Source organism: Triturus cristatus, chromosome 10 (assembly GCF_964204655.1).
Source record: "Triturus cristatus chromosome 10, aTriCri1.1, whole genome shotgun sequence".
NCBI classification, from domain to species: domain Eukaryota; kingdom Metazoa; phylum Chordata; class Amphibia; order Caudata; family Salamandridae; genus Triturus; species Triturus cristatus.
This window is the reverse complement of record NC_140593.1, coordinates 585,260,941-585,405,119: the sequence shown is the minus strand read 5'-3', so window position 1 is coordinate 585,405,119 and position 144,179 is coordinate 585,260,941.

Sequence of the window (144,179 nt, the reverse complement as noted above, 5' to 3'; positions counted from 1 at the left end):
GTGGGCCATTTCAAGTGCGGCCACTGTAAGGCATGTAGGCCTACTATGGAGACCAAGCAGCTGAACTATAAACCGTGCACAGTGGAATTAAAAACATACACCAATTGTAACACTACTGACGTGATTTATACCAACATATGCCCATGCAAACAGATGTACATAGGGCAGACCACGCCAGAAAGTAAAGGCATGCATCCTAGAACATTGCAGTAGGATTAGGTGTGGTACTGTGGGTGCACCACTTGTGGAACATTTTCAGGCATTAGGCCAACAACCTGAAAACATCAAATGGGTTGTATTTGGGAAAGTTACATTTGGCGTCAGGGGTGGTGACATTAATTCAGTCCTTAATATTTGTGAATGTAAATGGATGCTTTTGATGGACACTGTTCGTGATGGTTTAAATGAATTGGACTCTACCAATGCACAGTTATCTTGTTTAAACAATGAATGAACACTCTTGCCATTTAATATGTATATGGTATAACGGTATCTGCATTCTTAACTTTATACATCTTGGTACATATGTGTACACACGTTTATCAGGACTCGGTATTGCATCAACTACAAAGCTGTCACAATTGCTTTTCAAGATTCTCTAATGTTTCACCCAACGCAGTTCGCCTTTTTTGTATAATACCTGTGGGACCACACCTATGTCAAGGATTGACTAGATTATGATGTTTTACGTTAACTTCATTGTAAAATGAATCATCCAGTAGTTTTATGTAAACATGGTCTTTCTTGTCCTCCATATGATGACGTCATTTTTTTGCTCACAATTTGTAATATCTTTGAGATATATTGTGTCCCCCCCCCCCCCCCCCCCCCCACACACACACTTGATGGGTCCCGCACTACTCCTCATGTGTGTGATTGGCAACTGTGTGGGAGCATGTCGCCTACTTGGTTTCGAGCTCGCAGGCTTGGCGAGATTTCACGAAACAGCATTTCTGAATGTGGAATTTTGACCCGGACGGGTCGATTGTAATAATAAAAATTATTTTTTATGCGACATACATTTTCCCCGTTTTATCCATTTTGCAATAGCATTAATCATGACACCATGGACCGAGGCCTTTTATTTATTTAACTTCCCTGGATCCACGTAATCGATAGCCCCCTTCTGTGTTCCAAACTGGCTCGGTTCAGTTTTAGTATCATGTTATTCCTTAGCTACATTCTGACTGTGTTCAGCGATCCCCTTTTTTGAAGTAATGGAATCGCCCTCCTTGTTTAATTTTAACCGACCCAGACGCGGGCTCGGTATTTTCTGTCCATTATATCACGGGCCACTTCCGAGCGTGCCTGCATCCAGCGGCTGACCAACGTGCGGCGCGTGAATGTTTGTGGACGCGTTTAAGCGGCAGCGCTTCCCGGGCCCGCCTGTCAGTTCCCAGTTTCCTTTGTACTGAACAGATGGGTGAGTTTAAGCGCTTAGTCTTCTGTCAGAGACAATCTTTCTTTCAGATACAATCAGATTTTGATAATGCTCACAACGGTAATCAATATGTCCCTCTTTCGCTTGAGTTGATGTATTTACCGCTTCGATACACAGCGGTATGTTGCGGCCTTGTATTTGTAATTGACCTCTTGATGGGCTTTCACCGCTATGTTTATTTGTTGAATATCTACACAAGCCTAAGCTTGGCTCTCTTGTTTCAGGCAGTCACAAGGTCGCAGGACACAGTGGATTTCTAGTAAATCCACGTCTGCACAAAGTGAGTGTTTGGCCGCCAGAGTGTACCCTTGTTATTTATGGATCCCTCCATTTGGAAGACCATTAAGACTCCCCTTTACTTGTTTAGGAGGATTCTGCTAACGCATTGCCAGTGATGACACTCATGGTCTCCCACCAGGCCACAGGCTATGTTGGATTTTACTTAATCTGCTTTTTCAACATGTTTTATTACCTTGGATCTCACTGAGGATCCTGCAAGATTTATCCTTATACACGAATTTACCATGAAGTCAGTGGCACTATTTCTCTCGGCCAATGAGTGATGACCTCTTTCCCCTTATTGCGCCAGCGTTGACACATGCTTCATTTTGCTTTCAGCACATTGTGAGTCCTCCCTACTCGCCTCCCAGATGCAGGAGCCTACCGGCCCACCTATTTTATAACTACCGCCTGATTCATGTAGCTGGACCTAATTGAAAAACATTCATTGTTATGTTTTCATAACAATAACACTTGTACTCTCCATCTCCTGATTAATAAGAATCATTAAATTATTCCTAGGTGTCTCTATATTGTCCTGATGAAGACTCTAGGCTAAGGAACAATTAACCTACACATGACAAGGGGGTCGAAACATCGACGGTCTTTCTTGTGTTGTCAAGCACAGACAACCGAAATTAACTATCTGTGTCATGAGGATGCTATGTTTTCTTGAATGAATTTGCCTTCATATGGCTGGATAGATTTTATCAGTCTATGATGTATATATTGCACATCGCCTTTCCTTTTCTTCAAGCCTCACTAACGCACATTTCTTCTTGAGCACTCTTTCTTTTTTCTGAAGCACCGATTTTAGAAATGTACAGATAATTGTGCTGTCCTCTGAACATACAAGCATATTATGAATACATTGCATTTCATTGATTTATTATGGTGATGTTTTGACTTTTCTTGTTAAACTAATCTCCACAGTGACCACTATTTTTGCACTGCCCCTCCAGGAGGAAGCAGACGATCTGGAAGAAAGAGAGGAGGAAGAAAATTCATGAGATTTTGGTGGAAAAATCAACCTATAACTTGACCTGTGAATAAAAACAAGCCAATATTAAGAAACACGTACAGCCTCCTCACTTATTTTTCAGCCCATACCTCCCACATGGAGTTTTCTATTCTGTGGTGGTGAGGAGGGAGCCGAGATCCTCTGCCTCGAGCTCCCTACGGCGGCAGTCAGGACTAACCTCCTGACAGAGGTGCTGTTCAATGAAGCCCTCACGGACATCCTTCTGGGCACTTGGCCAAGACCAGCGCAGGGGCTCCTGTGGTTAGGACGATTGCCCACTGCCCCGAGTGAACCAGCATTCCTGACAAAACACCCCTCCCATGAGAGCTTGGTAATCCAAGCCTCTTCTTCAAAAGGCGCATTCCCTACTGCTCCCCCAGATAGGGAAGCCAAGAAGCTGTATCATCTTGAGAAGGTGATGTTCTCTTCCTCCAGCTTGGCATTGCGGTTGATGAATACAGCATGCCTCTTGGGCCGATACTCCCATACTATCTGGGATACGGTTGCGCAGGTGCTGCCTCAGTGCCCGGAGGAGGCCCAGGCCGGTCTCTCTCAAGCAGTTGCAAATGGGAGAGACGCAGCCAAATTCATTATATGAGGTGGACTGGATACCACCAACTCTCTGGACAGAATGATTGCTACGTCGGTAGCTGTTAGACGCTATGCCTCATTGAAGATTTCTGGCTTCTCAGGGGATGTCTAGTCTTCCTTGATGGACATGCCCTCTGATGGCACTCACCTTTTTGGCGACAAGGCATACTCAACGCTTGAGTGCTTCAAGGATTTTCCAGCTACAGCCAGATCCTTGGGCCTCGCAGCTACCATACATCCACTTCAGTCTGCCTTTCGTCCCTTTCGTGGCTACGGAAGGGGTACCCAGCCACGTCCTTTCCAGCCCAGCCACAGAGTCACGCAAACTGTCCAGCCTCTGCATGGCCGCGGACGTGGGACCCAGTGTCCTCGCAGGTCAGGGAGCCAACAGGCGGGCCAGTCCACCCTTTTCCCCCGCCGCAGCTTCCAAACCTTCCTAGTCCAACGTTTCAGGCCCATCAACGGCCAGTTGGAGGCAGGATCCGCTATCACCTCCTTCACTGGCAATCCATCACTTCGGGCAGGTGGGTATTGCAAATAGTCCGAAGGTGGTATTCCCTCCCCTTCAAGACTACCCCTCCCTCCATGCCACCTTCTTACGAACGCATGACGGGGGATCATTTGGCACTTCTCCGCCAGGAAGTATCGTCTCTCTTGGCCAAGGGAGCTATAGAGAGGGTACGTGTACCAGAAGTAGGTTGTGGCTGTTATTCCTGCTACTTTCTGGTACCCAAGAAGGACAAAGTCCTGCGTCCTATCTTAGACCTCTGGGCGCTCAACCTCTTCCTCGGAAGGAAAAGTTAAAAATGCTCACCCTAGCCCATGTTCTGTCTGCACTCGACCCAGGGGACTGGCTGCTGGCGTTGAACTTTCAGGACGCTTATTTTCATATGCCCATCCTGCCAGCCCACAGACGTTACTTTAGGTTCACGGTGGTCCACGAGCACTTTCAGTTCACTGTGCTCCCCTTTGGCCTTACCAGTGCCTCTGTGGTGTTCAGAAAGGTGATGGCGGTGGTTGCAGCTCATCTGCGCAGATCAGGGGATCCAGTCTTTCCCTATCTCGACGACTGGCTGTTTAAGGTGGGCTCGCCCCAGGCTGTCGTCTCCCACCTCCAGACTAGGGCGGACCTCCTGCATTCGCTGAGGTCTTCGGGGCGGTTTCAGGCCTATTCTCCCGAGCAGTGAGTCCGGGATATTTAGCTGTGATCCCGATGGTTCAGCCTCTATCCAGGATTTCGAGGAGACTGACTCTGAGGCATGGCCTTCTGCATCCTGCTGGTGGATCATGCCAGATGGAATATGCGGGCTCTGCAGTGGGACCTGAAGTTCCTGTGGGTGCAGCATCAGAGGAATCTCTCTGACTACATCCAGATCTCGGAGGAGACTGTGTGCCAACTGCACTGGTGGCTAACAAACCAAGATTGGGTCAGAGGCAGATCCCTCTCCCATCCCCAACCAGAACCCTCTCCCTTCCCCAACCAGATCTAACAGTGGTGATGGATGCATCACGTCTGGGATGGGGCGGCTACCTGGGAGAGGCAGAGATCAGAGGCGTCTGGTCTCCAGCAGAGTCCGGCCTCCATATCAACCTTTTGGAGGTCCGGGCGATCTGACTGGCACTAAAAGCATTCCTTCCCTTTCTCAGGGGGAAAACGATGCTAGTGTTCACTGACCACACCACAGCCATGTGGTACTGCAACAAACAGGGTGGGGTGCGGTTGTGGACCCTTTGTCAAGAAGCTCTCCACCTCTGGACATGGCTGGAACATCAGGACATTACCCTGGTGGTTAAACACCTGGGAGGCTCACTGAATGCCAGGGTGGAAAAACTCAGCTGCCGGCGCCTAGTCTATCACGAATGGTGTCTCCATCCGGAGGTGGCGCAAGGTCTCTTTCAGCGGTGGGGAGAGCCTTGGTTAGATCTGTTTGCCTCCAAAGAGAACACACAATGTCCACGGTTTCACTCGTTGGAGTTTCCAAGCCAGCGCTTGCTCGACGATGCTTTTCGTTGCGAGTGGAGCTTCGGCCTTCTGTACGCCTTTCCGCCTGTACCACTTCTGCCCAGAGTGCTCAAGAAAATCAAGCGAGACTGGGCTCAAGTCATTCTTGTAGCTCCAGACTGGGCACGAAGAGATTGGTACCCCGACCTTCTGAGCATGGCCATTGATCCTCCGATCAGACTGCCCCGTCGGGAGGATCTTCTGTCACAGCAGCAGGGGATGGTTCTTCACCCAAACCTGTCCAGTCGCTACCTCCTTGCATGGAGATTGAGCAGCGGCAGTTGACAGCTTTCGACCTTCCGCTCAAAGTTTGTGATGTTATCTTGACAGTCCGGTGTCCCTCCACTAAAACGGTATATGCTTGTAGATGAAACAAATTTGGGGCATTGTGAACAGCGAAGCCTGTTGCTCCCCTTTCTGCTCCTCTTTCAGAGGTTCTTTTGTATATGCTTTCTTTGGCCCAGCAGGGATCTGCCTTGGGCACTCTTAAAGGATATCTTGCAGCCATCTCTGCTTTTTTCGGCTACCAGATCAACCTTCTTTATTCAAGTCTCCCATTGTTCACAGATTCTTTAAGGGCCTTACTCATCTGTTGCCTCCATCTCCTTTTGTAATGTCCCAACAGGACTTGAATCTGGTTCTTACCCCTCTTATGTGTGCTTGCTTCAAGCCACTTCATTACTGTCCCCTCAGGTTGCTGACTCTCAAAACTGCCTTTCTTGTTGCCATCACCTATGCTTGCAGGGTGAGCGAGTTGCAGGCTTTATCTTCTAAGCCCCCTTTTCTATCTGTCTATCTGGATAAAGTGGTACTTCGGACCAAGCCTTCATGCTTTCCTAAGGTCGTCGCACCTTTTCATGTGGGACAATCTATCACACTGCGCACCTTTTATCCACGCCCGCATCACTCCGAGGAGGAGGAGAGACTCCACGGTCTGGATCCAAAACATGAATTGTTTTTTAATTTTGATCGCACAAAAGACTTCCAGGTGGATGATCAACTCTTCATTGGCTATGTGGGTGCCAAGGGAGGTTGGACTGTTCAGAAACAGACCATCTCCCAATGGGTTGTCCTTTACTTTAAGATATGCTATGCTTTGGCAAAGAACAACCTGCCTGTGGGGCTTCGTGATCATTCCACCAGCGCAACGGCGGCAACCACAGCATTTGCACGTGGAGTTCCAGTCCTCGACATCTGCAAACTAATGTCTAGGGATAGGGACTCCCCTAAAGGGCCCTAATTTTGACTAGTTTGGTCAGTGTATTTCATGGCTCTGCACTTCTGGAGTGGATATCATGTTCAGAACGGAGGTCAGCGCGCATGGACAGCTTCTTTGTAGGTCTCACAACGTCATCCCGGAGCCCACGACTCCGGACACGGAGCTGACCGATGCCACCTAATACCACGCAGGGATACTGCTGAATAAATAATCTCCCGATCCAGACTGATGCTTGGGGGAAATTCAAAAGGTAAGGAATCTACAACTAGAATATGTCTCTACCAGATATTAGTTAGAGATAGTGGTATTAATCATAGGTGTACTAGGCGCTCGAAGGGAAATTCACTTTTGTAAATTCTCAAACACTTAATCTGACGGTGCTGTAAGGTATAGAGAAACCACTCACTCTACATAGAAGAGCAAAAGCTCTACGTAACAGTTCAACAAATCCCCAGCACTCGTATTAATCAAAATTGTGTGTTGTGTTGAGGGAAGTAGAGCTGGAACCTAATGAGGCACCGCCAGTTTGGGTCTGTCGTTTTGTCTGTGGTATTAGGTGGTCATACTTCTTTGCGAATGTAAAGACCCGGCCTTCAGAGTAGTCACGCTCATCCCTTCTTAGTTTGCGGGCCTTTCGCATCTTTATGTCTGAGACGTGTTGTTCTATAATCTCGTTTAGGATGGCATAATTTTTAAAAGTGCCCTCCGGTATGTTCAGATCTTTAATCTCTGATTCTAAGGTGTCTATGTCCTTTTGGAGCTGCACAACCTTTCTTTCGCAGTTTTCTATCAGAATACCCATGAGTCTGTTCGAATTGTTATTCAGTTCTTTTTCCCACTCACTCAGTAAGTCTGCTTCCAGGTCCTCGTACGTAGGGAGGATCTGCGATCTTAAACCCCTCGGTATTCGTTTGAGTTTGATGTACTGTTTCAAGGTGGCAGCATCCCACCACCGTGATAGTTCGCTTTTCTTTAGTTTTTCTAGTCTAGTGAATTTCTCCCTTAGACCTTCATTTCTCGCACTTGATCCCCCTTGTAAAATTGTGTTAAGGGGCGTATTCCTTGCAATGTTACTAAAGAGATCTTCAGCTTCTTTATCTCTTGCAGTCATTGTGTCCCTGATGCTGCCACCTATTAATAGCGATTAGTTAGAGATAGTGGTATTAATCATAGGTGTACTAGGCGCTCGAAGGGAAATTCACTTTTGTAAATTCTCAAACACTTAATCTGACGGTGCTGTAAGGTATAGAGAAACCACTCACTCTACATAGAAGAGCAAAAGCTCTACGTAACAGTTCAACAAATCCCCAGCACTCGTATTAATCAAAATTTCAAAACAGTTAAGACGTGTACGTCAAAAACAACAGTGGCAATAAAGGTCTTGTGCGAGGTTTAGTTTTCCTTGTTCTTTATTTTCAAGGCGACATCCTAGTCACAGCCAACACGTGTTTCGTCGTGTAGGGACATTTAACCCACGACTTCCTCAAGGCTGTGTGAATTGAAAGACAATACATACCATAAGGTATTATCCACTTCTAAAAGACAGATTCTATAGAGTGGCATTGTGCATCACCTCTTAAGTTGTTACACAGAGGATTCCCATGCAGTGAACCAGTTATACATCATTACAAGCACAGGAATCTATTATCAAATTCGAAGTGAATAGACGCAAAGTTAGATACATACAGTTAAACATATGGAAAGCAGTGTACTAAAGTAAAGAGATCTGAAAATTATTTAAAATAGGGTATCCAATAGATCTGGCGACCAAAAGAAGATGGAGAGAAACGGAAGGGCGTGCAGGAAACGTCGTGATCAGGTCTCGGCTAAAATAAAATCGTTTACTATGGTGCTGATCGTGTCTCACGTGAAAGTGACTATGTAAAATTGCAATTGATGTGTTGACATAAAACGTGATGCGGTCCCGGCTTGTGAGAAAAAATCAATTGCTCGGGTGCTAATTGCGATTTCCGTGAAAGTGACGGGGTGTTAATTAACACCGCATGCTCTTAATAGTGAGTCCACTTCTGACGGGGACATAAGTCAAGAATAGTTACCTATTTTCTATTCAAATGGTACCTCTAGTGTAGGGAAACATAATCAGAGCGCAAGTACATTAGTATTCTAGTATACGAGCTATACAATATTATCATAAGTATGTGTTCATAATTAGAACCTACTTATTATGTGGTTAAAATTCCAGACCACATAGGGGTCAAATCCACGACTGGAATATTCAAATTTCCTTCGTTCCTTAGTCAGTAAAGCGTTAGTATTGCGCTGAGCTGTAAGAAGTAAATTGTAAATTCGCCGATCAGTACTGCTTGGCTAAGGGTGTATAATCAAATATATCTTTACACCTAATATTTGTTAATTCTTTTTTATATACCAAAGATAATCCAGTGAGCTTGACTATCTATTCTCAACTGTTGGCTAAAGTCACCCGATCTCAAAAGGATTCAGCGTATTCTATACGTTATATACTCTGTATTCTGAACTTGTACGGCTTCTTGATCTCTGTCAAGTTTTTACCTGATTCAGTATTTGCCAAATTAGACTCAAAGTCTCCAATCCCTGACATTATCTGTAAATGAAGTCTCTCAAAATGAAACGAGGTCTCTGTTCTCCAAACTATATCTGCCAACACAGCCTTTCAAATTGGTGTAAACTCACCCAAATATTCAGTCGGTATTATGTTGTATATTTCAATTCCCGTCTACAGGTATCCGGCGAGCCGAGTGCAGCTGTCCGTGGCTCTCGATTTCTCCGAGATAGCAAGTGAACCCTGGTACATATACTTCCGGGTCAAGTAGAACGTCGCGCGTCATAATAGTCAAAATAGAAACAAGACTTTGCCGAGTTTAACGGGCCAAATGTCTGTATCCGCGTTAGTGCTTAAAACCGGAATGTATGCGATCCTCACGTGTTAGAATTCTTTCGATTAGACTCATAATCATTTAGCCTGAACAATCCCATTATTCTGCAATTTAAGAGAGAGCTATAATATCACGCCCCGTTTTCTATTACCAACGCAGGTTCCAATTAAAATCAAGCCAAATGCAATATCTCCGAATCAAGTGTGCGTGCAAGTGTATCATGGCCAATTTATATACAGTGTATAAAGGACAGCATGCTTTTTGTCCTTTATAAATATCCGTAGTGCATAGAACCGGCGCTGTGTATGAAATTCTCGGGTCAGTTTTACATATAAGTGAAATTTACTAATTCGAGCCATTACAGTATCTATTGTGTCTCCCTCATTCTCTCCATTAGTTAAGGTCTTACAACAAGGTGAAATGTTTCGAAATTGAAACCAGTTGTAATTCGAACGGTTGTACATTCCTTAAGACATAGACATTTTGAAACAAATTGAAAGCGATTGTTACGTTTGCTTCATCTAATATTGAACCAAATCGTGATCATTACATCCATCAATATACAATATACATTGTTACTGTCATAATTTCGCCCATCAGGTACACAATGGAATGATTCGATACTATACTGGGGGAGGTATATAGACGACTGTCTTATGATTGGACAGGATCCCAGACCAAACTTACTGATTTTATCAAACACCTCAACTCAAACGATCATAATATTCACTTTACAACTGAACAAAGCAAGGACAAGATCTCGTTTCTAGACATAGAGTTCTATGTAGAAAACAAATGTTTACAGAGTAGACTGTACAGAAAACAAACAGCCTGCAACTCCCTACTACACGCATCAAGCTCACATCCACCACATCAAATCAGGTCCATCCCCTATGGTGAACTGATAAGAGTGAGACGTAATTGCAGCACAGATACTGATTTTGAACAACACAAAAAAAGAACCATAACTAGATTCAGGAGTAGAGGCTATGACCATGAGACACTAAGAAGAGCAGAGAAGAGGATTGAGACAGTCAAAAGAATAGATACTTTGAAGGATCGATCCACACAAGAAAAAGATGAGGACAAGATACGTTTGATCACAAGTTTTAACAATTGGTCAGGGATCCTCAAGAAAAGCCTTAACAAACACTGGCATCTACTGAGGGCAGATAAAACCTTAGATGAAGTAATTGCTAACAGACCGGATATCACCTACAGACGAGGCTTTACACTAAGAAATATCCTGAGCCCCAGTTACCCAACACCTAAACAAGTTGACAACTGGCTGTCACAACACTCAATTGGTTTCTACAGCTGCGGCCGTTGCATGGCGTGCAAATGGGCGCTTCCAAGGTTGACTGAATTTCAGGGACCGGGTGGGAAGATATTCAAAATCAGACACAATATCACATGTCTGACCAAATTTGTGATCTATGGCATTGAATGTAAATGTGGGAAGAGATATATTGGGAGCACTATCAGACCTTTAAGAAACAGAATTGGGGAACACATACGAGCAGTAAAGAGTGGTGACATGAGATATCCCATAGCGGCACACACATCCATCTGCTCAGAACAAACATTGAATAAGAGTTTTGAATTTTATGGCATTGACCATATACCCAAACACCCGAGGGGTGGGAACCGAGAACTAACATTGAGACGTAAGGAAGCATTTTGGATTTTAAAATTGAGGAGCATAGAATATGGCTTGAATATTGACCATGAGCTTCATTACTTTCTGGGCAGGTGATATGCATATTCTCTCAAGAAAATTTTCCCCATGTTTCATATTTAGACACGTAGTTTCAGCATTTAGGACGAAATTATGACAGTAACAATGTATATTGTATATTGATGGATGTAATGATCACGATTTGGTTCAATATTAGATGAAGCAAACGTAACAATCGCTTTCAATTTGTTTCAAAATGTCTATGTCTTAAGGAATGTACAACCGTTCGAATTACAACTGGTTTCAATTTCGAAACATTTCACCTTGTTGTAAGACCTTAACTAATGGAGAGAATGAGGGAGACACAATAGATACTGTAATGGCTCGAATTAGTAAATTTCACTTATATGTAAAACTGACCCGAGAATTTCATACACAGCGCCGGTTCTATGCACTACGGATATTTATAAAGGACAAAAAGCATGCTGTCCTTTATACACTGTATATAAATTGGCCATGATACACTTGCACGCACACTTGATTCGGAGATATTGCATTTGGCTTGATTTTAATTGGAACCTGCGTTGGTAATAGAAAACGGGGCGTGATATTATAGCTCTCTCTTAAATTGCAGAATAATGGGATTGTTCAGGCTAAATGATTATGAGTCTAATCGAAAGAATTCTAACACGTGAGGATCGCATACATTCCGGTTTTAAGCACTAACGCGGATACAGACATTTGGCCCGTTAAACTCGGCAAAGTCTTGTTTCTATTTTGACTATTATGACGCGCGACGTTCTACTTGACCCGGAAGTATATGTACCAGGGTTCACTTGCTATCTCGGAGAAATCGAGAGCCACGGACAGCTGCACTCGGCTCGCCGGATACCTGTAGACGGGAATTGAAATATACAACATAATACCGACTGAATATTTGGGTGAGTTTACACCAATTTGAAAGGCTGTGTTGGCAGATATAGTTTGGAGAACAGAGACCTCGTTTCATTTTGAGAGACTTCATTTACAGATAATGTCAGGGATTGGAGACTTTGAGTCTAATTTGGCAAATACTGAATCAGGTAAAAACTTGACAGAGATCAAGAAGCCGTACAAGTTCAGAATACAGAGTATATAACGTATAGAATACGCTGAATCCTTTTGAGATCGGGTGACTTTAGCCAACAGTTGAGAATAGATAGTCAAGCTCACTGGATTATCTTTGGTATATAAAAAAGAATTAACAAATATTAGGTGTAAAGATATATTTGATTATACACCCTTAGCCAAGCAGTACTGATCGGCGAATTTACAATTTACTTCTTACAGCTCAGCGCAATACTAACGCTTTACTGACTAAGGAACGAAGGAAATTTGAATATTCCAGTCGTGGATTTGACCCCTATGTGGTCTGGAATTTTAACCACATAATAAGTAGGTTCTAATTATGAACACATACTTATGATAATATTGTATAGCTCGTATACTAGAATACTAATGTACTTGCGCTCTGATTATGTTTCCCTACACTAGAGGTACCATTTGAATAGAAAATAGGTAACTATTCTTGACTTATGTCCCCGTCAGAAGTGGACTCACTATTAAGAGCATGCGGTGTTAATTAACACCCCGTCACTTTCACGGAAATCGCAATTAGCACCCGAGCAATTGATTTTTTCTCACAAGCCGGGACCGCATCACGTTTTATGTCAACACATCAATTGCAATTTTACATAGTCACTTTCACGTGAGACACGATCAGCACCATAGTAAACGATTTTATTTTAGCCGAGACCTGATCACGACGTTTCCTGCACGCCCTTCCGTTTCTCTCCATCTTCTTTTGGTCGCCAGATCTATTGGATACCCTATTTTAAATAATTTTCAGATCTCTTTACTTTAGTACACTGCTTTCCATATGTTTAACTGTATGTATCTAACTTTGCGTCTATTCACTTCGAATTTGATAATAGATTCCTGTGCTTGTAATGATGTATAACTGGTTCACTGCATGGGAATCCTCTGTGTAACAACTTAAGAGGTGATGCACAATGCCACTCTATAGAATCTGTCTTTTAGAAGTGGATAATACCTTATGGTATGTATTGTCTTTCAATTCACACAGCCTTGAGGAAGTCGTGGGTTAAATGTCCCTACACGACGAAACACGTGTTGGCTGTGACTAGGATGTCGCCTTGAAAATAAAGAACAAGGAAAACTAAACCTCGCACAAGACCTTTATTGCCACTGTTGTTTTTGACGTACACGTCTTAACTGTTTTGAAATTTTGATTAATACGAGTGCTGGGGATTTGTTGAACTGTTACGTAGAGCTTTTGCTCTTCTATGTAGAGTGAGTGGTTTCTCTATACCTTACAGCACCGTCAGATTAAGTGTTTGAGAATTTACAAAAGTGAATTTCCCTTCGAGCGCCTAGTACACCTATGATTAATACCACTATCTCTAACTAATCGCTATTAATAGGTGGCAGCATCAGGGACACAATGACTGCAAGAGATAAAGAAGCTGAAGATCTCTTTAGTAACATTGCAAGGAATACGCCCCTTAACACAATTTTACAAGGGGGATCAAGTGCGAGAAATGAAGGTCTAAGGGAGAAATTCACTAGACTAGAAAAACTAAAGAAAAGCGAACTATCACGGTGGTGGGATGCTGCCACCTTGAAACAGTACATCAAACTCAAACGAATACCGAGGGGTTTAAGATCGCAGATCCTCCCTACGTACGAGGACCTGGAAGCAGACTTACTGAGTGAGTGGGAAAAAGAACTGAATAACAATTCGAACAGACTCATGGGTATTCTGATAGAAAACTGCGAAAGAAAGGTTGTGCAGCTCCAAAAGGACATAGACACCTTAGAATCAGAGATTAAAGATCTGAACATACCGGAGGGCACTTTTAAAAATTATGCCATCCTAAACGAGATTATAGAACAACACGTCTCAGACATAAAGATGCGAAAGGCCCGCAAACTAAGAAGGGATGAGCGTGACTACTCTGAAGGCCGGGTCTTTACATTCGCAAAGAAGTATGACCACCTAATACCACAGACAAAACGACAGACCCAAACTGGCGGTGCCTCATTAGGTTCCAGCTCTACTTCCCTCAACACAACACACACTAGTGGCAGTGAGGTAGAAGATGAGAGCACCAACCCCAATATAGGGAACAGTTTTTTATTGGAAGTAACCAGGATCAAGAGAGGCAACAAAGAGTACAAGCGACCCCAACTAGGAGAAAAACAAGGAGGGGTCAGAGAGGAAGTAAGGGTAGAGGACACACCAGGTGTCAGGACCAGGTCATGGAACCAGAGGAAATAGACAGCATAAATATAATCAACATGACTGATCTTCAACTTACTGGGGATGCCGTATCTGTACTCACTAAGGGAATGAATTTCTGTCCTAAAAATGTTGGGAGTATATGTGATGTTAAAATTGATTTGTTCAAGTTTGTTAGACGCATAAAATTGAAAAAACACTTTGGCTCTACTAATGTTGTAAATAAAAGCATGAACAAAAACTTGGGTATGTCAACAATGAATGAAAATTCAATACAAGATATTCTGGACACAAGGTTATTGCTATCCATTACTGAAAATGAAGATGAAGCAATTACCACAGATTCTGTCATGAAACATTTAGAGATCACCACTGATTACAGTATTTCCAGTAATCTAAAAGAAAAGTCTAAATGGACACCAACGCTGACTACTGGTAATAATGTAGATATTTTTCATAGATTGGTCCTGGCTGATTTGGACAGACATGAGGATAGAAACACAGTATTTAACTCCAAAACAGACAATTTAACTACCAAAGAACGGGCTGCTCTTAAGGAACTTAGTGATAATAACGACATCATTATACGTGAAGCCGACAAGGGTGGGAACATGGTAATCATGCGAAGTATAGACTACAACAACGAGATATACTCACAATTAGCAGACATAGAATGTTACGAGTCCATACAGACCAACCCCATTTGGACCCTTACAGAATACATTAACTCACATTTAAAACGCTGGCATGGACAGGGCTTACTTGATGAGAATGAATTGACATTTTTAAAGGTTGACAGGGCGAGATTCCCATGCCTGTACACACTACCAAAGATTCACAAGAATGCAGCATTTCCCCCAGGAAGACCTATTATATCGGGAATTGGGGGTCCAACAGAACGTATGTCTGAGTACGTAGACACTTTTCTCAAACCCATGGTGGTGAACCTCCCATCTTATATAAGAGACACCAAGCATATCCTTAGCACGTTAGCTGACTTCAACTGGGAAGAGGGCATGACATTAGTGACCCTTGATGTTACAGCTTTATACACTAGCATCAAGAGAGAGGGAGGAATGATGGCAGTCAGAAGAATGCTGAATAACAGGGCAGCAAATACCTGGGAACACACCGAAATGTTAATGGAGATGGTGGCAATACTTCTGGATAATAATGTTTTTTTATTTCAGGACAGATGGTACAGACAAAAGCAGGGTGTGGCTATGGGTTCCAGATTCTCTCCCTCGTATGCTAATCTCTTCATGGGGTGGTTAGAGGCGACGAGGATCTGGGGCCCATCAGGTACACAATGGAATGATTCGATACTATACTGGGGGAGGTATATAGACGACTGTCTTATGATTTGGACAGGATCCCAGACCAAACTTACTGATTTTATCAAACACCTCAACTCAAACGATCATAATATTCACTTTACAACTGAACAAAGCAAGGACAAGATCTCGTTTCTAGACATAGAGTTCTATGTAGAAAACAAATGTTTACAGAGTAGACTGTACAGAAAACAAACAGCCTGCAACTCCCTACTACACGCATCAAGCTCACATCCACCACATCAAATCAGGTCCATCCCCTATGGTGAACTGATAAGAGTGAGACGTAATTGCAGCACAGATACTGATTTTGAACAACACAAAAAAAGAACCATAACTAGATTCAGGAGTAGAGGCTATGACCATGAGACACTAAGAAGAGCAGAGAAGAGGATTGAGACAGTCAAAAGAATAGATACTTTGAAGGATCGATCCACACAAGAAAAAGATGAGGACAAGATACGTTTGATCACAAGTTTTAACAATTGGTCAGGGATCCTCAAGAAAAGCCTTAACAAACACTGGCATCTACTGAGGGCAGATAAAACCTTAGATGAAGTAATTGCTAACAGACCGGATATCACCTACAGACGAGGCTTTACACTAAGAAATATCCTGAGCCCCAGTTACCCAACACCTAAACAAGTTGACAACTGGCTGTCACAACACTCAATTGGTTTCTACAGCTGCGGCCGTTGCATGGCGTGCAAATGGGCGCTTCCAAGGTTGACTGAATTTCAGGGACCGGGTGGGAAGATATTCAAAATCAGACACAATATCACATGTCTGACCAAATTTGTGATCTATGGCATTGAATGTAAATGTGGGAAGAGATATATTGGGAGCACTATCAGACCTTTAAGAAACAGAATTGGGGAACACATACGAGCAGTAAAGAGTGGTGACATGAGATATCCCATAGCGGCACACACATCCATCTGCTCAGAACAAACATTGAATAAGAGTTTTGAATTTTATGGCATTGACCATATACCCAAACACCCGAGGGGTGGGAACCGAGAACTAACATTGAGACGTAAGGAAGCATTTTGGATTTTAAAATTGAGGAGCATAGAATATGGCTTGAATATTGACCATGAGCTTCATTACTTTCTGGGCAGGTGATATGCATATTCTCTCAAGAAAATTTTCCCCATGTTTCATATTTAGACACGTAGTTTCAGCATTTAGGACGAAATTATGACAGTAACAATGTATATTGTATATTGATGGATGTAATGATCACGATTTGGTTCAATATTAGATGAAGCAAACGTAACAATCGCTTTCAATTTGTTTCAAAATGTCTATGTCTTAAGGAATGTACAACCGTTCGAATTACAACTGGTTTCAATTTCGAAACATTTCACCTTGTTGTAAGACCTTAACTAATGGAGAGAATGAGGGAGACACAATAGATACTGTAATGGCTCGAATTAGTAAATTTCACTTATATGTAAAACTGACCCGAGAATTTCATACACAGCGCCGGTTCTATGCACTACGGATATTTATAAAGGACAAAAAGCATGCTGTCCTTTATACACTGTATATAAATTGGCCATGATACACTTGCACGCACACTTGATTCGGAGATATTGCATTTGGCTTGATTTTAATTGGAACCTGCGTTGGTAATAGAAAACGGGGCGTGATATTATAGCTCTCTCTTAAATTGCAGAATAATGGGATTGTTCAGGCTAAATGATTATGAGTCTAATCGAAAGAATTCTAACACGTGAGGATCGCATACATTCCGGTTTTAAGCACTAACGCGGATACAGACATTTGGCCCGTTAAACTCGGCAAAGTCTTGTTTCTATTTTGACTATTATGACGCGCGACGTTCTACTTGACCCGGAAGTATATGTACCAGGGTTCACTTGCTATCTCGGAGAAATCGAGAGCCACGGACAGCTGCACTCGGCTCGCCGGATACCTGTAGACGGGAATTGAAATATACAACATAATACCGACTGAATATTTGGGTGAGTTTACACCAATTTGAAAGGCTGTGTTGGCAGATATAGTTTGGAGAACAGAGACCTCGTTTCATTTTGAGAGACTTCATTTACAGATAATGTCAGGGATTGGAGACTTTGAGTCTAATTTGGCAAATACTGAATCAGGTAAAAACTTGACAGAGATCAAGAAGCCGTACAAGTTCAGAATACAGAGTATATAACGTATAGAATACGCTGAATCCTTTTGAGATCGGGTGACTTTAGCCAACAGTTGAGAATAGATAGTCAAGCTCACTGGATTATCTTTGGTATATAAAAAAGAATTAACAAATATTAGGTGTAAAGATATATTTGATTATACACCCTTAGCCAAGCAGTACTGATCGGCGAATTTACAATTTACTTCTTACAGCTCAGCGCAATACTAACGCTTTACTGACTAAGGAACGAAGGAAATTTGAATATTCCAGTCGTGGATTTGACCCCTATGTGGTCTGGAATTTTAACCACATAATAAGTAGGTTCTAATTATGAACACATACTTATGATAATATTGTATAGCTCGTATACTAGAATACTAATGTACTTGCGCTCTGATTATGTTTCCCTACACTAGAGGTACCATTTGAATAGAAAATAGGTAACTATTCTTGACTTATGTCCCCGTCAGAAGTGGACTCACTATTAAGAGCATGCGGTGTTAATTAACACCCCGTCACTTTCACGGAAATCGCAATTAGCACCCGAGCAATTGATTTTTTCTCACAAGCCGGGACCGCATCACGTTTTATGTCAACACATCAATTGCAATTTTACATAGTCACTTTCACGTGAGACACGATCAGCACCATAGTAAACGATTTTATTTTAGCCGAGACCTGATCACGACGTTTCCTGCACGCCCTTCCGTTTCTCTCCATCTTCTTTTGGTCGCCAGATCTATTGGATACCCTATTTTAAATAATTTTCAGATCTCTTTACTTTAGTACACTGCTTTCCATATGTTTAACTGTATGTATCTAACTTTGCGTCTATTCACTTCGAATTTGATAATAGATTCCTGTGCTTGTAATGATGTATAACTGGTTCACTGCATGGGAATCCTCTGTGTAACAACTTAAGAGGTGATGCACAATGCCACTCTATAGAATCTGTCTTTTAGAAGTGGATAATACCTTATGGTATGTATTGTCTTTCAATTCACACAGCCTTGAGGAAGTCGTGGGTTAAATGTCCCTACACGACGAAACACGTGTTGGCTGTGACTAGGATGTCGCCTTGAAAATAAAGAACAAGGAAAACTAAACCTCGCACAAGACCTTTATTGCCACTGTTGTTTTTGACGTACACGTCTTAACTGTTTTGAAATTTTGATTAATACGAGTGCTGGGGATTTGTTGAACTGATATGTCTCTACCAGATACATTGTTACCGAAGGTAAGTAATTTATTTATTAAGACAAGGTGTTTGATACCAAACACCATTAGTTTCAGTGAAGCAATTATGTAGCTGGGTAACTCGTAATGACCCTTCCACAGTACATATGTTTAAGATGGTTTCCTGAACACTTGCAATTTTGTGGCAATGAAACCAGACATCACAGGGCCATATCTGCTCATCCAGATATGTCCTTATAATGCACCCTGCCTTAGGGCTCTAAGGCCTGCTGTAGGGGTGACTTACATAAAGTATATGCAGTGTGCATGGGCAAGGTACCCAGGGAATGTGCCATGTCTTCAAAATGCAAAAAGAACAATTGATGGACGGAATGCTGAACAATGTCAAACATTCACCTCAAGTACAGACATCTGGGCCTAAATCCATTATTTTATTGCCCACCATGTCATTCCAGTTTACACCCAGCCATATGCAAATCAGTCTTGACCCTGCTCCTTGGGAACAGTCCAGCCCGAACTGCCAGGCCAGGTCTTCCCTTGACCGGAAACGAGCATCCTTGGACCGGTTTCAGGGTATCACCCCTCATTCAGCCAGGATAGCTTAAATCCAGTGGCATGGTGAGTATGTGACCCATGTCTGGGCATACCCATCCCACTCGGGGTGACAAATTCAAAAAGAACAATTGATGGGTGGAATGCTGAACAATGTCAAATATTCACCACCAGTTTAGAGATCTGGGCCTAAATCCTTCATTTTGTTTTTCACCATGACATTTCATTTAAAACCCAGCCATATGTAAATCAATATTGACCCTGCTTCCCGAACTGCCAGGCCAGGTCCTCTCTGGACCAGAAACAAGTCCACCAAGTTGCACAATTTCATGCGGCCTGCAATGGCAGTCTGCATGCAATTTGTGTGTGGGTCCCTTGGGGTACCATAATACATGCTGCAGCCCTTAGTGTCCCTCTTTAGTACCCATGTCCTTGGCACCAGTGGTAACACTTACCAGGGACTTACAGAGGTGATTAAGGTGTTGTTGATTGTGCCACAATGAGATATTTACCTTGTTTTACAGGAAAGAGCACTGGCACTGGAGCCTGGTTAGCAGGGATCCAGTGCACTTTCAGTCGAAAAGTATCCATACTAGGGCAAAAAGTGGAGGTGACCATGTCAAAAGGAGGCACTTTACTACACTGACCTGCTACCCTTTTGCCTGGGTGAGGAGGACTGGACCTGCATCTGCTGAACCTAGGCTACCAAACTGACCCCAAAGGCTAGTTGTCTGGCCTCCTGACTACAGCCTCAGGGACAGAAGGCTACAGTAACCCTGAACACAGCACCTGCACTCTACCCTGCCAAGTGGTATCACCCCAGCCCTGGATACTTGGAAGTGGGCCTATGGTGCTCTGCCAGCCTCTGTGACTCTGTCTAAACCGACACATCTTCTCTGTGGCTCAACCCCGAGCACAAGCGATGCATCGCCGCTGCTGCATGGATCATCCCCATCGCAAAGACCCATATCGCAGGCTTTAGCCTCAGTGGACATGCCGCTAAATCATACATACCTGGCGAAGCCCTCACACCACTCTACGACGGATAGAAACTCTGCATTGCAGCTCCTCTGAACCGACGCATAGTCCTCAACACTGGACTTTGCATCGCAAGTCCTCGTTGATGGGATCCTTGACGACGATGCAGGACCATGCACCACGGCCCGCCACATCTCGCATCGCTTCGGTTGTGCAAAGTATCTTCAGCACAGACCCTCGCAAAGCTCTGCAAACCAGCATTTAAGGTGCTTTGTTCAGCAGTCTTAACTGGGTCCTTGTAGCCGACCTGCACTCTGTCGCGGTCGACCTGAACTTGTGACTTTGTCCTGGTCCGATGCTACCAGATATCCGCAGTTGGTGCTTTGTGCTTTTAGGTGCTATTTTTACAGAAATTTTTGAACCTGCATATCTCCGGTTCTACTGATTGGAGTTTTGACATTTTGGTCTTGTTTTATTTAATATTTTTTTTTTCTAAACTGGTGTGGGATCCTTCTGTGGTGTGTTTTCACTGTGTTACTGTTTGAAGTGATGCCCACATACTATACACATTGCCTCTAAGTTAAGCCTGACTGCTCTGTGCCAAGCTATCAGAGGGTTGAGCACAGTTTAATTTAGGGTTGGTTTGTGCTTCACACTGACTTGGATTGTGGTTGCTGCTTGACCAGGGCTTACATCCCATTCAACCAACAACCCAATTTCGTACAAAGTACTACTACGAGACCTAATCATCATTGTGAGAGTCTGGCTTAGTATATGATGCACACTTATTTAAGTGAGCACCTTGCACTAATCAAGGCAACCCTTTTTAGTGTATGATTTATTCAGCATTTTGTCCATCATTTGTGTGCGTAGCACTTTTCGCTCTATGTGGGATGGGTATGCTCAGACGTGGGTCCCTTGCTCAATGTGCCATAGGATTCAAGCTAGCCTGGCTGATGAAGGGTAATGCCCAGATACCGGTCCCAGGATGCTTGTTTCCGGTCCAGGGAGGACCTGGCTTGGCAGTTCGGTCTGGACTGTTCCCATGAGGCATAGGGTCAAGACTGATTTGCATATGGCTGGGTCTAAACTGGGGTGGCATGGTGAGCCAAAGAACGATGGATTTAACCCAGATCTCTTGACTGGGGGTGAATGTATGATTTATTCAGCATTCCGTCCATCATTTGTTTGCGTAGTACTTTATATTATTGACACAACTTTAAAGAGCTGCTTTCCTTTCATTTATGATTTCCTCTTTGGGTTCAATGCAAATAAATCTTGGTGAGTGTATTATATTGTTTATTGAGGCACAAAGAATGTGTAACTATTACTGTTGCTTCACCTCTGAGTTATAGAGAGTTACAGGACCATTTCTCATCCTTCATTTTTTTTGTCCCTTACTCTCTCCCTGCATTAGGGTACCTTATGCACAGCTAAACCTCAGGCTGGGTCTGCATTGTTTGTGAGTCATTCCTTGTGGGGAAATACTTAAGGATCTTATTTCTCCTACTATTTCGGTGGTCTTCCCAAATTTCTGCTTCCTTCTCGCTCCCCTGGAGGAATCGTTAGTTCTGGTTTATTCTTAAAGAGTCCACACGAACATTCCCTTTTGGGAGACAGGAGGGCCCTCTTTGCTCCTGTAGATTCATAGAGAAACACTTCGGTGGAACTGCATGACACTGAAGGGACAGAGTCTATGCCACTCAGGAGTGACCATGAGGTACGGAAGACAAATGCCCACCGATGTCGATAGATGCAGGATGGTTGACAGTGCCCTTGAATTTGAAGCTGTGTGGACCAGGCGACACTGTGGAAGACCAGGAGCCATTCACGAGCTGTCCCAGTTCGGATGTCAAGAGCCTGGGGGTCAGTGTCCAACAGGGGCACCAACAAGCCTTGGCAATTGCAACAGGCGTAGAAATCAAAGAAGGTGCAGTGTCAGGACCAGCAAGGTCCAAGTGACTCACCACAACTTGGTAAGTCAGAGCAAGCCCCGAGCAAACAGAGGAGCCCACTGGAATCAAAATAAGACCCTACCTGAAGATCTCTGGAGACGAGAGTTGCCCAGCCTTAGCAATGGCCAGCCGACGCAGTGCACAGGAGCTTGGTTCCAGCGGTGCCGTCTGAAGACAGTGTTGGCCTCGAGGGAGTTGTAGAACCACCACCTGTGTTACTGGGTCTGTCGGAGTCCGTAGGAGCCCAGGATCAGCAACCCGGTCAACTATGTTGCGGTGCCTGCAGATGCAGGGTAGTGACTCCTTCACTCCAAGGGAGATGCCTTCGGGTGTCTTGAATGTCCACAGGCCCTGTGAGGAACCTGTATGGAGAACAGACACTGACGGTGCAGCAAATTTGCAGGACGATGAGACCTGGAGCAGTCGGAGTCTTCCCGGTTGCAGTCTCGGTTCTCAAAGTGAAGTTCGATGCGGTAAGTCCTACGCGGTCAGAGTGTTCAGACGGTTGAAGATGATGCGGAGTTGGATCTGAATCAAATCCCACGACGAATCTAGGGACCCACCCTCGGGTAAGCCCTTAAGTATCCTTAGGAAAGGGTTGGGATGATTCAGGGGTCCCTCCCAGAGAAGGGGATGGACATTTGGGAGGATACTCCCATGTCCTCTGCCCAGTTTCGCACCAGAGCGGGAGCCAATGGCTCCCTGAACTGGTTTGAGCTGAAGTATGCAAGGAGGACACCAAATGTGCCCTTCCAGCAGTCTCAGTGGCGTGGAAAGCGCCCCCACCCTACCCCAATATACTAAACCCAGTCTGGGAGGTGGTCTCAGATCCCTGTGACAGGATACCTATTGTTCTGCCTTCCCCTGCTCGAGCTTGGCTCAGCAGCAGGAGAGCAGAATCGTGTCTCAGGCTGGCAGCAGCCCTAGCTTGCTGTCCCATTCTGGGAGACTGATACCGGGAGCACTGATGGCCTCCAGAAGGAGTTTTACAGTGCATGGTATCATACATCCCACACGTCTACGGTGTGGTAGTATGATTCCAACATGTTTGATACCAAACATAACAGGGTTCGTTACAGCCAGTTTAGAGCTGGTCATCGCGTAATGACGCATGGCCCCTCTATATGTCTCAATAGCTGATGCACTTACAACCTGGGAGAATAGACTCCGAAGGTTATATGGGTGCCCTGCTCATCAGGGGCACCCTCCCACCTAGGACCCAGCACCTTGCCTTCAGGATTGAAAGGTCTGCTTCAGGGGTGACTTATAGATTTTAAGTGTAGTGACTTCACATATAGAGAAACCTATATCTGTTGTAAGTGGTGCTAGCACCATCTTACACAGGCTGCAATGGCAGGCCTGGGGTCACAATTTGAGTGGTCTCCCGTGGGTGGCATAATACAAGCTCCAGCCCATGGGAGACCCCTGGTGTACCTATTCCCTGGGTGCCTTAGTGCCATCTATTAGGGACTTACAAGGTTACAACAGTAGTCCATCTGGGGTGTACCTGAGTACTTACCATGTCCAATTTAGGGAGGAAGCACAGAGACTGGGGTCCTGGTTAGCTGGACCCCAGACAGACTAGTCAGAAAAACATAATGATACCAGCAAAAAGTGGGGGTGACCATGAAAGCAGATCCTACTTTGTTAGAATCATCAAGTTTTGGGGGGATTTTAAGCTCTTTCCGGTCACAAAGCACTTTAGCTTGTCCCTCAATGCCAGTGATCCTTCTTTTCATCATCTCTTCCTCCATCCCATCTTCATTTTTTCAGACAATCAGAAACCCTAACAGTCTTCTTTCTACTCCACACAGTTCAGTTCCGTCACTAAGTAAATGGCTATATTTATTTACCTTTCTCACCATGTGTGGTCTAGAGAGCTTGGATTAACATGTGTTCACCTTGCATCTCCTAAACACAAGTACCCAATCTCCAATTTTGTAATCCCAACATCAACACCACAAACTGAAACATTGTTCTCTCTCTCAACACCCTTTATCTAATAGACTTCAAGCCACAGGTTCCTTACCTTAGTATATTCTCCAGACGTCAAACTGGATCCAGACTTTTTTGAGCAATCCCCTTAACATGCTGATAGGCGACGTTGTTTGGCTCAATGTGGCATTGACGGCATCGCCAATGGCGGAAGTGACTTGCACAGTGCCTATATAGGTGCCATCCCAGCACACTGACCTCAGTTCCTTCTTTTCCGCGCCATCACTGCGGATTCGGATGAGCTCTCCTCATTCATTTTTTTAATGGGTTTTTTAACATTTTGTCGGTCGACTAGTGTGCATTTTTTCTTCTCTTTTTTAAGAGATGTCCCTGAAGAAATCTACTGAATTCAAGACTTTTGGTGCCCGTCACATTCCGATATCTGTGACGGACCGTCCACTTGGTGTGTCTGTGGTGCCTCGAGTGGGACCACGACTCTGTGGCTTGTGCAGAGTGCAGGACCATGAACCCCAAGGCCATCTGTGAGCGGGCCATAAAGCTTTTGGCTGCCTCTCATGTGACTTCATGCCACTCAAGGTCTCGTTTGTGAGGGAGGTCTCCGAACAGCTCCCAGAGTCATTTGCGTCAATCTTCATCACAATCCCAGATTTCTTATTGTTCGACTTACCTGAAGAAATCGAAGTGCTCTTCGATTTTTCCTTGCCGCTTCCCTTCTTTGAATGATGCAAGGGAACAACGCCAGAGATCCAGGCCTCAATCCCAGGTTGATCTTGTGGAGCTAGCCTCAACACCGGGTACACTCGGCACTTTGCTGAGTGTCCCAGAGCCAGAGCAACCCCCGGCCAACTATGAGCCTCATGTTTGTACGGTCGAACCTCTCTAGAGCGCCTTCGGTGTTTGACTGGAGCTTCACCTGCAGGTCCACCCTCTGCACCCGTCAGGACCTCAGGATCTGTTTGTAGATCTGGAGCGGCCCTGGCTGGGACTTTGTAACCTCCTCCAGGTATGGTTCCAGTGGTGTCGATCCCATTGAGATTCACAACTCTGATATGGAGCTGGACAGGTGTCGCCTGATGCCGGCTCTGGTGCCGACCAGGCCCACTTGGCATAAGAGATGGACTCTTATTTTCCGGGACGACCGTCTGGGGTCACAAATGGAGGGGATCTAAGGATCCTTTAGCTACTCTGACCGCCTAGCAGAGTCCATGGCTGATGACACTTGTTATGAGGACATGACCGACACCAGTGGTCTGGACACCTCAGCAGACACTGGCCTCCTCTCTCTGCCCACATTGGCATCGGAGAAAGGGGCTTCTTCTGCTATGGTGGTCCAGAGGGCAGCTGAGGGCCTGGACTGCAGTTGCCCATGATTGAGGTAAAGACCAATGTCTTCACAGACATACTTCAGCCTGGGTTATCCTCATCAGAACCCTTACTCCCCTTCAATGAAGCCCTCACAGATGTCCTACTGGAGGCCTGCAATCATGTGCACAGGACCATTTTCGACCACCATCATTCCACTCCCGGGGATTCATCCTACTTCTCTCAGCACCCCAGCCCTGACAGCCTGGTGGTCCAGGCCTCAACCTCCAGGGTAAATCCCAGAACGTTCCCTACAGCACCATCAAATAGAAAATCCAAGAGGCTGGATTCCTTTGGCAACAGAATTTTCTCTTTTGACAGCCTGGCATTGTGGTCCATGAACACCACATGCTTATTTGGCCGTTATTCCCACACTGTGTGGGAAACGGTTGCACAAGTGCTGCCCATGGTCCTGAAGGAGGCCCATGCGATACTCTCCCAAGCTGTTGCTAATGGGAGAGATGTGGCAATCGGATGCAGATTGGATACAACTGACTCACTAGGCAGAGCCTTTGCTTCCACAGTGTTGCTTCGATGTCACATCTGGCTGAGGACAACGGCCTTTAGCGGGCTATCTAGGCATCCTTCATGGGCATTCCCTTCGATGGGATTTGCCTTTTAAGTGACACTGAATTTGGCTCTTGATTGATTTATAAAAGGCTTGGGGCTATGACTGGACAAAACGCTATCCATAGAAACCCAGGCCACCAAGCTCGCAGCATGTTGTTTTGGAATCCTCCGAATGTCACGTAAAATAATTACCTTGCTCCGTCTGACATCAAGGAAGCTGGTAGTTCAGGAACTGATCCCCTCTTGCCGGGGCTACAACTCGCTCTACCCGGGTGTGTCCAAAGCAGTCATCAGCAAATTAGCAAAGGTGCATGCTGCTGCCTTCTGCGTGACTTTTAATGATACCCAGACACACCTCATTCAGATAAGGTCTGGCAGAGCCCCAGTGGCTCCCTGTAGCCCAAAGAATCAAGTTCAAAGCCTTGTGCATCGCTCACAGAGCCCTTCAAATGCAAGGACCTCCCTTCTCCTGTCAGTACATAGCCCCCTACATCCCCAAGGGTCCTTAGATCCTCCAACGCACAACCAGTCTCAGTTCCTCCTATTAGAAGAACAAAACGTGAAGGACAGTCCTTCAGCTTCAATGCAGACAGGCTCTGGAACTCTCTTCCCCAGACCTTGCAGACTGTAGACGATGGACTGTCCTTTTGAAAACTGCTTAAAACGTGACTATTTGAGAATGAGCTATTGGCCTATTGTGTGTTGTTCATTTAGTGCTGGGATGCCTGCAGGCCTCCACACTCTATACAAATACGACTAGTATAGAATAGTGGCCGTGGATGTGGCTCCCTTAAGCCTTGTGGGAGCCAGAGGTCGACCCAATTAATCCCTCCCCCGGCAACCACAATTCTAAAGCCTCTTTAGTTTGTCCTCCTACCACCATGGGTACCTGGATCTGGCACCACCTGCCCCAATTGGGGCAAATAACCTCCGACAAGTGGGTGCTTTAGATCGTCCAGTGGGGCTATGCCCTGCCATTCCAACAGGCCCTGTTACCCTTGACACCACCCACTGATAGTCTGACTGAGGACCACCTCTCTCTTAAACTAGGTGCAGGCATCCGAAGTAGGTCATGGTTGCTATTCCTGCTACTTGCTGGTGTCAAAAAAGTATGGAGGCCTCTGTCCTATCCTATATCTATGCCCTCTCAAATACTTCCTGAAAAAGTAAAAATTCAAGATGCTCACTATAGCTTAGGTACTGTCTGCCCTCGGCCATGGAAACTGAATTGTAACACTGGGCTTGCAGGATGTCTACTTCCACATCCTGCCTGTCCACAGGTGTTATTTGTGGTTCAAGGTAGGCCAAAAGCATTACAATTCCGCCGTGCTCCCCTTTGGCTTTGCCACCGTCTCTCGAGTATACACAAAAGTGATGGCAGTGGTTGCAGCTCACCTGTGGACATCAGGGGTCTCAGTCTATCCCTGCCTCAATGGCTGGCTGTTGAAGGTGGACTCGCTCCAGGCATTTGTCTCCCATCTCAAGACTATTGCGTATTTTCTGCATTCCCTGGGATTCACTACGAATGTGCTGAAGTCATGCCTGACTCCCTCTTAGATGCTCCCTTTCATCAGAGCTATTGTGGGTACACTGATACTTTGGGTTTCTCCTCCGGAACAGCGAGTCTAGGATATTTGGGTTACGATGTTTCAGCCACTATCCTAGATTGTGGTGAAACAGACTCTGAGGTTGCTGGGTCTCAAGGCATCCTGCTGGTAAAACATGCCTGTTGGCATATGCAGGTCCAACAGTGGAATTTGAAGTTTCAGTGTGCTCAGCATCAGTGGAATATCTCTAACCTGGTCCAGATATGGAAGGGAACTGCAAAAGATCTGCAGTGGTGGCTCACTGACCGTGATTGGGTCAATGGCAGACCTGTCTGTCCTCACCATCCACGGCTCACTGTATTAACAGATGCGTCACTTCTGGGTTGGAGCCGGCCATCTGGGAGAGGTGGGGCTCAAGACCACCGCCATGTGATATTGAAACTAGCAGGGCAGAGTGGGGTTGTGGACTCTGTGTTAATAGGCCTTGTGTCTCTGGAAATGTCTGGAACTTTAGGACATATTCCTGGTGGTCCAGCATCAGTCAAGCTCACTAAATGCCAGTGCAGACAAACTTAGCTGTCAATGCCTTGTGGATCACGGATGGCGTCTTCATCTGGAGGTAGTACAAGGTCTTGTCAAAGATTGTGGAGAACCTTGGTTAGATCTTTTCGCTGCCGCCAAGAAAGCACAATGTCAACACTTGTACGTGCTGAAATTTCCAAGGCAGCTATTGCTCGAATACGCATTACATCTTGAGTGGAGCTCAAGACTCGTATATACCATTCTGCCAGTAACACTTGTGTCCAGAATTCTCAAAGAGATCAAGAATGACTGGGCCCAAGTCATCCCAGTTGTGTGGTCAGACCACCACCTGATTCCATTTGGGACCACAAAGCTCCCTCAGTCTGCAGTACCGTCTCTAAAACGCAGTTTGCGTAAATGGACCCGGATCACCCCCACCTCTTTTACTAGGGTCTTAAATTCCAATAGTCTGTCTCTAGAAGTTTATCCATCATCGACCAACATACAGATCAAGGGCTGGATCAATCTTGCCTTAGATACCCTAGCACCTCTCAAGTCAGTTACCAGCAAGCGGTCCAAACCTTCTGCACCCTGGTTCTGAGAGGCACTCCAAGAAATAAAGAGATTCTGTAAAAGATTAGAGTGCACGTGGCGCAAAGAGTACAATGAACATCATAAACCTACGTACCTTGCAGCCTTAAAGATGTACCACAAACACCTCAGACATGCCCCGTGCAAATTACTATGCCCTACAAATTGAACAGTTGATAAACTCAACTAGGGAACTTTTCCAAGTAATCAAGTCTCTATTCTCCTTGGAACGCACTGCAGTTACAATTCCTCCTTCTACTGACCGTTGTGATCAGATTGCACAATTCTTTCTCAAATAAGTGAATAACATCTATATCTCTTTTCCGGAGAGTGCTAGGACTTTCCAAACTTCTTTTTCTTCCTGCATGTTACCATATGCCCCAGGTAGGCTTCATAATCTGAAACCTATCTCAGAGACTGATACGTGCAGTCTGATGCTATAAATTAAATCTGGATCCCCTTTAGACCCCGCATCCTAGTCGATTCTGGAACAGGGCAGAGCTGCCATACCACCAGCGCTAATGGAGCTACTTAACTTCGTTTCGCTCCGGCCTTGTCCCGAAAGAGTGGAAACATGCCATGGTTATCCCTCTACTCAAAAAGCCTAACCTGGACCCACTATTGCCTGAAAACTTAAGACCTATCTCATTACTACCTTATTTTGCTAAAATTGTGGAGAAATTTGTCAATCAGCAACTAATGCAGTTTGTAGAGGTAAATGATCTTCACGAGACACAGTCTGGCTTTAGACCCACCTTTAGCACTGAATATGCGCTACTTCTTGCTTCGGACTCAATTCGTAAAGTCGCTGATGAAGGTCAAATGGTGGCCTTAGTCATGCTTGACCTGAGTGCCGCATTTGATAGTCTCCCACGGCTTGCTACTTGACAGGCCACATCAGGAAGGGATAGGCGGTACGGCATTGGGCTGGTTGGCGAGCTGTCTGGAGGATCTCTCCTTCCAGATTACTCTTCAACCCTATGTTTGGTCCACTCATCATTTGAAACCAGGGGGGGCCACAGGGCTCAGCTCTGAGCCCGACCCTTTTCAACCTGTATATGCGACTGCTGGCAGACCTGTTGGACAAGCATTGGGTGAAGACGGTGTCATATGCTGATGACACGCAGCTGATCCTCACCTTGGCCCAGGACAACGGCCAAGCAACAGATTATTTTAAGCTCTGCCTTGAGGACATGGCTAACTGAAAGAAACACAGTTGCCTTAGACTAAATGCCAGTAAAATGGATATTTTAGTGGTTGGAAAACAATCTTCTATTTGGTCCTTGAGTTGGTAGCCTAGTATATTAGGGTCTCCACTCTCTCCAAGTTATAAAGTCAAAAATCTTGGAGTCTGGTTCGACTCCACACTATCCTTCTCCGGCCAAATCTCCACCCTCACAGGTACCTGTTTCGGGATTCTAAAAAGGCTTAAAAACATTCTACGGCTCATCCCAAACAGTGACAAAAAGACTGGTCCAGGCATTGGTGACATCCAGATTAGATTACTGTAATGTTCTCTATCTGGGGGCACAGAAAAGGAGCATTTATATGCTCCAACAGGAGCAAAAAGCGGCAGCTCGGATGCTGCTCATTATCCCTAGATTCGCATTCACAGGCCGCACTATGGAAACTCTCCACTAGCTCCCTATTGGGGAGAGGATCTCCTTTAAAGTCTTGTGCTATGTTCATAGAATACTACAGGTCAAGGGCCTGAAATACCTTCACCCAATTATACATTCTTATCACCCCAGGCATTGTCTGAGATCGGAACTGGACTGGCTAGCATTCCAAAATAAAATAGAAAATGCTTTGGTGGCATCTCCTTTAGGCACTTGGCGGCCACGCAGTGGAATTCTCTACCTCTGCACCTCAGACTGGAGACATCAGAATCAGCCTTTAGGAAACATCTTAAAACTTGGCTGTTTAGGAAAAATCTCACTCCCTAGCTATACTTCGCCCTGCCTTTTCTTAAAATGATCTCAGCTATGAAGGAATTCAGCGTGGGGACCCTCCATAAAGGAGTAACCAGGTGCTATACAAGCTGCTAAAATAAAATAATAATAAATAGTGGCCCCAATTGGGCAAAGAGCTTCTGGTATCCCGAACCCCTCAGCATGAGCATCTGTCTTCCTATCAATCTGCCCCTTCAGGATGATCTCCTGTTGCAGCAACAGGACAGGGTCTTGCACCCAAACCTGCATACTCTCCACTTACATGCGTGGACAGTTGAGGGTGTTTCATCTCCCTCCCGAAGTGTGTAATGTCATCTTGGCAGTCAGGCGTCCCTTTACAAAAACAATTTACGCCTGCTAATAGTGCAATGGCTTGCTGTGCTACTAAATCCGTTGATCCTCTTTCTGCACCCTTGTCTGAATCGCTTTTGTTTGCCTATCTTTTTCCCATTGAGGCCTTATTTTGGGTACCTTTTCCCCATTTCAGGCTTCCTGTGGTTGCCGGACCAACCTTCCCTGTTCAAGTCCCCAATTGTGATTAGTTTCCTAAAAGATTTACAACATGTTTCCTCCTACACCCTTTGTTATGTCTCAATAGGATCTCAATTTATTTCTCACATGCTAACCATTTGAGACTATGCACAGCTGCCCTCTCAGACTGCTGACTATCAAGACAGACTTCCTTGTGGCAGTAACATCTTTCCTGAGGGTTAGTGAGTTGCAACCCCTTTCGGTTCGTCCCCGTTCATTACCTTTTTCTCAGACAAATTGGTCCTTGTGACCCGTGCCTCTTTTACCAAAGGTAGTCATACCTTTTCACATCGGAAAAACCATCACATTGCCTCCTTTTGTCGTCCCCCCTCATCCTACCAAGGAAGAGGAGAGACTCTTCAGTCTGGAGCCTCTAAAGGGTGCTATCACTTTACATTGCTCGGACCAAGGAGTTCTGGGTGGACAATCAATTCTTTGTTGGTTTTGCAGATGTGAACAAAGGCAAGGCAGTCCACAAATGAACCATCTCTAGATGGATCATCCTCTGTATTAAAATCTGCTATGCAATGGCCAAAAGAAGCAACCCCCCCTGAAGGGTTGCGTGCTCATTAAACAAGAGTTAAGGCTGCTACCACTGCTTTAGCGAGAGGGATTCCAGGTCTGGAGACCTGCCAAGCAGCCCCATGGGCATAGCTACATACAATTTTTAAGCATTACTGCTCAGAAAGTCAGGTCCCGCGAGATGGGTAATTTGCCCGTTCGGTCCTCCAGGACTTTTTAGTATAACAGTCCATAGACCCACCTCCAGGAAGAGATTGCTTTGATATCTATTCTAAGGTAAGGAATCTGCGACTAGAAGTCCCTATCAGATGAACAAGTTACTTACCTCTGGTAAAGTCTTATCTGGTAAAGACTCTATCTGGCCACAGATTCCTTACTGACCATCCCGACCTCTCTGTTCTGTGAACGGTGTATCTAACATTCAAGAGATCCTTCCATACCTCATACTGGCACACTAGTCATTTCTCCTCAGTTTGGCTCTGTGCTTCTGATGCAGAAAAACAGTCAAGAAGTGAGGTCAGTGCGCTGGGGTGGTACCTGTATAGGCACCACGCATGTCACTATTAGTTCGGACGATGCCACCTACCTGTACACTTAAAAATACATACTTGCTCAAAGCAGCATTAAAGCAAATAGATGAGTCCCAATCTGAAAGGAGTAAACTGATCAAAGGTCTTGCATATTAAGTGCCTGCCTGTTCAAACAATTAATAACCCCTTTGTCACTGGATCCTGTCTGCTGCTGAGGCGAGGAGCCTGATTTTCCCCCATGCGACAATCACCGTGCATCTGCAGCACTGCAATTGTAACTTGAGGGCTAGAGCCCTATCTGCAGCACAAGGACACCCTAGCATTGCCACACACCCGACCACAGTCGTCCTCCCTGAAGATATTTTCCAACCCAAGGAGAGTGAGGGAGTTGGGATTGATTCCAGTGTAAAGCACTCTTGCATTTTTCAAACACAATCTACTCAAATAACATCTGGAAAAACGAATAGCCCTTACCTACTACAGCACGAGCAACAGCAAAAAGAAAACTTACATGATTTTCCACTCAAAAAATCATGCAGAATGGAGAAACATCTTCCTTCTCCGCCTACAAGTTAGAAAAACAAACAAAATTCCATATGGAACTAAACTTGCCCCTTCCCAAAGATTTAGAGGGGAAGCCTTTGTATCTATCTTCAGGACAGGGAACATACTAATTCAAGCAGCAGACCATCACCTCACCATCTTTGACAGACACTTCTAGCTTCTAACTTTCTGGCTCTGTTCCCCAACCACCTCCCTCCCTTTTACCCTGGACCATTATCCTAGAAAATTGTCACCTCCAGGACTCTACTGCCACACTATGCACCACCGTTGCCCCAATCGACACACGCCTAAGCCAAGAAAACACCAGTCTGACCTCCACTGCGCCCACTCTAGCTAACGGCCACACCAAAACACAGCCCCTTGATGCACATTTGGGGCACGAGCACTAGCCCCAATTCAAGACTGTTCACCTCCGAGCCCCCCCCCACCCCCCCCCCCCCTTGCGAATACAACCTTGACTCCCAAGGCTGGAACCACCCAGTCCAGATAACCTCTCTACATTCCCAACCTCGATGACACCATCCCCCCAACCCCTCCATATAGCACTTGCCTTCTATAAACACTGGACTCACTATGCCGCAAGTTTAATATCAGGTGGTTAAGAACATGTTTAGGAAATTTGGTTAGGTTTCCTTCCTGAATAACTGTGTACCGTCCACCTGAATCTGCCATTACCCTCACACGCTCTCCATCTATTTTAATGGTGCAAAATGGATTATCATTACTGATATTTCCTACTTGAACTATTTGCAAAATGACTTCTTGACCTTCCTCATCACATTTTCCTACAATATTTACGGAGGTTTTCATTGTTTCCCAACACCGCCCATCCTGCCAGACATACATTTGTAAATGTCCCTTTAATTTTCACTTCCTGCATAATTGGCCAGTGGCAGGACAAGTCTCGTCCATCGCCATATGACATCTTAAACCACACTTGTAGCAAATGTAAACGCTCTTATTTTTTTGTGAGTTTTTTATAGCGTGGACTCGACCCGAAGGTATCCGCGCTCTTTACATGACCACCAGTTGCGTTACAGACGGACACATTCATTTTGTTAGGCACGGGGAGATTAAGTGATTTACCTAGAATTACAGGTTGTTGAGCGTCCCTGCCGAGGCACAAACCCGGTTCCCCAGCTTCGAGGTTGACTGTTCCAGCCGTTAGGCCTTCAACCTTTGAAGCAGCAGATGAACCACCGTTCTCGTCCACCTTCAGTTTTTGAACATCTCTTTGAACTAATTCCACCTTTTCCTTCAACGACAATTCCTCAGATCTTTATTGGTGTTCTCAGCTCTTTTCACAATACCTGTTGCCTTCTGTAAAGTCAAATCCTCAGTATTCTATACCTTCCCCTGCACGCTCTTGTTGTTGACTTTCAATTCTAGTTGATATCTCAACATTTCATCTAGAAAATTCTTGTAATTGGATATGGCTGCAAGTGATCTCAATCCTGCAACATAGCTCTCCATGGACTCACCAGGCATTTGACTCCTCTTAAGGAACTTAAACCTCTACACAACCTCACCCCCCCCTTCAAAGTCAATTGTTTTAACACAGGGTCATATTCATCCACGCCCTCATCGTTTTCATCATCCTCTTGGAGAGATGGAAGATTTCTCAACACATTTCTTCCTTCAACGCCAAGACAATGCTGGAGCAATGCTAATTATCTTGATGCAGTAAAAATATCTCCTCCTACTGGTTGAACATATACTTTACTGGTTGAACATATACTGCAGAACCTTCTTTTCAGTCCTCCCAGGGCACAGTTGGTTCACCTGTTGCATGTAAGAAAACAGTCTGTGCTAATAATTCTTTCTTGTCGGGGTGAAAATAATTTTTACCGTTCTACTTCTTATGATAACCAGTTAAAATCAAAAGCTCGTTTCGCTAGAAGTTTCTTTTTAAAGCGGTTTAATCAATGTAAAAACTGAGGTAGAGGCTAGCACACTCTAATGTGGTGCTGTGTGAGTTAATGAGTTGAAGGAGATAATGGCAGAGAAACGTCTGACTCCTACAAACTTCCCAAACCATTAAATCGTTGCGTAGGCCGTAGGGTACACGATGTACGCAGGGCATGCTGGGAGCGGCACATTCACTCGCTCTGAGAGCAGAAATCTTTCTCGCACATACGCATGTGCACCTGCGGCTTTGATTTTTTGAATTTCACTAACCCACTAGTTAAGATTAGGGTGAATCTCTCCTCCCATTGGCTTGTAGTTTAGTTTTGATCATCCATAAATTCCACACGGACGGCAGGCAGCACAATCTACTTGCTGGGGACAGCTGACACAGGACACTTTGTGTGCAGCATTTCGTGCTGTTAGGATGCAAGCTCTTACAGGATCTCTCGGACTAGGCCAGGGCGTAGTTTGCAGTGCCAAACGCGGAGTTCCCCAAGTGGTGGAGTGCAGCACGAACTGCCGTTCACTCTGATCTTCCTGCCTCTCGACTAGAAATTTTACCAGAACGGCAGCTCACGCTCGCCAACTTACCATTGGCGAGCTTGAGTGGGGAAAAAACTCTGTTGTACTACGTGGTGCAGAGTTTTCTGCACTCCGCAAGGTCCACGGAGCGCAGAGTGCAGAAAACTCCGCAAACTGAGCAGAGTTCACCGCCCAGGCCTACTCTCCTCCCGGTAACGGTGAATATTGTGTCTACTCAGCTCATCACCAGTGAAATGATGCCAGTAATGCAGCTGTATTTAGAAGAAGGTGAAATCATTAGTCCGTTATATCTAATCGGGAGGGAGTCTTTCTGCAACTGCCAGCCAGTCTCTCTTTTATTCCATTCTATAATGGAAACACACCAATCTCTTTAGTTTGCAGGCTGTAACAGAATGCAACCTGTGAGTAGATGTTGTTTACCTCTGGACATATGCATGCAATGTACAAAAATCAAATGCTATACAGAATGCATATAAATCGCAAGTGCTGTGTTATGTTGCATACACGTTTAGCATTGTTTTCCCCTCCCTATTATATTTATTTTCCCTTCCCCTCTCCCTTGGTTGCGCCTTACCTCGCTCCTGGAACTTTCATGATCAAACATTCTATGTTTTGACAGTTGGGGCATTATCTGTGGGGACGCATTGATGAGAGGATGTATTAATAAAGTGTTTCTCCTCATGCATTCGTAAAGACTTGGATATTTTCCTACCTTCACTGTTACATCTTAATTTGGCGACAAGGATGGGGATGTGCGATCCATAACTGCCCTACTTGTAAATTTGGCAGCTGAATTTCCATCGCATTGTGTGGTACCTACGCTTCAATAGTTGTGCGGACACCTCTTCACGAGTCTCTGCGGGAGCCTGGGATTGTTCCTGATGGCTGCTGGGCAGGACACTTTCAGCACAAGGCGCATCTTAAATGAAGGGAACCTGGGTGTCAGTCTCCGTATGGAACAAAGGAGAGTTCCTGGCAGTGAAAGCCTTGTTTTGGTGCTAGCCACCATTTTTAATTTTCACTGAGCCACATTAATTTATACATTCCAGGAGGGATAGTGGCCTTTTATTCACAATTTGGTGGCTTTGTCATGCATGTTTAGCTATGAGGTAACTGTCAAACTTCGTTCCTATTAAAAGAACTGCTGTAAATACAAAATCTTCCCCATCATCACCATCATGAACTTTGAGAAAAGGGATATTATATTTACTCACAGTTATTCCAAGGAAAAAATAGTATATAGATATATAACATAATACAGTGATATTAAATGGAGCAAATATGCAGTTAGACCCTCCATTGACGTTTTTACAGTCCAAATGGGAGCTGCATAAATCATGGAAGAGGTGGAAGGAGGAATTCTACACCTCGTATGACAATGGATGGTAATAGGATGCCAGCATACAGAAGAAAACGTATTCTGCTACATTCTTTAGGTTCAGAAGGATAAGAACATTTTAGGTCTTTACCCAAGATTGAAGCTCCTGAGGGTGAGGATGAATTGGATGTGTTTGATGAAGCCATGCTGAGACTAGATACCTGTTTTAAGCCCACTGTTAGTACAACCCTTATAAGTTATCATTTTTATACAAGAAGGCAAAGGGGAGGAGAGACATTTGATGCATTTCTTACTGCATTGAGATGTTTGGCAAATGGTTATAACTTTGGAACCGCCACCAATGAAATGGTGGGTGATCAACTTATGGTCAACGCTAATATTAAGTGTATCCAGAAAAGGTTGTGGGTAATGCGAAATCCCACCATTGGATGAAGTGTTTGCCTCAGCAAAATATATTGAGCAATCTAAGAGTTGGGTGAAATAGGTGAATGAACCTCACTCAGGAAAAAAAGATGGTGAAGTGTGTTTGGTCAGTGGCAAACATGAGGCATATAAAGGTGGGAATGGTGGGCATAAGGACAATAAAAGAATCTGCTTTAGGTGTGGAGATCCAACTCATTTAGCGTCTTCAAGGAATTGTCCAGCTGTTAATAAGGAGTGTAATAATTGCAGAAAAAATGTCATTTTGCCAAAATGTATAGGGAGGCTAAAAAGTAATGCTGTTGCCGCAGAAGGTTCACCTAACCATGAGGGTGGTATGGAAAGTAATACATTAATGAGGAATAACCTGGTGCTAATGGTACAAGTGGATGAAAGTAATGGGGCAGAGGAACTGGTCAGTTCACCAATGTGCAATGTACTTTTTCACAACAGAGAGTCATCTGTAATGGCTGATTTCGGTTCTCTTTTCACCCTTATTTCTAAGTTTCATTTTGAAGCACAACTAGGAAGCGAAGTAAAACAGTTATTACTGCCCTGAGATTTGTGCTGGTACATTTGATGGGCATCAAATTAATTTTGTAGGCCATTTCATTGGCAAAGCGGAATTCAAAGAAAGAACAGCTTGCTTAAAAATGTATGTGGCAGACAAGGGGGGTGGCTAGGTTGAAAAGATCAAAAGATATTGAACTTCAAATGTGATCCTAGTTCCAAGGATCCACTTTTGGTCGTAAATGAAATGGACACTAAGAAACAGATTATATTGTCTATTACTGAAGTTTTCAGTCAGAAATTGGGAAAACTCCAAGGACTTGAACATGATATAAAACTTAAGCATGGTGCTGACCCAATCAGACAAAAGAATAGAGCAGTGTTGTTTAGTGTGAGAAAGGAATTGCAGGAACTCCTGGATCAGATAATAAAGGATGATGCCATTGAGTAGACAGAATCATCAGAGTGGATATCTCCTGTGTTTCTAGCAAAGAAGAGCAATGGTAACCTCAGACCCTGCATTGATCTAGGAGTCTTCTGTAGCAACATCATCATGGATAGACATCCTCTGCCTAAGATAAACAACCTCTTTTCAATGTTTGGTGGTGCCACCATCTTTTCCACACTCAGTCTTTGAAATGCTTAGCACCAGATAAAGTTGTGTGGAGTGTCAAGACCTTTCACAGCTTTTGACACACCATGTGGTGTATTTCAATTCAAGAGGATGCCATTTGGGCTGGCGCGAATGGGTGATGGCCTATGCATCTAAGACATTAAATGAGACTGAACATACATATTCTGTTATCGAACAGGAACTTTTAGCTTGTGTGTGGTCAACAAATCACTTCAGGCACTTTTTGTGGAGTAATAGATATACCATCTAAAGTGATCTTAGACCCCTAATATCAATGTTGTCACCAGAATGGGGAAGGAAATCCACAGCTCGCATAGGGAGTCTTTGCTCGAAACTTAGAAATACAATTTTGATATAAGCTTTGCCCCTGGTCACAAAATTCAAGTGCAGATTGTCTATCGAGATTGCCATATCAAAGGTAAGAGGATGATGAGTGTAACAATGAACATCTTGACGTGGTGGCAAGTGTAAGTGATGTGTGTTTGGTGGGTGAAGAAGTGAAAGACAAAACCCTGTTAGGCCGGGCATCATGGACAGAGTTTCCCCTAACCTTTTTGCCTTCAGACCTCCTGTTTTTGCTGACTTTGTTTTTGCTGGCCTTGTGACTCTACAAACTTTACCACTGCTAACCAGTGCTAAAGTATTTGTGCTCTTTCCCTAAAAGATGGTCACATTGGCTTATACCCAATTGGCATATTTCATTTACTTATAAGTCCCTAGTAAATTGCACTACTTGTGCCCAGGGCCTGTAGATTAAATGCTACTAGTGGGCCTGCAGCACTGACTGTGTCACCCACCTAAGTAGCCCTTTAAACGTGTCCCAGGCATGCCATTGCAGAGCCTGTGTGTTCAGTTTTAACTGCCATGTCGACCTGGCAAAATAAACCTTTTGCCAGGACCAAACCTTCCTTTTTAATACATATTAGTCACCCCTAGGGTAGGTCCTGAACAACCCAGAGGGCAGGGTGCAATGTATTTAAAAAGCAGGACATGTGTTTTTAAGTTTTACATGCCCTGGTAGTCAAAAACTCTTATATTTGTTTTCCACTACTGCAAGGCCTATATCACCCAATAGGGTAACATTGTGATTACCGTATTACATTTTATAAGTGTAATTTACAAATAGGAAGCTATGACTAGCTCAAGTTCGGTGTCTCTGGAATCCTAATTTAAAATCCTTCTCCTGACTTCAGAGGCACGACTGTGCATAAAAGAAGGACCTTAAAAACACCCACTTCAGTACACTTCTGGACCTGTGGATACTCTGTCAGAAAAAAGGACTGCTGTGCTGCTGAAGGACTGCCACTCTTCTGGACTGCTACTCTGCTGGATTCCTGCTTTGCTGCCCTCTTGCCTGGCTGAGAAGGGCTGGACCTGCATCTCTTGAACCCAGAATCCAGAGTGACTCCTAGGGCTAGTGGGCTGACCTCCTGATCGGAAGCCTGCACCTGGACTCTGCCATTGTAAGTCTACTCTGCCTAGTGGTGCCACCCCAGTCCTGGACCTTTGGAAGTGGACCTTAGGTGCTTGCCAGCAGAATTGTCGCATCTTCTCTGCTGAGCGGCGCATACCCGAGCAGAACAGTCGATCTCCTCGGCTGAGTGGTGCATCCTCAGGCAGAATTGACGCATCGCCACTGCTGTATGGAATGGACCCAATACAAAAACCTTTGTCCCAGTCTTCGGGACCAATGCATAACCAACGCGTGGCTCATCTCCTGCCCAGGTGTATACATCCATCGTCGATGGCAGCATCGACGACAGACTCTGCATCGCAGTCTCGCAGCTGTTTGGAATCAACACATTGCCAGCTGCACACCACATCCCCAATGCCAGGACTTCACATCGTAAGCCACGTCGACGGGATCCTTGATGACGATGCAACAGAACCTTGCACCGCAGCCTCGCCGCATCCCGGAAACTGCGCATCGCTTTGGCTGCGTGGCTTATCTTCGACATGGATCCATGCAACACTCCACCAATAGGATTTAAGGTACTTTGTTCAGCAGGTGTAACTGGGTCACTGTAGCTGGCCCACCCTCCATCACGGTCTGCCTGAACTTGTGACTTTGTCCCAGTCCAGTGCGACCAGATATCCCTTGTTGGCGCTGAGTGCTTTTTGGCGCTGTTTTTACATAAAACTTTAATATGTCTGGTTCCACTTATTGGAGTTTTGTCGTTTGGTTTTGTTTTATTTAGTAAATTAAGCTCTATTTTTCTAACCTGGTGTGGAATTTTTTTATGTGGTGTTTTCACAGTTTTACTATTTGAAGTGTTGCACAAATACTTTACACATTGTGTCTAACTTAAGCATGATTGTTCTGTGCCAAGCTACCAGGGGTAAACACAGGCTAATTTGGAGTTTGCTTGTGCCTTACCCTGACTAGGATTGTTGTTGCTGCTTGACCAGGGCTCACACCCCAATCAGCCAACAACCTGATTTCTAACAAACCCTATGGACCACTGAATACGGTAAAGATAATGAGCTGAACCTGGTCTAAAAAATATTTAGTTGCAGAGTAGCCCAAAAGTAAAAGTTTTGTTTGTTCTCTTCATTCATTTGCACAAGTACCACCCAAATTGTCATAAATGTGTTCCTCCAGTGGGGTTCCACAGTGACTTACTAAAATTGTGCCACATTAGGCATATGGGAGATGTCTCCATTGAAGAATCTAATACAAAGGTGGTCCTGGTGGCCTGGGATGGATGCTGAGGCAGACTGCATGGTCCGACACTGTGACTTGTGTATGGCTGCTGACAAGAATTGTAAAACCCATGTGCCCCGTGCATATCACACAATGGCCAGGGTTTGCTTGCCAAAAGGTGGGTTTGAATATAGTTAGTCCCTTTATAATCTGGCTTGTAATTTGCTGTTTGCAATTGTATTGATAGATTACCACTTAAAATGGCTCAAGGTACAGTTGGTTGAGAATGTGACAACAAGCGTGATACTTCAGGGAAGGTTTTCTTGAAATGTTGGTTTACAGTTTTCATCAATTGAAATGGCAACATTCTTATTTACATATAACACAGAACAAATCATGAAAGCATTGTATGATCCAAGAGCTGAGGAAAGAGCAGCTCGACAACCCGCTGATATGGAAGCTGGTACAGCGAAAAAATGAAATGGGGTTGGTCATGAAAAGCAAGCACAAATACAAAGTAGATGCATGCAAGTCCACACCTCCAAAGAAGAAAAAGCGGTGTTTCCAATGTGGGTTTTCATTTCACCATGAAGGCAAATGTCCAGCCATAGAACAAACGTGCAAAGGTTGTAAGAAAGAAAACCACTTCATAACGGTTTTCAAAGTGAAAAAGAAACTATGTCACAGCGAAAAGAGTAAATGGACGCCAGAAGGTTCCAGAAACATTCTCGCCATGCCCATAAAGCCAAAAAGCAACATCAGTTATGACAAGTAGAAACCAAAGTCGATCGTCATCAAGTTCATCCTACAAAGGATCGTTCCTGTCATTGTTGAGTGCCAGTGAAGAAGATGGATGTGCGATGATGGCATCTATCAAGGAATGACAGGCACAGGTAGGTTTGGCTGTTTGCAAAGAAGAACAACAGACAAACGCAAACCAGAAAATGAAACATAAGAAGTTATTTGGATATTGCCCCCAGAGTACAATCAAGGTCAACATTTGCCCCATTGCCTTTATCATTGACAGTGGTGTGTCGATTAACATCATGCCGGTCGAAAAGTTCAACAGCCCATCAAACACGAAAGTATACACATGGGCTGCCTCTAAATCCTTGCAGAGTCAAGGATCACTAGTAGCGATAATGAGAAATAAGACTACAAGCGGCAATCCATGTTCTTCAAGGAGACTCGTCCAGTGCATGCCTACTCAGTTTGCCATAGCTGCTGACATGGCACTGATAACTCTCAATTACAACCTCCACACTCAATCTGAAGTTGTGTGTCAGTTTCCGTCATTCTTTCATGACCATGGCAGCCTCAAGACAATGAAAGTGTGACTTCACATCTATGAGGACCTTTGGCCCTGTTGCTCAGTGGCACCACAAAGTTGCTTTCCACTTGCAAGAAGCTGTTGGGAAAGAATTAGAAATGCTGTTGAAGCTTGACATCATTGAGCACTACACCGTTCTTACATCATGGGTTTCGCCCATAGTGGTGGTCAGGGCCAGCTTTAGCACTGGTGGCGCCCTGTGCGACAATGTTTGTTGGCACCCCCCAATGACCACCACTGCCACAGATTCCCTCGCTACCACCATTTAACATTGCCCCTCAAGTCTCCATAACCAGTCTCTCAGATTCATTTAGTTTTATAGCGCCACTCATACCAGTGTGAGGCATCAGAGCACTTTACATCATACACACATTTAACAGAGACAATCACACGTGTAAATCAGTGTATAGGAAATGTTACATAAGACCGAAAATTACAAGTTGTAGGAGTCCATCCATACTGGTAGGCAGTATAGTTTAAGAGCCCTTGGTCTGGAAAAGCACAAATTCAGAATTTAAAACATAACACTAATTTTTAGGGCTTCACTTTAATAATAATTATTATTTCCACCCAAATGAACCCTTTTTTGCAAGGTTAGGTTAAGGAAAGACCGGGCAAAAACCATGTGGGCCTAATATACACCTTGCAGTTTACATGCAGCTCTTTGATGACAGTTAATACCTCATTTATCTTTATTAGGATTTTAACGTATAAACTACAGGTAATACAAAGATCTCTCTGACAAAAGCAGTAACCCATTGACCTATTAACATTATATGCACTTTGTGATCTGCATGGCACACGTTCTTAGCAGCAGCCATATTAACCCTCTGAGCTACATTACGAGAAGTCAGACTTTCACTAGACAAAACTCTGTCTCTCTCCAGGAAAAACATTAATCACTGGAGTTATCTTGACATTTTTATGGATGTCTTAAAATTGCTGGAAGCAAGGAACGCACGGCAGCAGGTGGATTTTTAGCCATAATATATTTTCAAACAGGGCGCCCCCACCCCAAGTCAACGCCCGGTGCGGTGGCACCGATTGCACCGCCCTAGATGGCCCTGGTGGTGGTGCCAAAAAAGGACAGTGGAGGTGCAGTGCCCATCTATGCTGATATGCGCCAGGCCAACAGAGCAATCGAGAGAGAAAGACATCATGGTCCGCACATAGTGGATATAATCATGCAACTGTACGGTGCCAAAGTCTTCTCCTGCCTTAACCTGAACAAGGGATTTCTCTGATGCTCCGGTGGCTTTGCTCTCCAACCAATATTTACAAGGTGGCGTTAAGCCACTTAACATGGCTTAATGCCAACTTGTAAATATTCCCCTTACCGCAGAAGTCTGCTGCGGCAAAAGGGCTGGCAATGGGTGTTGCTGTGGGTGTTCCCCCGCAACAACCATTGCTTTTTGACGCTGCATCATATTTACAAGGTATGGGGCAGCGCCAAAAATGAGACCAGGAAATTCCTGGTCTTAAACAGGCGGTACGAGGAGAAAGGTTTTATTTCTCCTCCTATTGTGCTCTTTCCACTAGTCAGACCCTCCAGGATTTCGCGATTTGCAAAAAAATTGCGAAATCGGTAATTTTGTAAAAATGCCCGGGGCATAAAAAAAAGAGGGGCTCGCCGCGTGCCCTGTGTGCGATGGGCCCCTACGGGCATTTTAAAAAAAACTTGTTTGTTGTGCCTGCCGCGTGCCTAGTGTGCGGCGGGCCCCGGGGGCATTGCGTTTTTGGGGACCGCCGCACACTGGGCATTCAGCGGGCCAGTCCTGGCATTTTTTTTTTATTGTTTGTTGGGCCCGCCACGTGCCCCAGTGTGCGGTGGGCCTTGGGGGCATTGCTTTTGGGACCCGCCGCACACTGGGCTCGCGGCGGGCCCCTCCAGGCATATTTTTAAGAAAAACTGTTTGTTGGGCCTGCCGCGTGCCCAGTGTGCGGCGGGCCCGGGGGCATTGCATTTTTGGGGCCCGCCGCACACTGAGCACGCGGCGGGCCCCTCCTGGTATTTTTTCAAAAACTTGTTTGTTGGGCCTGCCACGTGCCCAGTGTGCGGCGGGCTCCGGGAGCATTGCGTTTTTGGGGACTGCCGCACACTGGGCACGCGACGGGCCCCTGGTGGCATTTTTTTTTTAATTGTATGTTGGCCCGCCTCGTGCCCCAGAGTGCGGTGGGCCTTAGGGGCATTGCTTTTGGGGCCCGCGGCACATGGGCCACGCGTCGGGCCCCTCCAGTCATATATTTTTTTTAACGCGGCAAATTTTTTTTTTTCAAATGGAAAGAGCTAGTCGAGCCTGCTCTAACTCTTTTTTTTTCTTCTTTTGTAGAGCCTCGTAGGGAAGAATCTGCTGGTTCAAGATCCCTTGGCCCGTCTGGCAACTAATATATGCTTGCTGCTGCACAACACAGGTACGTTTTGGGCCTGCCACGCGCCCAGTGTGCGGCAGGCCCTGTGGGCATTATTTTTGGACCCGCTAGGCACGCGGGCCTAGGGGGCATATGGGGGGGCTGTGGTTTTTAAACAGGCGTAGTGGGGTAAGTGGCAGTGTTGTGGGACAGGTGCCATGGAAAGGGCTAGCTGAGCCTGCTCTAACTCTTTTTTCTTCTTTTGTAGAGTCTCGGAGGAAAACATCTGCTGGTTCAAGAGCCATTGGGCCATCTGGCAACTAATATATGTTCGCTACTACACAGCACGGGTACGTTTTAGTTACTGTACACTTCCGGGGAGATGAATACCACATATGCTAAAGCGCAGAACCTTGAGGTTGCCACCCATATTTGTGAAGTCCTACTTGCGATGGGTGGGAGCGCTGTGCATGGTTTGGTGATGGGATTCTGTGTGATCATGTGGGTTTCATAATTGTTATTTTGTTGTTTGTTTTTCTTGGTGGTGGTTTGGGGCTGTCTTGGGATTTTCCCTACACACCTGTTAAGCACTGTTGCACCCCCCCGAGTGTGAACGCCTGGCTTATGTGCTCCTACAAAATACACTTGTATAAATTTGTTTTGAACGGTTAGGTTTCACTTTCTTTGCAGGAGGCTCATCCGTCCCCTTTCTCTACAAATGTTTTTTTTTTTTTGCAGGCACTTTGGGGCAGGGTTTTTTTTGGGGGACGAAACACTTTTACCTTATGTTTTTTATGTTTACCTCGCACCCCCACTGCCCTCCAAGGACGACTCAAAGTTGCCTAGCGGGACCACACAAGTGTGCCATTCAACTTCGAAGGACCTCTGCCTACCTGTATGTATTAACGCGCCGTGCATGCAACTTTGCTTCAAAAAGGTTTCACGTTCTCCTTTCTTTGCTACTGACCTTGCTGTTTCAACACTGTTTGCTCAACGCCGTTTGGGGAGTGCCGTTTCCCATTGCGGATCTGTCCCATCAAGTTTTCAATTTTTTTGCTATTTGCAGGTGCTTCAGAGTTGCATGCATTTTTAATCATTGCTTCCATACGTTTTCTTAACTTTCCATTCAACAATTGCAATGCCCTTTTCCCCTTTGGAACACATCTAGTATCACCAAATATATTTGTAGGTGAGTTACGTGACTGCGCCACACGCCATAAAGAGTACTCAGACTTGCCTAAAGGAACCAACAAGACAAGTGTGCCATTCCATTTCGAAGAACCTCTGTCTACCTGTATGTATTAACGCTCCGTGTATGCAATTTTGCTTCAAAAGGTTTCATGCTCTCCTTTCTTTGCTACTGACCTGCTGTGTTAACACTGTTTGCTCAACGCCATTTGGGGAGTGCCGTTTCCCATTGCGGATCTGTCCCAACAAGTTTTCAATTTTTTTGCCATTTTCAGGTGCTTCAGAGTAGCATGCATTTTTAATCATTGCTTCCCTACGTTTTCTTAACTTTCCATTCAACAATTGCAATGCCCTTTTCCCCTTTGGAACACATCTAGTAACACCAAATATATTTGTAGGTGAGTTACGTGACTGCGCCACAAGCCAGAGATCTTTTGGATTCCAAGGGAGCAACAAGCCACCCACAACAAAAGCATGATGGAGAAGTTTCTGCAGCCTGTGAAGGCTGTGAAGCACCGATCACACCTACCTACCCATATAACCGCAGCAGATCGGGCCAGAGAGTACAGCACCGTGATGCATGCTGATGGTGGCATGCTGTTTTGCAGTGTGTGCAATGTGGCGGTGGACCACATCCGGAAACACACAGTGGATATGCATGTGCAGTCCCAAAAACACTTGAAGCGCTGTGCAGATGATGCAGACCCTCACTCTTCGCCAAAACATGCCCGTCAGATGACTGTGAACTCACTTTTCATAAAGAGTACAGCTGCTGGTGCCTCAAACCAGGAAATTATAAGTGAGAGGGTCAATGTCTGCACAGCGCTGAACATTCCGCTAAGCAAAACCGACCACCCTGTGTTGCGCAAGTTTCTCCACGAGCGAGTATGAAATGGTGGAGCAATACCTGGAAGTCATCAGATTCAAGAACGTTATCTCCCACACATATATATATTGGAGCCAAGAACGAGCTGAAAGAACACTTGCAAGATCAAAAAATCAGTGTTATATTTGATTAAACACCTGATGTCGAAGGGCGGTGTGTGATGAGCGTGTTAATTGTAGTAGCCGCTGCGGAGGATGGCTGTCAGATCCACACCCACCTAGCAGACACAGTGTTCCTCTCACAGTGCAACCATGGGACTGTAGCGCAAGCAGTTGTGAAGGTGCTCACAGAGTACAGCATAGCCTCTCGGAACGTTATTTTCTTTAGCACTGACAATGCGGCATACATGCTCAAGGTATACAACACTGTGTTGAGAAATCTGTATACAAACTCCATACATATCACCTGCTTGGCACACATAGTGAACCTTATTGGAGAGTCGTTTAGGAAACCTTTTGTGGAGCTAAATGCTTTCCTTCTGTACTTCTTGCGCATCTTTTACATAGCCGGTAGCAGAAAGAGAAGGTACCTGCACCATTTTGCTGAGAACCATGGGATGAAACCATGGATCGATCTCTCAATAAGTAACCGGATGGTCTAAAAATATGTGTGATTATCAAAATCGGGACAACTACTATTGTAAAGACAAGAACCCTCACTCACCCAAAGGTGACATGCTTCATCATTGGGTTCCCTCTTACACACTGCAACCGCAAGGTACACAGTGTGGGCTACAACTCTCCCACAGGAGAGGAGCGAGAGGTGTTCTAATCATCCAATGGTCGTGAGAGTGAGGGGCAGAGTACAAATTCAAAACTGAAAGGGTGAATTAAAACTATCTCTAAAGAGGACAAAAACTTTGATCGGTGTCCTCAAAGGATAGACATAAAAACAGTGTGAAGATAGAGGTATAGATATTCCCTATTTAGATGAGGTCAAAAAAATTAAAAACCCTCACTCACCCAAAGGTGACATGCTTCATCATTGGGTTCCCTCTTACACACTGCGACCGCAAGGTACACAGTGTGGGCTACAACTCTCCCACATGAGAGGAGCGAGAGGTGTTCTAATCATCCAATGGTCGTGAGAGTGAGGGGCAGAGTGCAAATTCAAAACTGAAAGGGTGAATTAAAACTATCTCTAAAGAGGACAAAAACTTTAATCGGTGTCCTCAAAGGATAGACATAACAAGCATTGGCATAGCCAATAGGTCTCGCTTTTGGGACCTTATAAGTGTTTAGTTATGCAGCACAATATCCTTGGTGCAACAACATCAACTGTTGCATGGCTAAACACTTATAAGGTCCCAAAGGCGAGACCTATTGGCTATGCCAATGCTTGTTATTATTAACTTTCTTGATAGGTTTCCTAAAGGTTTGGATTCAGATATGTTCAGCTCCCCATCCTTATCTTAGGAAGATGTATCCTGCTCGAGAAGAATAATCAGGATCGGGAGAAGTGTACATTTCTAAGGGGCTGAACTGCATCTTTCTCCTTTGGCTTTTCAGCTTTAGTTCTTTGGTCAGGTGAGATTTAGGGTACATAGATCCCGCTCTCCTTGCCTTTCGTGATTCCTTTGTTGTCCTTAGAAGCAGGATCAGGCAAATCTGGAAGGTGAAGGGCCTCTTTAAATATCAGTTTTTTGCAACCAATTTCCTATGGGAACTAGCCTATTTGTCACAAATTACTATATACCCCTAGTTTAAGCGCTGCATCGTGTACACCTAGGCTCCTACAATAAGGATGTGCATGTATAGTACCCTGCCCCTCCAGTGTCTCTGCAGTCCTTAAAGCAACTGGTGCACGCACACCCTTCCACCATCCCACTCTATTCTCGATAGCCTGCAAGAGTTGTGTGCCAGCCTAATATCAACACCTGTTACTCCATAGGCATACCTGTCTTTTGAATATTACCAAAAACAATTAAGATTGACTGCACCCCTTCTCGCTGCAATTGCATAGTTTTCTTTCCGTCAGGCAGGCCCTGACCCCTTACACCTCGGAACTGGCAAAGATGTGCCCACCTTAGGACTTGGTCCTAGCTGTATGGTCACATTGAGGAAAGTCCATAGTGCCCCCTTCCTAAGCATGGGCTGTTACTCAGGGACGAGATTGAGTCAGTCGGTCTCCTGCGTCAAAGAGAAGCTTTCGAGATGAATGAAGCATGCCATAGCTGGAGTATTTATGCACAAGCCAGCCTGGTGGTTTGGATATTTTATTGCAGCAGTAGGGGATTGTGTGTCTTGGACGCGCCTCCATCCCCTTCATCTCATCCGTAAACACTAGGAGATGCAGGTACCCTTTGAGAGTTGTCCATTTAAGAGCATTTCTGCAGGGTGGACTATCATCGTTTTCTGAATGTGGAAGCAACGCCACAGTATCTCTGCTTTCTGAAAATGTAAGGCTGGAGACCTATCTGACAACTGGCCTTCCAAAAGCAGTGTAAGGCTGATGGGGTTCATTTTTTAAGTCAAACCATAGAAATTAAAAAAGGAAGGAGCAAACCTTGTGAACTAGCTCGTGACTTTTCTTGAACAGATTATTATGATTAAGTGTCACTTCATTTTATAAAACCAACGTCTCGCTGTTGAATGAAATGAAAGTAAATGCAATGTAGCATTGAAGGAACCGAGAAAAGAAATCAATATAGACATGGTGGTGTTTTACATCTAGTGAGAGAGCCTAGTGGATTAATGCAGGGGGTAAGTTTGTATTTAATTACATATGCTGTCTGTATTGATTGTATTTGTATACTAATTCAAAATTGACCATTTTCAACTTTTCATACACGTTTGAAATTTACAAATAACTTTAAAAGAACGTACGGTCTAAGCGAAGTTAGTAGATAAAAGCTGAATAAAACAAGGCAAGTCACGCACTATGTAAAATTTAGGAGCATTCGTAAAAGGAAGTCGTATAAGTTTGAAAAATAGGAAAAAAATGCCCAAAAATAGTTCTGAATATCTATTTTCTTATAAATCTCGTAGACTATATTCCATATGAAAGCCCTCATGCTGTGCATCTCCGTAGGCTTTGTCAGTTGATTTTACCTAAGAACGGGACTACATGCAAAGAGGAGCTGCTTTACTAAAGTTCTTACAGGGGAGCGCCCGCTGTCTTTGCCGCACCGGTTGGGAGGAAGAGCTGGCATTGTGTTATTATCTATTGAAAGGTTACGGTTCAAGTCAAGCGTAACTCTAGCCTCCGCAGGCATCCCTTCGAAGTGTTCGCCGACCCCAGACAAAGCCTTCCCTGTGTAAGGCTCTTAGGGAAGTAGACAGAATGGGCGATTTCCGTTCTGCCTTAAACCAATGCCGCCCCTTTTTCACTCAAGTGGGAAAGCTCGCGGGAAGGAAACCGTGAGACCCCCCACCCCCCAAAAAGAAACAGAGCCGAGTGAGGGGGTCGGTACACATAAGGACCGCACTCCGCACTGAAGAGCATGGACGGGAGCTCATCCGTGGAAGGCGAAGCAGGGACCTGCAGCCCCTCGGTGTCCCTGAGTTCAGATCGCATGACCGTTGTGAGAGTTTGTGCTGAGTTGTTGTTAAGGAGTATATTTTTGCTCAGGGAGTTGGGTGGCTCTAACAGGAGTTGCAGTAGATGCATCTGTGACTCTGTGAAAAAGCATTGTGTCACGAACACTGTTTTTTCACTCCACGGTACGTTGCATTCCGAGGCAGCGACTGAAACACAACAAGCAAAGGACACTAAAAGCCAGGCGTTGATGTTATTGTCTAAAACGTTAGACTGACTGAAGGTGGCACCCATATTTTATTGCAGCAGTTAACGTAGGGGAGGACGTGCTTGCCTTGAAGTAAAAACAAGCATTGGCATAGCCAATAGGTCTCGCTTTTGGGACCTTATAAGTATTTAGTTATGCAGCACAATATCCTTGGTGCAACAGCATCCACTGTTGCATGGCTAAACACTTATATAAAGTCCCAAAAGCGAGACCTATTGGCTAAGCACTAAAATGGCAATATATACCATCAGTAGTTACAGCACTTGTATGCCAGTGTTTCCATCAGCTAATACTAATGACTTAAGAAGACATGAACAACTATAGAATACTTGGTTGCCCCCAAAGGCTTCGTAGTTGGACTTCCAAACAGGCAATTTATTGCTATCACACTTTTACATGATTTTGCTGGAGTGTTCACAGTGTTGAATAATGTATGTTTTATTTAACGGTAGTGCCTGTCGATAAACCAAATCACTCTATTATCCAAGGCAGCCTTCGCCAGCGAGGAAAGGATTTGCTGAAGTCAAAATCATATGTGAACCTAATTGTAAATAGGCGTCAAATCCCATGCACTGATCAAGTAGTTGGAGCAAGGTTGAACAATTATGGAGCAGCAATGTGACCACTCCGATAAGTTCAACTCATAATGGGATCATCTGACGCACCAACAGGCATGAAAGGCATATTGTGGAGCTGTAGATGCCGAACTGGGGCATACGTCACAACTTAAATATGCTCTGGTACATATGAATTTCACAATATTCTTTTCAGAAACATAACTGGACAATCTGATCATCGCTAGGTTCACTGCATTACTCAGATAAGAGATTTTACCTATTTTAAAAAAATTAATCACAGCAGTATCTGGGCAGCGTGTACATGAAATACTAAGACAAATAATGTTTGAGGTGACTTTAAAGGTAATGTTCAGTGTACGTGGCAATGGATTACAGATACTCATTGGATTCATAGACAAATAGGGCATTGACACCTTAGTATATGTACATGACGTGCATATGTGCTCTTGCTAAGCATTAATGGTTTCTGATAGGCTATTTCCTCACATCTCTGGCAATTGGAGGCCTTATGTGTAAGGTTTTCCAGGTGCTAGATGTTTGACGTTGTGCCTTCCTTTATTATGCCTTCACTCCCACAAGGGACACGAGACAGAAGCTTGGCTTTTGTTGCAAAGTAAACGCATTAAAGATTTCGGCGTGAAGCAGTGTCTGTTAACCACATATCTCCTCTGCCAGATTGCAGAAACCCACAGGATTAGGCTTCCATAACACTAAGGCCGTTTTGCACCAAATAACAACGACGTGAAAGTGATCACAATCGCGATCAAGCGTGCGGCAAGCGAGGCACTTAGAGCATGAGGAATGCCATATGGCGCCTCTGCTCAAGCGCGCGCCCGCGCACATGCACTGCATGTAGCCGGCGGTAGCATTTTTTGAAGCCCTTACCTAAAGTCTCGCCTGACCCAGCGCAAGCGCTGGGTCAGGCGAGACCTAAAACACAAAGGGAGAGTATAAAGGGAGTGGTTCGTGCGCGGCCGTCGCGCGGCCGCAAAAGTTAAAGTGATCACAATCGTGATCAAGCGTGCGGCGAGCGATTAGCTTAATGAGCATGAGGAATGCCATATGGCGCCACTGCTCAAGAGCGCGTGCCCGCCTACATGCACTGGAAGCTGTAGCCGGCGGTAGCATTTTTTTAAGCCCTTACTTAAAGTCTCGCTCACTCACCCAAAGGTGACATGCTTCATCATTGGGTTCCCTCTTACACACTGCAACCGCAAGGTACACAGTGTGGGCTACAACTCTCCCACAGGAGAGGAGCGTGAGGAGTTCTAATCATCCAATGGTCGTGAGAGTGAGGGGCAGAGTGCAAATTCAAAACTGAAAGGGTGAATTAAAACTATCTCTAAAGAGGACAAAAACTTGAATTGGTGTCCTCAAAGGATAGATATAAAAACAGTGTGAAGATAGGGGTATAGATATCCCCTATTTAGATGAGGTCAACATGTTTCTGCCTTAATGACCGGAAGGTTCGTGGCATTCTTCAGGACCAGATCGCATCACTCCGCTATTTTCTGTGAAACATTATGAATGTATAAATTAACATACATAATTGGTGGCAAAGACCATACAACCAAATGCAGTCTGGTCCGTATTCTGTAAAGATAAAGTTAATTCTGTCAGTCAGATATCTTATAGTCCCAAAAAAAACTCAACCAAAACACCCGTGCACATACCACCTTGTTGCACACGTGACAAAGTTCTTATAATGATTTGTATAACTCTCACCAGTTCTTGACACCTCGTCTGCCTCCACCTTCAAACAGTCCGTTACACGTTGATCTCGAGAATCTAGAAGTGTGGTATACACACAAATCATGAACCAACATTTGTATATTACACATAAACAAATCTCATCTCAATATAAGGTTCTCCTTATACTCCTCTTGTCTCATGGTCTAATACTTCGTCAAAAAAGTGCTCATAACGAAAAGAACGGGGTTTGGGAGGGGCTCACAATGTGAAAAGCCATCTGTAGTTAAAATTAAATCAATAGCATGTGTTTACATCACTAGTGGCTCACATCACATGACATACAAATGTGGGCCCAAGTATACCGCATAAACTACAGTAATTACACTCACATCACGCACGTTACCTTATAATATACAGTGCGTCTCCCAGTGAGATGATAAACTATTTGTGATTTCATGAGTACCAAAAGGTAACCATTTAGCAAGCTACAAAGCCATATTGGCACATCATCTAACTATCTTGAAAAATAGCCTTGTGTGTTGCCACATACTCGCGATCATCTAAATACACACATATGCCAAAGATACAAGGACCGAAATTGTCAGGCGCGGATCTAGGGCGCCTACCGGATGTACAGTCAGAGGAGGACTACATCCCCCAGAATCCCCGGCTGTATGGAGGCGTGGCCAAGATGGGTAAATACGCGCGTTGCAAGCCAATCGAGGCGCGTAATACTGGAAGGTGGTTGGTGCTGGAGAAGTCGCCCAGCAGAGAAGGAGGAAGACGCGAGTGTTCGCGTCTGTTACCGTATTAGGAGCGTGTGCCGGGTTGTGGCGGAGTGCCGCCGCGAGGTACGCGGATCCGGGAAGCCAGTTCCGGCTTCACGAAACCCCACGCAGGACGCTGACGTAAGCGTCGCCGCGTTTTGAGACCTCAGGACTGAACGAGGTACGGAGCGGTTCGGTCCCATCGGAAGTCGAGGGAGATGCGGTGGGACTATCCGAAGGAAACAGGTATCTCTGGACCTCGGGAGGGGTCGGCTCAGTTCAGGACAGTTTCTCGTTACCAGAGAGGAGGAGGAAGGGAATCCGGAATACGAGACAATTGGCTAACTCTTTCCTTTCGTTCTGGCAAGGGAACAGCAAGCGCTAACTCTCTACATGATATCAATGCAGGATTAGTGACTTTGGGATTAGGGCACTTGTACATTAATTCGGAAGCGCTCAGTAGCGCAACAGGGGAAGCCAACAGGGGAACGGAGGGGAAGAAGGTCTGTCAGATCTTGCGAGTGTTGGAGGGGGCTGGTCCTCTCGAGTCTGAGGTGAAGGCTACGTATATATGGGTGCCATGGTATGCATGAAGTGACACATTTGGTAGCTACACTTCGTGAGACCTAACTGAGAGTAGTATACCTTGTGGTTGTATCCTATGTTCTTTTCTGTTCTTTCTTTGCAGGGCTCCCAATCCCCGCGGTCCCCGTTATAGTCCTTTTCCCTCGCCTGATTGCCCTGGCACTCTGTGTTTCTATAACCAGAGCCGGGTAAGTCGGGAGGTGGAACCCTTGTGCTTCATTCGGATCTACAGGAGCCACAGCGGAACGTGACAGAATTACGCGCCCAAGATATTACTCCTGTGAATTCGAATAAAGCACAAGCATGGCGTCGTTAGACGACGTGTTACAGGCTCTCCTGGTTGTGCAACAGGAATTGGCCGCCTCAAAGGCGGAAACGGCCGCCCTAAGAGACAGGGTGGACCGACAGGGTAGAAATCCGTTTGACGCCTCACCGTCGTCATCTCCTATACATGTGAACGTGTCTCCTCCCATTCCCCTGGCTAGCCCAGAGAGGTTCTCTGGGGATCCCCTCAAGATCCAAACATTTCTGACGCAAATAGCCTTGCATTTTTCGTGTAAGCCCGCTTCCTTTCCCTCTAACCATTCCAGGGTGGCTTTTGCCATCTCGTATATGACTGGGGACGCTGCCAACTGGGCTGTGCCCCCTGCTGTCGGATTGGAACGCCTTTAGAAGCGAGTTTGAGCGGGTGTTTGATCGAAGGGCCACCACTTTCTCGGCTGACCGGGAATTGTTGGGACTCCGACAGGGGAAACAGGATTTGGTCACGTACCTGACCCAATTCAACCGTCTGGTTGCTGAAACGGCCTGGCCCGAGGAAAAAAGAATGTCCCTCTATTACCAGGGCTTGAGCGATGACATGAAGGACGTGCTGGCCCAGATAGATCCGCAGCCCTCCACGTACACAGATTTGATGAATCTCACGTTGAGACTAGATCATAGATTGTCTGAACGAAGGGGAGAGAGAGTGTATGCCCCTGTAGAGAAATCCGAGAGGGGGAACAGGAATGCCGGAACCCCTTCTGAAGTCCAGGCGGAGCCCATGGAGGTGGGGGCAATCCGGGCCCCGTTATCTAGGGCGGAAAGGGAAAACCGCAGACTAGCCGGTTGATGCATGTACTGCGGCAAGAAGGGCCACTATGTTCGGGACTGCCCCTCAAAACCCAAGAAGAGTGGGTATGCTGGCCTGAAGAAAGTGGCGGTGACCACAATGCAGGCCCCCCTCCCAGACGCCCTGGCGTCGGAACAGAGCGTTCGGGTATCTGAACCCCGTGCGTTGCAGTTGCCCTCTTTGGCGGTCATCGAATCAGTCGCTTCAGAATCACACGTCACGCTAATCATGCGGTTGACGGTGGGAACACAAGACCATGAGGTCGGAGTCATGGTTGACTCCGGGGCCACCGGAAATTTCGTGGATAGCGGGTTGGTGAAGCGGCTGGGGTTAAGGCGCATCCCGAGAACTAGTCCGGAAACGGTATGGGCTGTCGATGGGAAACCTCTGGTATCGGGGCCCATCACTGAGGTCACGGAAGCACTGACCCTGACCAAACCAGGTCCTCTATGGGATCACGTGGAAGAGGTCGCCCTAAATATCATCGAGGCACCTCAGTATGAGGTGATCCTAGGGATGCCTTGGTTAACCACCCATAATCCCTCGATAGATTGGAAGAGAAAAACTGTGGAATTCGAGACCGAGTATTGTAAAGGGGAATGCGCTGACGCGCACCGAACACACCTTCTCGCCCTCACCCAGGGGTATCACGTTCTCAAAGCCGCTGAGAAAGAGACGGTACTTCCCGCTGTATATGACCAGTACAGGGAAGTGTTTAGCGAGAGTAAGGCGGAAGTTTTGCCACCCCACCGCAGTTATGACTGCCAAATAGAATTAATCCCTGGGGCTATCATGCCCTCTTGCAGAGTGTATGCCTTATCTGAGCCGGAGACAGAGCATCTGCGACAGTACTTGGAGCACTATGTGGACATAGGGTTCATTAGACCTTCCCGTTCTCCGGCAGCGTCGCCTCTTTTCTTTATCAAAAAAGCCAATGGCGAATTGAGGACGTGCATCGATTATCGCGTTTTGAACAAAAACACGGTACGTAACCGCTACCCTCTTCCACTCATCCCTGTCTTGCTGGACCAGGTGAAGGAGGCGTCCATTTACACCCGGTTGGACTTACGGGGGGCCTATCACCTGGTCCGGATTCGGGAGGGAGATGAGTGGAAGACGGCGTTCAAGACGCGATATGGACTTTTTGAGTATAGAGTAATGCCGTTCGGGCTGTGTAACGCCCCGGCGGCATTCCAATACTTTCTCGATGACGTTCTCAAAGAGTACATCGATAGAACAGCGGTGGTATACATCGATGATATATTGATATATTCCAAGGATCGTAGAACCCACAGCACACATGTTTCGCAGATACTACACAAGTTGAGAGAGAACAAATTGTTTTGCAAGTTGAGCAAATGCGAATTTCATGTCACAAAGGTGGAGTTCCTGGGGGTGGTCCTGAGTCCTTTAGGGTTGGGTATGGCCGAGAGGAAGGTGTCCGCGGTACAGGAGTGGCCTATCCCCAAGACAGTGAGAGACGTACAGTGTTTCCTGGGCTTTTCAAACTATTACAGGAGATTCATCTCTCACTTCTCACAGCTCGTCTCTTCGCTTACCCGATTGCTAAGGAAAGGACACCAGTTCTCATGGACCCAAGAGGCTATGCAGGCGTTCTGTGAGCTAAAACAAGCGTTCACTACCGCCCCGATTCTGCAGCACCCCAGACCCGACTCACCGTTCATAGTAGAGGCGGACGCTTCTGACATAGCAGTGGGGGCGGTACTCTCGCAACGGGAGGCACTGTCAGGACAACTGCATCCCATAGCCTTTCTGTCTAGGAAATTAACCCCGGCTGAATCGCACTACACGATCGCTGAAAAGGAGCTGCTAGCCGTGAGAAAGGCGTTTCAGGAATGGAGGCACTACCTGTGGGGGGCTACGCATCCAGTGACGGTGTATACGGACCACCGGAATTTACAATACCTAAAGACAGCCCGACATCTCACACAACGGCAGATGCGGTGGATGCTGTTCTTCTCAGGTTTTGACTTTGTCATCACTTTCCGACCTGGTTCGGAGAACATAAAAGCAGATTCGCTTTCTCGACAATCAGGAGGACATACGGCTCGTCGGGAGGTCCTAGAGGCCATCATACCCCCAGAAAAGGTGATATGTGGGATCAGGGCAGACACGTTTTTGAACACTGTAAGGACACACCGCACTCTGACGCAATGGCTACAATGGGAGGAACAGGGAGCGGAGAGGCGAATTAAAGGAGGGTTGCCTTTCTTTCGGGATCGGCTGTTTGTCCCGTCAGTGGCGCTGCAGCGTCAGGCTTTCGAATGGTGTCATGAGTCGCTGATAGCAGGTCACCCCGGGTGTACAAAGACTCTTTGTCTCCTACAACGTCACTTCTGGTGGGAACGCATGAATGGGGACGTCCGACGATGGATACAACGGTGCGACGTGTGCGCCCAAGCCAAGGGTGACCGCTCGAAAGCCAAAGGCAAGTTGGTCCCGATGCCGACTCCCGCAGGACCCTGGCAGAACATCAGCCTCGATTTCGTGGTGGGCCTACCGATGGACCAGGGTTGCAATGCGATCATGGTGGTGGTGGACAGCCTCACCAAAATGGGACACTTCGTGCCGTGCAAAAATCTACCCTCTGCCAGTCAGACCGCTCAGCTGTTGCTATCTCAAGTGGTGCGTCTGCATGGATTCCCTAGGGTGATCGTTTCGGACAGAGGCCCGCAGTTCATCGCGCGCTTCTGGAGGTCGTGGTGTAAGGCCCTGCAGGTGGAGGTGGCCACGTCCACCAGCTTCCACCCACAGACGGATGGCCAAACCGAGCGCCTTAATCAAACGCTCAAGACGTATCTACCATGCTACTCCAAGGAAGCAAGCGCCTCGTGGGTATCGCTCCTCTGGTTGGCTGAAATTTCCTACAACAATGCATGGCATAGTTCCATCAAGGAATCTCCCTTTCGGGCTACCTACGGATATCACGCCAAGGTTCTTCCGTTGTCTTTCCCCGCGGAAGTGCGGGACCAGCCCGCTCTGGATACCCAGTTGCAGGTTCTGGGGAACTTGCACGCGCACCTCAAGACGAATCTGGAGAGAGCAAAGGGCCGCTATAAGGCATGGGCTGACCGCCATCGGCAGGACGGACCGTCCTATCACCCGGGAGACAGGGTGTGGTTATCCACGAAATACCTCCGCTTCAAGTTGCGCAGCATTTTTCATCCTCGCTTCATCGGTCCATATCCAGTGGTTCGTCGCGTGGGATCTGTGGCGTATCGGTTGGCATTACCGGCCTCTTTGCGCATCCATCCGGTGTTCCACTGCAGCTTGCTGAAGCCGGCGGTGGGGGCTCGGAGGGTGGCAGCCCCGCCGATCTATCGTGACGGCCAGGTGGAGTACGAGGTGAGGAAGGTGTTGGATTCCCGAATCCGGAGGGGGCGGCTGTGGTATCTTCTGGCTTGGAAGGGTTACTCAGCGGAGGAGGATTCCTGGGTCCCGGCCGCTGATGTCCACGCGCCGGAGGCGGTGCGTTCGTTCCACGCCCGATTCCCGGACAAGCCTGGTCTTAGGAGGCGCACAGGAAGGGGGGCATACTGTCAGGCGCGGATCTAGGGCGCCTACCGGATGTACAGTCAGAGGAGAACTACATCCCCCAGAATCCCCGGCTGTATGGAGGCGTGGCCAAGATGGGTAAATACGCGCGTTGCAAGCCAATCGAGGCGCGTAATACTGGAAGGTGGTTGGTGCTGGAGAAGTCGCCCAGCAGAGAAGGAGGAAGACGCGAGTGTTCGCGTCTGTTACCGTATTAGGAGCGTGTGCCGGGTTGTGGCGGAGTGCCGCCGCGAGGTACGCGGATCCGGGAAGCCAGTTCCGGCTTCACGAAACCCCGCGCGGGACGCTGACGTAAGCGTCGCCGCGTTTTGAGACCTCAGGACTGAACGAGGTACGGAGCGGTTCGGTCCCATCGGAAGTCGAGGGAGACGCGGTGGGACTATCCGAAGGAAACAGGTATCTCTGGACCTCGGGAGGGGTCGGCTCAGTTCAGGACAGTTTCTCGTTACCAGAGAGGAGGAGGAAGGGAATCCGGAATACGAGACAATTGGCTAACTCTTTCCTTTCGTTCTGGCAAGGGAACAGCAAGCGCTAACTCTCTACATGATATCAATGCAGGATTAGTGACTTTGGGATTAGGGCACTTGTACATTAATTCGGAAGCGCTCAGTAGCGCAACAGGGGAAGCCAACAGGGGAACGGAGGGGAAGAAGGTCTGTCAGATCTTGCGAGTGTTGGAGGGGGCTGGTCCTCTCGAGTCTGAGGTGAAGGCTACGTATATATGGGTGCCATGGTATGCATGAAGTGACACATTTGGTAGCTACACTTAGTGAGACCTAACTGAGAGTAGTATACCTTGTGGTTGTATCCTATGTTCTTTTCTGTTCTTTCTTTGCAGGGCTCCCAATCCCCGCGGTCCCCGTTATAGTCCTTTTCCCTCGCCTGATTGCCCTGGCACTCTGTGTTTCTATAACCAGAGCCGGGTACGTCGGGAGGTGGAACCCTTGTGCTTCATTCGGATCTACAGGAGCCACAGCGGAACGTAACAGAAATATATTACATCCTGTCACTGCCAATTCTATTAATAATCTCTTAAAAACGACAAAGCAAAACCTCCTAACGCCACTTACTGACTTTCCCAGGTCCTATGACAGCCGTGTATCGGCCGAAGGAGAACGGGATACTCTTGGTGCCCATAATTTAAACGCTATGCACGCCGTGCGTACTGACCCGGAAATACAACATGATTTCCGGTTTAACGCCCGACGTAAGATCAATAACCGGGGCACCAGAGGCTGGCGCAGGATACAGACGAGTGGACCTCGAATTCTGAAGATTGGAGTGATTCCAACGATTCAGATACCGACTATACATCTCAGAATTTTAGTAGAAGAGGACGCGGTATAACACATCCCTTCCCACAGCAGTCAACATGGTGGCCACCGCAATCTTGGTCATATCCACCACATCCTTTCAATCCTTGCCCTCACTTTGGAGGTCCGAATTATACACCTTTTTTTGGGCAGGTGAGAGGAAGACGAGGACGCAGGAGAGGCAACCAAGGCTGGACGACGAGCAATCAACAACAAGTGCACTGGGATCCGACATTAGAGCAGAGGATAACCAGAAGCATGACAGCATCAAAAAGCGACCTGATGACCTTATTGTGAATCTGAGTTCTAGAACCCTTACTACATTGGAACAAGGTGTCCTTATGAAGGGTTTGGGATTCATCCCCACCAAAATAGGGGATGACTTTATAATTCATAAAGAACTGGCGGAATTTTTCCGCAAGGTATGTCTACATTTCTTTTTCTCCAAAGTGCCAAAAGAAGATGTGATTCCAACTCAGAACACGGGCCTGCATTGAAGAAGTGGGGACTGATGCCAGTATTACGATTAAACTGGCAGATAAACGTGTTGTTACGGTTATATTGGATACAGACACATACGGTAATGAATGCTTGAGACAATTGAGTGATGCACGTTTTTACACTCGCATCTGGCAGTATCCGACGATAAGGTTGCAACAACAGAATAAATCTCTTGTTGAGGAAACAAAAGAATCTGATTGGATCATGAGGAGTGAGTTGGAATTTCTGATACAGAAACACCCGAAGGTGTAGGCATTTTATATCCTTCCTAAAATTCACAAGGATCTGAGACCCCCACCTGGTAGACCCATTGTGTCAGGGATAGGTTCTATTTTAGAACCTCTCTCTAAATTTGTGGACCATTTTCTCAGAACCATAGTGGCAGAAATGCTTTCATATCTGCAAGACACAAAGCTTGTACTTGCACTTTTGGAAACTGTGCCTTTTGACCCTTTGGTGAACATCATGGTGACATTTGACGTTGAGTCATTATACACCAATATTCCGCAAAATGATACATTAGACACTATAGAACAATTGCTTGAACAATACCCTCGAGATGATTTAACACCTAATGCCTTTGTCATCCGCTGTGCCAAGTTGGCTCTTAAAGAGAATTTCTTCAGTTATGAAGGAAATTTGTACTGGAAAACTACAGGAACTTCAATGGGCAGTACTTGTGCCCCCAGCATGGCTAATTTGTAGATGCGTGGGTTTGAAACCAATTTCATATACTTGAGTACCAACCCTTTTGAGCCTCAACTAAAACTTTGGAGGCGCTATATAGATGACATTTTGGTTATCTGGGAGGGTGATCAAGCATAATTAGATGTTTTCTCTATCTGGTTGAACTCTTGTGATGTGAACCTTAAGTTCACTCGTGAGGCGAGTACTACATCAGTTTCGTATTTAGATCCATGACTGTATCCTAAGAACGGGAACATCTATACAGAATTATATCAAAAACACATGTCACAAAACTCATTGCTCAGCTACCATAGTTGGGTGTCGAACTCACTGCCAAGGGCACCTCACCCATTAAATTCCACTCCATCTACCATCCTCCTGGAGAGCGTACCCTTTTCCCCGAAGAACTAACAGACCTAATATCATGGTTCTCCATGACTGACACTAAAGACGTGTTCCTGGGTGACCTCAATATCCACTGGAACGATCCAGAAGACTCCACTGTCTAGAACCTATCCAACCTACTTGAAATATATAACCTCAAACAACTCTGCAATAAACCAACTCACATCAAAGGTGCGACACTAGATGCGATCATTACCAACAATGAACTGTTCTCTCTGAGAGCGATTTCTCCCATTGACTGGTCCGTCCCCCACCTCATTCTGTTCAAGATTGATGCACTTGTCATCCACCAACCTATTCGTGATGACATACCTAAACACTGGACCAGAAATATCAAAGAAGTCCCTTTATCCGAACTTGAATCCAGGATTCATGCCCATCTTCAACTCCAACCCTCATCATGGATGGCCGATTACCTCACTACACACTTTAACTCAAAAATGACAGAGGTTTTAGACCACGGGTACTCATAGTACGGCCCGCGGGCCGGCGGCGGCCCGGCAAGCCTTCCTGGCGGCCCGCGGACCTTACAGACATCATACCTGTGTGTTTTTTACATCGCTGGTTGCAGCAGCGTGGAGGTTCTGGGGCCTGGGCGATTTCTTTTAAAGACCATTAACTTGTAAATGAGGCTTTGTTGAATTTCACCTCTTCTTAGCGCCCCTGATGCAGGGGCGCTAAGAAGAGGTAAAATACAATAAAGCCTCATTAACAAGTGAATGGTTTTTAAAACACCTGTTAAGTACTTGGGTGCGGCGGCGGCTGTGTGTGTTCTCGGAAGCTGTCTCAGCGCGGGTGAGGTGTCAAAGGGTGAGGAGGACAGCAGGGTGAGGTGACGGAGGGCAGCAGGGAGTGAGAGCAGCAGGTGAGGTGACAGGGGGAGGAAGACAGAGTGCGCAGAGGGAGGAAGACAGAGGGAGAGGGAGAGGGGGAAGACAGAGGGAGACAGATAGGGAGACAGACAGGGAGACAGAGGGAGAGAGAGGGAGACAGAGGGGAGGGAGGGAGAGCGAAAGGGAGACAAACAGTGACTCAGAGAGAGAGAGAGGGAGGGAGACGGAGAGAGAGAGGGAGACAGAGGGAGGGAGACAGAGAGAGGGAGAGAGAGAGAGAGGGAGGGTGACAGGGAGAGGGAGGGAGAGAGAGAGGGAGGGTGACAGGGAGAGAGAGAGAGGGAGGGAGACGGAGAGAGAGAGGGAGAGGGAGAGGGAGAGAGAGAGAGGGAGAGAGGGAGGGTGACAGGGAGAGGGAGGGAGAGAGAGAGGGAGGGTGACAGGGAGAGAGAGAGAGGGAGACGGAGAGAGAGAGAGAGAGGGAGAGAGAGGGAGAGAGGGAGAGAGGGAGGGTGACAGGGAGAGGGAGGGTGACAGGGAGAGAGAGAGAGGGAGACGGAGAGAGAGAGAGGGAGACGGAGAGAGAGAGGGAGACGGAGAGAGAGAGGGAGAGAGGGAGAGAGGGAGAGAGAGGGATAGAGGGAGAGAGGGAGGGAGGGAGGGTGACAGGGAGGGAGACAGAGAGAGGGAGGGAGACAGAGAGAGAGAGGGAGACGGAGAGAGAGAGAGGGAGACGGAGAGGGAGGCGGAGACAGAGAGAGGGAGGGAGACGGAGAGAGAGGGAGGGAGACGGAGAGAGAGGGAGGGAGACGGAGAGAGAGAGAGGGAGGGAGACAGAGAGAGAGAGAGACGGAGAGAGAGAGAGATGGAGAGAGAGGGAGGGTGACAGAGAGAGGGAGGGTGACAGGGAGAGAGAGAGAGAGAGGGAGAGAGAGAGAGGGAGACACAGTGAGGGAGACAGAGGGAGAGAGAGAGAGGGAGGGAGACGGAGCGAGAGATAGATAGATAGATAGATAGATAGATAGATAGCAGATAGATAGATAGATAGATAGATAGATAGATAGATAGATAGATAGATAGATAGATAAAGATGTGTGAATGCCGGGTCTGGTGGCTCAGTGGACGAAGGCGTCCGCTGCAGGGGCCTGTGTTCAACCTCATGGTCATAGGTTTTTTTTTGCTCTAGCCCCGCCTCCTCCCCCACTGCCCCCGCCCCCACCGGTGCGGCCCTCAGCCACAAACCACACTGTAAATTTGGCCCCCGAGAGAAAGTTTGTGAGTACCCATGTTTTAGACCAAGTAGCTCCACTCAAACTCAAACAATTGAGGCGAACCAAATCTAAACCCTGGTTTAACGTGGATCTGAATTAGGAAAGGCGTCAACTCAGACAAACGGAAAGGTCATGGAGACTAAACCCCTCGACCTTACACCTAGTGCAACTTAGATCTGCTCGGCAGGCATACAAAAAACACATTTTCAGTGAAAAGGCGTCTTTCTTCCGCAGCCAACTAGATCTGGCAAAAAACAGACCGAGAGATCTCTTCAACATTGTCAGAAGCCAAACAAACTGCACTCCCTCTCAATAAATCAAAGCCACCAATAAGCGATGTGAAGAAATTGCAACCTTCTTCACTAATAAAGTCTAAAAAATGGATCAATCCTTCATCCAAACCGCTAACCCTCCCTCCCTCCCTCTTAACCTGCCCCCCTTTAACCTCCCTTGACCATTCAGAAAGAGTTCTTAACAAGGACAATCAGGCCTGCCTCCAGCTAAAAAACAATGCGCATTGGTCCGACTTTGTGCTAATGTCAGAAAATGAGGTCTTCAAGTATAATTTCTAACCTAAAACCTTCCTCCCACACTATGGACCCCATCCCATCCACAATTATAAAAGAACTCAACCACACCATTCCCCTTTCTGGACAAAAATCATCAACGCCTCTCTCACCTCAGGCTGTGTCCCAGACTCCCTTCAACTTGGACAAATCACACCTATTCTCAAAAAACCAGGGGCCGACCCTAATGATCTTAACAACCTCAGACCTATCTCCAACCTCCCATTCCTTGCAAAAACATTGGAGAAATGCGTTCTCCACCAACTCAACAAACACATTGATGAGTTCAACTTCCTCGACACCTTTCAATCAGGATTCAGGAAAGGCTGTAGCACGGAAACAGCTATGCTCAACGTCTCTGACGATATTCATAAGGCTTTAGATGAAGGTGATGCCTGCCTACTCATCTTTATTGACCTATCTACGGCATTCGACACAGTAAATCATCTAGCGCTTCTGGAGACCTTGTCTAAGCGCTCTGGCATCAATGGCACAGTACTAAAATGATTCACCTCCTTCCTTCAACACCGCTCGCAACAAATTAAAATCAACTCCTGTCCCTCGAAGCCAACAAAAGTCACACTTGGGGTCCCACAAGGCTCGATCCTCTCCCCGTCCCTCTTCAATCTTTTCATGGAGCCCCTCACAATCATCTTGAAAAAAGCTGGAGTGAATTACCACCTTTACGCTGATGACACCCAAATCTATTTCAAAATCAAGTCTCCCAGCGACATCCGACACCTCAATGCCACTCTAACCGAGATCCAAACTTGGTTCAACGCTGACCACTTAAAGCTCAACCCAGATAAAATGGAACTAATCCTATTCTCTCCAAAAAGCAACCATCGTCCAATCCAAGAGTGGCTCAAGAATCTGGTCGCCCTAAACTGCCCCATCGTCCTATCCGACTCAGTTAAGTCTCTAGGCATCACCCTTGAGAAGAACTTATCTATGGAGGCCCGCAACAAAAACTCTGCAAAAAGTGCTCTGTTCTCTCTAAAACACCTCAAGAAATTGAAATCTTTTCTGCCCCATGATGACCTCAAGACAGTAGTCCAAACCCTAGTTATCTCTAAAATCGACTACGGGAACGCCATCCTAACAGGGACTCCAAAATCTCACCTAGCCCCTCTTAGAGCGGTGTTGAACATGGCCGCTCGACTCGTATCTGGAGTAAAAAGATTTGAACACATCACTCCAGCTCTCAACTCCCTCAACTGGCTTCCCATGGAAGGGAGGTGTATTTACAAGCTGGCCTGCATCACACACAAAACCCTTCACTCTCCGGCCCCCAACTACCTGAACAACAAACTGGTAAGAGCAGGTCAATCCAGAACACTGAGAAGCTCCAACTCACTCCTTCTTATTCCTCCGAGACTGAGAAAAAAAAAACACACAATACCGATCGTTCTCTGGCAACGCTCCCAGGATGTGGAACGCTCTCCCTAGAGTCCTCAGATGCAACCTCTCCTTCTCCTGTTTTAAAAGGGACCTGAAACTCCATCTCCTTAACAAATACTTTCCTGACCAACGTCAACTAACCTAGACTTCAATATCCGAGTTTACTCCTCTCTCTTGACATTCAAGGATAGTTGGTGACCGGACTGTATTAACCACCTTATCTTTCATGCTGTATTTTTTTTATCCCTGGTTTGCTTCCTTACTGCCTGCCTACTATGTAATGCAATCTCCGTCTGTTTTTTTTACAGTGTGTATGTAAAGCGCTCTGATATCTACGGGTCAAGCTAGCGCTATATAAAACTTTTAAGATAGTTATCATTCGCGAGCTCTATTGACTAATCTCCCGATAGGTCAATTTCTCAGACTTCGTAGGAATTGTAGCGAGCTAGACAAATACAAACAGCATGCTAAAAATTTGAGTGAAGACCTCCTGGCTAGGAATTATCCAACTCAGCTTGTACGTGGAGCAGCAAAGAGAGCGCGTAACAACCACAGAGAAGCTCTCCTTGAATCTTATGCCAAACCTGAAAACAAAAGAATGGTCCGTGTGACTACTTTTTGTAATTTTACTGATAACATTAAAAAGGGCATTAACAAATCTTGGTATATTTTGAACACGGGGGACTTGACCTTGGAGAAGCCACTCTTCTCTTTGAAATGGAGTAGTAATCTCAGAGATTTACTGGTACACAGGAGACCAAGAGCAATACAATCACGAGTGAGACAGAGCGTGCTGTGGGGAGTACCACCAGTAATTGGTCATTTTCCATGTGGTTCATGCTCGGTCTGTCCATTCACTAAACATGTGACCCAATTGGATATGGATTTAAAAACATCCTGGCAACTGAACACACACACCAACTGTAACACGAGTGGAGTGATCTATATGATCACGTGCCCTTGTTCATTGAAATACATAGGGATGACCACTCGTAAACTGAAACATGGGACGGTGGAGCATTGGAGTGCGTTCAGATGCAAAAAATCAAATACACGTATGACCAGACATTTTATTGAGAAGGCCCACACTGAAGATGATCTGACTTGGGTGACCTAGATATGATGTCAATATGGGGCCCCTGAAAAGAGTGCTTTTTGGCCGAGAACAGAGGTGGGTGTTCCGCACTAGAAGCCACTTGATAGGTCTCAATGAGGATTTTCCGTGGTGTGCACTTTAAATTAGGATGTGCACTATATCGGTTGTCCTCAAGTGCACCTGTAGTTGTCTGTCCTCTCGAGATGGATATATCCACTCCTTCTAGGGTACACGGTGTGGTGGTTGTGATGAGACATATTCCAATATCGTTCTCCCACCTCCCCCCTGTTAATCTCTCTGATCTCTTTGTTTGCTCGGATCTTTCTGGTTTTGGAAGAAGACTGATTTCATGATTTTATGACTTGATGACAGTTTACGCTATCAATCACATCATACATTGGATTACAGACGTTACATTCGACTACATGCCACATGAGGTTGAAACTATTATGTCACTAAGCTGAGTGGTTAGTGTCTTGTAAATTTTGAAAAATTGGCTGATGTGAGTTTCCAGTCAACAGCATCGAGCTTTATTTACTCCTAATCATTGGGTGACATAAAGAATTTTTTATGTGTATTATTTATGAAACTAATATTCTCCATTCTGGCACAGGTCTTCTCTAACTTTTATTAGTTTCATAAATGAGTAATGTCCTTACGCTAATAATTATTCATGATAACTATGTATTGTCCGCCAAACACATGATAAAGTATGAGTGACTAAGAACTACAAAATTACGTTGGGCGTTAAACCGGAAGTCATGTTGTATTTCCGGGTCAGTACGCGCGGCGTGCATAGCGTTTAAATGATGAACGCCAAGAGTATCCCGTTCTCCTTCGGCCAATACACAGCTGTCATAGGCCCCGGGAAAGTCAGTAAGTGGCGTTAGGAGGTTTTGCTTTGTCGTTTTTTAAGAGATTGTTAATAGAAATTGTCAGTGACAGGGCGTAATATATTGCAGTTCTTGTTTCTTTGACATATGTGTGTATTGAGATGATCGCGAGTATGTGGCAACACACAAGGCTGTTTTTCAAGATAGTGAGATTATGTGCCAATATGGTTTTGTAGCTTGCTAAATGGTTACCTTTTGGTACTCATGAAATCACAAATAGTTTATCATCTCTCTGGGAGACGCACTGTATATTAGGTAACGTGCGTGATGTGAGTGTAATTACCGTAGTTTTATGCGGTATACTTGGGCCCACATTTGTATGCCATGTGATGTGAGCCAATAGTGATGTAAACACATGCTATTGATTTAATTTTAACTACAGACGACTTTTCACATTTTGAGCCCCTCCCAAACCCCGTTCTTTTTGGATGAAGCATTAGACCATGAGACAAGAGGAGTATATGGAGAACCTTATATTGAGATGAGATTTGTTTATGTATAATATACAACTGTTCGTTCATGATTTGTGTTCATACCACACTTCTAGATTCTCGAGAACCACATATACAAATCATTATAAGAACTTTGTCACATGTGCAACAAGGCGGTATGTGCACGGGTGTTTTGGTTGAGTTTTTTTTGGGACTATAAGATATCTGACTGACAGAATTAACTCTATCTTTAAAGAATATGGACCAGACTGCAGCTGGCTGTATGGTCTTTGCCACCAATTATGTATGGTAATTTTTCCATTTATAATTTTTCACAGAAAATAGCTGAGTGACGCGATCTGGTCCTGAAGAATGCCACGAACCTCTGGTCATCAAGGCATAAACATGTTGACCTCATCTAAATAGGGAATATCTATACCCCTATCTTCACACTGTTTTTATGTCTATCCTTTGAGGACACCGATTAAAGTTTTTGTCCTCTTTAGAGATAGTTTTAATTCACCCTTTCAGTTTTGAATTTGCACTCTGCCTCTCACTCTCACGACCATTGAATGATTAGAACTCCTCTTGCTCCTCTCCTGTGGGAGAGTTGTAGCCCACACTGTGTACCTTGTGGTTGCAGTGTGTAAGAGGGAACCCAATGATGAAGCATGTCACCTTTGGGTGAGTGAGGGTTCTTGTTTTTACAATAATAATTGTCCCGATTTTGATACTCACACATATTTTTAGACCATCCGGTTACTTGTTGTGAGATAGATAGTATGGAGTGATACCGTGGTTGGTAATTCTCTCCAATTTTATGACCCTTTGAGTGAGATTATATGAAACCACGGATGGCACCTGACCCTTGCAGAACCCGGTGGAATTCTTGGTTTGCTGCTGTTCAGTACCACTGCAAGCACTTTGAGGCCTATGCTCGGTTTGTTGAGTCTGAGATGCAACTCAGCAAGTCTCCCCCAGATTCCATTGAAAATCTGCAAAGGATTTTGACAGCGACCAAAGAAACTGCATTAAAGTTCAATTGGACATTGTGGCAGAAAAATGCCAAAACATTTTACATCTGATGGCTTTATTCCAGAGTGAGACACCAGTGACAATGAAGGTGTATGATTATTTGGAGGACCTCCACTTGAATCTAACAAACAATTCAGTCCTCACTCTGGAGTCACTACAACCATTTCCACAGACCACTGCAGGGGCTAAATTATCTCTGACACAGAAAAAAAAGATGACAGCCCAGCTTAATGAAGCTTTTGAAAATTCTCTGGAAAAGGTGAGCAAATACATTGGGGAGGCCCAACCAGGCATTTGATTCTTGAGTGCGCCTTTTCAATCCTGCACGTGTCTGCATCCTGCCTAAGGACACGAGTGCATATTCAGCCATCCCTGGTTTGAGGAAAGTTCCCGATCAGGAGCTTTGCCTCTATTTTGACATGTAGGCCCAGAAGCAGTACAGGCATCTGTTTCTGGGGTGATTGACACCAGTAGCGGCCCGTGGAGGGAGTGCCGCAGGCAGTGGGGTGGGGCAGGGATGGGCAGGGTAGGAGGTAGTAAACTCCGGCTCACTGCCGACCGGAGTAATGTAAGCAAATAAATAAATAAAACGAATTTCATTGCACGCATGCTGAAACACAAATGCGTTACAGCGCGCGCAATGAAATTCATTTTATTTATTTATTTGTTTGTATTACTCCGGTTGGCCGTGAGCCGGAGTTTACTACCCGCCACCTTGACCCTCCCCCGCCACACCCCACCGCCCCGTGGCACTCCCTCCACGGGCCGCTACTGATTGACACTGACCTCTTTTGGTGTGAGATGGCTGACCGCATTCTAGTCCTTTCACAGCTTTCAGCTGTGTACAAGGACTGTGTGACCAGTTCTGCAGATGCTGAAAGGAGCAACAGCATCTACAAAATTATTGTGTCAGCCAGACGACGGTCCCTCAAAGAGCAATCCATCCGGGCATTATTGTTTTTGCATTATAATCAGCAGCACAATATAGGGCTAGATTTGGACTGCTCAGAAGAACTGCAAATACATGGCCAAGATTATCACGACAAGCATACAGGTTACGTGGGCATTTATTCAATAACATGTTTATGTCCTGTATGTAGCCTTGAAGCAAAACAAATTGTTTAAATTGTAAATAACCCAAATATACATAGCTTCATGTTGTAAAATAACTCCAAAAACTAAGATATCTGTGTTTGTTGTGTTTGTTGTAGGGAAAATTGCAAAATATAGTGCCGCAAAATGCCGCTAAATTTCCAGATTTGTGCCACTAAATTTCCAGATTTGTGCCACTAAATTTACTAGTTCATGCCACAATATCCTGGGGGGTCTGATACTAGTGCTACATTCTGCAGCACACATAGAAACAGCAAATCACCTGTAAAGATTGTTTATGTGCAGGGAGGAGTACCTTCCTGCACATAAACAATGCCCCATGCAACACAGGCACCCTTGCAACTTGGTGTAAGGGAGCCTGCGCTGGCGCTAGGCAGCTTTTTTAGCACCAGCGCTAGGAAAATGGAGGGGTGCGCCGTATTTTTGTAAATACGGCGCATCCCTGCGTTTAAAAAATGTCAGAGCATGGCGGTAGCAATTTTGGAGTAACCTAGCACTCCAACATTTTTTTTTGTGTCAAATTTCTGCTTATTGGCATTTAGATGTTAAACCAATTCCAAACAATCTGGGCTAGTAGCCATCTCAACATTCCAAAAGCTATTCATATCTAATTCTGCCACAGTGTCTTACCATTTTTGAATGGTCGAGTAGTGCAGCTCATCAGTAGCCCTTAATGCCGTGGCATTTACCAAGAAAAAATACAAATAACTAAAGGCCTCAACTCCCAACCCCTCCCCTCCTCCCCACTCCCAGTGATGGAGAAGCAGATCCATCCACCCCGTGCTACTACTTAAATCTGACTGGTGGAGTGCATTGTTTCCGTGCGATGTCTCATTAGTTGCAGTCCGTTATTCGTTAAAAGCCATCTGCGTGAACCCTATTGTCGACTCTAAAATTGGAACAGGTGTAGCCCTCTCAGTGTAGGTGGACAGACGGCTAACGAGAGCCCCTTTGTAAGATATGCCACCAGTGGACCTCACTTATATTCAAAGTTCTTATATTCGTCTCTAAAGATGTCCGACATACAGTCCATCGTGAGTATTTTCCATAAGCGAGAATGCCATTGCGCCAGTATGGGTGCATCTTTTTTCTTCCAGTTAGCCAGTTAGCCGCTATCGCCTTTTTAGCTGCTCCCAATTATGCCCACATAATTGCCTTGTCCGCCTTAGTGTGGTGTTCTAGTGTGGTATCTCTAAGGCCCAGGAGGATCATCTCTATGGAGTGCGGGACAGGGTATCCTAGCATATCTTTCATTTGGGTCAGAATTTCTTCCCAGAATGGTTTGATTGTTGGGCAGTCCCACCAAATGTGGCGAAAATACCAGAAGATCCCGCACCCTCTCCAGCATGGATCTGAGGTGAGAGGGAAGATCTTCTTAAGTTTGGCAGGTACTAGGCAGCAGTTGAATAACATTTTGTAATGTGCCTCCCGCAAGTCAAGTGAGTGGTTAAATTTAGTGATGTCTGACCATAGGTGTTTCCATTCCATTTCAGTAGTCTCTCATCCCAAAGTCTGTTCCCATGTAGATTTGTATTGAGGCTGTGGTGCGGTCGTAGTGTAAACCAGTAGCTAGTATAACAAGGTTTGGCATAGCAAATAGGTCTCGCTTTGGGACCTTATCAGTATTTAGTTATGCAGCACAATATCCTTGGTGCAACAACATCAACCGTTGCATGGCTAAACACTTATAAGGTCCCAAAGGAAGACCTATTGGCTATGCCAATGCTTGTTTTTATTGGCCGATTTAAAAAGCTGGACGCCACTTAAATTCTTAGATTGCTAAATTTAAAAAAGGAAGATATTTTAAGTGTGCAACGCTTTTCATGTAGTGAAGCGTCTGTCAGAAAATGGCAGCTTGTTTGGGCATACTAGAAAATGTCACTTGCTGGCTCCTCGGAATTAAAAAAAAATGATATCATTGTATTTGAAGGACCACAATGGGTAGACTTGCAGCGGAGGAGCGGTTGAAGTGGAATCAAGGGGGGTGGGGGGGGTTTGAGTGAGGGTTTAGCAGCACATGAGCGAGAGTAAGGTAGCATATGCTCCAGGGGCTCCTCACTGTGTGAGGAAATGCTATACTGTGTGTATAGCTTGCATTCCTGTCAAGTGCTGTCACAGTTGTTGTGTGAAGGAGGTTCATCGCTGCTGCCTTTGCTGTATCGCTTATGCCTATAGGCAGGTCCAATGGAATTATGCAATTGTGATGCAGTGACGATTTTTGCCTAATTATAGATTTGTCTCATTTGCCACATAGTCCATCATCTGCTGCATAATCTGCAGATTTTACCCCCCAAAAATGTAGTTTTTAGCTCAAACGGTTCAAAAGTTACTAAAAACGCAGTGACCGGTGTAGCCGTGCAGTGGAAAGCCCTGTGCAAAGTTGTACTGGTCACCTTTCTGTTGCTTATTGCTATATTTGTGTGTTAAACTGGTACTAAAGAGGTGCAACTAATGCCCTGACAGTGTTAACAAGTTTAAAATTGACAATCAATGAAGTAATACTATCGCAAAATGTGCGCATAATTTGGCTTTTCTTGCTGCATAATTTACTCAACCTTGCCGCATAATTTGGCTTTCCACTGCCGCATAATTTCAGTGGCCCTGCCTATGCTTGCACCTCTAATGACTATGTCTTATTTTCTGTGTGTGGGGAGCTTGCTAAGTTCACTGGAAAGTGCTTGTTTTCTGAGTGAGAAGCATGCACTTCTAGTCCAAGCTGCTCAAATGCAGTTGTGTGAGGGAAGATCGTACTGTATGCTTCTCTAGTATGGTGTTTCTATAAACAAGCCTAGAGAAATTTGGGCAAAATGTACCTAACTACACTGCTGCGGATTTACAACTTTTCTGTGTATAATGGAAACATGCAGTCTTTGGCCCTTATTACGAAAGGCTAAACTTTGGTGTGAGGATACCGGGATGCTGTAATTAAAATTAGTAGCTGGTATCTCTGCAGGAAAGTCCAATCATTTGATTTTGTTTCCCCTTGAAATTGGGCATAACTGCTCGGACCTGTGTTACTTGGTGTTTTACCACGCAATTTGTCACCATGTTGCCGAGAAAAACACGACTGAAACGTTCACTCTGTTCTGAGCAGGCAGAAACTGTCAGTGCGAGTGTGGGTTGGAGTGGATGGTTGTAGGGAGGTAGAGCCGGGTTCCAGGGCACTTCTACCTGTCCAGCAGGAGAACTGTCTGCTCCACCCGGACTGCTGCAGGGGACGGGAGGTGACTGAGAATGTTTGTGCCCCTGCCTTGCAACATTAGCCACAGGTTCCGGACAAGGAATTAACCGGCTCGGAGTTTGAAACCCGATCATTTATGGCCCAGAAACACTTGTAATGGCACGATGGGTGTAAGACAGGGGGAGGAGATGCGCGGCGCCATGCAGAAATAAAGAGTATGTTGAAGGGCAGCGCTCACCTCGGGTTCTAAGGTTCTAAAGTGAAAGCGCCGCTGTTTATAATTGAATAAAGGCCCGTGCCTGCGGCAAAGTATTACATTAAAAGATGGCATTTAACACCTTAACCCCATATCATGCGGTGAAACTCAATTATAGTTAGGGCTCCCGGTTTTATGGTATTTATTTTTTTGCCATTTCCGTCTGTATTCATCCATATTTATTTTTTGGGCTTTTTTTCTGTATTTATCCATATTTATTTTTGCCACAAGCAAAAGGCGACGCTACAGCTAGTATTTTTCCACATTTATTTACATTGACAAGGCACACCTGCGCCCGGTTGTTATTGGGCAACACAATACATTCAGCTGAAAACTTTGCCATTGTAGTACAAGCACATGTGCATTTTAAGAGACTTTGAGGGCATTGAGGCTCTTTCTGGTTTGTTAATGAAGTGAGGACCACTGAAAACCCGTTCAATATTTGCTGATGATACCGGAATGGCCATAATATTCTGTTAGAGCTTCACCCCTCTGAAACCTGCCCCAGAGGCCTTAACAAAACCATGTAATAAACCCCTCACTCCGAAGCCGGCAGACAGGAAACATTTACTATGAACTTGCACAGAAGCCAAATTCACAACTCCGAGACATTTCTATAGTCTGAGAATGCATGCGCTTGTGCACTTCTGCAAAGTACTTCTGAATATAAAAGGTCACATACGTCCACAATGTTTTTGTAACAGGACATTGTGCCCCGGCAGTCAGGTTTTATAACAAGGGACTGGAGGGTTACGTAGGTATACCTTGATAGTAATCTGTTTTTACCCACGTACTTTCCCAAATCAATCTTGCCGCACAACAGTGTTGTATTGATTCAAAACATTCACAACAAAAAGTATGAAGATACTTCACACATATTTTGGGGTTCATTGACAAGCCCCTATTTAAATGTGGCATTAAAAAAGCGAATAAAACATTTTCCGCTTCAACTCTTTGGGTACTGTGCACAAACATGTAAAGAAAACATGGAGGGGGGAGAGGACGTCTGGTGACTTTGGAGCTGAGGAACAGGGTTTTATCGAGCCTGGGCGTCGGCTCAGCATCCTGTGATTCTGGGCAAATCACTTAATCTCCCTGTGCCTGTGCGTGGCTTTTTACTGTAAGGATAGTGAAAGAAACGTAAGCCTGGATTTAGTCACAGCCCTGACTGCACATTGCATGGATCTTGGAGGGCAATACATTTTTACTATCCGAAAACTTGAAAATATAAACCCAACAGTTTGCTGTAAATTGGTCTTCACCACATGACATTGAGAAAACATTTTTAGCCTCATGGGGTCTAAACAAACGGGAAAATTCATTGACCTCAACTTTCAGCAAAGAACATTCGCCAGCATTTGTACAATTCGTTACCCGACTCCTGCCCATGTGCTGCACTCTGAAATTATGTTGAAGCATTGACAACTAAGGCACACTTAATTTAAAAGAACTATAGTCACTGCCTAAGTCTCAGTGAGGATACTCTGAGACACAAAAATTAGAAATGCAAGTAAACGAGCAGCATTTCTTTAAGTACATTCAACTGGCTTCAAAAAGACCAAGGAAGTAATTTAATTCTGAAACATTCTCTTCTCACCTACATGGCCTCCGCAAGACCTCTATGATATACAGTTAAATTACAGTGTTTACACTGTGCGGTTGCCACTTATGACTTGGCAGTAATAACAAACTTGATGACAGAATCAATTCTCCCAGAGCAGAAATAAGCAATTAACCATCTTTCGCCTATTACGTTTTGTTTGAGTCCGCTGCAGCTTTTCTATGTAGGGCTTATTAATTAATCTTTAAGGCAGCACGTATAGCGTTTCACTTCCCAGCATTTTATTTAAAAAAGGGCATTCCTAAATAGATGCAAGCAATGGATATTGCATCTATAAATAAATTATGCAGAGCTGAGAGCAGAGATGGGGTTACACATTATCATTGTCAGCCTGCCCTGCAAAGGCTGAGGCGGGAGTGCAGCTGTTGGCTTTGTGATTGGGGGCTTCTGCGTGTTCCATTGTTCGTGTTTAGGGCTGGGGGGCAGGGCGAAATGTTGTGTATGTGTGCGTCGCAGGCGCGCAACACCCATTGGACTCAAAGGGCTTCAGCCTCCCCCAGTCGTGTGTGGCAGCCCGGGATGAGACAGCTTCCTGGGCAGACACAAAGCCGCACCCGTGCACTTCACAGGTCTTTAAAAAGACCATTTGCATGTTAATGAGGCCTCACTGTTGTTTCCCCCTTCTAAGAGCCCCTGCAGCTCCACTCTGCCTAGATTCAGCCCCCCCACCCCCGAAATCAGCGCCACTCTGCCTACTGTTTAAAGATTCAGCCCCCCCCGAAATTTTTGCTTAGCCCCCCCGAAATTTGGCTCTAGTTGCGCCTCTGTGTGCGTGTGTGCATGGATAACATTTGGCAGCATCAACGATTGCACTGATAGACTCTGCGTGGCTGTGTTATCAGTCCTCAGGGGACGGGACAGTCTGCCTGTCGAGGGTCCCAGCTCCCAGCTCCCTCCCTGACTCAGCAGTTCTGCCGACCACAAGCAACGTGTCGTCGTCAGCGTGCGCCAGCTGGACCCTGCCCAGATACGTCCACATACACTAGAATGTGTCAACAGATGGCGAAAAGGGACAAAAAGGGCACTTTCTCAAAACCGAATAAGTTATGTTAAAAACCTGTTGAGGTACGGCAGCGCGGCAACATTTACTCGTATTTTACCGTTTATAAATATAAATACAGACAAAGGAAATATCAATTTCCGTCTGTATTTATATGTATAAATCCGTAAATACGGAAAACCGGGAGCCCTAATTATAGTCTATGGGTTTATTGTGGTTTGCCTGGAGCGAGGCTGGATTTTTGATAGGCAGCGTCCACGGCTGGCCCCACTTGCGCTCGCCGCCTTAAATCCAAGCGAGAGTCCCTGGTTTCTGCTGGCCTGCATAATCAGCAATACAAAATTAGCCCCTCCTTGGCTCCCACCCCCAAAGTTCTAAACTGCATTAATGCCTGCGTGCTCCGTCAATGCCAGTGTCTATTGCTCTGAATAATTGAGCGCGGTGACACACACCGGCACCAAGCTAAGAGTGAAAATGCTTTTGAACTGACGAGTGACGGAGCGGGGGCGCAGAAAGACGGGGTGTATATATATCTAATGTATGCAAGTGTGTGTCATGCTGCAACTCAGCATGATGGGCTGCAAAAGCGGACGAAAACTGTAGTTAGGCAGTGCTGCCTCCGGAGTAAACGGAAGTGACCTATCGGGTCGACAACCAACAATAAGCCAGGTAAGAAGAGCAAAGCCAGAGTTGACCAATGGCAAGCGGCAGGACAAATTACCCTCCATTTTGTGTTTACTATAGGTCTTGCGACAGCGCATGCGCTGTATAGGCTCGACCTAAAAAGGAGATTGTGCCCTTGGTCGAACTAGCTTTCCTCACTAGGTTTTCCATCATGGTCAGGTCTCTAGTTGCGCATTTCTAACCTGTGGATGTAGTGCCCAATGTTTAAGTTGCAGGTAGTGAAAGTGCTCTGAGGGTGGTACCCCAAAATCCTGTTGACAGTTTTCAAAGAGAGAATGTCATAGTTGTGGATTAGATTGGACATCACTCTGCACCCTCCCTCTCGCCATGCGTCAAATGGCCCTTCTTTGAGCGCTGGGGGGAAGTCCGGGTTAAAGTGTATAGGGGTATAGAGAGATGGAAAAGAGGTCCAGCCCCTGCTCCTATTTACCTCATCCCAAGTCCTAAGCGTGGTCCTGGTAGGAGTGCTTAGGTATTCATTAGCCGGTCTGTCCTTTTTGGGTTCCCACAGCACATCCCAAATTGTCCTGCCCACGATGGCCCAGTCCATGTGGAGCCAGTGCTTGTCCGATTCCCGTATGGACCATTCTATGATAACCTTTAACTATGCTGCCTTCTAGTAGAGCTCTATGTCTGGGGGAGCCACCTCTCCCTCCGCTCTCGGTCTCCTTAACACGTGGAAGGGTAGCTGCGCTCTACCATCCTGCCAGATGTAGCGGAGTATCATACACCGTATTCCTTTTAGATGATCCTAATCTAGTTCTATTGGGAGTGCCTGGAACAGGTAGAGTAGTTTAAGGAGAAGGGTCATTTTGACTCATGAATCCTTCCCAGCCTTGAGATAAAATGGGGTTTCCATCACTGTAGTTCCTGTTTTACTTGTCTAAGGGGAGGGAAGTTCGCCCGGAACAGTCCTTTTATACATGGGGTGATCTGAATCCCCAAGTAAGTTAAACTGTGCTTAGCCCATGCAAATGGAGATTCCTCCTGTATGAGTAGCCTCTCCCCCTCTGATAATGTTAAGTTAGGTATCGAAGATTTAGAGAAGTTGACCCGGAAGCCTGCCACTCCCTCAAAAGCTTTAGATTCGGTTGGAATGCTCAGAGGGAAGTTCTAGGAGCCATGAGGGTTAACAGAATGTCGTCCGCGAATAATGACACCGTATGTTCATCTCCCCCAAATCTAATCCCTTGAATATCTGGATTCGCCCTAAGTCTGGCCGCCAGCTGCTTTATAAATCCGGACTGATCCAGGTGGATAATGACGGGGAGTAGATTTTCTAAACGGGTCGCTAAAATGGCCGAGTAAAGCTTGGCGTCTTAGTTTAGGAGAGCTATCGGCCTATATGAGGTGCAATGCTGTGGGTTCTTCCCCGGCTTTGGGATTACTGTGATGAGTGCCTCTGCCATGGTGGGGCTGACAGCCTGTTTCGTTGCTATGTCATTAAATAGGGTTGTCAGAAGGGGCAGTAGTTCGGATGCGTACGTCTTGTAAAAGAGGGCTGTTAGTCCGTCCGTCCCCGGGATCTTATAAGGTTTAAGCGCTCCAATCGAGAGTCGCACCTCCTCTTCCGAGATCGGGGTGTCCAGCTTCTGAGATCGTAGGGAGTGAGCGAGTCTAAGTAAACCATCTGCACCGTAATGTCTGGGGGTGTTGCTTTATAGAGATCCTGGTAAAAAGAGCCAAACAGAGAGGCTTTACCCCTGTCATCTAATTCTAACCCCCCCCACTTTGTGAATTCCTCCAATAAACTCCCTCGTCCTTTTTCCCCTAAGCTGTCTCGCCAGATGCGTGCCCACCTTATTCCCCTGTGCGTAAGCACTCCGACGAAGACGGAGCAAGGTGAATTCAGCTCTGTTTGTATAGATTGCCCCCAGTTTCCCTTTGAGAGTACCCAGCTGGCGCTTTAGGCTACGTGTGGGGTTCTGTTTTGTATTCCTTTTCTACTTGGAATAGTGCCACCTCCAGGTCCTCCTGCTCCTTTGCCCTTTGCTTGTTTAGCACCGATACCATTGCTATACACTTCCCCCCAATGACCGCCTTAAAAAAGTCGCCAATTGTGCTTGGGAGATGTGTCGCCCAGGTCATTTGTTTGAAAAAACTCTTTAATCGCTAGTCGTAGTTCGTGTCGGCGCAACATCAGTGAGGCAGGGAAATATCATTTTGTGAATCCCTGCATCTTTCTACCCCAGTTCAGGCCCAACGTCACAGGACTTTGGTCAGAAGGATAGATGGGAAGGATCTTAGCTCCCTGGAGGGTGCCCTGTAGTTCCTGGGACATAAAAATGTAGTCTGGTCTGGAGTAAGTTTGATGGGCATGTGAATAGTACATGTAATCTTTGCTGGTGGGATTGAGAAATCTCCATGCGTCAAAAAACCCCAGGTTTAGAAATGCTTGTTTTAGGGATTTAGGGAATCTGCCTCCAGTGTACCTATGTGGCTGAGAACTATCGTCTGTAGGATGCCAGGTGAGGTTAAAGTCTCTCATTACGATTATGTGACCCTTGGCAAATCCACTCACCATGTTCAGTAGTGAATTAACAAATGTCGCTTGTCCTGAATTGGAGACATAGGCCGTAACAAATATCACAGATCTACCCCTGAGCTTCCCTTTCACCATTACCACCCGTCCGTCTGAATGCCTTCAGTCTGGAATTTAATGTTGTGAAACATTAATGCTACCCCATTATGCTTAGTTTTTCCGGATGACCTGTATTTAAGTGAATAGTTTTTATGTCTAAGCCTCAACTCTTCCGACCTTTTAAGATGCATCTCTTGGAGCGCTACCACATCGAATTGATGGTCCTCCAGGTACTTCCAAATTTTTTGCCGCTTGGTCGGCGAGTTCAGGCCCTTCACATTCCATGTTGTGATGGATATCATCCTATGAGGTACCCCCGCCCCTTTGCCGTATGTCCCCCATGATATTCAATATCTTCCCTCCTTGCCCGTTACCTCTCACCAATGTCTTTTTTCCACCGACAATATAGATCGCCATGTGGCGTAACAGTTTCCTTCCCCCCTCTCCCTCTGCTTCTCCACCATCCCTCCCTCCACCCGAAACCTGAATTTAAAACTTAACCAAAACGAATAACAGTGTTTGCCCGCAGGACCCGTACGCATTCTGCTGTTATGACAGTTCTCATGAAGAACATCAAGCCTGGGGTTCCGGCCCTCGCCCATCACCTTGCTGTCTCTGTAGCGATATCCAACATAACCTAGATCGTTTGGAGCGAGAGCACTTGTTGTGCGTTTCACGTCCACTCCTTGAGAAATGTGGGGCTTATCGTACCCCTTGCTCTCTCGTCAGCCTTAGTCTGTGCGCCGCCTCATGTTAAGCGTCCATAAAGTTCCATGCATTCCTGAGTTCTGTGTCTTAAAGGTTTCGATCATTCCTCGTTGTCGTGTTGTACTGCTCGATTTTCCCGGCCTTCCGGTGTTGCAGAGCAATCCATATGACTTCAGTCTCTTTCCATCCGAGCCTAAGGACTGGAGTAGTGAGTAGGGCCTATCTATTAGACACTTGTGACACCATCCCGTGCTCCTACCCTTAGCTCAGGGCCTACACACATAGCCTAGGGGATAGATTCATTAGCCTTGAGGATAATTTGCCCTATAGTGAGGTTGTTTCATGGAGCTGTGTTGAATTCAGGCCTGGTAGGCCTCAAACGGGAGAGACTCCATCTTTCTTTCTGCTCCGGCAGCCCAGGACCTTTCCAGAGGGAGGGGGATGTTTTAGTTATGAGGTGTTATTCGCTCGGAGAGAACCGGTTCAGGCCGGCCCTTATCGAAGGATTGTATTTTTCTTCATGCCGAAGACACTACATCAGGCCGGCCGGCTGGGAAAGTGTCCTTGGTACGGGGAGGTACAGGAATTTGGTGGGCGGCAGGTTTCGAGCTGGAAATTTCCATGAGGGAAGGCACTTCTATATTAGTGAAAGTCTGAGTGAGATAAGGGCACTTGCTTCTAGACCATAGGCGGCATCTGGCCGTTAGCAGAAGAGCTATTACTTATTCCAGGGAAGACTGATGATGAACTTGAATCCAAAGAGGAGAGAGTAGCCGATAAGGACGAGGTTCCAGTGACTCGGAGAGGGAGAAGGGAGCAGACCCACAACTGCAGAGGGGTGACTTCCAGGCTAAGCCGAGGCATAGACGAGAAGGGAACCTAGATGACCATTGAGTACAGGCGACGTACCCTCAAGGTGAAGTCGATCCCTTTTTCTTTGAAGTGTATAACTTAATCTTTTACTTTCCTTGCAGGTTATATATGTATGATGTGTTCCGTAAATGTGCATGTGGCATTTAAATAAAGTATTTAGCTTATTGTACGTTAGCATGTGTTGTGTACTTTTGTATAGGAGGATAGCCTATTCTTTAGTCAGAGTTGCCTTAAGAATGAACAGAGGTTAATCCTGGTCAGGTAAGTGGTAACTGGATGAGGGGGAAAACAAGCCCCTCGAACTAGAGAACAGGTTGTGCTCAACTAATAGTCTTTGTGTGATCTGATATATATATAGTCCCAATTCCCCTGTCGTGTACTAATAGGATGAGCTCGTGCTAAGGCTGCCGTGTAGGTAGGAGATTCTGGGTCTGACTGAGGCCGCGAGATCGTGTGTGTGTCGCTGCCGAATGGGTAGGAGATTCTGGACCTGACCCAGGTCGCGAGACTTTGTGTGTTGCTACCGGATGGGTAGGAGATTCTGGGTCTGACTGAGGCCGCGAGATCGTGAGTGTGTCGCTGCCGAATGGGTAGGAGATTCTGGACCTGACCCAGGTCGCGAGACTTTGTGTGTTGCTACCGAATGGGTAGGAGATTCTGGACCTGACCCAGGTCGCGAGACTTTGTGTGTTGCTACCGAATGGGTAGGAGATTCTGGACCTGACCCAGGTCGCGAGACTTTGTGTGTTGCTACCGGATGGGTAGGAGATTCTGGACCTGACCCAGGTCGCGAGACTTTGTGTGTCGCTGCCGAATGGGTAGGAGATTCTGGACCTGACTGAGGTCGCGAGATCGTGTGTGTCGCTGCCGAATGGGTAGGAGATTCTGGACCTGACTGAGGTCGCGAGATCGTGTGTGTGTCGCTGCCGAATGGGTAGGAGATTCTGGGTCTGCCTAAGGCCGCGAGACTGTGGTTGCTGAGATTGTGAGGCTGTGGGGTCTTGATATATATATATATAATAGGAATTCCCTGTCCTTAGGTGGTACGTATATATGTGGTTATTTGGGTGTAAAAAGACCCTAGGGAGGGGGTAACGTTCTGTTTTGGGTCAGAAGGGCTCTGTAGAGCGGGTTCCACCCGATCCGAAAACCCAAGCAGAACATTTGGCGTCACGAACTGTTTACGTAACCTGTGTGCGTTGTGGTTGTCTTGTGTTTGCTTTCGGCGTGTGCGTGATTTTCTTTTTTGTATATTTGCGTGTATACTTTTTCTTTCTCTTTCTTTCTCTCTTCCTTTCTTTTCTCTGCGTTTCTTTTTCTTTCTTTTTCGCGATGTTTTCTAGGAAATCGAAATCTACTCTTAAATTGTCCGTTGATATTCCCGGATGGGATTCAACGCCTTATGGTGCCTTGGCCCGAGAGTGGGCTGATTCTACTGGTCTGAGTGAAAATTGGAATTCTTCTTTGGAGTCGGCGGAACCGGCTGACGTGATTACTTGTTTGCAGACGGCACCTGTCTTGAAGGGTGAGGAGGTTCCCGCTTTGGGGCGCAGAGGTTGGGTTATTCTGTCTGCGTATCGGATTCTGCATGAGCGGTTGCTGAAATTGCAGATCTCTCTTAAGGATGTGGAGGCACACTTTGTTGAGATTCAGAATTCTAATACTTTATTGCGGTGCCAAAATAAGTTGCTTTCTGACAAACTTGACACTTACCAAACGGTTGCCGAAAGGGCGGCTGTGCGGATTGCTCGTTATAAGTACAAAAACAGGCGTGGTCGAGTTTCGACGCGTAAGGTGCGTCTGGTCGTGGCGAAAGCTGGACTAGATTGGAACCCTGATGAATGGGATGGTAATATCTGGGACTCGACTACGTCTTGTTCCTCGGGTGAGGAGTCTGTCAAGCACGAGTCTTCTCGTTCCCGTCATGAATGTAAGTCTGCTTCTCGCACCTCTGATGGTGCACCCCGTGATTACGCTCGCTCTTCGGGCGGCATCGATGCTTCTTACACTGATTGTCCCTCTACTAGTACTGCTCGAGCTCCTTGTGATGCTCGTCCCGTGGTCTCTGCGCATCCGGTTTTTCGTCGGAAGTTGCAGCAGTCTCCCAATGCTCCGCAGGGTATTTCTTTAGACTGTTTAGAAGATTTTACCCAACAAGAAATTAGTGACATTTTGCTGCGCTTTCGGCAGCGGACTGGTGAGGCTTTGCTCACATGGATGGTGCGCCTTTATGAACTAGGCGCTGCTGGTATTATGTTGGATACTGGCGATTGTTTGAAATTTTGTTCTTTGAGTTTGGATTCTACTGTGCAAGATCATTTTCGTAACTATAATGGTGGTGGTCAAATTTCTTTGCTCCAATTGGCGACTGAGGGTTGTAATTTGAAGTATCCTACTGAATCTGACTGGCCTGTCAATGACAAGCCATGGTATACCTTGCGTGATGCTGCGCAACGTCTTAAGGAAGAAGTGATGAAAACGGCTATTTTTCTGGGCACTGCTGACAGGTTGCTTGATGGGATGTTGACTTCTTCTGTGCGAAATCGTATCATTCGCTCTTCTCCTGTTGCCTACAAGCAGGTCATGATGACTTTGTTGATTAACCAGACTGGTAATGTACTATCTACAGTGTTGGAATCGGTACGCCAACTCGGTGAGTTGGGTGACTGGTTTAAACCTGAACGTCAGTCCCGGCCTGACACTCGTACTCCTGGTGAATATAAATTTACTAGACGTGATATCTTTACTGGTCTTTTGGCTGATGGTGTGCGTCGGGAGGACATTGATGGTGAGACTACTGCTCGTTTGTGGGAAATGTTTCGCAAACGGGGCTTGGATCGGAAGGAGGGTGCCCGGCGTGTTCGAACGACTGCGTGTGATCGTGGTTGTTCTGATGGTAGCAGTGATGATGATCGCTGTGGGCGCTCTGATCGTCGTGATGATCGGCGTCCTGTACGTGATCTGTCCCCTCGTCGAGAGCGGGACAGGGAGAGAGAGGGGGAAAAGGAAAGGGGGAGAAATGATCATGCTTACAGCAGATGTAGAGATGATAGGGATCAATCCCCTGAATTGAGAAGGAGGGAGGATCGATACAGTTTGGCCGATCGAAACTCGCAGTGCAATGTAGAGGACAGGAATCCATTTCGTAATAGAGATGGATATGAACAGGAGGTACCGATACCTAAGAAACGTGAGAGTCTTTATCCTGATTTGTCCTGGTACACAGAATGCAGTAAGAATGACTAGGAAATAGGTCAAGCTCCGGTACACAGATGGGCTCACAGAGATAATAGACCCTATGTAGATATTGATATTTTTTGGAGACATCGTAATATCCAAAGGGCCCGAGCATTAGTTGATACAGGAGCGGAGGCCACTCTTATTCATGGAAAATCAAAGAAATTTACAGGGCAGCCTTTCACTATTACCGGATTAGGAGGAAAGGAAACCCCTGCAGTTCAAACTTTGCTTGAAATGAGAATAGGTAGAATCCCTAGAAAGGAATATTCTGTATTAGTGGTGCCACTTCTAGAATTCATAATTGGAATTGATATTTTGAAGGGAATGACATTGCATCTTGATGATGGGTGTTACCAATTTGGAACGACGCATTATATCTCGTCCAGACCTATACGGGTTGGTCGTTTAAGGATGCCCCCCATACAAGTTCCCCAGGCGACCAAAGTGGTTTGTCAGAAGCAGTATCGTATCCCGGGTGGTCATGAAGAGATTAGTACCACCATTCAGGAGTTGGTTGATGCAGGCGTTTTAACTCCAGTTACTTCTGCTTGGAATAATCCTGTTTGGCCGGTGCGTAAAAGTGATAATTCTTGGCGCATGACTGTTGATTATCGAGAATTGAACAAACACACGCCCTCTTTGACTGCTGCAGTACCGGATGTTATCACCCTGATTGAAAGAATCCAAACACATCCAGGTACATGGTATGCGTCCATCGATATTGCTAATGCTTTCTTTTCTATTCCAATTGCCCCTGAGTGTCAGGAACAGTTCAGTTTTACGTGGAACGGGCGTCAGATGACGTTCAGAAGTCTTCCTCAGGGCTATGTGCATAGCCCTACGATCTGTCACCGGCTGGTGGCAGAACACTTGACTGAGGTACCAGTTCATCCCAAAATTCAGATATGTCATTATATTGATGATGTTTTGATCCAAGGCGAAACACAAGAGGATGTTCAGACACAATTAGATAGAGTCATTGAGTGTCTGCGTGGGAAAGGTTGGGAGATCAATCCGGACAAATTACAAGGTCCGTCCCAAGCTGTAAAATTTTTAGGTATTAATTGGCATGAGGGACACCGCGAGGTGATCCCTCAAGTTAAACAGAAGATTCTTGATTTTTCGGTTCCGAGGAATAGGAAGGAAGCCCAGAGCTTCATTGGTTTATTTGGTTTTTGGCGCCAGCATATTCCTCATTTGAGTCAAATATTGGCCCCGTTGTACCGTGTTACACGTAAAAAGAATGCATTTGAATGGGGTAAGCAACAACAAGATGCATTTAGTCTAGCGAAAGAGGCAATTCAACATGCTATGGATCTTTGGCCTGTACGTGATGGTGATGTGGATTTGAATGTGTCAGTGCAAGGCCCTTATGCAAACTGGAGTCTGTGGCAGAAACAAGGCAGGTGCAAAGTACCATTAGGGTTTTGGACCAAAAAGCTACCTGATGCTGGTGAGCGTTATACACCCTTTGAGAAACAGCTACTTGCTTGTTATTGGGCTTTGGTGGATACCGAGCAATTAACATTGGGACATGACATATTCTTGCGTCCTGAAATTCCTATTATGCAGTGGGTTTTGAGTTCACCAAAAACTCATCGAATTGGGTATGCTCAGGAGGCGAGTGTGATTAAATGGAAATGGTACATACAAGACAGGGCACGTGTGGGTCCGAAAGGAGTTGCGTCTTTACATGAGCAAGTGGCGCAAGCACCATCGACTGAGACTGAGAGTGAGTGTTCTGTACCTTTAGAACAGGAGTCTCCTGTCAAGTGGGGTAAACCTTTTGATGATTTGTCCGTCGAGGACAGGAACCATGTGTGGTTCACAGATGGGTCAGCAAAATTTATTGGAACTACACGGCACTGGAAGGCGGTGTCTTATAATCCGATCACACAGAAACTGTTGAGCACAACTGGTGAAGGGAAGAGTAGTCAGTTCGCAGAGCTCTATGCCGTTTATCAAGTTTTGAAACAGGAGTTACCTGGTGTATGCCATATTTTCACCGGCTCCTGGTCCACTGCCAATGGACTGGCCGTTTGGTTACCGACCTGGCATTCCCATAATTGGAGGTTACACTCCAAAGAGTTATGGGGAAAAGAGTTATGGCAAGAGATTTGGGAAATGCTCCCACAGAGTACTGTTACCATCTTCCATGTGGATGCTCACACCCCCATAGATTCTCTTGACAAATTTTTTCATAACATTGCAGATGAGAAATCTAAAATTGCTGAGGCAGTGGTGGACAGACAAGATCCTGATATTGCGGGATTGGCGAAATGGGCACACCAGAAGGCAGGACACTTTGGAGAGAAGGCCACTAGCAGGTGGGCTGCTGATAGAGGAATTTATATTCCCCTGGACCTAATCAAAAATGTTATTCTACATTGTCCCGTCTGTCAGCATATCAGACAGCGTAAAGCACCCCAAATTGTTAGAGGTCATTTACATCGCGGGAAATTGCCCGCTCAAATCTGGCAGATTGATTACATCGGACCCCTTCCCATGAGCAGAAATTGTCAATACGTTTGCACAATTGTCGATACATATAGTGGTTTGCTGGTAGCCTTTCCATGTAAGCAAGCCACCCAATTGAATACCATTAAAACATTAGAATTGATTATGATGTATTATGGTGTGCCATTCCAAATTCAATCTGATAATGCATCCCATTTTCGTGGAAGATTGGTACAGGAATTCTGTGTGGAAAACCATATTGAATGGATCTTTCATATACCTTACTACCCGCAGGCCTCGGGCCTGGTAGAGAGATTGAATGGTCTGTTAAAGGATCAGCTACGCAAATTAACAGATGACAAGTATAAAAATTGGCGAGACTTTTTACCCCAAGCACTATTAATCCTGAATAATCGTCCTTTTTTAAATGCTGAATCTCCACTTATGCGTTTGTTCCCCCCAAAGGTTGAGACTATGCCTAATGTAATTAATGAAACTGTGATGTATTGGGAAATTACTTCCGGAGCTCTGGCTCCATGCAGAGCGACCCCAGGGTCGGCAGGCTTAGATTTGCATGCCATGGATGACACCGTTCTAAAAAGCAAAAATCGGGTCATCATTGCTACCGGTGTTGGTATTCATATACCACCGGGGAATTTTGGATTGATCGCCCCTAGATCGGGGCTGGCTGTAAAAGGCATCCAGGTACTTGGAGGGGTAATTGACAGCGACTATCAGGGAGAGATTAAGGTACTTCTGCTAAATAGCAGTGAGAATGACTTGCTGATACACCGCACCGACCGAGTGGCTCAATTACTCATTATGCCTGTTTTCAGTGGTGAAATAATGAAAGGCACTGCCCCAACTTTGCTAACTGTACGAGGCCAGAAAGGCTTTGGCTCTACGGATAACCCTGGAGCCAAGATTTGGGTGCAATCGCCTAAGAATCCCCCTGAACAAGCAGAGGTTATTGCCACCGGTCAGGATAACACCATTTTGGTTATGAGGCCAGGGAAAGATAGCTGGGAAGCTGTCCCAGCTGATAAATGTTATTTACGAGAATGATTAATGCCTGTGTTTGGTTCTTTTTCAGATCATTCTTTGGATTGTTGCTGCAGGATGTGTCGGTACTGGACACCGTTCGGTCTACTTCGGAGAGAGAGAAGGGATCCCATTAACCCGGGATGAATTGGGAACCAGAGTGTTGCGTTCCTTCAATGCGTGGGACTCGTCATCGAACTTTTGGACACTGCTGGCGAAAAGAGTAACTGATGCCCCTCACTTCTGTTTGACACCGATGAGATCTGTGCACGATATCTTAGCGACGTGCCTAGTTGCTGTCCCCGCTTCGCTGGAGACGTTAATAAGCATCTTTAACGTTTCAAAGGCTCGTCCGAATATTATTCTGGGTGATTTTGCTACCCATGCATATTGTCCTTTATGTACTGAACTGCCGAATGAGCAACTTCCTATCCAATCCCAAATAACTACGTATAACATTACACAAGGTGATCTATGCTTTTTCCTCACATGTAATCCTAATGCAATTTCTGAATGTCTACGTCTCAAGTTAAGAGGCGCCACTGTTCTCACATCTCATGAACGAACTCTGTGTTTCCAGAGGACACCGACCACATGTGTTTCGGTCCAGAACAATATGACTTGCAATAGTTTGGTAGTTACTCCCAGTCACTATCGTGCAATATTGCTACCTGCCGGATGGCTTTTCTCATGTGGTAATACTTCCTGGCCCTATGTCCCTGCGAACATTTCCGGAGGCCCGTGTGCCATTACTAGACTCAGTTTACTTATGTTCTCATCACATCCAAATGCCAACTCTCGTGTGCTCCGAGATACAACTACGTTACAGGAGGATTGTGACTCATCTTTGCATTTATATTCCAAGTCTGAATACCTTAGTCTAGCTGTTTCAATTATTGGTGTCCCTGCTTTGGCGGTTTATAATGCTAAATCCATTGGGAAAATGGCTTGCTGGATGGTCAAATCTATTAATCATACTTCCACAGTCTTATCTGACTTACTATTAGACGCCCAGGGTGAACGTAGAGCCATCTTGCAAAATAGAGCAGCCATTGATTATCTTCTGCTTAAACATGGACATGGCTGTTCGGACTTTGAAGGCCTCTGCTGTTTTAACTTATCTGACCATACACAATCCATTCGTGCACACATAGATAAATTGCATGACCTAACTAATGAAGTTAGGAAACACATTGATCAGAGCTGGTTTGACTGGCTCTTTAACTGGTTACCAGACATGAATATGCTACGCCACACATTAGGTGGCATTTTGATTGCTCTTGTTGTTTTAATTTCTATCTGTTGTTTTATTCAGTGTATCCCTTCACTGCTTCAATTCTGCACATCTGGTACTAGACATAGATCAGTTAGTTTTGTTTCATATTATTCTTCCGCAGATGTTAGTTCCATTTAGTATATATATAATAGACTGAAGTCAAGGGTGGAATGTACTGCTCGATTTTCCCGGCCTTCCGGTGTTGCAGAGCAATCCATATGACTTCAGTCTCTTTCCATCCGAGCCTAAGGACTGGAGTAGTGAGTAGGGCCTATCTATTAGACACTTGTGACACCATCCCGTGCTCCTACCCTTAGCTCAGGGCCTACACACATAGCCTAGGGGATAGATTCATTAGCCTTGAGGATAATTTGCCCTATAGTGAGGTTGTTTCATGGAGCTGTGTTGAATTCAGGCCTGGTAGGCCTCAAACGGGAGAGACTCCATCTTTCTTTCTGCTCCGGCAGCCCGGGACCTTTCCAGAGGGAGGGGGATGTTTTAGTTATGAGGTGTTATTCGCTCGGAGAGAACCGGTTCAGGCCGGCCCTTATCGAAGGATTGTATTTTTCTTCATGCCGAAGACACTACATCAGGCCGGCCGGCTGGGAAAGTGTCCTTGGTACGGGGAGGTACAGGAATTTGGTGGGCGGCAGGTTTCGAGCTGGAAATTTCCATGAGGGAAGGCACTTCTATATTAGTGAAAGTCTGAGTGAGATAAGGGCACTTGCTTCTAGACCATAGGCGGCATCTGGCCGTTAGCAGAAGAGCTATTACTTATTCCAGGGAAGACTGATGATGAACTTGAATCCAAAGAGGAGAGAGTAGCCGATAAGGACGAGGTTCCAGTGACTCGGAGAGGGAGAAGGGAGCAGACCCACAACTGCAGAGGGGTGACTTCCAGGCTAAGCCGAGGCATAGACGAGAAGGGAACCTAGATGACCATTGAGTACAGGCGACGTACCCTCAAGGTGAAGTCGATCCCTTTTTCTTTGAAGTGTATAACTTAATCTTTTACTTTCCTTGCAGGTTATATATGTATGATGTGTTCCGTAAATGTGCATGTGGCATTTAAATAAAGTATTTAGCTTATTGTACGTTAGCATGTGTTGTGTACTTTTGTATAGGAGGATAGCCTATTCTTTAGTCAGAGTTGCCTTAAGAATGAACAGAGGTTAATCCTGGTCAGGTAAGTGGTAACTGGATGAGGGGGAAAACAAGCCCCTCGAACTAGAGAACAGGTTGTGCTCAACTAATAGTCTTTGTGTGATCTGATATATATATAGTCCCAATTCCCCTGTCGTGTACTAATAGGATGAGCTCGTGCTAAGGCTGCCGTGTAGGTAGGAGATTCTGGGTCTGACTGAGGCCGCGAGATCGTGTGTGTGTCGCTGCCGAATGGGTAGGAGATTCTGGACCTGACCCAGGTCGCGAGACTTTGTGTGTTGCTACCGGATGGGTAGGAGATTCTGGGTCTGACTGAGGCCGCGAGATCGTGAGTGTGTCGCTGCCGAATGGGTAGGAGATTCTGGACCTGACCCAGGTCGCGAGACTTTGTGTGTTGCTACCGAATGGGTAGGAGATTCTGGACCTGACCCAGGTCGCGAGACTTTGTGTGTTGCTACCGAATGGGTAGGAGATTCTGGACCTGACCCAGGTCGCGAGACTTTGTGTGTTGCTACCGGATGGGTAGGAGATTCTGGACCTGACCCAGGTCGCGAGACTTTGTGTGTCGCTGCCGAATGGGTAGGAGATTCTGGACCTGACTGAGGTCGCGAGATCGTGTGTGTCGCTGCCGAATGGGTAGGAGATTCTGGACCTGACTGAGGTCGCGAGATCGTGTGTGTGTCGCTGCCGAATGGGTAGGAGATTCTGGGTCTGCCTAAGGCCGCGAGACTGTGGTTGCTGAGATTGTGAGGCTGTGGGGTCTTGATATATATATATATAATAGGAATTCCCTGTCCTTAGGTGGTACGTATATATGTGGTTATTTGGGTGTAAAAAGACCCTAGGGAGGGGGTAACGTTCTGTTTTGGGTCAGAAGGGCTCTGTAGAGCGGGTTCCACCCGATCCGAAAACCCAAGCAGAACACGTGTGTGCCCCCATAGGCATCGTTCCTTCGAGGCACGTGTTCATTCTCTGTTGATCCCATCATTCCTTTGGGCTGATGTGGGTTAGAGTTTGCTCAAATCGCAATCCTCCTGTACCTTGATCGTCATACGTTATGTGGATCCTTTCCTGGTCTCCTTGTGTTTATCTTTTACCAGTTAAACCTTCCTGTCCTTCTGCTGTCTGCGAATCAGGACCTGGATGAGGGCCCTTTAGTGATTGTTTCCCACTTTGTGGAGTTGGACCGAGAGGGGACACTCCTTCCGGACTGCGAGCTAGATATCTCATTGTCTGGCATTGGAATCTCGAGGAGCTCCATACTTTTTTTGAGCTGTGACATGACGCTGTCTGTTTTTATATTCGAACGCTAGCCCAAAGGGATAAATCCATTGATATCTTATTTGGTCCTGTCGGAGCTTCTCTGTGAGAGGTCTGAAGGATTGTCTTTTCTGAAGGGTCACCTGCGCCAGGTCTTGGAATAGGACACATCAAAATCCTTGAAAGGTGATGGAGTCTTTCTTTCTGGATTCTTGTAGGATAGCTTCTTTGACCTTATTGGAATGTAATTTGACAAGAATGTCTCGGGTGCGACGCCTCTCACCCTGCAGAGTCGGACCCACCCTGTGCGCCCTTTCAATTTTAATTTTTAGTCGTTTAGACCCCAGTACCTCTGCGAAAAGGCCTTCCACAAATGCCTCTAAATCTTGACCTTCTGCCCCCTCTTCCAGGTCCCTAATGCATATATTTTCACTCCTTGACCTGTTTTCCAGGTCCTCATTCTTCAATATGGCCAGTTGGAGTTGCGAATGTAAGAATTGTACCTTGTCCTCCGTGTTCTTCGTTCGCTTGTTGAACTCCTGGGTTTGGGACTCCATATCCAACAGTCTCGTACCGATGGAATCCACGTCCTGTTATAGAGGTCATTTTTTCGGAGAGATCCGTTTTCAATTGGGTCATGGAGGCCTGCAGGTCTCCTTTTAATTCAGCGCGCAGTTCTGCTTTAAAGTCCTTCAGAGAACTGAGCAGATCTTCCTTGGTCAGGTCCATGACTGGATCGGGGGTCTCTTTCTCCTTGGCTTGAGTCTTTTCTGCAGGCGCAAAGTAGCTAGACACCTTAGAGGTTGCCTCCTTCTTAGGTGGCATAGATGCGGTATCCAATATGAACCAGCACTTCCACAATCTCCCAATCCTCTTCTGAGTGCTTCTCTCGTGCCGCTGTGGTCACTCTCTGAGAGGACCCTGTGGCCCCGTAGACAAATGTTGGATCCCACACCCACGAGGGGGGGGAAGAGTGCTTATGAGGAAGACCAATTTGCGGCGGCCATCCTAGGGTCAGGCACTCATTGCATGTTCATGGTGTCCAAATAGAGGCGCACTGTCCACTGACCTCTAGTATCGTTATGCGTTCGTGCCCTTGCTGGATGCCAAATAGAGTTCAGGCTTGCATCAGTGGCTTTGGTAGGGTAATACGTATTTGTGGGCCTGAGTCCAGCATTTTGGAGTCAGGCAATGCTAAATGAGGGCATTGCGGCTGCCTTATGGGACCCCCATGGCCTCCAGTTGCCTCCTGCGGGTGACTAGGGCTTGCAATATGAGGCAGGAGCCCCAGCCTACCTCCAGAGTTGTCAGGATCCTCTCATCCGCACCGGATCCCTGCAAGGCACACTATCGCTTCCCTCAGTGCTGAGCCTACCGGCGCTATGTGTAACCGCAGGGTCTGCTTGTCACCTTTCTCTCCGCTAAGGGGGGAGATGGTGCTGGGGGTCACGTAGCGGCGTGGTTCCCGCGACGTGGTCCTTAATCCTGGACTGCAGCTTTGGGTCAGTCTGCGCGGCTGCCCGCCACCATCTTAGACCTCCCCTCCAGTCTCCGTGATCTGGGCTCACCTGAGAAGCGACTCCTTTTTCGCCGATTCCACTGCAAGCACCTTTGCCACTGCAGCTAATGACACTTGTTTGGCTGCGTCTAGGCTCCATTGGGGCTGTAGGTATGCCCACAACAACCTTGTGGCGAAGGAACCGATGCGGATCACATCCGATCGGCCATCTTGCATGGCCACGCACCCTCTCCAACATTTTTTGTAAATATTCCCCTATAAATAGATAGATAGATCATTTTTATTGCACAATTACTTAAAATCATTGCAATCGAATTAGGTTAAAATCAAATATAAAGCGCAAAGTTTCCAACATTATATTAAAAGACTTGTGACAATTTATGGTCCTGTTACTCTGAAATTAAAAGTTTGTTCACCATTTTATCAGCTTAGAAGGGATGAAAAGTAAAACGGTTGACTCTGCATTGTGCATTATAAATCTATATAGTTATCAAAGTCCATCATGGATTTTACAGCTATGTGCGCTAGCACCCTTGAGGTTCTGGGTGGACTCAACAAGAAATTACGTAACTTGCTGGGAGGTGTTATGGTATGATTATTAATGGCTATGACGTAATGAGAGGGCAGTATGTGATTGTATGCTGAGGAATAAAGAAGTACAATTCAGAGCTCCGTGTGTGGTGTATTCCGTTGTGCGCCCGGGGCTGGGGAGGATGCTACAACTATTACATCAAACCTATTTTGTTTGTAGGTGTTTGAGTTCTGAAATCAAATCTTGACGATAAACAACCGAATTGCTTTCCTACTGACTGATCGGTAAAGAAGTGAAAATGGGTGCTGTATGTGCACGGAGCACTGCCAGGCCATCGTTGGGGGCAACCACTAACAGGCAACATCACCCTGGTGGGATCTTAGTCCCAGGGTGCACTACCTGTCATTCTTTGTTCTCCTGCCGGGCTGCCACTCACCCTGGTGGGACCACAAGTCGCAGGGTGCAACGCGATCTCCTACCGCTGCCACAGCTGAAGGGGGAGGCGCTTCCACTGCGCTCAAAAGCGCTGCCTCACTCCCTGTGGCGCAAGACACTATATGTGCACAGGGCACTGCCGGGCCATCGTTGTGGGCAACCATTAACAGGCAACATCAACCTGGTGGGATCTTAGTCCCAGGGTGCACTACCTGCCATCCTTTGTTCACCTGCTGGGCTGCCACTCACCCTGGTGGGACCACAAAGTCCCAGGGTGCAGCGCAAGCTTCTACTGCTCCCACAGCTGTGGGGGAGGCGCTTCCAACGTGCTCAAAAGCTCTGCCTCACCCCCCCGTGACCCGTCCTTGCCCTTCCTTGCCAGGAAAAGGCAGGGCAGGGCCGACGCCCCCCCCCCCCCCCCCCCCCGGTGCCTTGTTTTTTCAATACCGACCTGCGGGTAAGATTCTTTGGGTCTAACCATTGCTTTCTCTGTCTCATAAACTTTCAAAAATACCTTCTGCATTGAACTAACTGCTATCAACCAGCCCATTTACAGATGGGACTACAGTGGTCTACTGACAGGAGGTGGCAGGGGAACCAGGAAAGTGCACACTCTTGAGTCACCCGAACATTTGTGAAAGCCATTTATGTACTGTACCGAACTGGGAAGTCCTTGAGATATCCTGTATCTTGATTATTGGCCAACCAACTCTTTATCATTTCCCTTGTCCTCGCCAATTGTGCTCTTTGATCGCATGGTGGCTTCCCACTCTTGTTCCCATAGCTCTTATTTGTTTTAACTCCACCTAGGTGCTATCTTGTTGATCGTAGTGCGAAAGCTGCACCTCAGTTCTGCCAGGGTGTAAAATTGGGAAAGCGCACATGCATAGCCAAACAACAACTACGTCCCCAAGTGACCATTTCCTCCCCAAAGCCACCAACCTCAATTGATAAGATGCTTCAGAGGGCTATAGGGGTGGTAACTACCGAAATAGAGCTGACGAGAGGCGTTTGTCACTAACCTCAGACATCTTTTGTCCTGTGTCTGAGGCATCCACCTCCCAAGTTATCACCCCTGTGTCTATACCCAGGAAAATAAAGTCCTTCCCATCCCCATGCCAAGAAGTTTCACTGAAGCCAGTAACTCGCAAAGGTGGAACCGTCACTAGTAATCCAAAGAATGGGAAGCGTAAACTAGCAAATGGGACAGGAGCCAAAAGAAAGAAAAACATTGAGCCAACACCGAGTGTCGATGAGCTAGTTTACCCAGAGAGAATAGCAGGACACCTTACTAATCCTCGAACAGATGCCGATTGTCCACCTTGGGTGCAGAACCTGATAGCAGACCTACAGAGACAACTGAGAGCCATTGTGAAGGAAGAACTTGCTCAGCTACTAGATTGCATAGACAAAGGGGCATTAACAGGGCACAACAGGCACACAAGCACTAGTGTCAATAATACCCAAGCTCTAGGGAGGGGTGTAACGCCCTCAACGTCTCAGGATCGTTTAACAGACACGACAATGAGGACGCAACCACTAGTGAAGGGTTAGTTGTTTTAATGAAGGCAAATATAATACAAAGAATAAACAAAAGTTATAGTCACTGGAATCCTCCAGGCTAAGTACGTTACCAGCCCACAGCACGGATGGTCCTAACCGTCCTCTGCATATACGCCGGTCCCGGCGTATGCCAACAGAGGGCAGAAATGAAATGGCCGACAATGCCAATCGGTAGGCTGTGAGCGGCACGAAGAGTGTTGGGGAGAATCGAGGAGTCAGGGAAACACCCAGCCGGGGTCTCTACCTGAAGGGAGCAGCCGCTCAACCTCTTCCTCAGACTGCACCGGGACGCGGAGTCACCTCCTGGTGATGCGTCACCGATACCCCAATCACAAGCAAGAAGACTGAACCGAGAGCAGCCGCTCGATCGATCCTGTGGACTTCCGAGTCTGTAACGCGGCAAACACCTCCTGGTGTGCGTTACAGCTGGCAGTCCCTGTGTCTCTGGTCGGGCTGGGAGTTACGACTCCAACCAGCAAAAGCGCCACTGCGCTTGGACTCAGCCGAGTCAAAAAGCGAAGCTCAATGGTTGACCGGTAGAGCTTCCGGGTCCTTCACAGGTGACGATGGGGCAAGACACGGCCCAGGGAGTAACGACTCGACCTACCTCCGTTCTTGCCTTACTGGAGCACCACTCCGGAACACTGCTCTTCACGAAGCAGGTACGTCGGTGTGAACACAATATCCGACAGCGTTGTACCTCCCGGTTCCTCCCTTTATAGGGCGTGTTTTCCTTGAGTTATGTAACAGCTCTCCTGTTTACATAAGGGCGTGTTTCCTTGAGTTATGTAACAGCTCTCCTGTTTACATAAGGGCGTGTTTCCCTTGAGTTATGTAACAGCTCTCCTGTTTACATAAGGGCGTGTTTTCCTTGAGTTATGTAACAGCTCTCCTGTTTACATATGGGCGTGTTTCCCTTGCATGACAGGAATTCTTGACAGTACATCCTCCCTCTCAGCGGCTCCCCACGGGTCCAGCGCTGGCAGGAAAACGCCGATGGAACAAGGAGACCAAGCGCGGAGCATGAACCCCTTCAGCCGGTTCCCATGAATGCTCCTCCGGGCCATAGCCTTTCCAAGCAACCAGGTACCACAGCTTCCCCCTGCGCCATTTGGACGCCCGTATGCCCGACACTTCATACTCCACCTCCGACTCCACGCATACCGGCCGAGGTGTCCCAGACGGCTTGGAGGGTGCTGGTTTGAGCAATGATACATGAAAGACAGGGTGTATCCGCAATGACTGGGGCAAGCACACCTTCACGTTCACGGGACCCATACACTTGGTAATTCGATAGGGGCCCATGTACTTGGGATGGAACACACTGTTCTTTCGAAACCTCATGTTTCTTGTGGATATCCAGACGTAGTCTCCAGTGCGGTACAGTGGCCCGGGCCTTCTCTTCCTATCTGCCGCAGCCTTGTATCTTCTCTTGGCCTCTATTAGGACAGCCCTTGAGCGCATCAATGTGTCTTTTATGTGTGCCACCCTGTCCGCTGTGGCGGGAATCCTGTCCTCTCTGAACGGATGTAGAAATGGCAAGAACCTGGGATGTTGGCCATAGTTGCTATAGAACGGAGATGACTGTGTGGAGCTGTGAGTGGCGTTGTTATAGGCTATCTCTGCAACCCATAGCAAGTCGACCCATTCTTCCCTGCCCTGGTCCACAAAACATCGCAGATACTGTTTGAGCGTTTGGTTCAGGCGCTCGGTTTGGCCGTCCGTTTGAGGGTGGTAGCTGGTGGACAGGGCGGTCTTAACATGCAGCGCAGTGCACCAAGTCTTCCAGAATTGCGCAGTAAACTGCGACCCCCGGTCCGACACGATCACCCCAGGTAATCCATGCAGTCGTACCACATTCTTTAGGAGTAGTGACGCCAATTCCCCGGCCGTAGGGACTCTCTTGCAGGGGATGAAGTGCCCCATTTTCGTCAAGTAATCCACCACCACCAGTATTGCCGTCATCCCCTGGTCTACCGGTAGGCCCACCACGAAGTCCAGTGATATGCTATCCCATGGTCTATCCGGGGTTGGAAGTGGATGCAAGAGCCCTTGGGTTCGGCCATGGTCGGCCTTCATGGTAGCACACGTAGGACACTCCTGTCCCCACCTCCTGACATCCACTCTCATGGTTGGCCACCAGAAATGCCGTCCCATGCTAGCCACCGTTTTTTCAAAGCCCAAATGACCTGCGCATGGAGAGTCATGGCACCAGATGAATGCTTGTTTCCTTAGCCTAGGCGTGGGTATCAATAGGCACCTGCCCTTCAGGGGTATCCCGTCCTTCAGCTGCCATTCTCTGTGACTGAGGAGCCACCTCCGCCATGCGAATGACCTGATCCCTCTCTTTATTCCCCTCAGGAAAGTATCCGGTTGGATAACCCCCAATACCATCCTCGGGGAAATGATGGAACGCTCGGTCGCAGGCAATGGTTCCTTAACTGCAGATTGACGGGACAGGGCGTCCGCCTTTCGGTTTTCCGTCCCCGGCCGATATGTGATGCGGAAGTTGAACCCCGCAAAGAAGATCATCCACCGCAGCTGCCTGGGAGAAAGGTGTCTAGTGGCCGTCATGAACTGTAGGTTCCGATGGTCCGTGTACACCGATACCACATGTCTTGCCCCCATCAACCAATGCCTCCATTCGGTGAAGGCGTCCTTGATTGCGAGAAGCTCCTTCTCCGCAATATGGTAGTTGCGTTCGGCGTCGTTGAGTTTGCGGGACATGTACGCAACGGGATGAAGCACCCCTGTGTCGTGGTTGCGTTGGGACAAGATAGCCCCCAGCGCCACATCCGACGCGTCCGCTTCCACCACGTAGGGGAGATCCGGATCGGGGTGAGCCATAACCGGCGCCTTACCAAAGGCGCTTTTCAGGGCCTCAAAGGCTTTGTTCGCTTCAGGGGACCAGACAAACTCCTTGGACTTCCTCAGTAGCTGTGTGATTGGGGCCACCACTCCTGAAAATCCATCTATGAACCGCCTGTAAAAGTTGGCGAAGCCAATGAAACTTTGGACGTCCTTCACGCTTTGGGGCACCGGCCATTCTTTCACCGCCTTGATCTTTCGTTCTGCCATCTCCTGTCCCTCTGGACTCAGCATCACTCCGAGGAATTCCACGGATGTGACGTGGAAGTCACACTTGCTGAGTTTACAAAACAGCATGTTTTCCCTCAGCTTTTGGAGCACAGCTTTGACGTGGTGTACGTGCTCCTCCACACTGGACGAATAGATGAGGATGTCGTCGATATATACGACCACGTAGATATCCAACTCCTCTCTAAATACCTCATTCAAAAAGTACTGAAAGGCTGCCGGGGCGTTGCACAGACCGAACGGCATGACGAGGTACTCAAAAAGGCCGAACCTGGTCTTAAAGGCGGTCTTCCACTCGTCTCCGTCCCTCATGCGCACCAGATGGTATGCCCCTTTCAAATCCAACTTGGTGTAGATACGAGCTTTCTTGACCTGTTCCAGAAGTACACTGATGAGAGGCAAGGGGTACCGATTTTTTATGGTTATCGCATTCAATGCCCTAAAGTCCACACAGGCTCTCAGCTCCCCATTAGCCTTCGGGATGAAGAAGAGTGGCGAGGCGGCCGGAGACTTGGACGGGCGGATGAATCCTAGCTTGAGGAGTTTATCCAGGTACCCCCGGAGATGCACGTTTTCAGGCTCCGTCAGGGCATACAGCCTGCCGCTGGGAACGCTGGCCCCTGGCACCAGGTCGATCTGGCAGTCAAACTGTCTATGTGGTGGTAGCACTTCCGCCTTCACCTCATCAAATACATCCTCAAAACTGTGATAAGCCTGGGGGAGAGCCACATCTTTTTCTGCCGCTGTAGCCACCGTCTGACTCCCGCTCTCATCTGCGTCAAGGGATTCCGTTCTTATTCCACAATGCAGGATGCAATACGGTGACGTGATTTCGATGCGATGTGTTGGCCAATCCACAAAGGGGTTGTGTTTCTGTAGCCACGGCAATCCCAATATGACGCCATATTGGGGCGCTCGGATGATGTTAAAATCGATTTGTTCCAAATGGTTCCACCCATATCTCATCGGAAGGACCCCCGTGTGCTGCCCGATGGGCCCCGTCACCAATCGCCTTCCGTCTACAGCATAGACGTCTTCGGGTACAGCTTTGGGAAGAAGCACTAGCCCTAGCCTGCATGCCTCGTTGTGGTCCATAAACATGCCAGTGGCCCCTGAATCCACCATGGCCACAACGGGTATCCACTGGTCATGCACTCCCACGTGCACCGTGATAAACAGGTGTCGTTGTCCCTTAGTGACCGAGTTGGAAAGTGAAGGGATGGATGAGTGACTCCGAGATGCCCCTTCTCTGGTCTTGGAGTCCTCTAGTTTTCCGCCGGTATGTCCACCACGGCTGTTACCGACCGGTTGGCCCGATAACGTGACGTCTTCGGTTTGGCAGGGCATTCACGTACGTAGTGGCCTTTTTTGCCACAATATAGGCACAATCCTTGTTTACGGCGTGACTCTTTCTCCGTGGCTGTGAGGCTCGCTCGTATTGCGCCGATGTCCATGGGTTCTCCCTTGGATGCGGTGGAAGTTTCAGGACTTCCCACCGTCACATAGGATGGAAGGGATTTTCCTTTTCTCCCATGATCCCCCTTTCTTTCACTTAGCCTATGTTCCAGCCGTAATACCAGGTTGATAAGGCCCTCACATGTCTTGGGTTGAGGGTCAATATGAGCCACGGCGTCCTTGAGCTCATCGCACAGCCCTTGATGGAAGAGCGCCGTCTGTTTAGCAACAGGCCACTTGGTTTCCGCAACCAGCCTTCGGAACGCGTTGAGATACTGCACCAGGTCGTTGGATCCCTGTCTCAACTCAAGCATTTCACGGTCCGCCGTGTACGAGTCAGCCCTTCTGTCGAATACCTTCAGGAATTCCTCGCGAAAAGCACCCCAATCACATAAGAGGGGGTCGTCCCTGCTCACCAGAGGTACGGCCCATTGTGCCGCGTTTCCAGCCAAATAGGATATAAGGAAAGCCACACGAGCCTGACTCGTGGGGAACGCCTTTGGTTTGCACGATAAATGTAGCGCCACTTGTGTGAGGAATACCTGCACTGTGTTAGGATCCCCACTGTACCTCTCTGGTGTCGCCAAGGGGATGGCTACCGGCATTTCCACTACTACCGCAGGGGTCTGATTCGTGAGGGAGGTGCTGGGCGTGAGCGGGTCCAATTGGATAGCATCCAGTCTGGCTTTTACATCGGCTGTTTCTTGCCTAGAGGCAGCCACTTCAACTTGCATGGCCGCTAAAGCAGCCAGCACATCATCAAGCGTTGCCATGTCTGTTATCGACCGGGAGACAGTTAGTGTTATTAAGGTCGGATATTTTGTAACGCCCTGAACGTCTCAGGATCGTTTAACAGACACGACAATGAGGACGCAACCACTAGTGAAGGGTTAGTTGTTTTAATGAAGGCAAATATAATACAAAGAATAAACAAAAGTTATAGTCACTGGAATCCTCCAGGCTAAGTACGTTACCAGCCCACAGCACGGATGGTCCTAACCGTCCTCTGCATATACGCCGGTCCCGGCGTATGCCAACAGAGGGCAGAAATGAAATGGCCGACAATGCCAATCGGTAGGCTGTGAGCGGCACGAAGAGTGTTGGGGAGAATCGAGGAGTCAGGGAAACACCCAGCCGGGGTCTCTACCTGAAGGGAGCAGCCGCTCAACCTCTTCCTCAGACTGCACCGGGACGCGGAGTCACCTCCTGGTGATGCGTCACCGATACCCCAATCACAAGCAAGAAGACTGAACCGAGAGCAGCCGCTCGATCGATCCTGTGGACTTCCGAGTCTGTAACGCGGCAAACACCTCCTGGTGTGCGTTACAGCTGGCAGTCACTGTGTCTCTGGTCGGGCTGGGAGTTACGACTCCAACCAGCAAAAGCGCCACTGCGCTTGGACTCAGCCGAGTCAAAAAGCGAAGCTCAATGGTTGACCGGTAGAGCTTCCGGGTCCTTCACAGGTGACGATGGGGCAAGACACGGCCCAGGGAGTAACGACTCGACCTACCTCCGTTCTTGCCTTACTGGAGCACCACTCCGGAACACTGCTCTTCACGAAGCAGGTACGTCGGTGTGAACACAATATCCGACAGCGTTGTACCTCCCGGTTCCTCCCTTTATAGGGCGTGTTTTCCTTGAGTTATGTAACAGCTCTCCTGTTTACATAAGGGCGTGTTTCCTTGAGTTATGTAACAGCTCTCCTGTTTACATAAGGGCGTGTTTCCCTTGAGTTATGTAACAGCTCTCCTGTTTACATAAGGGCGTGTTTTCCTTGAGTTATGTAACAGCTCTCCTGTTTACATATGGGCGTGTTTCCCTTGCATGACAGGAATTCTTGACAAGGGGGAAAGACTGTAGCTGCCAGACAGATAGCGCAGGTCTGACCTTCCCAGATAAGCATGGTGCACCGAGGGATGTAGTCCCTAAGACGCTACCGGGTTCCAGCAGGGTAGATGGCCATAGTAACCAGACACCTAAACCCATCTCGACCCCCTTAGAAAGACCAGGAAACCCGCAGGCCCAAGTCCTCAGGATTGTCACCGGCCCCAGGAGTTTTAACAATGAGAATGGGAATAACAACTTAGCATCCCATAAGAGGGGTTCAAGCAAAAATAGCCCCATCCAAAAAGGGCGCAGGGCAAGTAGAGAAGGGGTGGATCCAGAGGAGGGCATAGCGAGAAGGCCTGAAGCAGTGATTCTCCCCACTATAAATCTACCCCCAGCCTCACTTCCGTATGTCATTATATTGACAGGAGTACCAGAAATTAACTGGACCTCAGGAACAAATGCCTTTTCTGACTGGCCAGGTACAGGCAGTTCCCTTATGACAGGACAGGGGAGATCCTAATGGTACGCAGAGTTGGCTGGGGTGTTGACTGTCCACACCCTAGCAAGCCAGAACCCTTGCCCTCAGGAACCATCTACAGGGGTTAGGACCTACACATTGGACTATTTTTACTCCCACTGTCATAGCCAACCTAGGGCCCATAACACCAGCTTTCCAGGCAGATGGCCACTGGAATACCAATCAGCGGGCCCATCCCCTAGACCCTTGCTATTTAACATGCCAGTAACAAATAGATTTGGGGCCCTAGAAGAGGTGTATTGATATGCAATGACAGGGGGCTCAATCCATGGACCCAGGTGCTCGGGGTCTGGAAGGGACCTAGGGGAGTATAGCAGCTTTCAGCCAAGTCAGACCACTTGCCACAGGGTTGGGGTAGACCTAATGGACTTGCAATCCGAAAGGCAACTAGTGGCCACTGGTGCAATTGGGACATGGGTAGAGTCGCTTGGAACCCCAGCTGACACATCTTCTGCCCCCCTGTTCTGCTTGGGTTTTCGGATCAGATAGAACCCGCTCATCAGAGCCTCTCTAACCCAGCCAGAACGTTACCCTCTCCCTAGGGCCTATTCACAACAAGTAACCACAGATATATACCACCTAAGGACAGGGAATTCCTACTATATATATATATATATATATATATATATATATATATATATATATATATATATATATATATTACCTACTGGCGGTCGCCAGTAGGTAGTTATAGTTAGGACCACGTTTCCATAGGAAAACCTCAACATTCTATTTTGAATAACTTTGGCGCCGGTCGACGAATCCTCGCGAATTTCTCAAAATAGGTGGGGCGCTATGCTCCGCTCCTACCCTGAAAGTCTCGGGGGGATCCGTCAAGCGGGGGCTGAGATAAAAGGGGGGTCCCAAAACGCGTTTTTCCCATGCATTTTTCCATAGGACCTTTAGAACGAGCTACAGCCCGAACGGCTGAACAGAATTACTCAAAATTTGGCAGAGAGGTAGTCCCTAGGTCAAGGAAGTGCCTTTTGTAGGTTTGGTGTAAATCTGTTCAGTAGATTCTGAGAAAATAGCCTTTAAATCAATATATATATCTGAGCCCGCTTACGGTACGCTTACCGTACGCTTACGGTAAGCCTACGGTGGCGTGCGCGAGCGCGATTCTGATTGGCTCTTAGATCTTAGTAAACATTCGAATCGGCCGAAACCAGGAAGCGGCGGCCGCCATTTTGTGTATTTCACTCTGAAAAAAAAGAGTGAAAACAAGGAAAGGGGGCAATAAGGAGGGTTACAGACCCCCTTACATTTGTGAGGGGGTCAAAGAAGGACTGTAAAGTACAAAGAAAACATTTATTGATTTTAAAAAAAATCACGGGGTACGCGTACGGTAAGCTTACGGTAAGCGTACGGTAGAAAAAAAAAAAAAAAAAAATGAAAATCAGATTTAAGTGTTTAGATATTAGGGGGCTCTAAAAAGAGCCGTTGTGTTTATGAAATGATTTTTTAGTGGTACCTACAAGTAAGTACAGATTTGTTGACGTGCTTTCTTGCTTTGTCATCGCACCTCGTGCCCACCGTGCGTGCACGGCACTAACTGCGTAAAGTGGGCACGCGGTGCGCGAAGCGCACCGCGTGCTCACTGTGCGCGCACGGTGCGCGAAGCGCACCGTGCGCGCACGGAACGAACTGCGTTAAGTGGGCGCGCACGCCACGAATGGCGTAAAGTAACTTAGCATTTAAAAAACCGTACAAATTCACTGAAAAAACCATAGGTTTCACACACGTTATAGTTAGGAATTAGCATTTAAAAAACCTTGCAAATTCACTGAAAAAACCATAGGTTTCACACATGTTATAGTTAGCGGAAATTTTACTGATAAAAAACCAATGAAATTCCCCCGTTATAGTTAGTGCAGGCAACTATAACTCACGCGACCGCAATCTTCTGCTGATGACATATGTGTCTTTATGAAAAAAAAATATTTGTAATATATGTATAGCTAAAAATGTATGGAAGAAGACATGGGCAAATAAGTGTCTAAATACAGTATTAGCATCAGCAGAGGATTGCGGTCGCGTGAGTTATAGTTGCCTGCACTAACTATAACGGGGGAATTTCATTGGTTTTTTATCAGTAAAATTTCCGCTAACTATAACATGTGTGAAACCTATGGTTTTTTCAGTGAATATATATATATATCTAGACCTCTTATAATACAAGTGGCGGCCTCGCGATCCCAGACGGACCCAGGACTTCCTACCCAGACGGCAGCCTCAGCCTCGCGGTCCCAGACGGACCCAGGACTTCCTACCCAGACGGCAGCCTCAGTCTCGCGGTCCCAAACGGACCCAGGACTTCCTACCCAGACGGCAGCCTCAGCCTCGCGGTCCCAGACGGACCCAGGACTTCCTACCCAGACGGCAGCCTCAGCCTCGCGGTCCCAGACGGACCCAGGACTTCCTACCCAGACGGCAGCCTCAGCCTCGCGGTCCCAGACGGACCCAGGACTTCCTACCCAGACGGCAGCCTCAGCCTCGCGGTCCCAGACGGACCCAGGACTTCCTACCCAGACGGCAGCCTCAGCCTCGCGGTCCCAGACGGACCCAGGACTTCCTACCCAGACGGCAGCCTCAGTCTCGCGGTCCCAAACGGACCCAGGACTTCCTACCCAGACGGCAGCCTCAGCCTCGCGGTCCCAGACGGACCCAGGACTTCCTACCCAGACGGCAGCCTCAGCCTCGCGGTCCCAGATGGACCCAGGACTTCCTACCCAGACGGCAGCCTTAGCACAAGTTCATCCTATGATTACCATAACATACAGCAGGGGAATCAGTTCTACTATTTACCAGATCACACAAGAACTGCCAGTTTGAGCACAACCTGTTCTCTGGTTCGAGGGGTTCCTCTCTCCCTTATTCAGTTACCACTTACCTGATCAGGGTTAACATCTGTTCATGTCAAGTCACAGCTGACTAGAAGAATAGGCTACCCTCTTATACAAGAACACGCAGCACATGTTGATTCACTACAATCTGGATACTTTATTATTTATTATATACGCAATCACATAACATTACTGTGTAACACATAACCTGCAAAGAAAAGTGAAAGATTAGGTTGTACACTCTAATAAGAAAGGGGTCGACATCACCTTAGTCGTGTGTAGCCTGCACTCAATGGTCATCTAGGTTCCCTTCTCGTCTGTGCCTCGGCTCGCCTGGAGATCACACCTCCGTAGCTCCCTTCTCCGAGTCACTGGGACCTCTTCCTCATCGGCTACTCTCTCCTCTCTGGCAATTCTGCTAGAAGAGTATCTGTCTCTTGGTTTTTCTCCGCCTTCAAGTTTGTCATCTGTCTTCCCTGGAATAAGTAGTAGCTTTACTGCTAACGGCTAGATGCCGCCTACGGACTGAAGTAAGTGCCCCGTAACTGCCTCAGACTTTTACTAATATAGAGGTGCATTTCCTCATGGAAAATTCCAGCCCGTAACCTGCCGCCCACCAAATTCTTGTACCTCCCCGTGCCAAGGACACTTTCCCAGCCGGCCGGCCTGATGTAGCGTCTTCGGCATGAAGAAAAATACAATCCTTCGATAAGGGCCGGTCTGAACCGGTTCTCTCCAAGCGAATAACACCTCATAACTAAAACATCCCCTTTAACCTAGAAGCATCTCAAGCTGCCGGAGCAGAAAGAAAGATGGAGTCTCCCCCGTTTGAGGCCTACCAGGCCTGAATTCAGCACGGCTCCATGAAATACCCTCACTACAGGGCAGGTTATCCCTAATACTAACGAATCTATCCCCTAGGATATGTGTGCAAGCCCTAATCTATGGGGAAGAACACAGGATCATGTCGAAGTGCCTAGTAAATAGACTTCATTCACTACTCTAACCCTTAGGCTTGAATGGTAGAGAGACTGAAGTCACCCTAATCACCCATCAACACAATAGGGCCGGGAAAATCGAGCAGTACATTTCACCCTTGACTTCAGTCTATTATACATTCATTAAACAGAACTAACATCTGTGGAGGAATAATATGAAACAAAGCTAACTGATCTATGTCTAGTACCAAATGTGCAAAATTGAAGTAGTGAAGGAATACACTGAATAAAGCAACAAATAGAAATCAAAACAGCGATGGTAATTAGAATGCCTCCTAATATTCGACGTAACAGATACAGGTTAGGTAACCAATTAAAGAGCCAGTCAAACCAGCCCTGGTCAATGTGCTTTCTAACTTCCTCCGTCAAGTCATGTAGCCTGTCAATGTGAGTGCGAATAGATTGTGTATGATCAGACAAGTTAAAACAACAAAGACCCTCAAAATCGGAGCAGTCATGTCCATGTTTAAGCAAAAGATAATCAATGGCCGCTCGATTTTGCAAGATGGCTCTCCGTTCACCCTGGGCGTCTAACAGCATGTCAGATAGGACTGTAGAAGTATGATTAATGGATTTTACCATCCAGCAGGCCATTTTCTCAATAGATTTAGCATTATAAACCGCCAAAGCAGGAACACCAATAATTGAAATAGCCAGGCTAAGGTATTCATACTTGGAATATAAATGCAAAGATGAGTCACAATCCTCCTGTAACATCACTGTATCTCGAATCACACGAGAATTGGCATTCGGATGTGACGAGAACATCAGTAAGCTGAGTCTCGTAATGGCACAGGGGCCACCAGAAATATTTGCGGGGACATATGGCCAAGAAGTATTACCACATGAGAAAAGCCATCCGGCAGGTAGCAACATCGTGCGATAATGACTAGGGGTAACTACCAAACTCTTGCAAGTCATATTGTTCAGGACCGAAGCACATGTTTTCGGTGTCCTTTGAAAGCACAAAGTTCGCTCATGAAGGGTGAAGGAAGTAGCACCTTTCAATTTCAGACGTAGACATTCAGAAATTGCACTAGGATTACATGTAAGGAAAAAACACATATCTCCTTGTGTGATATTATAGGTAACTATTTGGGACTGGACGGGGGGTATCTGGTCCGGTAGTTCAGTACATAAGGGGCAATACGCATGGGTGGCAAAATCGCCCAGAAGAACATTGGGGCGAGCCTTTGAAATGTTGAAAATATTAGTTAGAGTTTCCAGCGAAGCAGGGACAGCAACCAGACAGGTCGCTAAGATGTCGTGTACAGATCTCATCGGCGTCAAACAAAAGTGAGGGGCATCGGTCACCCTTTTCGCCAGTAGGGTCCAAAAGTTCGATGACGAATCCCACGCAGCGAGGGAACGCGACACTCGGGCGCGTAGCTCATCCGGGGTTGACGGGAGTCCTCCTCTCTCGTCGAACCAACCCGAAAATAATCCGGCGACGACACATCCTGCAGCAACAGTCCAAAGAATGATCTGAAAGAGAATCAAATACAGGCATTAATCATTCTCGTAAGTAACATTTGTCAGCCGGGACCGCTTCCCAGCTATCTTTCCCTGGTCTCATAACTAAAATGGTGTTATCATGACCGGTGGCGATGACCTCTGCCTGTTCAGGGGGAGTCTTAGGCGACTGCACCCAAACCCTGGCCCCAGGGTTATCTGTGGAGCCAAAACCTTTCTGGCCTCGTACAGTTAGCAAAGTTGGGACAGTGCCTTTTACCATCCCACCACTGAAGACAGGCATTATGAGTAATTGAGCCACTCGATCAGTTCGATGGATCAGCAAATCAGCCTCACTGCTATTTAGCAGGAGCACCTTAATCTCTCCCTGATAATCACTGTCAATGACCCCTCCAAGTACCTGAATGCCTTTTACAGCCAGCCCCGATCTAGGGGCGATTAATCCAAAATTCCCGGGTGGTATATGAACACCAACACCGGTCGTGATGATGACCCGATCTTTACCTTTTATAACGGTGTCATCCATGGCATGCAAGTCTAAACCTGCCGACCCTGGGGTCGCTCTACATGGAGCCAAAGCTCCGGGAGTAATCTCCCAGTACATCACAGTCTCTCTGATTTCATTTGGCTGAGCATAAACATTCGGAGGGAACAAACGCATAAGTGGAGATTCAGCATTTAGAAAAGGACGATTATTCAAAATTAATAGCGCTTGGGACAAAAAGTCTCGCCAATTCTTATATTTGTCATCAGTTAATTTACGCAGCTGCCCCTTCAGCAGACCATTCAATTTCTCCACAAGACCCGAGGCCTGTGGATAGTATGGGACATGAAACACCCAGTCAATATTGTTTTCCACACAGAATTCCTGTACCAATCTTCCACGAAAATGGGATGCATTATCAGATTGAATTTGGAATGGCACACCATAATACATGATAATCAATTCCAATGTTTTAATGGTATTCAATTGGGTAGCTTGCTTACAGGGAAGGGCTACCAACAAGCCACTGTATGTATCAACAATAGTGCAAACATATTGACAATTCCTACTCATGGGAAGTGGACCGATGTAATCAATTTGCCAAATTTGAGCGGGCAGTTTCCCGCGATGTAAATGACCTTTAACGATTTGGGGCAGTTTGCGCTGTCTGATATGCTGACAAATGGGACAATGTAAAATAACATTCTTGATCAAATCTAAGGGAATATAAATTCCTCGATCAGCAGCCCACCTGCTAGTGGCTTTCTCTCCAAAATGTCCTGCCTTCTGGTGGGCCCATTTCGCCAATCCCGCAATATCAGAATCTTGCCTGTCCACCACTGCCTCAGCAATTTTAGATTTCTCATCTGCAATGTTATGAAAAAATTTGTCAAGAGAATCTATAGGGGTGTGAGCATCCACATGGAAGATTGTAACAGTACTCTGTGGGAGCATCTCCCAAATCTCCTGCCATAATTCTTTTCCCCACAACTGTTTTGAATGCAATTCCCAATTATGGGAATGCCAAGTCGGTAAACAAACTGCCAGTCCATTGGCAGTAGACCAAGAGTCGGTGAAAATATGACATGTGCCGGGTAATTCTTGTTTCAGGACTTGATAAACAGCATACAGTTCAGCAAATTGACTGCTCTTACCTTCACCAGTTGTGCTCAGCAGTTTTTGTGTGATCGTATTATAGGACACCGCTTTCCAGTGCCGTTTCGGCCCTATGAACCTTGCTGAACCATCCGTAAACCAGACATGGTTCCTGTCCTCCGCGGACAAATCATCAAAAGGTCTACCCCACTTGACAGGAGACTCCTGTACTGAAGGTACGGAACATACACTCTCAGTCTCAGTCGATGGCGCTCGCGCCACCTGCTCATGTAAAGATGCAACTCCTTTCTGTCCCACACGTGCCCTGTCTTGTATATACCATTTCCATTTAATCACACTCGCCTCTTAAGCGTGTCCAATTCGGTGAGTTTTCGGCGAACTCATAACCCACTGCATAATAGGAATCTCAGGTCGCAAAACTATATCATGTCCCAAAGTCAATTGCTCGGTATCCACCAGAGCCCAATAACATGCAAGTAACTGTTTCTCAAAAGGTGTATAACGCTCACCAGCATCAGGTAACTTTTTGGTCCAGAAACCCAACGGCACTCTACTCCTGCCTTGCTTCTGCCACAAACTCCAATTCGCATAAAGGCCCTGTACAGACACATTCAAATCTACCTCACCATCACGTACGGGCCATAAATCCAAAGCATGTTGAATCGCCTCTTTTGCTAGGTTGAACGCATCTTGCTGTGGTTTATCCCAATCAAATGCATTCTTTTTACGGGTGACACGGTACAAGGGGGCCAATATTTGACTCAAATGAGGAATATGCTGACGCCAAAAACCAAATAAACCAATGAAGCTTTGGGCTTCTTTCCTATTCCTTGGAACTGCAAAATCAAGAATTTTCTGTTTAACCTGAGGGATCACTTCACGGTGCCCTTCATGCCAATTAATACCCAAAAATTTTACAGCCTGGGACGGGCCTTGTAGTTTATCCGGATTGATTTCCCAACCTTTCTCATGCAGGCACCCAATGACTCTGTCCAATTGGGTCTGAACTTCCTCTTGTGTTTCGCCTTGGATCAAAACATCATCAATATAATGACACATCTGAACTTGCGGATGAACCGGTACCTCAGCCAAATGCTCTGCCACCAGCCGGTGACATATCGTAGGGCTATGCACATAGCCCTGAGGAAGACTTCTAAACGTCATCTGACGCCCATTCCACGTAAAACTGAACTGTTCCTGACACTCAGGGGCAATCGGAACCGAAAAGAAAGCATTAGCAATATCAATTGACGCATACCATGTACCTGGATGTTTTTGGATTCTTTCAAGTAGAGTAATGACATCCGGTACTGCAACGGTCAAAGAGGGTGTGTGTTTGTTCAATTCTCGATAATCAACAGTCATACGCCAAGAATTATCACTCTTACGTACAGGCCAAACAGGATTATTCCAAGCAGAAGTAACTGGGGCTATAACACCTGCATCCACCAACTCCTGAATAGTGGTACTAATCTCCTCATGACCACCTGGAATACGATACTGCTTCTCACAAACCACTTTTGTCGCCTGAGGAACTTTTATGGGGGGCATTCGTAAACGACCAACCCGTATAGGCCTGGACGATATATAATGCGTAGTTCCAAATTGGTAACATCCATCATCTAAATGCAAAGTCATTCCTTTCAAAATATCAATACCAATTATGAATTCCAAGAGAGGCACCACTAGTACAGAGTATTCTTTTCTAGGGATTCTACCTATTCTCATTTCAAGTAAGGTTTGAACTGCGGGAGTTTCCTTTCCACCTAATCCGGTAATTGTAAAAGGCTGACCTTTAAACTTCTTTGATTTTCCATGAATAAGAGTGGCCTCCGCTCCTGTATCTACCAATGCTCGGGCCCTTTGGATATTACGATGTCTCCAATAAATTTCAATATCTACATAGGGTCTATTATCTCTGTGAGCCCATCTGTGTACTGGAGCTTGACCTATTTCCTAGTCATGTTTACTGCATTCTGTGTACCAGGATAAATCAGGATAAAGACTCTCACGTTTCTTAGGTATCGGTACCTCCTGTTCATATCCATTCCCAGTACGAAATGGATTCGTGTCTTCTGCAGTACACTGCTGGTTTCGATCGGCCAAATTATGACGATCCTCTCTCCTCCTCAACTCAGGGGATTGATCCCTATCATCTCTACGTCTGCTGTAAATATAATCATTTTTTCCCCTCTCTCTTTCCTCTTCTCTCTCTCTGTCTCTCTCTCGACGGGGGGACATATCACGTACATAACGTCGGTCATCACGACGAACAGAGCGCCCACGGCGGTCGTCATCACCGCTACCGTCAGAACCACCACGATCACACTCAGACATCCGAACACGCCGGGCACCCTCCTTCCGATCCAAGCCACGTTTGCGAAACAACTCCCACAAACGAGCAGTAGTCTCACCGTCAATGTCCTCCCTCCGCACACCATCGGCCAGAAGACCAGAAAAGATATCACGTCTAGTAAGTTTATTGTCACCAGGAGTACGAGTGTCAGGCCGGGACTGACGTTCAGGTTTAAACCACTCGCCTAACTCACCGAGTTGGCGTACCGATTCCAGTACCGTAGATAACACGTTACCAGTTTGATTAATCAATAAAGTCATCATGACCTGCTTATAAGCAACAGGGGAAGAACGAATAATACTATTCCGCACAGAAGATGTCAACGAACCATCAAGCAACCTGTCAGCAGTACCCAGAAAAATTGCCGTTTTCATCACCTCCTCTTTGAGACGTTGTGCAGCGTCGCGCAAAGTATACCACGGTTTGTCATTCACAGGCCAATCAGACTCAGTAGGGTACTTTATATTACAACCCTCAGTCGCCAATTGAAGTAAAGAAATTTGACCACCACCATTATAGTTACGAAAATGATCCTGTACAGTAGAATCCGAACTCAAGGAACAAAACTTCAAACAATCGCCATTATCTAACATAATGCCAGCAGCGCCCAGTTCATAAAGGCGCACCATCCATGTGAGTAAGGTCTCACCAGCTCGCTGCCGAAATCGCTGCAAAATATCACTAATTTCCTGTTGAGTAAAGTCCTCTAAAGAGTCTAAAGAAACACCCTGCGGAGCAGCGGGAGACTGCTGCAATTTCCGACGAAAAACTGGATGCACCGAGACCGCGGGATGAGCATCACAAGGAGCTCGACCAGTACACGTAGAGGAACAATCAGTGGAAGAAGCATCAACCCCACTCGAAGGACGAGCGCAATCGCGGGGTGCACCATCAGGGGTGCGAGAAGCAGGCTTACAATCATGGCGGGAGCGGGAGGACTCGCGCTTGACAGATTCCTCACCCGAGGAACAAGAATCACTCGAATTCCAGATATTACCATCCCATTCATCAGGATTCCAATCCAGTCCGGCTTTCGCCACGACCAGACGCACCTTTCGCGTCGAAACCCGGCCGCGCCGATTCTTGTATTTATAACGGGCAATTCGCACAGCCGCCCTCTCGGCAATAGTCTGGTAAGTCTCAAGTTTGTCAGCAAGCAACTTATTTTGACACCGCAACAAAGTATGAGAATTCTGAATCTCAACAAAGTGCGCTTCCACATCCTTAAGAGATATCTGTAGCTTCAACAACCTCTCATGCAGAATCCTGTACGCAGACAGAACAATCCAACCTCTGCGCCCCAAAATGGGAATCTCCTCACCCTTCGAGATGGGTGCCTTCTGTAAACAAGTAATCACATTAGCCGGCTCCGCCAGCTCCAAAGAAGAATTCCAATTCTCACTCAAACCAGTAGAATCAGCCCACTCACGGGCTAAGGCTTCATAAGGCGTTGAATCCCATCCGGGAATATCAACGGGCAACTTAAAAGTAGATTTTGACTTTCTAGAAAACATCGTGAAAAAGAAAGAAGAAAAGAAAGAAAAAGAAAAGAAAGAAGAAGAAAAACTATACACACAATTATACCACAAATAATATACAAACAAAACCACGCACACGCCGAAAGCAAACACGAGACAACACGACGCACACAGGTTTCGAAAACGGTTCGTGACGCCAAATGTTCTGCTTGGGTTTTCGGATCAGATAGAACCCGCTCATCAGAGCCTCTCTAACCCAGCCAGAACGTTACCCTCTCCCTAGGGCCTATTCACAACAAGTAACCACAGATATATACCACCTACGGACAGGGAATTCCTACTATATATATATATATATATATATATATATATATATATATCTAGACCTCTTATAATACAAGTGGCGGCCTCGCGATCCCAGACGGACCCAGGACTTCCTACCCAGACGGCAGCCTCAGCCTCGCGATCCCAGACGGACCCAGGACTTCCTACCCAGACGGCAGCCTCAGTCTCGCGGTCCCAAACGGACCCAGGACTTCCTACCCAGACGGCAGCCTCAGCCTCGCGGTCCCAGACGGACCCAGGACTTCCTACCCAGACGGCAGCCTCAGCCTCGCGGTCCCAGACGGACCCAGGACTTCCTACCCAGACGGCAGCCTCAGCCTCGCGGTCCCAGACGGACCCAGGACTTCCTAACCAGACGGCAGCCTCAGCCTCGCGGTCCCAGACGGACCCAGGACTTCCTACCCAGACGGCAGCCTCAGCCTCGCGGTCCCAGACGGACCCAGGACTTCCTACCCAGACGGCAGCCTCAGTCTCGCGGTCCCAAACGGACCCAGGACTTCCTACCCAGACGGCAGCCTCAGCCTCGCGGTCCCAGACGGACCCAGGACTTCCTACCCAGACGGCAGCCTCAGCCTCGCGGTCCCAGACGGACCCAGGACTTCCTACCCAGACGGCAGCCTTAGCACAAGTTCATCCTATGATTACCATAACATACAGCAGGGGAATCAGTTCTACTATTTACCAGATCACACAAGAACTGCCAGTTTGAGCACAACCTGTTCTCTGGTTCGAGGGGTTCCTCTCTCCCTTATTCAGTTACCACTTACCTGATCAGGGTTAACATCTGTTCATGTCAAGTCACAGCTGACTAGAAGAATAGGCTACCCTCTTATACAAGAACACGCAGCACATGTTGATTCACTACAAACTGGATACTTTATTATTTATTATATACGCAATCACATAACATTACTGTGTAACACATAACCTGCAAAGAAAAGTGAAAGATTAGGTTGTACACTCTAATAAGAAAGGGGTCGGCATCACCTTAGCCGTGTGTAGCCTGCACTCAATGGTCATCTAGGTTCCCTTCTCGTCTGTGCCTCGGCTCGCCTGGAGATCACACCTCCGTAGCTCCCTTCTCCGAGTCACTGGGACCTCTTCCTCATCGGCTACTCTCTCCTCTCTGGCAATTCTGCTAGAAGAGTATCTGTCTCTCGGTTTTTCTCCGCCTTCAAGTTTGTCATCTGTCTTCCCTGGAATAAGTAGTAGCTTTACTGCTAACGGCTAGATGCCGCCTACGGACTGAAGTAAGTGCCCCGTAACTGCCTCAGACTTTTACTAATATAGAGGTGCATTTCCTCATGGAAAATTCCGGCCCGTAACCTGCCGCCCACCAAATTCTTGTACCTCCCCGTGCCAAGGACACTTTCCCAGCCGGCCGGCCTGATGTAGCGTCTTCGGCATGAAGAAAAATACAATCCTTCGATAAGGGCCGGTCTGAACCGGTTCTCTCCAAGCGAATAACACCTCATAACTAAAACATCCCCTTTAACCTAGAAGCATCTCAAGCCGCCGGAGCAGAAAGAAAGATGGAGTCTCCCCCGTTTGAGGCCTACCAGGCCTGAATTCAGCACGGCTCCATGAAATACCCTCACTACAGGGCAGGTTATCCCTAATACTAACGAATCTATCCCCTAGGATATGTGTGCAAGCCCTAATCTATGGGGAAGAACACAGGATCATGTCGAAGTGCCTAGTAAATAGACTTCATTCACTACTCTAACCCTTAGGCTTGAATGGTAGAGAGACTGAAGTCACCCTAATCACCCATCAACACAATAGGGCCGGGAAAATCGAGCAGTACACCCCCCTAACCATTAGTATATCTAGGGAAAGAGTCCCCTTGGAAGTAGCAGAAGTTCTTCCCTCTGCCCAACTCTAGGATACCCAACTCCCAAACACCTATATGCTCGATGCCCCTCTTGACAACTGTAACCCTTACAATAAGCTGAGGGTTTCATCCTGGAACATTGCCGGCCTAAAAAGAAAACTGCACTTTGTGGAGAAACATGAAGTGTGCATGTTCCAGGAAACGTGGGCAAGGGATGACATTGCAAGGACAAGGTATGCAACATTCAATGTACCCGCCACTTCGGGGGGAAGAGGCAGACCATCTGGGGGCTTATGTATCTGGGTCGCCATGCATCTGGGCTGTACGGTGGAACAGCTGAATCCCCTGTCTAACGACATCCAGTGTATTGTACTCACTTTCTCCTCCAAATTGAAAATAGATTTTATTAATCTCTATTCCCGACACGTAAGCCTCAGCCACGAATCCCTGACTTTCAATCAAATGAATACCTTCATTGCTACAGTACCCACGAATATGAGGTTGGTTATCGGGGGGAATTTAATTGCCAATTTGAGCCCCTTGCTGACCTATTTATACAATCCCCAGCGAGGAGGACCTACACTGGCTAATCCCTAACCCTCAAATTCCACTGAGTAAGGCCTGGACCCCGTTGGCACTCCAGATTAACTCAGTCATACTGACCCACTCCCTGGGAGCGTGCAATGGCTGTACTAAATCAGATAGAACAGGGAAGTTACCTTTTAACAGAACAGGCCAATACTCCCTGCTGGACTATATTCTAGTGGAGACTAGGCTATTGCAAAAGGTTGTGGATTTCGCTGTCCTGCCGTGACAGGACAGTGATCACAACGCCTTGACCATGGAGTTGGAGTTGACGGATTTTGAAAATCCATGGCCAGTTTTAGGAAACTGGCTCTATATATACTACACCAAAATGAGGTATAGTGTGTATAGAGTCCAGGTGACCCCAGAACTCTAGGCCATTTTTTTTGTATAAAAATATATACTGTTGTTTTATTTTTAGAACCAAGCAAGTCTGGCACAGGTAAGCATTAAATACTTTACAGTTTGAAATGAAATAGGAATTGTTCTTTGTTTGATTTACAGGGGATGCAGTAGGTTGCAATACTTGGCAAATACAGTACATTGAAATGAATAGGCTTTTCAGTAAATTACAGGTAAGTTACTTTTTACATTACTTTTCTAACTCAGTGCTGGATACCTAGATTCAGCACTGGGACATTTCCTGCAAAGAGGTAAGTAAATACGTTTTGGTTATACATGCGATTTTTAAAGAATATTTTCAGATTTCAAAACTCCACACAAAAACTTTTTGGAAGAAAATTTTCAATGTTATCCTATGGAGGAAAAACAGTTTATAGGTTCAAAGCTAAGTTATCCACTGTGGGAGTAAAGGTTCTGGGGTTAGACTGAGGGGTCCCCCAGGGTCAGTGATGCACACTTGTTACACCCTCAGCGGCACTAGGGCGGCCGGGTGCAGAATGTTGAGGCCCAATGTTATCCAATGGGAGATGGGGGGCCTCCGGTTGTTGGCTGCTGGTAAGCAGGCCACTGGGTTGTGGGAGCAAAGCTCCTGGACTTTAGCTCAGGGACGAAGACCTTCTGGGTGAAGCCACCACTTCGAGGGGTAAGTTGGGATGTCTTGGGTTGGCTAGGTACCGTTGGTTGTGGCACGCACGGCCGTGGGGTGTCGGGTGCAGGGGTGCCGTTTGGCGTCAGAAAGTCTTACCCACTCTTGGTCACGGTAGAGGGGGTCCTCTGTATTGAGGCTGCAGGCATTGGCTGGGGTCTTGAGGCTGGTCTGGGATCTCCGTATCTTGGGTCTCAATTGCCGGGGAGTCCTCCTCTTGGTGTTTTTCCACTTGAGCTCGGGTTCGGCGGGTGCAGAGTGGGCTGGATTCGCGGACTCCGGCTGCTGCCAGAGGTTGCAGTTGAACAAATCCGGTGTTCACGGGAGAAGCAGTCTTTGGAAGTGAAGGCAGGCAGGTCCTCCGGGGTTTTTGAGGTTGCTGGCTGCAGGACACACCAGGATTTCACAGGAGCAGGTTCAATGGGAGACAGACCTGTAGGGCTGAGGCCAAGTCAGTGGGTGTCGTCCTCTTGTTAGCTCTGCACGGCTCTTCGGTCCTTTTTCTTATCTTCTTTCTTGTCATTTCTGGATCTGAGGAAGCAAGATTCAGGGTGCCCCTAAATACTAGATTTAGGGGCGTTGCAGGTAGATAAAGGGCAGGGACCAATGGGTCCCTTCCCTGGTGTGGGTACACCCCCTATCGTGCCACCCTCCAGTGGGAGGGGGGCAGGAGCCTGTCCCTGGTTGGTTGGGTCCCCCCATTCTCAAGATGGCGGGGACTCGTAGTTGTGCTTCACCTCACCTCCCCCACCTGAGGGGTGGAGTTGGCAGAGGTAGGCACACCTCTTTCCCTCACTTGTTTTTCCCGCTGGTTCTCCCTCCCAAAGTGGGGGATAGAACCGGTGGGGACCAGTTGCTGAAAGCAGCAAATGGTCTGGGGAGGCTCACAAAGGCCTTTGAAGCTTCCCCTTCGTGAACCCTGCCCATCCTGGGGGAGGAGGCATGGCACCTCGTCCCAGGATGTGCATTGTTGCAGGACCAGGAGCGCCCTGTTGTTTTCTATGGAGCACCTCCAGTTTGCAAAAGCACTGCAGGCAGGGAGACTAAGGACTTCTTGGTGCGACCACCACTTGGAGAGAAAAGTTGGGAAGTTAAGGGTTGGTTAGGCACCGTCGGTTTGGGCACACAGGGCCGTGGGGCGTCGGGTGCAGGGGTGCCTTTTGGGGTCCGATCTTCTTATCAGCTCCTGGTCACGGTTAGGAGGGCCTTCTGGATTTAGGCTGCAGGCATCGGCTGGAGGCTTGAGGCAGGTCAGGGGTCGCCGGATCTCGGGTCAGGATCGCCGGGGTGACCTCCTCGTGGTGTTTTTCCAATCGAGCTTGGGCCGGGTTCGGCAGGTGCAGAGTAGACTGGATTTGCGGTTTCCGGTTGGCCCCAGAAGCTGCAGTTTGAACAATTCCGGTGTTCACGGGAGATTCAGTCTTGGAAGTGAAGGCAGGCAGGTCCTCCGGGGTTTTTGAGGTTGCTGACTGCAGGACGCACCGGGAATGTGCAGGAGCAGGTTTGAGGGGAGACAGGCCTGTAGGGCTGGGGCCAAGTCAGTGGGCGTCGTCCTCTTGTTAGCTCTGCACGGCTCTTCGTCCTTCTTCTTATCTTCCTTTCTTGTCGTTTTTGGATCTGCTTTCTTGGTTCAGGGCTTCCCCCTAATTACTGTATTTAGGGGGCGTTTTAGGGGTCTGGAGGTCAGTAGCCAATGGGCTACTGACCTTAGGGTGACTACACCCTTGGTGTGCTCACCCCACGTGGGGGAGTGAGCACAATCCCTAGTCCTGATTGGGGAGTGCCTGTCATCTGCAAGATGGCGAGCACTAGAGAGTGGGCTTCACCTCACCTCCCCCACCTGAGGGGTGGAGTTGGCGGAGGTGGGCATACCTCCTGGGCTGGCTAGTTTTTCCTGCCTGTCTTCCCGCCGAAAGGGAGGGGAGACAGGAAGGGGGCCTGCTCCTGATAGCAGGAGAGGCTGGGGGTCGCATTACAAAGGCTGCCAGGCCTTTGAAGCTCACCTGCCACTGGCCTGGGGGAGGTGTGAACACCTACGCCCAGGAAAGGCTTTGTTTCTGGGCTCAGGGAGCATAGGCTCCCACCCTAGGGGTCCAGAAACATGTCTCGTGGTGGCAGGCTGGCGTGTACCAGTCAGGGAACCCACCAGAGGCTGGTCGTTTTGAGGGAGAATCTCAAAGATGCCCTCTGTGTGCATTTTTCATTAAATACCACGCTGGCATCAGTGTGGGTTTAATGTGCTGAGAAGTTTGGTACCAAACTTCTCAGTTTTCAGTGTAGCCATTATGGAGCTGTGGAGTTCGTAATGACAAGCTCCCAGCACCATATACTCTTAATGGCAGCACTGCACTTACAATGCCTAAGAATGGACTTAGACACTGTAGGGGTACAGGGCTCATGCACCTGTACCCTCACCACTGGCATAGGGCTCCCAGCTAGAGGGGTGACTGATCTATGCCAGGGCAGTGGTTTGTAGGCATGGCACACAGGTATGTGTGCCATGTCGACTCTTCACTTTGTTCTGCACTGTTAGACCTGGTACCATTGGCGTGAGTCTCCTTTCCATTTTTTTTCTGTGGTCTCCTCTGTTTTTGTTACGTTTTGCTGGTTTTAGATGCTTTGGGCACTGTGCCACTGCTATTCAGTGCCACGGTGCAAGTGCTCCCTATGGTAAATTGTTGTAATTAATTAGTGACTCCATGATTGGCTTATTTGATTTACTTGTCAGACCCTAGTACAGTGCACCATGTGTGCCAAGGGCCTGTAAATCAAATGCTGCTGGTGTGCTTGCAGCACTGGTTGTGCCACCCACAGCAGCAGCTTGTAAAGTGTGTCTCAGGCCTGCCATTGCAGAGCTTGTGTGCAGTCTAGTACTGCCATTTCGACTTGGTAAGGGCACCCACTTACCAATCCCTAAACCTTCCCTTTTCTACATGTTAGCCACCCCTATGGTAGGCCTAAGGGCAGGGAGCATTGTAAGTATAAGGTAGGACATGCCCTGATGTGTGTGGCATGTCCTGATAGTGAATTACAGCTAATTTTGTTTTTCACTATTGCAAGGCTACCTGTCCCCATAGGCCAGAATGGGCAGTTTGATTATAACATCTTATAATCCTAACTTGCCCAGGGAACATGGTAGAAAAACGGATTTAGTATGCCTGAACTCAGAATGATAAAATACATCTTTTAGTGAAGTTGGTTTTAACATTTTGTGTTTGAAAATACCACTTTTAGAAAGTAGGTATTTTCTTACCTAACCATCCAGCCTGCCACTGCTAGGTTGTGTATTGTATGTCTGGTTTGTGAGTGACAGGGATTGGGGAGGCTCCAGGAGACAGGGTGAGTCAGCACAAGGCTAAATAGACCTATCTGCATTTGAAGTGGTGGGAGGAGTAGCACCTGGGCCTGAATAGGGCTGGGCCTGCCTGCCACAATGCTGGCTCCACCTCCTATGGTGCGTCTGATGACCCTGGCCCACACTGACAAAGGAAGAAGTTGTGCACTGGCAGAATGCACCCAGAACTGGTTTGGACTAGGTACAGGACCCTCTGCCTTAGAGGACTAAGGATTTACTGGTATAAATATTGGGGCCCAGACCCCAGGACTTTAGATCACTTCTTGGAATCAAGACAGACCTTTTGCCAAGGAGAAGAACCAGAGAATCTGTATGAGTTTTTGACTGCCCCTGTGCCAGTGTGTAATTGCTGAGGTTGGCCTGCAGTGGTTTCTTTATTGCAAGGAAAGGAGAAAGACTTTCATTTCAACTTTCATCAACTTGAAGAAGAATCTCAAGGGCTTGAACTGTGCTTGCCTCCTGCTGAAGTCTCAGGGACAAAAGACTTCACCACCAGCTCCCCTCTGAATTCCTTAGCTGGGAAGTCTGCCTGCGGAAGCTTGTGTGTCGCTGGGAGCTGGAAGCGCAACTCAAGGAGAAGAAGTGTATCGCATCCGCAGCTGTTGCCGTTGCATCATCGTAGAAGCGTGTCGCCAACGCAGAGGTCGCCGCCGCATCACTGGAGAAGCGTGTCTCTGCCGCAGCTGTTGGTTGTCGCATCACCGGAGAAGCGTGTCGCAGGGCTTGTCGCGGCTCCAAAGTTACAGAGTTTGCCGCACGCTGCCGGGTGTGCACACATTGTCTTCACGTCATCGCATCGCATCAAGGGTGCCATCTTATCGCATCGCACTGGATCATCGCATCGAGGCGCCATTTGTCGCATCGCAACTGGAACGCACCCAAGATCGTTGCATCACCTCCTCTCCGGTAAGGAACAGACGCATCGCCTACTTTGCGCATGCACCGAGGAACCGACGCATCCCCTCCCCCGAAGCAAGGAACTAACGCATCGTTCTCCTGCAAACCTTTTGCTTATTTTGCGTGACGCATCCCAGGTACTTTTGTGAGAAACTTGTCGCATTTACCATCAACTTGAACTAAGTTACTTATACCATCTTTAAGTCTTTTTTTGATTACAGTATTGTGGATTTTTGTCGTTTTAGTCTTGTGTTAAGTCTAAATAAAGAATACTTATTTTTATAAAACCTGTGTTGTGTCCATCTGTAATGTTTTCCCTGTAATACTGTATGTGTTCACAAATGCTTTACACACTGCCTGCTCATGTCAAGCTACCAAGGGGGTGAGCAGGGGTTATTTAGGAGTGTAGCCCCCTTAACCTGACTAGAGGAAAGGGTCCCTACTTGGTCAAACGTACCTACCTCTGCCAACTAGAGACCCCCAGTTCTAAAATTGGTGGCAGCGGTGGGATTTGAACCCATGCCTCCGAAGAGACTGGAGGATAGGGAGAGAAATAGAAGGCATAGAATCGAGCTGGCCAGGCTCAAAATGGAGGGTCAAAAGGACCTAAAGAATAAGAAGCTGGAGTTTGAAAATAACAAGTTGGCCTTGGAGAGAGAGAGAATGAGATTAGAGCATGAGAGAATGTTGAGGGAGTTGGAGATCAAAGCTAAAAACATAGAAATTAATCCCGCTGGTGGCAGCACACCATCTGTGCCTTCAGAAGGCAGGGTATATATCCCCAAGGATGTCATCAAAGAATTCCATAAGCATAAAGATATTGGGCAGTGGTTTGAAACCTATGAAATAGCAATGTTGGCCCACCGGGTCCCTGAGAAGGATTGGGGAGCGGGGTTGTGGGCCGCTTTGTGAGTGAAGGGAGGGATACTTTGTTAGACCTGCCTGTTGAGAATAGGATGTCTTATGCCCACATGAAGGAAGCCCTGATGACAAGGTATGGGATGACCCCAGAACTGTATAGGCAGAGGTTCAGGAATTATAAAAAGCTGGAGGCAATCACTTGGGTAGAATATGTATCTTTCTTTCGCAGAGCTATGAATGGTTGGGTGAAGGGTAGCAAAGTGAGTACTTTTTAGGAGCTCTATGACTTGTTTGCATGGGAGCACTTGTCTGGTAATTGTTTTCCAGAGCTACGCCAGCACCTTATTGATAGCAAGTTAACTAACCCCAGGAAGCTTGCTAAGGAGGCGGACCACTGGGTCAGTACCCGGGTCCACAAGGGTCATGTGGGAGACTTCACCAAAGGTGGGCAGGGTCAGCAGCAGAAGAGTGGGGGGGACAAGGGTAAACAGAGGGAGTTCCAGAAATTGCCCCAAAGTAATCCCCAAGGAAACCAAGGTAAGGGTTCCAAGCCCCTCCTTGAGAAAAAGACAGAGCCCCCGACAGGTAAACCTGTTCACAGGGGGCCCCCTACATGCTTTCAGTATAAGCAAGTGGGACACTGTTGGTATGATCCCTAGTGTCCCCAAAAGCGGCAATCTGCACCACCTAGTGCACCACCCCATCAGATGGCGAGAGTAGCCCTAGCAGGGGAGGATATGGGTGCCCAAGGTGGGTGGGGTCCCGCAGAGATGTCCCTTGTCTCCTTAGGAGATTATGAGGTGGTCCCTAGGACCCAACTGCCTGATAACACTAAAAAATACAGGCAGTGGGTGACCATCAATGGCCATAGAGTGGAGGCTCTAAAAGACACCGGGGTCAGTGTGACAGCTGTCAGTTGTCGGCTGGTGTCCAAGGAACAGGTGGTCCCCCATGCACTCTTCCCTGTAGTTACCGCTGACAACTCAGAGAGCCAGTGTGAGGGGGCCAGGTTCCCTTTGAGTGGGGGGTCTCAGGTACTCTCCAAGTAGCTGTGAGGCCAGCCATGCCTGTTGATTGTCTGTTGGGCAATGATTTAGAGAACTCCCGTTGGGCTAAGGTGGAGAGAAGGTCTCATTTAGAGATGTTGGGTCTGCCTGAGTGGGCATGTGTGATCACTCGGTCTATGGCAGCCAGTAAGGGTGTTCAAGAGGGCCTGGAGCCTGAAAATATGGCCCAGGCACCTGCCTTAAAGAGAAGGGGTAGGGGGCGCAGGAAACCCACCCCCATAGTTCCCACGGTCCAGGAGGAGGCAGACCTTGAGCGGGATGCCCTGGAACCAACAGAGGAACAAGTGGCCGAACTGTGGGACCTGCCTGAGCTGACCCATTGGCAGCAAGAAGGTGGACCCTCCAGGGAGGAATTTTGCGAGGAGCAAAAGAACTGCCCTTCTCTTGAGGGTTTGCGGCAACAGGCCACAAACCAGGCAGCAGGTGATCAGTCTGGATCACATTAGATCTACTGGGAGAATGGTCTCCTGTATAGCGAGCTTAAGGTTGCTGAGCCTGGGTCAGCCCGTGTGCTGGTGGTACCCCAGTGCTTCAGAGCCTAACCTACTGGGTTTGGCTCATGATGTGCCTTTGGCAGGGCATCTGGGGCAGAACAAGACCTTTGAAATGCTTGCTTCCCACTTTTATTGGCCTCAGATGCGCAAGAGTTCAGATACTTAATGCAGAACCTGCCAGACTTGCCAGGCAAGTGGTAAAAGTGGAAGGAAGCACAAGGCTCCTCTCCAACCTTTTCCTGTAGACAGTACCCCCTTTCGAACAGTTGGGCATTGACATTGTGGGGCCACTGGACCCCAAGACAGCCATGGGCAACAGGTTTATCCTGGTCTTGGTGGACCATGCTATCCGGTACCCGGAAGCCATCCCGCTCAAGACAGTGACGGCCCCCGTGGTGGGACGTGCACTGATGGGGATTTTCTCCCATGTGGGGTTCCCCAGAGAGGTGGTGTCAGACAGTGCAACAAACTTCATATCTAAGTATATGAAGTCCCTGTGGCAGGAGTGTGGCCTAACATATAAGTTCACCACTCCTTACCACCCCCAAGGTAATGGGCTGGTTGAGAGATTCAACCGGACCCTCAAAGGCATGATTATGGGTCTTGAGGAACCTATGAGGCATAAGTTGGACGTCCTCTTGCCATGCCTTCTCTTTGCTTACCGTGAGGTGCCACAGAAGTCCCTAGGGTTCAGCCCCTTTGAACTGCTGTATGGTCACACGGTAAGAGGACCTCTGAGTCTGGTTAAGGAAGGCTGGGAGAAAGCTCCCAGGAAACCTCCCCAGGATGTATATAGCTACATGCTGGCATACAGGAACCAGACTAGGCGATTCAGACAACTCGCTCAGGCGAACCTGGAAGCCAGCCAGGAAGAGATGAAGCGGTGGTACGACCAGAATGCCACTCTGGTTGAGCTTTAGCCTGGTCAGAAAGTTTGGATCATGGCCCCTGTGTAACCCTGTGTGCTCCAGGATAAGTGGACCAGACCATTTGAGGTGGTGGAGCACAAGAGTGATGTCACCTACTTGGTGGACTTGCGGTCTCCCAGGAACCCCTTGCGGGTCCTGCATGTTAACTGCTTGAAGCCCCACTTAGAGATGTCCAAAGTGGGCATGCTCCTGGCAACAGATTCTGGAATGGAGGAGGAAACTGAGCCTCTTCCTGATCGGACCTGGGGCACCAGGCAGGAAGTGGCCAGGTGGCGCCCCTACAACCCATGATTGATGCCATCCTGGCATGGGAACCCCGCAAGACCCAGACACAGGTGAGAGCCTTTTAAGGACTCACAGGGTACTACCGGAGGTTTTTCAAGGGATATGGCAACATTGTTGCACCCTTGACTGAGCTAACTTCCAGAACGCAGCCCAAGAAAGTGAACTGGACTGACACCTGTCAGAAAGCTTTTAACGCCCTGAAGACAGCCATGTGCACTGCACCCATGCTTCAGGCGCCCAACTTCTCAAAACAATTCATTGTCCAAACAGACGCTTCAGAGCATGGTGTGGGGGCTGTTCTTTCACAGATCAATGAGGAGGGCCTAGACCAACCTGTAGCCTTCATCTGTAGGAGGTTACTTCCACGGGAACAGAGGGGGAGTGCAATTGAGTGTTAGGCATTTGCTGTGTTATGGGCACTGAAGAAGTTGAGACCATACTTGTTTGGGGCTCACTTCCGGGTTCAGACAGACCACAGGCCCCTCAGATGGTTGATGCAGATGAGGGGTGAGAGTCCAAAGTTGTTGAGGTGGTCCATTTCCCTACAGGGGATGGACTTCACGGTGGAACACCGCCCTGCTACAGAACACGCCAATGCTGATTGTCTGTCCAGATTTTTCTGCCTTAGTGAAGAGAACTCCCAAGGGGAAGGGTAGTTCTCCCCACATTTCAGCTGGAGGGGACACGTGTTAGACCTGGTACCATTGGCGTGAGTCTCCCTTCCATTATTTTTCTGTTGTCTTCTCTGTTTTTGATGTTTTTCTGGTTTTAGATGCTTGCTGGGGATTCTGCCTGCAGAAGCCTGAGTGTCGCTGGAAGCATGACTCAATGAGAAGAAGCGTGTCGCATCCTTAGCTGTTGCTGTCGCAACATCGGAGAAGCGTGTCACCGCCGCAGAGGTCGCCGCCGCATCACCGGATAAGCGCGTCTCCGTCGCAGCTGTTGGTCGTCGCATCTCCAGAGAAGCGTGTCACAGGGCCTGTCGCGGCTCCAAAGTTACAGAGTTCGCCGCACGGCCGAAGGATGTGCACGCATCGTCTTCACGTCATTGCATCGCATCAAGGGCGCCATCTTATCGCATCGCACCTGCTCATCACATCGAATCGAGGCTCCATCTTGTCGCATCGCAACCGGAATGCACCCAAGATCATCGCATCACCTCCTCTCCGGTAAGGAACAGACGTGTCGCCTACTTTGTGCAAGCACTGAGGAACCGACGCATTGCCTCCCTCGAAGCAATAAACCGAAGCATCGTTCTCCTTGCGAACCTTTTGCTTATTTCGCGTGACGCATCCCAGGTACTTTTGTGAGAAACGTGTCGCATTTACCATCAACTTGAACTAAGTTATTTCTACCATCTTAAGTCTATTTTGGATTACAGTATTGTGGATTCTTGTCGTTTTGGTCTTGTGTTAAGTCTATATAAAGAATACTTATTTTTATAAAACCTGTGTTGTGTCCATCTGTAGTGTTTTCACTGTATTACTGTATGTGTTCACAAATGTTTAACACACTGCCTCTGAGATAAGCCTGCCTGCTCGTGCCAAGCTACCAAGGGGGTGAGCAGGGGTTATTTAGGAGTGTAGCCCCCTTACCCTGACTAGAGGCAAGGGTCCCTACTTGGTCAAAGGTACCTACCTCTGCCAACTAGAGACCCCCAGTTCTAACATGCACCAAGACATGCAGCCTGCAAAGGCAGTGTGTGAGTGAAAAGGTGCAGGGCTTCTAAGGGTGGCACAATAAGTGCTGCAGCCCTAAGGGGATTTCCCTGGTCACAAGGCCCTGGGTACCTGTGGTACCATTTACCAGGGGCCTACCTGTGGCTAGGGATGCCAATTGGGTTTAGGCTTCAGTGCAATGTTAGGGAAGGAACATAGGCCCTGGGTACCTGATTAGCAGGAGCCCAGGGCACACTCAGTCAAAGAACATCAGCAATTCAGCAAAAAGTGGGGGCATACCATGCAGAAAGATGGCACTTTGTCACAACAGTACCTCTTTAGTTAGTAGTTTAACACTCTCTAATAATAGAACAAGACTAAGGTTGGGGACAATCGAGCAGTCACCCGACAAGCTCACCACACTATATTCTTTAACCATTCGGCCCCTATTAGAAATGGGGAGGTTGTTACGACAATGGGCTTTCTCCCAAACACTGATAGAATAGCGTCATTGCATGCAGAACTGACATCCAATCTGACCAACATACTTTATCCCAGGGTATCCTCTAAGGCGACAAAGGGGGCCAAACAATCCTGGTTCAATGACACCTTCCGAAAGGCTAAGCTAGCCCTGCTAGTCGCCATCAAACTCAAGGACAGGTACCTGATTAAACAAATTAGGGTGCTCTACCATGATAACATCCAACAAGCAAAGAAGAACTGGGAATTAGAAAGATGGGATGCCCTCAAAATTGCCCTATCCAACAGAGACATGAAGGCATTCTGGTCAATAGTGTGTACAGGCAGTAGTGAAGAGAAGTCAGCCTTTGAGCCAAATATTGCAGCAGTTGTATGGAAGACTCATTTCCAGGCTCTATACACCACAGAGGAAGCTGCAGGCCTAAAGGGTGAAACATCCTCAACACCCCTATGGACTATCCATGAAGAAGCCCCCGGGATTACTCTGACAGACGTTTTAAACGGTATAAGAAAGCTCCCTCTCTGCAAAGCTCCGGGACTGGACAAGCTACCGGGGGACCTCTTCCGGGCAGAAACAATAATATGGGGATCCTACCTATGGGCAATATTCATGCTATTATGAGAGGTATGGCGATCCTGGAAACTTGGTCCGCGGCAGAAATTTTCCCAGTTTTTAAAAAGGGCTCCCCCCTTCTGCCTACCAACTATAGGCCGATCAGCTTGATCGATGTTACCCAGAAACTGTTTGCCAGGGTCCTCCTCGAATGCCTTCATGTGTGGATGGAGGAGCATGAAATCCTGAGCCCAGATCAAGCCGGTTTCAGAAAAAACATCTCCACCATCGATCAAAATTTAAGATTACAATTACTATACTGGAAAACAGTGTCAATAGAGTGTGGCAGCTTCTAGTTAATATTTGTAGATCTGAAGACAGCCTTTGATCTGGTCCCCAGAGTTAAACTGTGGGAGGTACTTCGAGATCTGGGAATCCCCCTCTATCTCTTGAGCTTGCTTATGAAACTGCACAAGGGCAATTTTGCCAAAGTGAGGTTTTGGGAAATCTGGTGAACTAACCTCCCGCTTCCCAGTCAATAGAGGAGTAAGGCAGGGGTGCGTGCTCACCCCTACCTTGTTTTGCCTTTTTATCAATGCTCTGGTTGCCTAACTTAATGAGGTAAAGGACAATGATGCCCCAAAGCTGGCACGTAGCAAGGTGCCAGCAATGATGTTCGCGGACGACACTCTTTTACTATCAAAGTCGCCTATGGGCATCCAGAGGGTTCTTGATAGCTTTGCTATTTTTTGCAAAAATAGGGGGCTGGAGATCAACACACTGAAGACCAAATTTATGGGCTTCAACCCAACCAACACATCCCGCCTGAATCCCGCCCTAAATGGTACCATGGGTGAGAGGGTGTCAATATTTAACCACCTAGGTGTTACTTTGTCAGAATCATTTGAGTGGGGGCCAAAATTGGCCAAAGCAAGTCTTAAGCTAGCCCAGACTGTAAATGTATAGAAACTATTCCCATAAACCGGCTGGGCCTATAGCAGAGATATACAAAGTGCAAGCAAGTGGTGCGACAATGTACGGGGCTGAATTATGAGGCCACCGTTCCTCTGACAGACTGAGCAAAATAGAAAACAAGCATTGGCATAGCCAATAGGTCTCACTTTTGGGACCTTTACAAGTACTTAGTTATGCAGCACAATATCCTTGGTGCAACAACATCAACTGTTGCATGGCTAAACACTTATAAGGTCCCAAAGGCGAGACCTATTGGCTATGCCAATGCTTATTATACTTGTTGTTAATGCCTGGGCATTGGTTACACCTCATTCGTACTAGGTTAAAACACAAACATAGCAATGATATTTGGATGCTATCTTTTTTAATTTTGCTCTGTTCAGGAGCAGAAGTACTGCAGCTTTTCTAATACAACACATGCAGATTGGAAAATTATGAGTGTGAGTGACAATGTGTGTATGTGTGAGAGCGAGTGTATGTGAGTGTACATGAGTGTGTGGACATTTTTGTTTGAGTGAGGCACTGTGAGAGTGAGTGTCTGAGTGTATGTTTGAGAGAAATTGTGTGTGATATGCTTCTGAGTGTGCTGCTGGATCTGACATGGCTGGAGGTAATTAATGGTTTATGTAAGTGGGTACAATTAACCTACGGATGGGAGTTGTTACTTTGGCAAAACGCAATCCGTAGCAAGCTAGTACTACTTGCACTTGTAGCTGAGCTGCAGTCGGGCTGTGTAACCATCATTAGATCTGGCGTTAGTTGAGACATTTTGATTTTGCTAAAATATAAATATGATAAACTTACTTATAGGGCTTTGTTTTTCCGTTGTTCTTCCCTTTCACAAAGGAGCACATCCACACACAAAGTATTTCACTTCTGTGCCAGGGAATACTATGGCAATGTGTTTTTTTTGTAATACCAAGAACTCTTTTTTTTCATTTACCATTTTTTCTTATTTTAATGAGGGCCTGGAAGCTTCCTCAACAATAATGGTTTACGAAAAACATTGCAAAACAAACCTCGAGAAAGCCAAAAGGCTGGCAGCCAACGCTAACCCGTTGGCTTTGCCATTTCCCATTTTGTTCTATATAACGGGTGCAGAGCAAATTGAAGTAAGCAGGGGAAGGTGTTTTTGTTGATTGAACAAAGCTACAAATACCATAATCCCACAGAAGGAAAGCTGTGAGTGACTATTCCTTCATCTCTCATATGTTAAAGCTGACCCTGAGTTTCTCTGACTTCATAGGTTAGTAGGGCTCTTTGAGGTGAGCTATCGAGCACACAATCCGCTTTTGCACAGTGATTTTTACTCCTAACTCTGTTACATTAAATAAAATAGTTTACTTATGCATGCAGGCTGCATATTGGTTTGTTTTTCATAGTAAGTATCCCATTTATGTTCCAACTGTACTGCAGAGAATCCCTTGCAGTAAAGGGTGCCTATATTTTAGGATCGGGGGGGTTCGTGTTTTGCAACTGACAGTAGCGAAGTAACAAGTAACAGTTTGCCAAGTATAAGGAATAAAGCACCTCTTACTGTGAGTTATATTGTGAGTCACCTTGTGATTGTGCGGCCTTCTAAAGAAATACTTATTTTTCGCCCTATGTCATGAAACTAAATTGGTGAGTGGTGCGTGCGTGCATGCGAGCATGCCCAACAGATGTGTGGAGAGATTATAAAAGCCAAATAAACCAGCATTGGCATAGCCGAGTGGTGCGCGCGCGCGGCAAAAGTGAAAGCAGTACGCGCGTAACCACAAGCTCTAGTCCACAGTGGTAGCATTTTCTGTAGCCCTTACTAAAAGTCTCGCCAGAGCAGCGCATGCGCTGGCTCAGACGAGACCTAAAAATCTTTATGAGGCAGATGCTAGGCCTACCGCCTAGCACCCTCCTCACCCCCTTAAGCCTGGACCAAGGAATTAGACCAATCGCGGTTGAGATTAGACTCAGGCCACTAACCTTTTGGCGTAGACTGTGGGTGACCACGGAACTTGCAGTCTTTCAGTCAGACCTAAAGGAGTTACTGAGTCTCCCGGGTCTGGGTAAATTACCATGGTTTCTGTATATAAAGGATGTATGCTGTAGGCTAGGTAAACCTAGCTTATGGAGCAACCCTCAGGAGATGTGCCCGGTAATCTCACATCCAGAATTGGTAAGAGCCTATAGGTCGCTCAAACTAGCAGATATTCAGAGGGACTCGGCCCTAGGACACCTGACCTGAGTATCTGATCGAGTCCTTTCTGGATGATATTCAACCCACTTTGGCAAGGAAATTATATATCGAGTTTAGAATAGGGACCTTGCTGCTCCGTGCTTTCACCAATAAATGGCTAAAAATCACACCCTTCGGGTGTCCAGCCTGCAATTGTGTGGCTGAGTCAGAGCTTCATGTTTTTTTTTCTGTCATGCCTATAAACTAGCCAGGCAGCTCTGGCTCATCCCACTTTGTAGGAACTTAGGGTTTATGCACTGTGTGGCGGTATTTAGAGTCCTGAAGTATGATACCCACCCACCCATTGTCTTTGCCGTATCCCGATTTTATTTTTTTAATATTTCTTTTTATTTGAACAGTTCGACCAAAACACATCAATTAATTACAGTCCGGCGACCATATCATTTCTCAGTGACATTATACTCATTGCAAATTACATTACATATATCATGTTGCGTAAATCAAGGGGTTTCGTGATTTTCTGTGTCATTCCGTCGAGCAGATGGGGGACAGATGTTGCCTCTGTAGCAGTTCCACGCTCCCCATACCTTATTCCATTTCCCAGGGCACCCTCTCACCATGTAGACTGGTTTTTCCCGGTACATGCACCAGTCTAGATCTTCCTTGCACCTCCCCACCTGAGGCGGCTGACTAGCGCCCCAGAGCTGTGCGATGTTCCTTTTTGCTATCATGTACGCCAATGTTGCCCATTGTGTAGTGTAGGTGTTAAGATCTGTGGGTTCCCAGACATTCAGTATGCACCTTCGTGCTTCTGGCTGCATGTCCACCCCTAATACTGCCCGCAGTATGTGATGTATGTCCCTCCAATACGATTGTATCTGGTGACAATGCCACAGTATATGGATGAATGTTCCCAGTTCCCCATATCCCCTTCTGCACTCCCCGCTTTCTGTCTGTCGCATTCGAAGCAGGCAGGGTCCCGTTACATAGGTCCTGTGCAGTATTTTAAGGTGCACTAGCCTCAGCCTGGCCTGGAAAGCGACCACTCGTGGGGAAGAAATCGCCTCTTGGCAGTCTTCCTCATCAAGTTCTAGCCCGTCACTATTCCATTTTCTCTTAAGGGTCAGTAATGGATCTTCCATATTGTTGATCAACTTCCTATATATTAGGGAGATGGTCCTCTCTGGGAGATGTACGTCCAGCACCCTATCCTCCAGTGGGGAGGCCTTTGGCAGTGTCGTATCCCTAGGGATCTGAGTGAGTAGCGCATGGCGGACTTGGAGGTAACTGTAATATTCGGTGTCTGCTAAGCAATACTGTGTTTTAAGCGACGCAAAAGGCTGAACCATTCCTTCCCCCCAAATATCTTTGATTTGCGAGATTCCTATAAGGTCCCATTTGTCGAAACCTCTGGATTTCCAGAGGTTCCCCAGTTTCTCCGAGCTCCACAGTGGTGTGGCCAGAGTGAGTTTGCTCTCCCATTTTAGGTCCCTATTGACTGTGTGCCAAATCTGGATGGCATGTGCTGTTGGTCCCGTCAGTGGGAAACTACGGGGTTTGGCGTATAACGCCATTGTATAGTCCCCCCTTGGAGTAGCCACCTATCCATGGCGTATCCGGGTTCATCCGGACGACCATAGATACCATGGTTTATTGCTGTCAGTTGAGACGCCCAATAATATTTCTTTAGGTCGGGAAGACCTATCCCCCCATCGTACCAATTAAGAGCCAACTTTGAGAATGCTATGCGGGGCCTGCCATCCCAGAGGTGCTGCCTCTGGAGACTTTTGATCTCTCTGAAATAGGACGCTGGAACCGGATCTATTGCATTCTGGAGCGCATATAAGAAACGAGGCAGAGCCATCATCTTAAAAAGGACCTCCTTACCCAACATGGAAAGAGGAAGGGATCTCCAGTGTGCTACATCTTTCTTAAGTCTCTGTAAGGGTGGTTCTAGGTTTCGGGTGAAGCGAAGTTTCGAATCTAATGACACATATATACCGAGATACCGGAAACCGTCAGTTGCGATCTGAATCGGGCAACTTCGCGGTATGACAGGCGGGTCTCCCTGAAGGACGTAAATTACTGATTTAGACCAGTTGATAGCGAATCCGGAGTATCTTCCGAATGTCACCAGCACATCTAGAAGGCAGATCAGTGACGATCTTGGGTTAGTTAAGTAAAGAAGAATGTCGTCTGCATTTAGGGAGACGTTGTCCTCCCAGTCCTGTGACCACCGCATTCCATGGATAGATATGTCTTGCCTGACCCAGGCCGCCAGTGGCTCCAATGCCAGTGCAAAGAGGAGCGGAGACATCCCTGTCTAGTGCCCCTGCTCAGTTGGAAGTCTGGGGATTTACGATTGTTTACTACCACCCGAGCCATCGGGCCAGAGTAAAGGAGGCGAATCCAACCCATAAACTCTGGGCCGAATCCCAATCTGTCCAGAACCGCAAAGAGATAGGGCCACTCAACCATGTCGAATGCCATAGTGGCGTCTAAGGGTACTAAAGCTGCCGGTTTCAGTATGGTGGGTGTTCTACTAAATACTCCATGTAGTCTACGCAGGTTAAGGGCCGTATTACGATGGGGCATAAAGTCCGACTGATCTGGGTGAACTAGGGTGTTGATGACTTTAATCAGCCGAGTAGCTAGTAATTTTGCTAGTACTTTGGGCTCCACATTTAGGAGTGATATTGGCCTGTAGGAGGCGCAGCTGGTTCTGAGTTTACCTTCCTTATAGATGACTACAATATTAGCCACCCGTTGGTCATATGGGAGCAGTCCCTTCTTTCTACTCTCCTCCAACATGGAGCGGAAGTAGGGGGCAAGTTTATTAGGTCTGAGTTTATACAGCTCAATGGGTATTTCGTTGGGCCCCGTGGCCTTGCCTGAATTTACACCCTTGATTGCCCGCGCCACCTCATCATCCTTCAGCGGTGATTCTAGGTAGTTCCTGTTTTCATCTGAGAGCGTGGGAAGTCTAATGTCTCTTATCATCTCGCCATTTTCTACTTCGGAGAACTTGCCGTTCGTACTATACACTGTGCGAAAATAATCTGCAAACGTGTCTGCTATGGCTTGCGGGTCTGTTATGGGACTGGAGTCTTTCCCCTGTATCTCAGGCACCAATCTCGAAGCCCATTCCCGCCTATCTAGCCACGCAATCAGCTTACCAGCCTTATCCCCATGTTCATAGATTCTGCCCTGGAGCTCTCTACTCTGCGCCCTGGCTCTATCTCTAGCAATACTGTTGAACTCATCTTGCCGTAACCTCAGGAGATTAAGTCCTTCTGGGGTCACCGCTTGGGCTAGGTCCTCTTCTGACTTCATCACGTCCTCCTCTGCTCTTTTATGTTCCTCCTGCCTTTCACGCTTTTTCCCCGCTATCAGCGAGAGGGTTTCACCCCGAATAACTGTTTTATATGCCTCCCATAGACTCTGTGCGGAATCAACCGTGCCCTCATTTTCTTGAAAGTAATTATCAGTGGCTTTGCCTATATTTTTCCAGGTAGCCGGGTCTTTTAAATACCACGGATTAATAGTCCATCTTCAGCCACACAGGGGAGTGATCTGAGATGCCCGTCCCAGATGACGCCTCTCGCAGATAGCGTGAGCCTGTGCCGCCGGGGCAAGGATATAGTCTATTCGTGATAAACTTTGATGTGCGCTAGATACATGGGTGAATCGTATTTTATCCGGGTTATGTATTCGCCAGCTGTCTACCATCCCCACCGTATCTAAAAATTCAGGCAGCCACTTCTGAGCAGGCCTAATTGCACGTAGCGGATGTCGGTCAAGGTCTCCGGCCATCACTGCATTGAAGTCGCCTCCCAATATCAGGATTCAAAGTGGAAATGACAAGAAAATCGAACCCATATCATTGAACGTTTCGGTCTGTAGACCAGGTGGTACGTATACTGAGACAAATGTGGCTGTCTTCCCTTCCCACTGGCCCGAGACCCCTATATATCTACCCCTTTTGTTGGGCCATGGGGCCTGTATTGTGAAAGGAAATGAGTTTTTGATTAGTATTCCTATCCCTCGTGATCCAGAGGAAAAGCCCGCGTGTGCCACAAGCTTATACCCTCCTCTATGTAAGGCCATACATTTGTTTCCTATAAGGTGCATTTCTTGTAGGAGGATCACATCGGGGCGTGGCGTCTAATAAACTGGTTGACCATACCTCTCTTTATTTTGTCCCCCAGTCCATTCACATTCCAACTGAGTGCACTAACCCCTGATACCTGTTCACCGCACATCTTTATGTCTCTGTATGGGTCGCTCTATCGCTGTTGATATCATTGATGGTGTCGAAAAAATAAAAACAACAAACAACTCAACTACAAAATTAAAAACCAATACATACCCCTCCTAACTTTCCCCCTCCCTGCACCCCTGCTCACGGTATCCACTCATAACAAACTGGCAGAGTGCCTGTCGCCCTACACACTTATACTAATAAATAACTAAGGGCCTCATGTAGGTAAATAAATTTTACCGGTTCTTAAATACCGAGCCGTACCGAATCGGTAAATTAGAATCGGTAAGTTATATGTAGGTAAAAATTCGGTAACAGTTACCGATTCGGTAACATTCGGTAAATACGAATCGGAATTCACCGATTCGGTAAATACCGAGGTGATAATTACCGAATCGGAAAATACCGAGGTGGTATCTACCGAATCGGAAAATACCGAGGTGGTCTCTACCGAATCGGAAAATACCGAATCGGTATGTACGGATTCGGTAAATAACATCACATGACTTGACGAAACAGCTAATCCTGTGCAACGACAGCCCACCCAACCAGGAACTGCCCACACCCAGGCAGGTGTACACAATTAGCCGAAGTGGCCACACCCAGGCAGGTGTACATAATTAGCCGACCCTGGAGAGGCTTGGAGTGCAGAGGAGAGGCAGGGAGCAGTTGCATGTGCGAGCGGGAAACGAACAGCATGTCCAGCCAGAGAACACAGAAAGACGGAGGGGAAAGGAGGAGGAAGCTCAAATTCAGCCCCAAGGAACTCCAGGTGCCGGTGGAGGAGGTGGTGAAGCAGCACCAGAAGCTGTTTGGGAGGCAATCCCTGCAAGTGCCTGAGGCCGAAAAGCGCAACATATGGCTGGCCATCCAGGCGCAGGTCAATGCTGTGGGAGTGACCCACAGGGACATTGAGGTCCTCAAAAAGCGCTGGTATGACCTGAGGATTGTGACCAAGAGGAAGATGGGCGACATCCAGAAGGAGGCCAGCCAGACCGGAGGTGGAACCAACAGGGCACCTGCCCTCACCGAACTGGAGGAGCTGGTGGCGGCCACAATCGAGCAAGAGAGCGTCGTGGGTCTTGGGGACGCCGACAGCTCTGCCAGAGCCGCAACACACCAAGGTAAGACGAAAGCACAGCAATGTAGCCTCCCCTACCCCTATCCCACATCCCCCATTGTGAAACGAGAATCACACTGCAGTCCACACGTGTCAGTGCAGACAGGCAATGCATTCCGGGAGATGTAGTCAGGGCAACACTAACCATGACGTAAATGTTACAGGGCAACAAGGCATGTCACGCACTCGAGGCACAAGGAGACAGAGGACAGATTGGAATGTGAAATGATTTATTGTGACGCTTGCAATGCAGCCCTTCGGGGACACTGAGCCAATGTTGTTTTTCTGTCCACAGATGTGACATCATGCAGTACAGGGCATGCTGCAGGGGAGACGGCACACCGGCCACAAAAATCACCTCTAGCCAGCACGAGTTCAGACCAGGGAGCAGGCTCACTGGCAGCCGCACCACCAACACAGCCAGCCTCGCCGCACACAGAGCCAGCATCACCTCACCGAGAGCCAGCATCACCACAACCACAGCCAGCATCGCCACTCATGTTCGAATCACCGGCCACATCTCCGCTTGCAGGTGTGAGAATGAGGAGGCGTCCAGCAGCCAGGCTACGAGCCTTCGACACCTCGTCAGACGACAGCATGGGCCCAGAAGACCGCACCGGGCCCCAGGAAGGGAGCCATCCCACTGTGCCCCACACCTCACAGGCAGCACAGACGGGAGCAAGAGGGCGCCGCAGGTCGCGTGTCCAGAGTCCACCAGCACCCACTGACGGCCATGGTGTCTTCTTGGGGCTCGAGGGCCAAATGTTGAAGCAACAGCGCCTGCAATCAAAGGCAGTTATGTCAGTCCAGAGGCACATGCGGGTGATGAAGACAAGCTTAGTCAACATGGACACAAACATTGGCGGCATGGCTGCGGGCATTCGGGACATGTCCCAGTCAATCCAGCAGTTGTGCAGCAAATTAGATGCTGACATCGAAGCACGGCGCCGGGAACGCCAGAGAAGGGACACTACCAGCAGGGCACTCAACCGTCTGGCAACTGCGACTTCCCTACTTTGCCGGCGCTCTGTGACGATGCAGGAGGGCCTAACACAGTGCTGCAGCGACCTGTCTCGGGGGATGGTGCAGGTGACAAGTGCACTAGGGGTGCTATTGACTAGTCAGGCGTCGACAACTGCTGCAGGGGATGCTGCGGAGAGCATCGACACCAGCAGCAGCATCACACCCCCCGTCCCTGAAGCACGCAGGAGCAGCAGGCGGCTTGGGGTTGGCTCTAGTGAGGATGCACAGGCCGTGCAATCCACCACTGCAGCGCGTATGCGCAAACATTGATGTGGCCCTGCTTAGCCACTTCCCATTGGGTGACGTAACCCTGGACATACTCCTTGTATAGATGGTATATTGCCAGATTGGCCTGTTCATGTGTTCATGGCGTGGTGCCACATTAAACTACGTCATGACTTCTCACAACTCGCTGTGTCCCCTCACTTACTCAGAAATAGTTGCATGTGATCTCTGCCCGTCTCTCTCTCCCATCGATTGCAGTTGGCACTCTAGCTGCGCTGCCCTCTGGCTGGCCTGACTCATCCTCGTTGTCCTCAAAATATGTTAGTTCCACATCTGTACCTTTTTTCGTGGCAAGGTTGTGCAGCATTGCACAAGTGGCAATAATCTTGCAGCAGGTGATGGGTTTGTACTGGCGTGCGCCTCCGCTCTTGTGGAGGCAGCGGAACCTGCTCTTCAGTAGTCCAAACGTGCGCTCCACCACATTGCGTGTTGTTTTGTGGGCCACGTTGTATCGTCTCTCACTCTGGGTTGCTGGGTGTAGGTAGGGAGTGAGGATGAATGAACGGCATGCATATGCACTGTCGCCTGGATGAGTAAAAGGGAACCATCAGTTACATGCCTCTATACACTCTGATTTGCAGGTTTCAAGGGGCGTCACTGTTACTTACCCAGCAGGTATCCCTCTCCGAATTCGCCGGCACTCAGTCGTGTGTAGATCCCACTATTCTGGAAGATGTAAGAGTCGTGGGTGCTCCCAGGAAACTTTGCAACAATATCTGTGATGATGTTCCCTGCATCACAGATCACCTGCACATTGATGGAGTGGGTGGACTTCCTGTTCCTGTAGATGTGCTCTGTATCAGCTGGTGGACAGATTGGGATGTGTGTACCATCAATACAGCCGATGACATGGGGGAACTGTGCCATGTGATAAAAGTCTGTTTTTGTTTTCTGCAGTGCAGCCTGTGTGTTTGGGAAGCTTATGTAGTGGTGCATTCTCTGCATCATGGCATCCAGGAACTTCCTGAAGAAACGGGACAGGCAACTCTGGGATACACCACCCACCGCAGCTATCACCACCTGATAACTGCCGGATGCCAGTAGATGTAGGCTGCAGAGCACCTGCACATGTGGTGGTATGGCGTGCGCCCTTCTTGTTGGCTGGTCCAGGAGTGGGTGCAGGTCCCTTATCAGGTCCATGATGGTTTCGGGGTGTAGCCTGTACCTCTCATGTATCTCTGCATCAGTCAGCTGTAATAGTGTGATGCGCTGTCTGTAGATTTGTTCCTTCCGTCGCCACACCCTCAGTCCTGCTGCCTGTAGACGTAGGCGCCTTGCAATGACGTACATGGCGGCCATGTTGTCCACGCTGTTGCATTTTGGGATTGCTTATGTGCATTGTTGATGGTTACCACCTGCTTTCAATCCGTGTTAATTACCGACTCTTATTTACCGATTTTCCTGGATTTCTTAATTACCGACTGCTCCTACATGTCATTTTAAATTTTTACCACTTCATATTTACCACTTCATATTTACCGATTCGTTAATTATGTATTCGGTAAATATGAATCGGTATTTTAGAATTCGGTAACTATGAATCGGTATTTACCGCCTCATATTTACCGAAAAGTGGTTTTTGGACTCCTACATCTCACTTGTCTGAATACCGGTCGGTAACGGCATATTTACCGAAAATCGGCCGTTACCGACCGGTATTTCGCTACCTACATGAGGCCCTAAAGGTAGTAAAGAGGAGGGATGCCTGCGCTCCCACCCTCCGTCCCCAATCCCCAATCCCTTCTCCACACATATTAATTATCTCCTGAGGATCTGAAAATGCAAATCTAAAGTAACATAACAAGTCGAAAGTTTATGTCCAACCGTGTGGGTCTTGACCCCTGTACCTGACCATGTTCAAACTGTCCACAGGCCTGGTCGCCAAACCTCAACCGCGGTCCGGTGTCGCTCGGTCTCCGCCTTGGTCACGTGTCTCAAAATCACTGGTAGGACAGCTGTCCAGCCAGTCAAATGCAACTTCGGGATTGTTGAAAAACCACACCCTCGCCCCCATCTCAACCCGCAACCGCGCCGGAAACATCATGGCGTACTTAAGACCTTTGTCTCTGAGTTTCTTTTTGATGGCGAGGAAGTTCCTACGTTGTTTCTGCACCAACTGCGTGAAGTCGGGGAAGAAGGAGAGTGTTGCATTCTCATAGTGCAAGGGGGGCGCCGCGCGGGCTGCTTGCAGGATAGCGTCTCTGTCCCTGAAGTTTAGGACCCGTGCAATCATAGGGCAAGGGGCCGTCCCAGGTTTTGGTCGCCCTCCTGGGACCCTATGTGCTCGTTCAATAGTGAAGAATTTACCTAGGTCCTTTGGTTTTAGATGTGTTAAGATCAATTCCTCTACATGGAGATCAGGGGCTGGCCCTTCTGATTTTTCGGGCACTCTCAGGATGCGAATGTTGTTGCTTCTTGCTCTCCCTTCATAATCGTCCAGCTTCCGTTCGGCCGTGTCACAGGAGAGTTTGAGATCGCGTACTTCCTGCTGTAGCTTCGACACATCGTCTGTAAGACTGGCTGTCTTTATGTCCAGGGATTTCACTTTTTCATTGACCTTTGTAAGGTCCGCTCGGATAAGGTTCACCTCAATGGAGACCGTGTCCAGCTTATTTTCCAGTAACTCCAGCTTGTGTCCCAGCGACACCTTGACCCCGTCTATGGCCGCTATTACATCAGATAATGTAAATTTTGACGCTCGTGGAATCTCCCCCTACCGTAGGAGCGTGATGAGTATCCGTCGGCGAACCCTTGGGCTGGGTATAGCGATCCAATTTGTTAGTCTGGACCAGTCTCATACTCTTGGTCATCTTATCTGCGTCTGATTTGTAGGCTGAAACGCTAAGTATACCAGTGGCCCCTGCGTAAGTATCTTGCCACGACGGCTGAGTGCCAGCGATAATGAGGGGGGCCCTCCATGCAGCAACCAGACCGGCAGGATCAGTCAGTATGACAAAATGTGGGAGGCCCCAGTCCTTTGCCGATGGCCATGTAAGATGGGGGTCCTTTGTTCTCCCCGAGCCCTTTGGCCGAGCCCAGTTCTTTGCTGCAGCCATGCCAGTCCCAGCGCAGATTCTGTGTAGGTGATTCCGGGCAATGCCAATTAGGAGGCCGGGGAGGGGGGGGTCCGGGGACTGCAATTCCCGTGTATGGCAGGGGTCAGCTGGCTTAGGTTTCACTGTTCACAACCCAGCCGCCCCTCAACTTTAATGCCTCCCTCCTAGATCCCGCAATGTGGCACTGTGAACACAGTATTGGCCCGCACTGAAAATGCACTTTATTGTGATCCCTTTGACACCACTCTGCCCCGAGGGCTCATGTTGCCAGGTACTGTGTTGAGCTCTTCAACGCTCTGTCGGTCAGCCGGCACGGCGCTGCGGGACACCAGAAGGCCTCTGATCGCGGCCGCGCTACTGACTCTCAGCCTTGCCGGGGGAACGGGGGGGACCCAAAGTCGCTCACCCCCTCTCCGCCTGTGGTCCCGCAGCGCTCTGGCCTCCATAAATCAGTGCCGCCAGTGTAGGTGCTGCGGCGTCTCCGGAGTTTCTTTCCTTCACTCACGACCCCCGAGGCGAACGGCGCAAGGGCGGGTGGGGCATCTCTTCCTTGGCATCACAGGGGTTCAACCAGATATCGGGCGGCGATTCCAGCTCGACCGAGGACCTCCAGTCAAGTCCGCCGATGTCAATATACTTCCGGTCAGCTCCCGCAGCAATCCAGTCCCCGGCCGCACTCCCGCAACCAGGCCCAATTTTGTTAGGTACGTAACTTAGGTTTCCGGTGAGTTTCAGCGATCGGCACCGCTATCTTCTTACTCGCGGGTGCCGATCCTCAAGAGCAGGATGTTTTGCCGGATGTTAGGATTAGGGGACGGTAGTGGCGGAGCCGAGGTTTCACGCGGCCATCTTGGTCCGGCGCTTGGCTCCTCCCCTCTCGTATCCCGAGTTTTAAACTCAATGTGGCGTAGTAGTAGGGTGTTGGTAAACTCGCCACTGTACTCATAAAATGCCCATAGTGCATGCATTCTTCTTTTTTAATCTCTTAACCTATTTTTAACCCCTTCCATGTTTTAATAACCAAGTTTACTGATGAATCGAGATTTTATTTTGTCAAAATTGTATGTGCACCCGTCTATGGCTCTAGTGGCTTTACAAAGGTGGGATGAAGACTTGAACTCCCCGAACCTCCCACCCTGTGATTACTGTGTTGTACTCTTGTAGTGAGGATATGGACACACCTGCGGATATTGCTAAGTTAGCATTAGTTAGTATATGCTTGGCTGCCATTTTGCCGCTTTTGCTCATGTTACTACATGCCACATTTCTCGTAAACACTTTGCTTGCTCACTTTCACATGAGAACTGTCAGCATTTCACATATTTAGTTGAACACTCTGCTCCTCGTCTGTACAGCATGTTCAAGGTCGAAAAACAATGAGCTCTGTTGATTTGCTTTGGTCAGTCTCACGTCCCTAGCCATAATATAGAACATAGCTGCAAACCTGGAAATCTGGTGATTTTAATATTGTATTGCATGCATGTTAACATACTTGGAGAAACGCTTTCCAGGATAGAACAGCTGTGCTCGTCCGGTGATGTAAATTCCTGCATCTGAACTCGGAAGTATGGGGTCCCCCTGACAAAGCCTGGAGTTCTTCTCTAATTATAATAAACTAGCTTCTAGCACAGGGAGGGTGACAAGGCGCTATAGTCCTGTTTCTACCATCATTATAATATGATTTCCCCTTTTGTTCTATATGGAATTGTAACAATGCTGATTTGTTTGATCTTATGCATATCGCTGCTAGTATTGGCTAGTGTACTGCATTATAGAGCACGTTAATTAAAATAAACATTTTAAACTATTCCTTGACTCTATTTACTCATGTTGTCGACAAGCACAAGAGTTTGAATGAAAGAGTGTTCTTGTTCCCACGTATCCTGAGAGGGATGGAGTAGCATGTTCTAGGATGTCTAATCATTGGTAGCTTCGCTGTAGCATGGAGAACGAATGAGACACTAGAGCTAGTTGGATTGGAGTTCTGGGCACCGAGGTGGGTATTTTGGTACACCATTACAAACTGAGGTCTTGGTTTCCTGTGCATAGTTCTGTGTATGTGCAGAATCCCAGCAACATGGCGCCCAATGTGGGGTCTGGTTCTTATTTGCGAGGCACTTTAGTAGTACTTATGCTTGTCCATGATGCCCTTGCTACTGTTTTCCGGTAAACAGCTGTGACGGTATAATCTACCTATTTTAATGTTTTCATAGGTTTTTCTTCAAGCTTGATACATTAAATGGTTTTATAGTTCCTTTGAATTACTACCCAATTGCACTGCCACGCATTCAGTTATTTTCTATTCGATATGGCTGAGGTAGATATTGAGGCACATAGCCGCGGGGCGCTCCGTCGTCATTTGACTACTTTTGGAGTGCCTGACACGGGTATCTCACTCATTTTGTGGTAGGAGCTAATCTAGCTTACCACTTTGAGGTGTTTTATTCTTGGGTGACCTTTCTGGCAGTGGATGGAGATGATAACTTGTTCCATACATACACTTCATACACTTCCACTGCAACACCTGTAGCGTATCGGCCATATACGACTCTTGAGGTTCCGATTTCAGCATGGCAACACCGTATTTGGTTTAATGGCGCCCTACTCCACACCGTGACCCCGGTCCGGTTAGACCCTTTATCGATTCCAGGGGCCACTTGGCCAGTTTTGGCCAGGTACTCACCACATCCACGTTATCTAGTAGTCGCTGTAGACGAGTTGTGCTTCTTACTCACCTCCTTGATCGAGGTGCACAGGGCTCTAGTACAATACGTGTCATGCAATCTACAGGTGGGCGCACCTGGGGTTGCTGCTTAACCAGCTGGACCAGTGGGACTTACTATTAGTCCGGTAATGGTTAATTCGGTTATGTGAAAGCGCCCACAGAATAAGGATGATTTACCTTACTGGCTTGCAGAGAAATTTGACCAGCTGGAAGCAGTATTTTCGAATACAACTCCTGTGGAGAAACACAGGATTCTTACTACTAGTTTGCAGACAGACTTAATACCCGAAGTAACTGATTGTGAAAATTGGAGTAAAGTGTTTGCGGCAGTGTATGCGAAATGTTTTGGCACACCATCTATGACTTTGCTCCCCTCCGTGATTAAGCGGGTTCAGGATGAACACAGACCGGAGGCGGCTGTGGAGTTGGGGATGAGGTTGGTTGGAGTGTTTGACGTAGTTGCATCTGATCCTTGCTAATGTCAAGGGAGATGCAGTTAACTTACAAGTGTCTAATGCTTTGCGCCT